The sequence below is a fragment of the Macrosteles quadrilineatus genome, unplaced genomic scaffold (genome assembly GCF_028750875.1).
Source record: "Macrosteles quadrilineatus isolate MER2022 unplaced genomic scaffold, UCM_ALF_1.0 Scaffold_5__1_contigs__length_97177068, whole genome shotgun sequence".
In the NCBI taxonomy this organism is placed as follows: domain Eukaryota; kingdom Metazoa; phylum Arthropoda; class Insecta; order Hemiptera; family Cicadellidae; genus Macrosteles; species Macrosteles quadrilineatus.
In genome coordinates this window covers 48926730-49027925 of record NW_026542598.1, presented here as the reverse complement: position 1 = coordinate 49027925, position 101196 = coordinate 48926730, and the positions used below count along the sequence as shown (strand labels likewise).

The following is a 101196-nucleotide window of genomic DNA, read 5'->3' as shown; positions in this document are numbered from 1 at the left end:
CACACTTCTCATTCTTGGGTTCCCCTGAAAAAGGTTATTCAAAGTGATATCTGTCAGTATGTATGAATAGGCCTTGTACAAAGCTACAGAAGAAGAAACAAGACATAACAGTTCGTTCTGTTTACACCCACAGTTGCGCAATGGGTCATAAAAGAAGAATGGACCATTTTCAATAATCACTCTAGTAGGGTTGGCGGTATATCAGATACTGTATGGTAGTACGAGTTTTTCACCAAGAAGGACATTATTCTCAGACGTTTGAACAAATATGTGAAAAATAACTATTATAGGAAACAGTAAACATGCCAAAAGAGGCAATGCAAAAGGACTACAAAACAAAAATTCGTACCCCCATACATTTCTTTATGGACGTTTCGTAGTTTGAACATTTTTTAAGAAATTTTTTTATCTCCAGTTTTTACTAACGCTTGCAGTTTGTTCTAGCTTTAAAATATTCTGTGATAAAAGGGTTTACATTTGAGCTATTGATAATTAAAATCGGATGATTTAGAAACGAGCTACGAGCCCGATCACAATATTGAATTTAACTTTTTTTAGATATAAGTTTTTATTAAAATATGTATATCTCAGGTGTAGATATGTCACCAAGTTCATTCTAGTCTCAAATTACTCAGTGAATCTTTGGCTTTAATTTTAATAACCATTTAATAAAATCTGATGAATATTAATTGAGTCGTGAATCCTTATTTAGTAGATTATTTGTTTTTCAAACTTTGTCTTCAGTTTTAGACATATATCCCCAATTCTAAATAACTCCCAAAAATCTTTACAGTCTTAAATAAATAGTTTAACATTATTGACTTTTGTTTTAGCTATGGATTACTTATTGGGAGTTATTAGAATTGGGGATAAATGCCCTAAACTAAAGATCAATTTTGTAAACGAAATGATTTACTGTTAAATAAAGATTCATGACTCATTTTAAATTTGTCATATTTTATTAAGTGATACATAAAATTAAAGCCAAACATCCACTGAGTAATTTGAGACAAGAAAGAACTTGGTGACATATTATCAACCCGAGATATACATATTTTAATAAAAACTTATTTCTAAAAAGTTAAATTTAATAGCCTATTGTGTTAGGGTTTGTAGCTCGTCTATAACACGTCCGATTTTAATGATCAATAGCTCAAATGAAAACACTTTTGTCATCAAATATTTTAAGGCTAGAACAAACTGCAAGCGTTAGTAAAAACTGGAGCTATAAGAAAATGATCTTAAAAAAATTTCAAACGTAACGTCCATAAGAAATGTATGAGGGAGATTTTTTGTTTAAATATATCTTCAAAACGAAAAAAATATATTTAAAAACGGATTTTAGTATTGAAATAAGCGTGAAAATCTAATTTATAAATGATGTGTCACAACACTATCGATACGTTTAAAAGATATATTTATATCCAATATAGCGGATCCAATATGGCAGATCTAAGATGGTGGCCAAAATGCGTTTCCTGTCAAAATAAAGGACTAACCACATAATAAATATCGGCTGGTAATCTCAAGTGAATATCTAAAAAATATGCATAAAATGCATGTGATATATTTTTTAATGTGTCCAATGTTAGGGATAACCGCCATTGGTATTTGTTTACTTCAGGGGCTTATAACGAATTTTGAAAAAAATTGGCCTATTTTGAACACTTTTTACATTTGGCACTTTTGGGGCAAACGCCTATTTCACCCTGAAAATCGTGAAAATTTTACAGCAATTGCCATTTTTACTTAGAAAATCAGGTTCCCCCCCCCTTGCCTTTCTTTAAATGTGTTTTTATTATTGTAGTAATAAGCAGATGTATATTTAAACTAACCTAACCTTGGTTTAACTAAAAATCCGCTATTTTCGGCATATTGCTAACCTAAGCATTGGTTAGGTAGGATTAGGTTAGGTAAGTTTAAATATAGTTAGGTTAGTTTACGTAATGTTAAGTTAGGTTCGGTTAGATTTCAAATATTCAGGTGATTTTAGGCTAATTGATTTAAATAATAACTTAATAACTGGCCATACCTTAACTTACCTAACCTTAACTAACCTAACCTAACCTAACGTAACCTAACCTTGGTTTAACTAATAATCCGCTATTTTCGGCATGCTAACCTAAGCATTGGTTAGGTAGGGTTGGTCAGGTTAGGTTAAGTTAGGTTAGATTAGATAAAATTAGGTTGGATTATATTTAGTTCTGTAGGTGCTAAGTAATAGTAAAAACACATTAAGAGTAAAAAAACCACGCAAATTTTTATCACTTTTTGCAATTTTCAAACGCGATTTTCAGGGTGAAATAGGCGTTTGCCCCAAAAGTGCCAAATGTAAAAAGTGTTCAAAATAGGCCAAATAATGAGAAAAAAACATTTTTTGCCAAAATTCGTTAGAAGCCCCTAAAGTAAACAAATATCCCACCGTTTTTAATCTTCATTTGAGGGTGTTCTGTTTCCTGTAGACTGATTTTTGGCAACTGTTGTTAGTACGTCACTAACCAAATAAAACCATACAACGTTTTATTACATTGTTTTAAGGCCATATCCCATATTTATGTGACTATTGGTGTTTTAAAATAAATGGCTCTTAAGAAAAATTGCCGTCATTTTAAAATTTATTTTAGACACTTTCCCATAGTCGGATTTTGGATAAATAGTAAATATGTTGTAAAGTAACATTTGTTGAGTCGAATACCACTTCAATGGCTTATGAAGCAATTTTGCCTGGGTCAAATCATAATTTACTGGTAGTGGCTTCGTTTGACTCTGAAAGTACCCATTTAAAACCGTTGGTGGTGGGCCACCAGGCGAGTGGTCTCGTCTCGTGTGAAAGGGAAAGGGCCCTAGTAGTTTCGACAATTAATTCACTGAAATGCTCCTACGACGTATTTTTTATGATGTGCGTGTCAGGTGGTTAGAAAAATCGACTATAGTTCGACCGCTTAGAAAACGACCTGCGCCACAATGCGCGCGCGCTGATGCTAAACCAATGGTGGTGGAGGTCGTTTGGTCGTTTTCTAAGCGGCCGAACTATAGTAGTAACAGTGTCATATAAAAATAAAAGATAAGAAGAAATAAAAAAAAAATAAAATAAACGTATCAGATCCTAGATCCAGCCATCCAGCCAGACCGAAACACCGAGACCCAAGGTCCCAAGACCAGATGATAATTAAATTAAAATAGGTTATGTATGGTTATGTTTACAGTATGGATTCATTCAGTCGAACAGAGCAATGAGTCATATCATAGTTAGTTTTAATTTAGTTTGATTAGATAGAATTAGACCGGCACAATAATTATTGTAAATGTAAACATTTTTCCTTTCAACGTGAAGACAATACAAGTTTAGTTTAGAAGAAAGTGCAAGAGAAGAAACACCCATAAAGAAAAAAAAGAACACCCATAGCCAAGAGTTCATTTGCGATCATCATACCTATCAGTAAAAATGTTTTCCAGACCTTCTTTGATGAAACACACTTTAAAGCCTTCACTGCATTTTTTAAAGGTTAGTTTTTCATTTTAGGCCTACTTGGTTAGATTTAATCCCAAGTCTCTCATAGACGGTAGCTTGCAAGTAACTTACTACATTTAGGCCGACTGCTTTGTTGCATTTATTGATTTTATTACTTTAATAATTCACTTGACTAATAACTTGTTACTGAAAAATCGCCCACATTAATTTAGGCCTAGGCTACATTGCATACATTTGGGCATGCCTACTTAACATAGGCTAGGTCTACTAATTGGCCTTCCATAAACAGTGGCACTTAACAGGCTAAAGAAAAGTTCTCTGGGTAGGGCCTAGCTGTAACTTAGTGTATCCATCCACTCGACCAAAAAAATAATCCCGCTTAGGCCTACTTTGTTGAGAAATCCTTTTCTATCCTAATGATATTTAGTTCAATCCCGAGTGTCATAGGCCTAGCCTATTTGACGCAGGCCTATCATTTTTAAATAGGTAGTTGTTTAAAACATTGCGATTATATTTTGCCACAGTAACTTAGTTTAACCAATTAGAGTTAGGTTTTCTCCCAAATTAAGTACCTAAGTTAGAAAAAAATTATAATAGACGCCATAGCCAAATATCCTGCTTTATCCCACATCCCCTTTTATCATGCCTCATGGTCTAAAAGTCCTGTTTTGGGGATAATAATCCCGCGTATGGAAATACTGAATAGCTGCTGCTGGGTGGTTATAATGCATGTCTTCGAATTTGTGGGTTGCTGTTTTGGATGCTTAGGGTAGTTTTGATTCCAAGCAAGATTGAATGGACCCAGATGCCGTTTTGTCATTGGTCTATAATGGTAATTATATCGACCTCCGGACCTCACGCGAAATTAAAAAATTTTTTTTTCAAAATGGTCGAAATTTCACGCTAATTTCAAAAATGATTGTCGTTTTTTGCGGAAACGTCCCGTTTTCCCGGAAAATGGGAAAAACGGGAAAAAATCTTTTTTGCTCAAAACCCATGTTGTGGGTACTCAAATTGTGCGGAATTTCCTCCTAAACAAGAATATGTAATTTTTATTACGATCGGACCACTATTAAGTAAAATATCACCAGAAAAGTGGGCCATATTTTAATAACAAAGGTTAGGTCAGGTTACTTTAAGTTAGGTTAGGTTACTTTAACTTAGGTTAGGTTAGGTCAGGTTACTTTAGGTTAGGTTAGGTTACTTTAGGTAAGGTTAGGTTAGGTTAAGTTTGGTTAGGTTAGGTTAGGTTAGGTTAAGTTAGGTTAGGTTAAGTTAGGTTAGGTTAGGTTCGGTTGGGATAGTTTACATAGTTACAATACTCATGTTATTGATAAACTATTCTAACCTAACCTAACCTTTTAGGTTAGGTTAGGTTAGGTTACTTTAGGTTAGGTTAGGTTAGGTTAGGTTAGTTTAGGTTAGGTTAAGTTAGGTTAGGTTAGGTTAGGTTAAGTTAGGTTAGGTTAGGTTCGGTTGGGTTAGTTTACATAGTTACAATACTCATGTTATTGATAAACTATTCTAACCTAACCTAACCTAACCTAAAGTAATCTAACCTAACCTAACCTAACCTTAAGTAACCTAGCCGAAGTTGTTAGGTTAGGTAGGTTAGGTTAGTTTACATAGTTACAATACTCATGTTATTGATAAACTGACCTAACCTAAAGTAACTTAACCTAACCTAAAGTAACCTAACCTAACCTAAAGTAACCTAACCTAAGTTGTTAGGTTAGGTTAGGTTAAGTTTGGTTTGTGGGTACTCAAATTGTGCGGAATTTCCTCCTGAACAAGAATATGTAATTTTTATTACGATCGAACCACTATTAAGTAAAATATCACCAGAAAAGTGGGCCATATTTTAATAACAAAGGTTAGGTCAGGTTACTTTAAGTTAGGTTAGGTTACTTTAACTTAGGTTAGGTTAGGTCAGGTTACTTTAGGTTAGGTTAAGTTTGGTTAGGTTAGGTTAGGTTAGGTTAAGTTAGGTTAGGTTAGGTTAGGTTAGGTTTGGTTGGGATAGTTTACATAGTTACAATACTCATGTTATTGATAAACTATTCTAACCTAACCTAACCTTATAGGTTAGGTTAGTTTAGGTTACTTTAGGTTAGGTTAGGTTAGGTTAGGTTAGGTTAGTTTAGGTTAGGTTAAGTTTGGTTAGGTTAGGTTAGGTTAAGTTAGGTTAGGTTAAGTTAGGTTAGGTTCGGTTGGGTTAGTTTACATAGTTACAATACTCATGTTATTGATAAACTATTCTAACCTAACCTAACCTAACCTAACCTAACTTAACCTAACCTAACTTAACCTAACCTAACCTAACCGAACTTAACCTAACCTAACCTAACCTAACCTAACCTAACCAAACTTAACCTAAACTAACCTAACCTAACCTAAACTAACCTAACCTAAACTAAACTAACCTAACCTAACCTAAAGTAACCTAACCTAAAGTAACCTAACCTAACCTAAAGTAACCTGACCTAACCTTTGTTATTTAAATATGGCCCACTTTTCTGGTGATATTTTACTTAATAGTGGTTCGATCGTAATAAAAATTACATATTTTTGTTCAGGAGGAAATTCCGCACAATTTGAGTACCCACAACATGGGTTTTGAGCAAAAAAGATTTTTTCCCGTTTTTCTCATTTTCCGGGAAAACGGGACGTTTCCGCAAAAAACGACAATCATTTTTGAAATCAGCGTGAAATTTCGACCATTTTGAAAAAAAAAAATTTTAATTTCGCGTGAGGTCCGGAGGTCGATATAATTACCGTCTATAATTACCAATGTTAAGTTATCAAAGAAAAAGATTGAAGATGGACCAGGGTTTGGACCGTTTCTTTGAATAATTTTTACAACTGTAAAAAAGATAAGTTAGGTGTAGGCCTACCGTACCTAACCTAATAGTTGTTAGGCTATGGTATGCACTTAAGCTAAGTGTTATATGCCTACCGTATTGCAAAAGATTTAGGTCTTAAGTTAGGAAGTTGTAATTTATTGTAGGATACATAAGTCATTTTAAGTCATTTAATTTGGCCAGATTTACATGAATGCATTGGCTAAGTCAATATACTTAAAAAAATAAAGATTGTCTTATAAACTATAAAATAACTACTAAAATAAACAATATTTAGGCCTACATGTAATCAATTCATGAACCAAGCATACCATATGCCTATAACTACCCATCAGCAATAAAATCACGGACACGGTAGTAACACTTGGACACCAGTAATTTTCGAAGTGATTTTTTAAAAACAACAGGGTTTGACTCAATTTTTAGATGTGTTGGCAGTGCATTGAAAAGCAGTAGGCCTGTACCGTTACAATAAAGATGTTTTTTGAAAAAGGTGGTTGAATGTTTTGGTATCTGAAGATTAAGATTGTTTCGCAAAGAATATGGACATGATCTGGAACTTGAAAAAATGGAAAAAAATGTTCTTTTTCAGAAAAGAGAGTGTTTCAAGGATGTACATATGCATGGAAAAGTTAAAATATTTGAAGACTGAAAAAAATCTTTGCATGAAGTTCGTGAGCTCATTTTAAAGATGGTTCGAATTGCTCTCTTTTGAAGTCGAAATAGAAATCTGGTCCTTCCATTCTCACATCCCCATGCCGGCACTGCGTATACTAAATGAGGGAAAATGACATGAATAGGCGGGTCATAAGGACGTTCTGATCAGAAAAAATTGACAATTGTTTTAAAAGAAAGATGCTGGAACCAACCCTCGTACACACACTGTCGATATGGTCATAAAAACGAAGGTGTTTGTCTAATATTAAACCAAGGAACTTGACGCCTTCTGTTGACTCAATTTCCACATTGTCTAAAAGGATAGTTGTTTGTGGATTGCCTAGGATTGAAAAACGGAGCAATTCAGTTTTGTTGGGGTTGAGATTTAATAAATTGGAGTCAAACCACTGCTTTACGTTATTTGCCTCAATAAAAGATTTTAATTCTAATTCCTCGGAAGTTGAGCCAGACAGAGTTAAAGACGTGTCATCCGCAAAAAGACAGATCTCTCCAGCCTCAACACTTGAAGGCAGTTCATTGATATAAATCAGAAACAGCACAGGTCCGAGGACAGATCCCTGGGGAACCCCACAAGTGACGGTGTCCCGAGAGGAGACAAAGGGTCGAGCACACCCAGAACTGTCAACACCTCTGACCTCAACGAATTGCTCCCTCTTTCTAAGGTATGAGGAGAACCACTCCTGTGCCAAGTTAACACTGTTGTAGGCAACTTATAATTTAGCCTATTAATTACTTAAGGTAGGTTATTGTAAATCTTATAATGGATCTGAGCGGAAATATTTAAATTCAAGGGTATTAAACTACCATGTTGGCCTTGTTACAAAATTTATTTAGTTAACTTGTGTCACGTCTTAGAGATGCACGGACGTAGCCAAAAGTTCATTACGTACGGTACAATGATGTTGGTAATAAATACATAAAAAATAAAATGTACGGTACAGTTGTTGGTAATAAATGTTTGCTCTGCAAGTTAAGCCTATGGGGGTCAGTGAGTCTTAAAACATACCCCTGGATATAAGCTCCCCCTAAGTTAAAATTCAAAGATTTCTCACGGTAAACCAGACCAAGTCCAAAACGACTCAGTCATTCATTTAACTTATCCGTTAGTCAAATAGGCTAAGCTAATCATGACCAAAATTGGGATGTATGTACACATTTGTGCCTCTTAAATTTGTTAAAATTAATTAGGTTTAAATTAGGTTTTTAAAAACTTAAATTAGGTAAAATTTTAATTAGGTTTAAATTTAGTAAATTTTCTGTGAAGATGTTAGGTAGGCCAAATATTACTGTGTGGTAGCCTATTTGTAAAATGTCTGCTGTTCAAATTAATCTTGTTAATGTATTCTCTGCAGCAAACGTACTGAAGTTGCGTCTGGAGAAATTTCCAACACTATATAAATAAGTAATTCCTGGTTTTATACCTATTTTACATAAATTTGTTAATAACACTGTAACGGGTCAAATGTGTAGGGGGTAAAATAACGGCTAAACCACGAAACTTAAACAGCTGAATGTAAGCTGTTGTTGTGCCCTAGTCGCGACGCTAAACTGACATCGCACCTAACCTCCAATTCCAAGACAGCAGACGACGTTGGTGTCAGTTTGGTTGTTTGGTTGTTCGACTGCGTCTGAGGGCGGGCTACGGGAGAGAATAAGAGCAGCTGATCCACTTTGTGAGCGAGGCAGCTATAAAGCATGTTAAAGCTGTCATACGCCTGCCTTTGCTGACACGGGACTCAGCTGACTCTGTTTGTGCTGACCAATCAGGAAGCGTTTTAACTTTCGTCTCGATTCTGAGACGAAGGTGAGGGAAGAAGAAGAGTTGTGGAGGAGAGTTGTCATTCGTATTCCCGGCATTTCGCGAGTTCGTTCGTCTTCAATTTGAAGAGTTTTTGTTTTCGGTTCGTCGCTTAAAAGTTAGCCTACTTTAAGTTCGTGGTGCATCGAGTGCGCAAAAAGTGTTCCACAGTATTATTACTTCGTTTGGTAAGTTGCGTAACACTTAGACAACTTAGGTTTTTCTTTCGAATACTTCTCCGTCACTTGTGTTTCGGCAGAACTTTGTCGAAGTTCATAGGCTAGGCCTGATTCGCAGACCTCGTCATACGCTTTAACCAACTCATTTAATTAAAGTATCGGAGTTGGTGACAGATCATTTCGATTAACGTTTCATAATCCGTATTTGGGACTTACTTTTTAATTCTTAAATCTGTTTCAAAGTTCCTTTAGCGTCCCGAAGTTTGTCCCAGCAGACAGGTTTCTGCTGGACAAGTTCTGTCGAAGTTGGTCTAAGTTGAACACGTGAGGAAGTTTAAGTTTTAGTTTTTCGTTTTTTTGGCTCAAGGAGCAGTTTCACCTTTTTAGTTTCGTTTTTTTTGTTCGTTCCTCACCTGGACCACTTAGGCTAACTTGTTTTCTTATAATTTAGTAAATTCGGACTCTGTGGGAGTTAGGCTAGGTTAGGCCTATCTTGTACTAACCTTGTTTGTTACAGGTTGAAGATTTAACTCCGTAGGTAAGCGGAGTGACTACTTAGCTTACTTATTGATTCGTTAAGTTAGCTAGTAGTGTATCATTTAGATATTTGCCCACAGAGTCAAGTCAAAATTATTATTTTCCCCACAAGCCCTAGGCTAGAGTGGTGAGTTCTAGTTGGGTGTTTAGTAACCCGCAACGTTCGTCTCGAGCTCTGACAACCAGGGCTATCAAACTTAGGCTATCCGAATCACTATCGACTCCTGGGAAACTCCCCGCGACCAGACTAGGGCGAATCCTGGGATCCTCGTTTTATTACCGGTGGCGTAATTTCCCACTTGTCGTCCGCCAGGAAAATTACGTCACATAAATGGCGCCCGAAACAGTTGGACCAGTGACTGGATAGTCTGATAGTACTTGGTGAGCTCAAGCTAAGATCGCTGTAGCAGCTGACGGAGAGTTGTGAGATTTTAGCCTACGTTAACCGCTCTAGCCTTTCAAGTATTCGCCTAGGCCTACTGTTATTCTTTATTCTACGTTAACGTTCTAGCCTAGCATTTCTAGTTTATTAGGTAGCTTAGGCCTACGTATTTTCTGGTTTCGTCATTGTAGCCTATTGCTAGCCTAGGCCTATTGGTGTTTAGCGTTAAATATTTTAGCCTATTTGTGTGATAGCCTATTTATTTTAGGTAAAACGTTTACTTTACAGTAGCCTATTGCATTTTAGCCTTTTATTATTGGATTTTGGAGCAGTTTGGACTTGGTCCTATTTTAACAAATTTTCTGGGTTTTGAGTACCTAGTTGGGACTTAGGCTGGTAAAAAAAAAAAAATTTTTTTTTTTTAAAGTTGTTTTGTTTGGACTTACTTAGTGCTGTTTAACGTTAGGCCTGAATTTAAAGAGGCCTATTGTGGATTTTTCATAATTGTTAAGCAATTTCAGCCTTTTTAAATTGTTGTTGCCATTTGTTTGTTTTGTTGTGCACTAATACTTTGCAGCTATGCCTAACTCACTCCCTGAAGTCTCGACGCCAGGAGTTTTAACCACGGCTGGTGCAGTGGTGACTACGCCTTCTGTTATCCCGACCTGCTCGTGCGCATCGACGGTTACTACCACGTCAACGGTGTACACACGACCGGTGACCTCAACCGGCTATACCGCTCCGCTCCAACCCACGGAAGATCCTCGTGTTGGCTGGATACACGAGCTGTCCAAGCAACAGTTGATGGTGGAGACGGCGCGACACCATTTGCCGTCCCATGGTACAGTGGCGGAACTGCGCAAACGTCTCTGCACGTACTGGCGAGACAACGCTGGTACATCGTCTTCTCCAACCTCCCAGGAGGAGGTGTTCACGACTGGCCAGGTGTTAGATAACCAGGCCCGGACTTCAATGCATGAGCCTACTCTACACCAATCGCCTTTCGACTGCCGAACGGGGTCAACGCATCAACCTACTGCTTGGAGACCACCTGGTACCTATGGCCTAGTAGGCCTACCGAGGGCTACGTTCCAACGTCAGAGCCCACCTGCTGCGGTCACCTCGGCATCACATGAACCCTCACTCGCAGGACTAGAGAACTTGACTGACGCTCGACATGCCTTCGACTTCGCTCCGAGGTCTTCGCTCCCGGAAAATTCTGATGCCGATCCGGTACGTCACACTTTGGACCGCATGCGGCAGATGCTCGGCCTATCGCCCAATGCTGACATGCGCAGCCTAGAGCACACGTTAGCCGAGGTGTTGAACCTCGAACAGCGGGGCTCACGACGTGAGGAGGACTACGCCGAGCTTCCAGTCCACGGGATCGACCCGCTAACCTCCCGATACACAGTCCCGTCTCGGCCAAGGGATGGATATGGAGGTGTCCGGTCTTCGTATGTCCTACGGAGTGATGACCGACCTGATGACGTTGCTAAAACGTCGTCCGCCCTCTGTGACAAGGTCCGGAAGTGGAACTTGCGCTTCGACGGCAGACGAGATGCGGTTTCGTTTCTGGAGCGTCTAGAGGAGCTGCGCGAGGCCTACTCTCTGTCGCCAGAGGACGTTTTGAAGGCTTTGCCTTCGCTTCTACATGGCCAAGCTCTCCTCTGGTACAGGAACAACAAAATGATGTGGCGTTCCTTCCACGACTTTAGGCGGGCATTCGAGGTCCAGTTCTTCCCTGCAGGCTATCATCGACACTTGGATGACGAGATACGGAAGCGCACTCAGGGTGAAACAGAGTCATTTAAAGATTTTGTGATTGCTCTGACAACCCTGATCCGACGGAGCGGACAGTTCTCTAACCAGGAAACCATCGACCTGGTGTACTTGAACATGAGGCCGGAATACAAGTTCATGATACGACGTCATGACTTTGTCACGCTACCCGACCTCATCGAGCGAGCTGATGAATACGAGGAGCTGCTACGGGAGCGCAAGCTGTTCCGCCCTCCCCCTTCAGTCGCTCAAGCATTGGTGCCTGAGACTGCCTACACGCCCAGGCGTCGAACAGACCGTTTCGTCGATGTTGCGGTGATGGAATATCCGTTGCCTGACCGTAAACCGCAACCTACCTCGCCAAAGACCAGCCGCATTGGTGATTACCCTGCAAGGAGTGGGGGTAACCAGCCAAAGCATACGACAGCCACCGTTCCTAACAATAGAAACCGGGACCTACCGTCTACGAGCCCATCCCGACCATCGAGTAACCGCAACCCTCCAGTCTGCTGGAATTGTGATGCACGTGGGCATGTCTTCCGAGATTGCGATCGACCGAAGGTGTTGCGGTGCTACTACTGCAAACAAGTCGGAGTAGCCACTACGAGCTGCGGTTGTCGCGCGGGAAACGCCAGACGGACTCAGGCCGCAGGAGGTCGCCTGAGCCCACGTCCCGTGGCTGCACTACCTCCGAAGAATGGAGCTCATGGCTCCAGTACATAACGGCCTTCACTGAATCGGGTTCGGGCATAGTGAGGTCACGTGAGCCCGCAGCGCAGCCGCCTACGACCTCTACCGAGCTCAATTACGTGAGCACCTCGTACGTGTCGGCTGGAAAATCATCTGAGTCAACCGACATCCGACCTTTTATCGACACCTTGCTCCTGGGAAAGAGATTCCAAGCTCTGTTGGATACTGGAGCAGTTGTAAACCTCATCGGGGATGAGGTTGTTCGTCACTTCGACGAGTGTGGGGTAAAACCTGAGATATCTTCGGCGGACCTGAGGATGGCTGATGGTACACGTTGTCGGATTGAGACGAAGTACCACATCCCGGCCCAGATCTTAGGTGAAAACCTCATACTCGGAGCCTATTTTGTGCCTGGGCTCACCACGGACGTCGTATTGGGTATGAGGTGTATTCGAAACCTTAACCTCATACGAATAAACGTCAACCACGATGGCACTTTCGACACGACCACGACTCTTCCTTGTGCGACGGGCACACTGGAACCGCTGACGTCAACGGAAGAACGACATCTCCAGAATTTTCTCGAGAAAGAACTTCCTCTCTTCGATGCTGTTGTGGGACCCACGGCGTTGACTGAGCATGTCATCCGGCTCAAACCAAACGCTGTCCCGATCAAACAGCGCCACTACCCTCGTAACCCTGCAATGCAAGCGGTCATCAACGATGAAGTAGCTGCCATGCTGAAGGATGATGTAATCGAACCATCCGAGAGTCCATGGAGCTCTCCGATCGTGTTGATCCGGAAGTCGACTGGGAAATACCGCTTTTGCATTGACATGCGCAGGGTGAACGACTCCTCGATCAAGGACGCCTATCCTCTGCCTAGGATTAACGCCATCCTTGAGAAGCTCCGGCAGGCCAAGTTTATTAGTACCTTGGACCTGAAGCAAGGCTACTGGCAAGTGCCATTGGCCGTCGACAGTCGCCCCGTGACCGCCTTCACTGTGCCCGGCCTAGGCCTTTTTCAGTTCAAGGTCAGGCCGTTTGGCCTACACTCGGCCGGTGCCACCTTCCAGCGCCTTCTGGATAGAGTCATCGGGCCTGAGCTGGAGCCGAAGGTCTTCGCTTACCTTGATGACCTTGTGGTAGTGTCGACGTCTTTCGAGGAGCATCTAGAACTTCTGGGGGTTGTTTTTCGCCGCCTACGCGAGGCGGGCCTTCGTTTAAACCCCGAGAAGTGTCATTTCGCCCGTAGGGAGCTGAAGTATCTGGGACACATCGTGAGCCAGGATGGTATCGCCACGGATCCTGAGAAGGTCCGCGCCATTCAGGATTTCCCCGCACCCACGAACGTCAAGGGACTTCGCAGTTTCCTAGGCCTTGCGTCGTGGTATCGGCGATTCGTCGAGAAGTTCGCTTCGGTAACCATACCACTTCGAGGTTTGCTGAAGAAGAACGCCAAGTGGCTCTGGGGGCCCGAACAAACTAAGGCATTCGAAGCTCTGAAGCACGCCTTGGTGACGGCCCCGATTCTCGCCTGTCCCGACTTCAGCCAACCCTTCGTGCTCCAGGTCGACGCCTCGAATTATGGCCTGGGAGCAGCGCTAACTCAGAGTGTAAACGACCGAGAAGTGGTTGTTGCGTATGCCAGCAGGCTACTCTCTGAGGCCGAACAGAACTACACGACTACCGAGAAGGAGTGTCTCGCTCTCGTGTGGGCTGTTCGGAAATTCAAGGCTTATCTCGAAGGCTACCACTTCATTGCAATAACCGACCATGTCGCCCTAAAATGGCTGCTTAAGCTCAGTGAGCCTAGTGGGCGCCTGGCTCGGTGGGTAATGGAGTTACAGCAATTCGACTTCGAGATAAGGTACCGCAAGGGGACATCGAACAGAGTGGCAGACGCCCTGTCTCGTCAGCCGGTCCCTGAAGTGCCCAACCCGTCTGGTGAACCCGATCAACCTACGTTTGAGGTCGGAGTTTTAACCAGACGCGCTGCAAGGGAACAGTTGCGGTTACGACGCCTAACCGATGTGGAAGGTGACGAACCTTCACTCGGTGATGATCCGGCGGGTGACGTTATCGATCACGAAGCTCCTGGTCCGACGCAGCAGGAGACTGACGACCCATCTTCCTACGTGGACAACGATGGTAACCCGCCGGGCAGCCACAGTGCTTGGTATGACCGCCTTTGCAATCTGGTCAGTGAACACCCTGGGCGATACTCGAGATACCAGCTTCGCGACGGTAAGCTGTACCGTGCAGTCTCGAGGAAGGATCGACCTACAACATGGAGGGTGTGTGTGCCAAGCGACCAAGTATCCGTGGTGCTGCACGAAAACCACGACACGGCTACGGCAGGACATCTTGGGGTGAAGAAAACGTTAGCCCGAGTTGGTGGGGAGTACTTTTGGCCTAACTGGCGTCGTGAGGTGAAGGCCTATGTACGGTCTTGCGCCCAATGCCAGGCCTATAAAGTACCCCAAACGAAACCAGCTGGGAAAATGTACTTCCGACAACCCCAAGGACCGTGGTACGCAGTGTCTGCTGACCTGGTAGGCCCATTGCCTAGATCACAACGGGGTCAGCGATTTCTGCTCGTGGTGCAGGATACCTTCAGCAAATGGACGGAACTCGCCTCCATTGCGTCTGCAACCGCAAAGAATGTGGTGACAAAGCTGAAGGCTATCCTACTTCGACATGGAGCTCCGGATGTGTTGATTACGGACAACGGCACTCAGTTCGTCGGTAAACTGGTTCGAGAACTGGCTGCTGAGTGGGGCATCACGCTACAGACAACGGCCCCCTACAGCCCGCAGTCGAACCCAGTCGAGAGGCAGAACCGGGTGGTGAAGACTATGATTGCGCAGTTCGTGAAAGGCAACCATAGGTCTTGGGACAACCACCTAGTGGAGTTTCAGTACGCCCTTAACACAGCTGTCCACGACTCTACTGGATTCACTCCCGCGATGCTGTGTTTCGGACGTGAACTGAAGCCTCCCTGTGCCGTCCGTGGCCTTTCGCTTGAGGTGTCTGAAACTCCCCAAGGTCCCTCGTTAAGTGAGACCCATCGCAAACGACTGGATGAGTTTCAGCGTCTGATCGTGCAGACACACAAGAACCTCAAGGCTGCCTACGAGAGGCAATCGACATATTATAACCTCCGTCGTAGGGAGGTGACTCACGAAGTTGGCGCGCAGGTGATGAGAAGACTTCACATCCTGTCTTCCGCTGCGGACGCCATCGTAGGGAAATTAGCACCAAAATATCATGGCCCCTGCATTGTGGTCGGTCGTCGAGGTGCTAATCTCTACGAGGTACGAGACGAGGATTCTGCTGCGGTACACGTCGTGCACGTGAAAGACTTAAAACCTTTCTGTGCACGTGACTAATATGCAAGGATCCCGCAACCGCAGCAACGTATTGCGATCCGTTTGTTCATCAGTCCTTTCGGCCACGTCAAGCTGCCGACAAGCAGCCATAGATAACCCTCGTCCGGGGGGTGACGTATCATCGTGAGCAGCTCTTAACCGCGCGTCCGAGACTCCGAGCCTGCCGTACTACCCTACCCTCGTAAACCCCACGCCTACTCTTCACCTTTGGTTACTTTTCGCCCCGATTCGTTTTTGTTTAGACCTCTGAGGCAACCCGGCTTCGTTCGCTTTTCGTCGTCAACACCCTGGAGCCGCCGGACTAACGGGGTCCGGCATCAGCTTCTGTCAACTTTTCTTGCCCACGATCCTACTGATGATGTGTCACCTGCAGGAAAGCTCAACAGCTTTTTTTCTTTTTCTCGTTTTTCTTTTTTTTCGTTCCGAAGTGTGGAGGGGGTGTAACGGGTCAAATGTGTAGGGGGTAAAATAACGGCTAAACCACGAAACTTAAACAGCTGAATGTAAGCTGTTGTTGTGCCCTAGTCGCGACGCTAAACTGACATCGCACCTAACCTCCAATTCCAAGACAGCAGACGACGTTGGTGTCAGTTTGGTTGTTTGGTTGTTCGACTGCGTCTGAGGGCGGGCTACGGGAGAGAATAAGAGCAGCTGATCCACTTTGTGAGCGAGGCAGCTATAAAGCATGTTAAAGCTGTCATACGCCTGCCTTTGCTGACACGGGACTCAGCTGACTCTGTTTGTGCTGACCAATCAGGAAGCGTTTTAACTTTCGTCTCGATTCTGAGACGAAGGTGAGGGAAGAAGAAGAGTTGTGGAGGAGAGTTGTCATTCGTATTCCCGGCATTTCGCGAGTTCGTTCGTCTTCAATTTGAAGAGTTTTTGTTTTCGGTTCGTCGCTTAAAAGTTAGCCTACTTTAAGTTCGTGGTGCATCGAGTGCGCAAAAAGTGTTCCACAGTATTATTACTTCGTTTGGTAAGTTGCGTAACACTTGGACAACTTAGGTTTTTCTTTCGAATACTTCTCCGTCACTTGTGTTTCGGCAGAACTTTGTCGAAGTTCATAGGCTAGGCCTGATTCGCAGACCTCGTCATACGCTTTAACCAACTCATTTAATTAAAGTATCGGAGTTGGTGACAGATCATTTCGATTAACGTTTCATAATCCGTATTTGGGACTTACTTTTTAATTCTTAAATCTGTTTCAAAGTTCCTTTAGCGTCCCGAAGTTTGTCCCAGCAGACAGGTTTCTGCTGGACAAGTTCTGTCGAAGTTGGTCTAAGTTGAACACGTGAGGAAGTTTAAGTTTTAGTTTTTCGTTTTTTTGGCTCAAGGAGCAGTTTCACCTTTTTAGTTTCGTTTTTTTTGTTCGTTCCTCACCTGGACCACTTAGGCTAACTTGTTTTCTTATAATTTAGTAAATTCGGACTCTGTGGGAGTTAGGCTAGGTTAGGCCTATCTTGTACTAACCTTGTTTGTTACAGGTTGAAGATTTAACTCCGTAGGTAAGCGGAGTGACTACTTAGCTTACTTATTGATTCGTTAAGTTAGCTAGTAGTGTATCATTTAGATATTTGCCCACAGAGTCAAGTCAAAATTATTATTTTCCCCACAAGCCCTAGGCTAGAGTGGTGAGTTCTAGTTGGGTGTTTAGTAACCCGCAACGTTCGTCTCGAGCTCTGACAACCAGGGCTATCAAACTTAGGCTATCCGAATCACTATCGACTCCTGGGAAACTCCCCGCGACCAGACTAGGGCGAATCCTGGGATCCTCGTTTTATTACCGGTGGCGTAATTTCCCACTTGTCGTCCGCCAGGAAAATTACGTCACAACACATATCATTTTAATAATATATTCTTGTGCATTTTCTTTTTCAGGTTGACAGTGCAGCCCATCTACATGTTTGCTGTCTTCGAAACTTAAAACTCCCTTCAAGAACAAATGAAGTTAGACTTTTAAATGGTTACGTATCAAGTTCCTTTGGTTCTATTTTGCAAGCGAGACATGAAAGCACAACCAGCTCAAAGGTGACAGAAAAATCAAATGAGAGGTTAGCAGAATTGGACCCGATTCCAGAACCTCCCACTGCTGTCACATCGTCAGCCCCTTCAGACATAACGAGTTCTGTTCAGGTGCATAAGTTAGTTATATTTAAGTTACGTAGTGTATTGTTTAAACTAACCATACGGTTGGCCTAAACTACTAACTTCTAACAAAACCATGGACCGATTTTACCCTCCTATTGTAACCTATTACATTTTTAATAAAAAACATCTTGAGACAGTACAATCTAACACTTTTGGGATTAAGAGTCTTTGGAGCCTAGACCTTATAACTCATAAAACAATTACTAAAGTTGGAAGAAAATTTTATAATCTCACAGTTCATTAGATATTTAAATTCCTACCCACTTTGGTAGGTGTACCTATTTGAAAAATATTTTGAGATGGTTAATAACTCTTCAGCAGCTGTTTGAAATTAACAAAATTAATATTGTTCTTATGGCCGGAAAATCGAAGATAGTTGTTAGCCTTCATGGACCCCCTTGGGAATACAATTACAAAACTTCAAAAGAGAGTGTTGGTCTAACCAAAAATAATGGGTTGAGTTACCAAACGTAATAATCTTATTAACTAATAAGTAAACAAATGGCTTTTGTAAACTTTTTTTGATTAGAAGTTGAAATTAGACTTATCTTGCTTGGCTGAATTATTATTTGAAAGGGTTATAATGTGTTAATGTGCTGTTCTTTGAGACTAATTGGAGCTGTTAACCTCTCAGTCTAGCAGATTTACAACTGACTCCTCATCAATAGAGAATAGCTATGATTCTGTCTCAAATACACTTCCAGAAGTCTACAGGGTCGCTATGGAGGTATGGAGGATGAATTTTGATTCTTCAATGTTAGCAATTTCCGTTGACTTCACTTTCATTTTCAGCTCCTTTCAATTGTTTCTTTTTTGTTCAAGTTCTTTTTCAAACTGCATGTCTTGCTCTTTTTGGTAGTCTTGTTAGCTGTATTGTTTTATATTTTGTTGAGACCCTTCCTTTTTTAGATTACAGGTACTTCACATGCACGGTGGTGATAAGTTAGTTGTTTTTATTCTTATTCGTTTTCAATAAAAATGTTTGAGAAATGTTTAGTTATTGAGCTGTTAACTATTCTGTGTTTCAAAACAAATCACCTTTAAACACAGACAGTTCTATGCAGATTACAGTCGTACCTTCCTTTAATAGACTTAAATGTGAGTGGTTTATGTTTATACTATGTTAGATTCTAAACTTTTCCAAATTTTCCCAACTTAGCCCATAGCGGTAATTAAGTGCGGTAATCATTATCAAATATGTTACAATCCGAGTAGTGTTGCCTTCTGATAATTTAACTCTGAGTAATTATGATTCAATGATGATTGATGATAGTTATGATCAATGAAATGTATTGAGTTTACAAAATTTGATTACATTTACATCACTTTTCCTACATGTGATGTTTGATAAGTTAGGCCATTCCTTGTTGAACGACCAAGTTTCGTTATACAAATTAATTGTTTTTGCCTGCTGGAAATAAATTCACAATCATATCTGTAGTTCCTCAGGTTTTAGAGGTTCTCTAGTTCTGAGAGTGACACATAATCAGGTCACTGTGATCTGTAATTTTCCTACTGTTCAGGTGTTTTCAAGTTTCCCAGCGGAGGAAGATCTAGCAGTGGCTCGTCCTTCCAAATCTTCCTCTGTAACAACAGTTGAATCTTCTGAAACAGGACCAGATATCTACAAGACTGCGATGGAGGTAGCTTAACTTTCTCTCGGTGTTGTGAGTTGTGGCTCGGTTTTACACAGTCTTAGGTGTTTTGTGTACTGGTGACCAGTTTATACAAATTCTTCATTTTATTAGATCTGGTGTGATCCGGCTTCTTCAACATCGGATCATGGAACATTAGACGTCGGAAATGTTGCGTTTGAAGCAGCCAGTTCTCCAAAGGTATTTAATATTTCATTGGATTTTGGAAATCAATTTGCAAAATTTGTCCTTCTCATTTTGTTTCTGTTTTCTTAATAATGTTTATTGAGTTGTCTTTCACTTTGTACACAAGCTGCAAGGAGAACTTTCTTCGGAGTCTGGTTATGTCAGTGCATTAGACTCTCTTCCAGATCCGCCAGCTGTGAACAGTCCAGTTTCTATGCTTGAGGTAACAATACAAACTTCTTCATAAAATACTTATTTATCATTGTGTTTATTTTTAAATAAAAGAAGTTTTCAACTATTGTTAAACCCAACTAGGCTAATGGGTGTAAGTTATAACTCGGATGTAAACAGGTGAAGCTTGATTCCACTTTTTGGTCAGAAATCCATCTGCTAGGATATAAATAGTTAAGGTAGATTCATTACCTGTGGATTGATTATGATGTTTGAGTACTAAATACTATTTCTTACATGAGTTCAAAATAAAAAATGACCGTGGATACAATTACGTATAAATGACCCCCTATGACCACAAACAAATTTCAAAACGAGTTAAAGAGTTTTTTAATCCAATATTTTTTAATGAATTACCAACTGAAATATAAATAATATGTAGGTAACTAACTTAGTTTTAGAGTTTTAAAATCTAAACTAATCTTTTTAAATCTTGTTTAACTGTTTTAAATTAGGCCTACTTATTATATTATCGTTAAAGTTTATAATTATTTAGTTTTAAAATGATTAAAAACATATTACTTATTGTGGATACTTGTCCAAAATTTTTACTTTTGTTAAAAGTTTTATTAAGATTAGGTATTATATACGCTACAGTTGCCATTGAAAAGTATAGGTAGCCTACATGTAAAAGTTAGAAACTCGAAACTGCTGTACAGTACTTAGGTAGAATTGGATCAGAAACAAGGAAGACATCAGTTGGGATAAGGGTTTAGCTTACTGACGACTAAGTACATTTCCATCCAACAACTATTTTCTTAATTTGCTGCAAACCTATTTTTCTGGCTTTTGCAACAAGTCATTAGGAACACTGTTGTAATATGTTGTGGTTTTCTAAATAACTATTGTCTGCATTTTTGCAGGGCTATGGACATGAGACTCCATTTTCGGAGCTTGGGCTTGGCGGATGGACCCCTCCTGGGATGGTCCAGACTTGTTTAGAGTATTTTCATGTAGACTTAGGACTACCTTGGTGGCAAGCCGTCGTTGCTGGTAATGTGGTTTGTATGCTTTCAGAGATTGTAAGGGCCATTATCATGTTACAATAATACTCTTAATAACCCAGATTAATATGGACCTGTTCAAATAAATAATCAATAAATCAACAGGAATCACGCTAAGTTTTAAATTTTGCTGCAAAAGGTATTATCTGATGCTACAAAGTTATTTAAAGGTATAATTTATTCCTTATCTCAATTGGTGTTTAGTTTCATGTATTGGAATTTTATTGGAATTTGTTTGTAAGGAAATGGTCCAAACCCTGGTCTTGTTACTATATAACATTGAGTTTATATTATGATAGCACCATTAATTGATAGCCCAATGAAAAATTGCATCTGGACGCTTGGACAAATCAACGACTCAGTTTTGAAAACAAGCACTATTATAACCACGGTTTAGTTTAGTTTTTGTCAAAACTATTAAAAACTAAAGTTAAAACCAAATCTGACTTACATAATGACTCAAAGATTAAGAATATACAAGGTAAAATATTCTTGTATTAACATTTTTATCTTTTGGCTCAATGATTAAGGACAGGTAGGTGGTAGGTGCAGTTTTAATCAATAAGCTTCTGATTTTTCAGAAAATCAAACTAATAATCTTTCTTTACTTCTATACTTACCAAATTTACCTTGAGCGCCTGTCTAAAGTAAATATGATTTTTCAGGTACTATACTAATCAGGTTAATGCTGTTTCCCATAGTCATTGCGTCCCAAAGAAATATTGCAATATTGAATAATAATATGCCTCAAATGACACACATTCAAGCAAAAGTTACAGAAGCAAGGCAGCGGGGAGACAAGTTGGAAAGTGAGTATAATTTATTTTACCATTCCTGATAAACAACAATATATATTGACTCCAGTAGTTACACAGCATAGAAAATAAGGATAGTCTTTGTATGTTGAAAAACCTGTGTCATTTCAAAACATTTGACTATTTGTTTAATATTTACTAAAACTAGATGAGAACACTTTAAATTATCAAGTGCAATCACTATGTGTTAGTACGGCGAGTTTTAGTCATTGTCAGGGTGTCTAGTAGTCAGGAAAATCGGGAATTAGTAGTGAAAGTTTGAAATGATCTTAAAAAGGCGGAATTTAGTCTTAATTTTGTTGGCACAGTCGGGAGTTTTATGGACCATGTACAATCTAATAAAATACTCATAATTTTGCATTGATCGCACAAGACAATGATGATGTGTAAACGGCTGCAGAAAATGTTTTTGATTTTGCCGCAATCGCGCTAGATGATGATGTTTCCGTGACCGCGGGAGTTGATGATGATGTCTAAACGGCCTTGGGAAATAAACAGAATTTTGCCCACGATCGAAGAATGTGAATGAGTTGGCCGCGATCATGTAAGACGACGATGACATTTTTGTGACCACGGGAGTTAATGATGATGCCTACCTACCCCGAGAGATAACCAGAATGTTGTGATCGTGTAAGATAATGATAACATCTACAAGACCGCGAAGACAATGATAACGTGTACACGGCCGCACGATGATAACATTAACCTGACCGCGAAGACGATAATGACCATTTGTACACGGTCGCGGGATATGATCAGAAATTTGTGGCAATAGCTGGAGACGATGATAATGTCCACATGACCATGGGAGATATTCATGATTTGACACGACTGTAAGAGATAACCATAATTTTTTTGCAATTGCCTTAGACCATGAAAATGTTCACATAACTGTGAGAGATGTTCATGATTATACCGTGTTCGGGGGAGACGAAGATGATACCTACATGACTGCGGGAGATTATAAGAATTTTTCCGCCATTGCAGAAGACGACGATAATGTCCATCTGAGTGTAGGAGTTATTTATTGGTGATTTTGCCACGATTGCGGGAGTCATTCATAACGTTACCGTGACCAATCGGGAGACAATCGCAAAATGTTTCCGTGATTGAGCAAGATATTCAGGATTTTGCAGTGATCCCAAAAGTCGACTATGATGTCTCCACAGCTGCAGGAGATCACAATACTACCTTTAGTTTGGTATGGCTGAAAATATGATTCTGGCAAATCTCTAATTATAATAAAATTGTCTCTTTGATATTTTGTTATTAGATCATCATTTACGGTTGAATGGGTAGCTATTTTATGTGTTAAAAAGGGTAAAAACCCTAATTGGCTAGTTAGAATTTTTCATTGCTGCAATAATTTGTTCTTTACGTGAAAAACACCCCATTATCTCAACTAGTGTACATGTTGCTCAAAATCGAGCAATTGCAAAGAAGTAAAGTAGTTATTTAAAAACAAAAAACTTATTTAAAAACTAATAAAAGTCATAATTTCTGATGAGTTTAAAAGACTCAACTCATAGATTACGTACCTAACAGTTCCACATAATCACCATTTCTTGTAAATATTTTATCATTTTTCAAAAGCTGATCTAGTTTTTTAGTGTATTCTACAAATATTTCCCACTTATAGCCGCATTAGGTTGTCCATGTTGAGCTTCGTCAATGATAATGTAGTCTGCTTAGTACTACCCGTTGTCGCCAGTACGTTTACAAACTTCAGTCATTTTTTTATAACGATAACATTTTGTTTACATTACTTAAGAACTGCTTGATTTTCTGCTTAACCTCTCTATCACAATTATTTTATTTGCTTCAATTGGCAATAATTTGGCTAGTTACGTATACTCAATTATATACGTGTATACTTAATAGTTATATTTACCTGAAAAAATGAAGAATTGAAAGGCCTAATGTTCTTAAGATGGTTTTTTTGTTTCCCTTAAATGTGAATAATGCAAATCCTTCAATGAAAGTTTTATTAAGGTTTCTTGGATGTAGGCATATTATTCTCAAATCACTTGACTTTTATTAAAACATATATTTAATGTCCTTGTTGCACCAGTTTAATTTAGCCTTAGAGTGTTTTACTTTGCCAATCATCATAAAGTTAAGTCCGTGTTTCCTACAAAATAGTAACATTTCGGCTAACATTCTTGTTCATTGTTTGTGGGAATCTTTATATTGTAGGTGTTCTTCATTATATAGGAGGTGTCCAGGCTTTCTTGATTTTTTATATTGTAAATTAAAGTAATAAATATTTAATTCCAACAAAATCAGTAAATGTACCCAATGCGTTTTGTTGAATTTAAAAATAAATAGCAGTAACTAGTGTACCTGTTGCTCGAATTCGAGCAATTGCGAAGCATTACAGGCGACTCAAAGATTATGGAAATACTCACAATCTACACAACAGTTAGATATAATCAAAATCTTTTGTAAATATCTGATCTTTTTTAAAAAAGCTGACCTTGTTTTTTTAGTGTTTTCTACAAAATTTTCCCTCTCATAGCCGCATTAGGTTGTCTATGATAACGATTATAAATGAAAAAAAACATTATTTCTATTTCTTCTACTTTGTTGTTTTCTATGACTTTTTCTATGTTTCCATTGTTTGCAAATCGGTTATTTCAATGATTGCTCAAGAAATGTAGAACAGTGTTAATTCAGTTTTATTTTTAGCCTATATCAAATTGTCCAGGATTTCTCGCTCTTTTCCATTCTAATAATTACACCAACACATAACGATTATAAATGAAAAAAAAAACATTATTTCTATTTCTTCTACTTTGTTGTTTTCTATGACTTTTTCTATGTTTCCATTGTTTGCAAATCGGTTATTTCAATGATTGCTCAAGAAATGTAGAACAGTGTTAATTCAGTTTTATTTTTAGCCTATATCAAATTGTCCAGGATTTCTCGCTCTTTTCCATTCTAATAATTACACCAACACAAGTTTCATCTACAGATGCAATATGCCAACGAATATCACCTACGTACAATCTCCAAAAAGTGGTAAAAAAGGCAGAAACCAACCCATACAATAGATATAAGTTAACTCCAAAAGAAATAATTTTAAGAGTTACTGTGATATTAGGATTTTCCACTGATTTGGTAATAGAACATTATATTGCAAAACATGACACGATGCAGAAGAAAATACATTTTAAAATCAGAAAAACCCATTGCAAATACTCTACTTCATTTTGACAAATTCAATAAATCACAAGTTAAATATTAACATCTGTTGCATTAAAAAGTAGTATATAACTAGGTGGCGTTTGCAGAGGCATCCACAAAATTGAGCGGAGTCATCAGGGGTTCATACTATATTGTTTTTGTCATACTGCAGTAAAAACAGTCGTTTTTAATGCATGCGTTGGGGGTCTAAAGTAGCATTTTTACTCTTCAGGGAGTAAAGATCGTTTTAGCCTCTGTGGAGTAAACATCAGTTGTTGACAACTCAGTTGTAAATTTCTATTGTAAACGATTGCATGTATCGAAATATGTATCGATTTGTGTAATCATTTTAACCTACAGTCTACAGTCTCTTCCCATAGCATTTTAGCATTGCAGATACATACATTAATCCATTCCCACACTTAACACTGCTCACCTTTACTACTTCCTTCATCACCCCCTACGTCGTGGACCTGTTTCCCTCTCTTCCCATAGCATTTTAGGATTGCAGATACATTAATGTAATTGCCAAAGGCAGTTCCCATACTCTGCACTGCAAGCCTTACTACTTCCTTCACCATTTCCTACGCCATAGACCTGTTTCCTTCCCTTCTCGTAGCATTTAAGTATTAGAATTGACTATATATTGGTATATTGACTATATAATGGTATTAGATACATTTATCTAACTGCTCAAACGGTTCCCCCACTCTCCACTGCCAGCCTTTAAAACTTCCTTCACCACTTCCTACGTCGTAGGGCCTGTTTCCTTCTCTTCTCTTAGCATTTTAGGATTGAAGATACATTAATCTAACTGCCACAGACGGTTCTCACATTATGCTCATACTTTACTACTTCCTAAGCTACTTCCTACATCGTGGACCTGTTTTCATCACTTTCCATATCATTTTAGTATTTTAGATACGTTAATATAATTGCCACAAACATTGCCCACACTTCACACCGCTATCCTTTACTACTTCTTTCACCATTTTCTATGTCGTGGGCATGCTTCCATCCCTTCTCATAGCATTTCAGCATTGCAGATAAGTTAATCTAACTGCTACAAAGGGTTCCCAGTTCCCACACTCCACACTGCTCACCTTACTACTTCCTTCACCTCTTCTTACGTCGCGGGCCTGTTTCTTTCTATTCCCATAGAATTTTAAGATTGTAGATACCTTAATCTAATCGTCATAAACAGTTCCCACACTCCGAATAGCTCGCCTTGACTACTTCCTTCACCACTTACTACGTCTCGGACCTGTTTCCCTCCCTACCCTTAGCATTATTGGATTGCAAATACCTTAATCTATTGGTTAAAAACATATCCCACACTCTGAACAACATTTCCTTTACTACTTCCTTCGCAACTTCCTACGTCACCGACCTGATTCCCTCCCTTTCCATAGCATTTTAGGATTGCATATACCTTAATCTAATCGGCATAAACAGTTCCCTCACTCCGGACAGCTCACATTTACTGCTTCCTTTACCACCTCCTACGTCACGGACCTGTTTCCCTCCCTTTCCATAGCATTTTAGGATTGCAGATACCTTAATCTAATGGTCATAAACAGTTTCCACACTCCGGACAGCTTGCCTTGACTACTTCCTTCACCACTTCCTCGTCGCAGACCCCTTTTCCTCCCTTCCCATAGCATTTTAGGTTTAAAAATACCTTAATCTAATGGTTATAAACAGATTCCATACCCCGAACAGCTCGTCTTACTACTTCCTTCACCAATTCCTACGTCTCGGACCCCTTTTCCTCCATTTCCATAGAATTTTAGGAATGCCTTTAATATTACCTTTATCTAATCGTCATAAACAGTTTCCACACTCCGGACAGCTCGCCTTGACTACTTCCTTCACCACTTCATACGTCGTGGACCTGTTTTCCTCCCTTCCCATAGCATTTTAGGTTTGTAGATACCTTAAGCTATTGGTCATAAACAGATCCAACACTCCAGACAACTCGCCTTTACTACTTCCTTCACCACTTCCTACGTCACGGACCTGTTTTCTACCTTCTCATAGCATTTTAAGTTTGTAGATACCTTAATCTAATCGTCATAAACAGTTTCCACACTCCGGACAGCTCGCCTTGACTACTTTATTCATCACTTCCTATGGCGCGGACCTGTTTTCCACCCTTCCCATAGCATTTTAGGATTGCAAATACCTTAATCTAATCGCCTTAAACAGTTTACACACTCCGGACAGCTCGCCTTGACTACTTCATTCATCACTTCCTACGTCGCGGACCTGTTTCCACCCTTCCCATAGCATTTTAGGATTGCAGGTACCTTAATCTAATCGTCATAAACAGTTTTCACACTCCGGACAGCTCGCCTTGACTACTTCATTCATCACTTCCTACGTCGCGGACCTGTTTTCCACCCTTCCCATAGCATTTTAGGATTGCAAATACCTTTATCTAAGGGTCATAAACAGATTCCATATCCCGAACAGCTCGCCTTTACTACTTCCTTCACCACTTCCTACGTCGCGAACCTGTTTCCTTCCCTTCTAATAGCATTTTAGGATTGCAGATACCTTAATATAATCGTCATAAACAGTCCACACTCCCTACAGCTCGCCTTGACTATTTCCTTCACCAATTCCTACGTCGCGGACCCCTTTTCCTCCCTTCCAATAGAATTTTAGGAATGCCTTTAATATTACCATGGATAAAACATACTAGATATTACCTTTATCTAATCGTTATAAACAGTCCCCACACTCTGGACAGCTCGCCTTGACTACTTCCTTTACCACTTCCTACGTCGCGGACCAGTTTTCCTCCCTTCCTATAAAATTTTAGGAATGCAGATACCTAAATCTAATCGTCATAAACAGTTTCCACACTCCAGACTGCTCTCCTTTACTACTTCCTTCACCACTTCCTACGTCACGGACCTCAAGCTAGTGTCGTCATTTGATTATATTATGATCCATACCGTTTCTGTTCTAATATCTGTGGATTAATGCTATCAGCTATTTCTTTTCTACTGCATTCAAAAGTCAACAGCTGATCATATGTTTTTGTTTATGTGTCAAATACTGCTTCCATAAGGATTACATTGAAACTTTGAGACCCAGTGGGGCGGATTCCTGAGAGACTTTTTTAACGCCATATAGATGTTGGCACTCACCGATATGGTCTCTATCACCATGCAAAATTTGAAAACGATTGATTCATCCGTCTAGGAGGAGTTTGCGTATTACGAAATGCATAAGAGTCGACGTATAAGAGCTTCGCTCGCTCCGCTCAATTATGCACATGGTCGTAATGTAAACAAATCTGAAGAGACAACTTTAAAGGCTTCTGGGGCAGAGCCCCAAAGGAATTTATCTCGTTCCTCTTTTGATGGCTCATCTATAGACCAAGACCTTTCTTTAGAGACCCCTACCAAGTTTTTATGCCCAGCAGTTCTCTCAAATTAGCTGTGACAAAAACCCCTTTTTCCTCCATAAGAATAACATGGAATGGGAATTCAAAGGCCGCTGGGGCAGAGCCCCATGGGAAATCACCATGTTTCTCTTTTGATGGCTCATATACAGACCAAGACCTTTCTTTAGACACCCCTACCGAGTTTCTACGCCCAGCCGTTCTCTCAAAATAGCTGTGACAAAGAAAAACAGTTTCAAATTAATATATAGATTAAATTATACAGCTGATCAAAATGTAAACAATTATGTTCTTCATAAGGATAACATAGGAAATTTCAAAGCCACTGTGACAAAGAGACTTTTTTCAAAAATGTAAGGCCAGTTTGCAAATCTATGCGACACGCTCTTTCCAATGAGACGTCAATGGATAAAATCGGCTAAGAAATGGCAGAGGAGTTCAACCGACAAAGTTTCATGTAGCGTATTAATTATATAGATACTTGAGATACTGTGATATAAAGACAGGCGTCAGTATATTATATCCAATTCCATTAAACAATCTTGGTGAAACTAGGAAACAAATGTTATTAGTATCGAGAGTTGAGAAGAGATTTTTCATGTATCGGTATCGAGAATACATAAATTTTGGTATTGACATGTCACTAATTGTTGAAAAAGCTAGTTTTGAAAGGCTGGAAATAGTATTGAATTGTACAATGTAAATTAACTATGCACCCTGCATTGTCTAAAACACAATTTGTGTGTTATTAAAATTCTAATTCTTTAAATACAGAGATTTAAAAAGTTAAGTGTTTGTATTTAAATGATATGGTTATGTTTGTGTAATGTATTAGTGTTTGATCAACTTTTCATAACAAAACATGATGCTTTTAAAGATAAGTAACAAAAACCTTTTTTCCAGCCGCTAGATACACAGGCGAATTAATGAAATTCATGCAAGAAAAAAATGTGAACCCATTTAAAAATATGCTGCCACCACTGGTTCAAGTGAGTTATGAAATGCTTTAAAAATGTATTTGACTAGTCCTATTTATTTTATAACCGAGTTCGGTACTTTCCTGTTAAAGGGAACATTCATTATTACCGATGATTTTTTCTCGATATATCGATATTAACAAATTGAAACATATTAGCTGACAACTACGCGATAAACATTGTTCAGTATCAACATACAATAATGAAACGAATCTGTTCTAAAAAAAAAATAATCTAACATAACTAACCAAACTTGCTATAACATTTAAAAATTCCGTGTTTAACTTGCCTTTTCTATTATCAAACCCAAACGGAATTTTTAAATGGTCCAGCAAGTATGGTTGGTTATGCTAGGTTAGCTTAGAACAGTTTCATTTCTTAATCCATATAATAGACTATTTTCGCCTAAACAAGATCAGTTAGTAGTTGTTGTTTTGGTTTAAAGAATATTGTTTGTAATTAAAAATGGGTGACCTTAAATTTAATTATCTGTTTTGCAGAAATCTTATAAAGGTGAAAGTGTTCAACATACTAACTTTTAATTAATTTATTTAATTTAGACATAATTAAATAGCATTCTGTGTTTTCATCCATTCCAGCGCCTTCACACGGGCCGCGAGGACAGTTGTTGCTACCTGCATGACTGCAGACAATGTTTTTGAAATATGTTAGTAGAGAATTTCTATTGATCGGTCAAGTGCCAGCTTAGCTGGAACTACCTGTAGATATTTTTTCAGCTTTACTTACCCTTTTTGTCTGGTATGTATCCAGTACTGGACAGGTACGATGACAAATATACACACAATGTTCTTAGATATCAGGTCTAGTATGACCTAAATAACAACCCATTTCTTCAGGGTTAGGAAACTTATTTTTATCCCGCACAAAAGTGATTGCTGATATTTACCAATAAATCTTACCTCAACGTTAAAGCAATTTAACCAAAGTAATAAGCAGTGAAATACATTTTTGACATTTGTTTTACAGGCACCAATTTTTATCTCAGTATTCATGGGAATGCGGAAGATGGCTAATTTACCAGTGGAAAGTTTGAAAACTGGAGGAACTCTGTGGTTTACGGACCTCACTGTGCCAGACCAGTTCTACATGTTGCCGATCATCACTAGTGCCACATTGTTTTGTACCGTCAAGGTATTGTACATTTTTGAGTGAATATAGGTTCATAATGTAACACAGGCAGCAAGAGCTTAGGTGTAAGGGGAATTTTTTGTTAGGCTAGCTAACAAGGGGATACGCCACTATCTGTAGGCCATATTTTTAATTTTTTTTACATTTTCCAAAAGTTGCATTTTTAGATAGGCCATTTAAATGTGAACATTTAGCTAAAATTGTTTGCCAATCTGACAACTCCTTCTAGTATAAAAAAAATAAAATATAAAACGCCGCAACCAGCAATTTAACAAAATTTTGGACTATTTTTTTTTTGTTACTGATATTTACACTTTTAATTGTGTATCATAATTATGTATTATGAAGGTATAAAGTAGGGTACATTTATTTAAAACAAAATAAGTACTTTGCTATTTTTATATATAATATAAAATAATACATTAGTGTAGTTATGGGAATTTTTCACCTGCCAACCACCTGTTACATCACCTGCGATTATCTCAATACAGTGTTTTTTAGGTTATTATTGTACAAAAGTTTGAATAACTCCGTTAGTACTATACTTATAGTATTCAAATTTTCACCAGATCTTCTTTATATAGTAATAAAGGATTGTGTGTATAGTAAGCCCTATAGCATTACATTTACTAAAAATATTTATGTTTACGCAAAAATTTTAAAAAAATTTTCAGCTTTTTTATATTTTGAATAAAAGGTGTCCTAAAAATGTTGTTTTTTTAGTTACCATAACGATTATACACAGAATTACTCATTATTTCATCCTGAATCAGGAAATAAATAGAATATGTCATTCCGATCAGTAGTTGAAAAGTTATTCTCAATAACGAATTCTTAAAAATTTTGGTGAAAAAAACTAAAAACTCATATAAATTTAGTAAATAAGTTATAAATTCAATATTTTTGTACCTAAATCTTCTAATTAAGTCTAGTATAAACAAAATATACTAACTAGGTTGACAAAAATAAAATAATAAAAAAAAAGTTGGAGATAGTGGCGTATCCCCACTATCTCCAATTATTTTATTAAACCTGAATGGAAAGAGTTCCCCTGTCACAGGAGAATTAAGAAGTTGTTAAACTAGGCAGCTATATTTAAACTAACACTCGTTCATTATCAAAGGTCAAAATATGTGAATTTTTAAAAATCAATGTGAGTATTACAGCACCACCTTTCAACCTTTATGAAAATACTAACTTATTAGGTTTAGCGTTGGGCCGTTGGACTGTACTCTTAATTGGACAGGTCACGTTGATAAAGTCTGCTCTAAAATAAGTTCTGGGATCTTTGCTATAATGCGACTGTCAACTTTCTGAGATTTGAAAACAATTAAATCGGTTTATTTTGTTTATTATTCAGTAATTCATTCACATATAACGTATGGCATTGAAGTCTATGGCGCTACTTCAAATTTTAACATGAATAGAATTTTATGTTTGCAAAAAGAAATCCTTAAGAACTATGTTAAAACTAAAATATGACACTCCTTGTAAAACTTATTTTTCAGAATTAGGGATAATGACAGTTTTGAGTTTACAGCCTTTATATTTTTAACATTATTCTCTATATGTGATTATGACATTATTCTCTATATATAGGGCCGACAAGAGGTCCCTTTTCTGAAGCAATTTTTACGACATGCTTCAATAAAACAATTATTCAAATTAAAACTAATGTGATTTAAGAAATAAATTTGTATTTCTTTCAAAGAGGACATTATAAGCTTTCTTTTGATACCAAAATCGTTTCTTGAATACGAAAAACACCATTTTTATGCATATTTGAAATTTTCAAAACAGTTTTTCTCAAAATGACCCTTTTCCATAAGAAAATTTTTAAGTCCTATAACTTTAACAAAAAAAAAAAAAATAATAATAATGCGTGGTACTTGCACAATCGATTTGGAATTTAATAAGGAATTCAAATATATAACTCAAAATCAAAAATTAAAAATAAAATAACCTCTGGCAATTTTAAAAATGTTTTAAAATCTTTTTTAATTGATGGTGCATTTTATAGTTTTCCAAAAGTTAGTCATTAAGTTTAGTAATAGTTTTATATTAACACCATTTATGTATATATATTGTAGGAGGCTATATAAAAATGAATGCATTTTATTTTGATTTGAGTAGTAAGCCTGTTAAGAAGAAAAAACTGATAATTGCCGAGTAATAGGTAGTGGGACTTGTATTAAAACTGATAGGTTATGATTTTTTTACACGGAAGATACCCGTGACTGAACCCCCAAACCGTATTGTATTCTACAATGGTTTTTTTTTTTTTTTTTTTAAATGAGAACATAGGTATCCATTCAAACAACAAATTAAGGTTATATTTTGTGATAACAGAACGTAAGGTACTTTTCATAAAACCAAAATGTAATTTTTCAAATCCATATTTTTAGCCCCTGAGCTGTGATATAAATAAAAAATTGTTTTTACCTTTGTCTACAGCTCAATCAGTTGAAACTTCCGTTACGGCCGTTTCGGCATTAACATGCCATCATCAGAAGTCTTCGGCTGAAGCATTATGTTTCTACTGTGACGACGCTGCTTCAGCCGAAGACGTCTGATGATGGCATGTTAATGCCGAAACGGCCGTAACGGAAGTTACAACTGATTGAGCTGTAGACAAAGGTAAAAACAATTTTTTAGTGTAATTTTTCCTTTTCTGTTTAGATTGGAGCTGAAGGCACACCTTCCACAAGCCAAAACTCACATCTGCTCAAATACTTAATGATGGGACTACCTTTGATTGTGTTCCCATTTACGATTAGCTTCCCTGGGGTAAGTATACTGCTTACAAAATAGTCAATTACCGTCAATTTACTGTGCTAAAGTAGAGGTTTGTCTCAGTTAGCCAATCTAAATTGGCCAAAGCAAGGTTTTACAGCGAGGAAAATTGTAAAAATAAATCTGTAAATCTATATTCAATCACTGCCACTAAGTGGTAGCAACTTGTCCCGAAATACTATTTTTGAGTATTGTATACCTTATTTTGTTTGTAGAGTACGAAAATGTAATAGACCTACTTGGTTTTTATCTTGATTAGGTTTTAATCTATTAACCTCAAAACAGCTTGCCAATTCAAACAAAGTTTGACTGGTTTTATGCTCTAATTCACTATAGGACTTAGTTTTGGTAACTACAGTTGTGTCATCTGCATATAGGATGATTTTTGATTTTATCAAACACTTCTTGGTCACAGGTTAATCATTTATATATGAGTATAAAAAAATTGAAGAGGTCCTTGAAGTAGAAACTAGTGGAACATAAATTTTAATATTTTCTTTAGAAGGCTTCAATATTTTCTGGATTTCTAAATATTATTCATGTAGCCTAATCAATTTTTTTCCGGTTAACATCATGTTATTAGCGAATAAGACCCTGGACCGATTTACTTTTTTGTTTTGAGGTCCCTAGAGGCCAAAAACACCATTTGTTCAAATTCATATATATATTATATAGGCCTATGTGTGTGTTGGTTAGCACCATAATTCGAGCAAAATGATCCGATTTTAATGAAATAAAGGTAAACCTACATTTGTTCAAACAAGTTTGCGAGCCAGCATGATCAGACTATGGGAACGGGAGTTTATGGGGGATTTTACGGATTAAAAATTAGTTTTTCCTATTTTTGAAAAAAAATTTGGCATTTTCTTCCCTAACTATTTTGTAGAGCTTAAAAACAAATAATTGAGTATATTGAAGTCAGAATTGTTATTATGAGCCTAACACAGAAAATATTCCAAACAGTTTTAAATTTAAAATTCCCATGTTATTCTTATGGAGAATAAGTAAAACTGTTGCAGTTTGCTTGTTTATGAACATATTTTAACCAAATTTGGAAGTTGCATTTATTTCTTACTAAACTATTACCATTTTACAAAAAATAACACCTCTCTACCCTCCCTGTTGCAGCAAACCTAAACTCATTAAACTGTTTGTTAAAATGTTGTTGTTTTAAGGAACTACCATCATAAATAAAAATACATAAGTTAGTTGGGAGTCATTAAGCTAGAATCTTTTCTATTTACTGGACAGGAAAATATAATAAACCCAGTGTTACTTTTAGAATATTTCATTTATTAACTTCAACTTGTATTTCAGCTTATGCTCGTATATTGGACAACTTCAAACTTCTTATCATTGGTGCAAGTTGGAATACTCAGGATTCCTAGAGTGAGAGAATTCTTCAAGATTGAACAATTGGTAAAACATACACCAACAAATCTGGCCATAAAAGACAAAGGATTCGTTGGAAACGTAAAAGAATGTATGTGTTCAAAATTCATTAAAAAAGTGGTTTTTCTATTAATCAAATTTTCCTATTGCAGAATTTTTAATAAAATAATATTGTTGTCACACAAAAACAGATTATTTAGCCTACCTGTTAAAAACTGTGCAAATAAGTTTAAATTCAGGCTGACTTACAAAACAGGAATAAAATATTAACTGTATCCATTTGACCTCTAATAATCTATCATTATGTTTAGTGATGTAAAATACCCAGGTATTTAAAACTCGGGGTAAATACCCTGGGTATTTACCCGGGTAAATACCCAAAATCAATAAATACCCGGGTATTTTGGGTATTTAAGAAATCGATTGAAATTCATTTTTATCTACCCCTAGGATGTTATTGTTATCATTACATGATAAATTAGGATAGTCTATTTCACCTTTTACAGTAACTTGAAGCTTTGCAGAATTGCTAGTACCTTTTATTTAATGATTTAGCACTTGTTTTTATGAAATCAAGACAACACCTCATCAGAGAAATAGTGAACCTAAATCTACTTCTACTGTTATTAAATTATGATAGTTAAAATTTGTATTGTGTAAATGGTTTGGAAGGCTAGACCTGTGCTCGCTGGGCTAGACAGACCCCAAGGCCTGATTGATATAGGCAGAATGGCAGAATACTGAATGTACAGTAGACTCCCTCTTATACGGACTCCTCGGGACCGAGGCTAGTCCAGATAACGGGTTTTCTGGTTAAACCGACGTCCCCAAAAACTTGTTAAAACAGAAACCGTGTACGGGTACTGTCATATTCGACTTTAATTTAGGAGATCATTGTATTTAGATACGTGATCACTGGTCTCAAATCTTTCCCACGAGAACAGTCGTTTCAGTACCGCTCACTTCTTGCCAATCTAGTCAGGTTAAACCAATGGGCTGATAAAAATTGTTCGGTTAAAAGGTGTCCGGATAAGAGGGAGTCTACATTAAACTTTTCTGTGTTACCGCTTAGTTGGGAACAATAATATATTTGGATAAACCTATTAAAAAATGTATCTCCTGTTTTTTGGTCTAACTTAGGGCCTATAATATAATTTTGAAAGATTTATTGTGCTATAGATTCAAATTTTTTGTATCACAAGTTTATGAAATTAGTTTTTTTTTTTATAAGTTTACCAACAAAAGATCTAGAACAAAAATATTATTAAATCCTGCCATCCTACAGATTGAATTTTAATTATTTTCTTAAGTTGTTTACACATAGGCCACTACTAGGCTAAATTTTCCTGTCTTTCTAAATAATAATTATTACTTTACAAATTATTTTTCTTCACTTTTAATAAAAAAAATTCATCTATCTATCATAGAAATTAAAAAATCATAAGTAGTCAGGACCAGTGCAACCATGCGACCAGGGTATTTATGCCGATTATGCTTTATGCTCAGACCTGGGTATTTATGGCGATCATACCGAGAAGTAAAATGCTAGTAGTGACCATATGAAATTTTGTTTAACACATTTTATTATCATTTTGCTATCCTTGCAAGGTAATGATTGCAAAAAAACATCTCAATCTTCTCTAACTTTAATACAAATTATAAATACCCAGTTTTTGGGTATTTACCCGGGCCTGGGGTAAATACCCAGGTAAATACCCAATTTATATTTACCTACCCACTGGGTATTTACCCGGCCCACATCACTAATTATGTTATTTTGTAGCTCAATGTGTAACCCCACTTGGGGGAGTGAGCTGGTCTAGTGGTAGAGAGTGGGACTTTGGCCCCTGAGGTCCCAGGTTCAAATCGCCAATCAATTTTATCCAAGTGATAATGCCGTGACCCCTAGGTCTAGCCTGAAGTAATGTGAAAAACTATCCCAGGCTAGTGCCTAGCGCCATAGGACAAAAAAGAGGTGTAACACCAATCATTTAACCCTCCGAGTGTCATGCGTCGCTGCAGCGACGCGTAACGCACTTTGTATAGTGTCGTGCGTCGCTGCAGCGACTCGCGAACACTGTTTACGGCGAAGGCTCTATGACTAACTGAATCGGACTGTACTGGATTGAGTTAGGTATCGTTCTGTCCGTAATATTCTAAGCTTTCTGCAGAGGTCTGTCTCTAAGCACTATTCATTTTAGTTCCGAAAATATTGTAGCAGACAGCTGACTGAGCTGACGTGCGTGTATTTGTAAACAGCTAGGTTACCCTCGGACCGATGACTGATGTGTTTTATTACGTTTATCATTGTTTTAGTGTTAAAAATCAAAAGTAGTGATATACGTGGTGCATTATAAGAAGATTTAAGTGGTTTTGAAGTGCTGGTTGATGATCCTGAAGAAGTAGGTAGTGATATTGATGTAAATTATCAGCCAGATTCCTAGCTATGGTTGGGCTATGCATTCTTAGCTAAACGCTATGTACTGAAATCTGTTTTTTGCCCATAACTTTTTTATTTGCAAATTTACTTCCTTATATTATTATAGATTTGTAATCCTCATAAAATTTAGAACAAAGTGGCTATTTTCAAATATTTATAGGCCTATAATTTATACAATTTCATTGAGCGCAAACTTATTTTTTTTTTGAAAATTTTCGAAATTATACATTTTTTTACCTAAAAAAATTTTTTTTTTTTAAATCTTCCTTATGTTTTATATATAATATTGAAGCCCAAGATTTTCCAAACAAAATGGTATATAGAACAGTATAATTAACATTGTTTTTAAGCTTCTCAGATCAGTTTTAATAAAACCTTGCAAATGAGCAAAAAATAGGCTGACATTAAGGCCAAAACACGTGACACTCGGAGGGTTAAAGACTGCATTTTCAACTGAGTAAGCTATTTATTCATGATAGCTTACTAGCATCTATCCATTCATCTAGTTACTTTGTAGATAATTTAGCCGCATTATTAATACAATTTTAATTTGTACCTATTAAATTGGATTCATTTTCAGTGTTATATGTTTTATTTTTACGCTCAGCACTAGGTCAAAACTAAATTACAATAGTTGATATTTATGTAAACAATTTTAATGTGATAGGATTTTTATGCCAGAAAGGGCAAACTATTTTTGACAGCTTGGCATGATTATTGGCCTACATATGAGAGTCTTAAAGGCAGTACCGCATCTATAGTTCGGCCGCTTAGAAAGCGACCTCCTCCAGCATTGGTTTAGCATTAGCGCGCAGGCTGTTTTCTAAGCGGCCGAACTATAGATCTCCAACTCTCTTAAGATGATACATTTATATATTTTGGATTGCACTTCATGATGTAATCTCAGTAATAGTGGGGCTTTTCATGGTCATGAGCTATATGTCTTTTGTTATCCATGTTTTTAAATTGTCACTTACATTTTCTCCCATTTTTGCTATTCTTAAGTTCATTAGTCCAAGCTTCAATAAATCCCCATTAATCAAATCAAATCTAATCTATTTACCTAACCATTTGGCAGCAAACTATGAAATTTGCAGTACCTAAGTTAAGAATTGGGCTCTTTAATAAACACAGTTGATGAAAAAATGTTGCATTTTACTAGGGTTTGTAGTTTAAATGCAAAATTTACATGATCCATGAATAGTCTAGAAAAGGGGTTTCATTTCATTAATTACAAAGGAATAGCGTTGCCATTCATAAAATACATTGATTATTTGATTTAAATTGGACAACTGGAAATAACAATTATTAAAGGTTTATTGTATTTCTTTAATTTTAGAACGGTAAATGTATTTCTTCTAAGATTATGTTAAATTTCTTCAAGCGTTTTTTTCCTCTTTTAGCCTGGAACAATTTCAAAATAACCACAGAACTACAAGAGAGGGAAAGAATGGATAGAATGGCATTTATGAAAGCAGGCCGGGATCCAATCAAGAAAACCTACAAGTACGATCCAACTAAAGTCAAGCCTACTATTCAAGCGAAGAAAGCAACATAGTTGTGAATAATGTTAGAATGTTGTAATGATATTGTTATAAAGAGTGACTGGTTTAGACTGTACTTTTTGTTGTAACATGTGATACCTGCAGTCAGTTATTGTTTATACTTTTAGAGTTATGTGAAGTAAAAACCTTTAACGTTGGTTTGTAGTTATCATTTCACTTGTTGTCACCCAACTATGTTATTTTCCTTTTGTAAAATTTATGCAATTTAATGGGAAGAAATCTATCCCCTCCCCTTGATCCTACATTAAAACAAAAGATTTACAGCAGATATGCCAAAACTTTTATCCATAATGTGCCTCCAGGATTTATTAAATAATATAAATAAGGTTACTGACCTGTCGTCAATCAATCCTACTGTTTCTAGAGCATAACTAGTTTCGGGGTTTCAACCCTATTTTAAAATCCTTATTTCTTCTTGTCAAACACAAATTACTTAGCACTTGCCATGGTCAAATTTTAAAATACTTAACACATAACGAAGAAACACAAAGAGACATACTTTTATTTACAATATGGGAGGCCGGCCAAGGACAAAACAAGACTGCTAAATTAGCAGTCTGGATTGGCCAAAACGTCCATCAGCTGCAAAATATACATTAACCCTAGGACTGCCCTGACCTGATTTATGCTGAAATGCTCGGTGCCTTGACATTCATTTTTTGCCATTTTACAGAGTTTTTTTTTACAATTCGCAGTGCCTAAACTACTGTTGATAACCCAGTCATATTTGGTCTATTGCCTCCACTACACAGTCGTTCACTCCAACAGGTAATTTTTACAAATTATTTGCCTGTTCGTTCGCTCCACTGTTCATTCGATCCGATCCACCGTATACAGTCTGCTCCTGAAGTAGAGGGTCCTGTATAAAATACAAATTTTATAAAGTGTGGACAGTGGTTCAAATGCACGGTGGAGTGAATCTTCAGTATTATTGAAATATGTAACCATTGTGGGTCGTTTGCTCCACCAGCGATGTGTGATTGGTGTTGCGTTCCCCAATCTGCAGGCTTGCGGCGCATTTACTACAGTGATAGTGTCTAATGAAAGCTTTTGAAATAAAACCGATTGTTTTAGCCCCTGAACTGCTTTAAGTAGATAAAATTAGGTCCATACCCTTCATAACTTAGTTCAATTTGTAGTAGGTAATTCTCACTGCAGGTTTTGCCTAAATTGTATTCTCAAGTAATCTAATACAAAACCATTTACTTCATCCTTTTCATGCTACGAGATGTCAAATTTACACAAATTCACTTTTGATTCAAACATGAACACACGGATGAAATTAATTAACAATTAGTACCTGCATACAAAGCTAATGAACTACTTTTTGACCTTTTAAACCGTAGTATACGTTTTTCTCTATAAGGATACAAGATACAAGAAATTCTAAAATATTCAAATGGAGTAAAACATTTTAAAAACCAGTAGTGTATAAAGTAAACTATTGATTTTCAGAAAGTTTTGATTATTTTCTTTTACCTGTAGATGAAACCACACAAAGTAAATTGAATGGTACTAAAAATATTGTAAATGGTAAATTTTATTCACAATCTTGAGTTAGTTTTTTATGTTTTTCAAATACCTACTATTAATCCTCCATATTCACATAACATAATATGTAAAATTAACAGACAAATTATTAAATAAACGGTATCATTTTCTCTTGAAGGAGGAAAATTACTGAGGCAGTTAGGTGATCACAGTGATATTTTATTTACAACTAACTTGCCTAAAGGCGTAACCTACAGCTGGGTTTATTCTTCTACAGCTATGCACTGGTTGATGACCTGTATAAGACTTGTGTTCTCCAAAGCAGCAGCCACCCTCTCTTTGTCTGCCAGCTGTTTGTTGATGGCGTGTTCAGACGCATGAGTGCCAGGGGATACTTTTACCTGCAAACAAAAATTGTAAATAAACAACCGGAAATTAAACTTTACCATAGATAAAACATAGTCCCTTAGGGTACAAACACACATACGGCGATTGGGAGCGGAGCGATTCAGAGCGAGCTGTAGTGCGACTGACCTTGCACACATACAGCAACTAGCGAGAGCGACACGAACGGGAGCTCGATCATTTTCAAGATACAACGATCACATAAGACCTAGATGGAGCACGTTAGCCACAACGTGAAGCCAGTATTTTTCACTATTCCTCATCAAGATGGCGGCTGACGGCTGTGATGAGCCCCACTAATAGCGGGCGCAACTAATTTATTGTTATTTTATATCAATGGTATTCGTGACAATACGCCTTTGTATTATAAATATTTCTATTACTAACACCATGACCTTCAAAATACGCTTTAATTTTTTTCTAGCGTTTACTGTTTCTAAGAAAAAGTTAGTTTACATAATTGACAACAAAAACTTGTTGGGCAATTCTGAAAAGCTACAAATTATTTTATAATATATGTATCTATATCGTATAAAAGTTTGATAAAGTTCTGGCGTTTGGTTAGAATTTTCAAAGTCACAGGATAGTTTCTGAAACTCTCTGGGTAGGTACCATTTGCGGTAGAATGGGCGTACAGAGCGGCCTACTGGCGAGTGGTGAAAGTGGAACTAAAAATGTCCACAATATCACTGCCCGCTCCGCTCCAAAACGCTAGAAAAACAAACAAGATTGTTCCAAAGTTAATCACTACGCTCGGAACAGCGGTTTGTGTGCGCGTTACTACTTGATTGTATAGGTTTGATTTTGTCGCTCTAAATCGCGCCGCTCCGCTCCCAGTCGCTGTATGTGTGTTTCTACCCTTAGTAGATTTCCCGTCCTTATGTAACAGCTGAAGCCAATTTTATTGTTAGTTCTGTCCGGTTTTCTGTAGATGTCGTGTTTTGTTTACAATTTGTTTCTTGTTATTTCAGTAATTTAAAACCTTGTTTGACCAAATAAAACTATCTAATCATAAACAAAATCTCGTCCAATAGCTATATAACCTCCCTCTGGGCACCCCTGATCGTTACGATTGGTGACAAAGTCACTGGTACGAAAATATCGAACACCTCTAAAACAACTCAGCAAGTATAATCTCAATTAAACATGTAAGGGGGGACAAAAATTCCAATTTCTCACACAATTAAGTCGTTTGCTGCTAAAAATCAAGAAAAAATTAAAATTAAATTATTTTTTAAACTTATTTGAGGAACTTTATGTATCGAGAGCTATATGTTCCCGGCAATTTAATAACCAAATATTACACCATTTGTTTAATTTACCTGTACTTACAGGTTTAAAAATTACAAAATAATATAACAATTTTTAATAACGTAATATAACAGTATCATTAAAACTTTGGACCATTTCCTTAAAAAAGTTAAAAAAGTTTGTGTGCCTCGCGTTAAGATGACTGACTGTAAAATGTCATTAGCACTTAGAAAAAAAACCACAGCTGCGAGGGTAAATTTGGGACTTGTCCCCCCTAGAAAAATGTGTAGCTGCGGCCCTTTAAGTATTGAATATCTCGAGGCAATGGCAGTGATAGTGTAACGGTAGGTACCCACTGTTACTTCGGGTGACGTAGCTCAGGAATAAAACTCAGCACTCGCTTACAAAACCCAACTTTATTAATTAGGTACCCAAAACAACACAAAGATTAATATCAAACTTTCCAGGTAAGACACTGTTAAGGGTTCTCTAAATTGGGGTTTACAGTCTTTTATTTAAAAATTGGGGTTTCAGTTTCTAACTAAATGATTTATTCAGTTCCAGTCTACTCTACCAAACACTTCCTGTTCACAATATTTGACCCTCCTATTACAATAGTGTGTGTTCTAGTGAGAGTAGACTGGAACTGTATAAATCATTAGGTTAGAAACTGGATCCCCAATTTGGAAAAGACTCTAAACCCCAATTTCGAAAACCCTTAACAGTGTCTTACCTGGACCCAAGACCAAATGCCTTAGGCTTCAGCTCCCCCAGCAGGACTGCGTCCCCCGGTGCACCGCCCTCGTCACAACACACACAACTGACCCCCTGATCAAGTGCACTGGTCTACTTAAAGCAACAGCCTTCAGTAGGTCAGCACAGCAATTTATTGTTTACAACACTAACAGCCTACTCACACAACATTACCAACCACTTTCTTTTCACAATATTTGACCCTCCTATTACAATAGTGTGTGTTCTAGTGAATAAGAAATACCGCAAAAGAATGATGTTGGGGCGAAGTCATAACTAGATAGGGGAAAAATACTCATGTAAATTTACCAACCTAACATCAGCAAAGAACTATTTACGAATGGACAAACCAACTTGGAGTTACAAGAATGGTTACACTTTTTATTGCCAAGCAAGATACTGTTATAGCGTAAGCCATATTTACTTGCAAAAAGTGAATGGTAACATTGTGATACTAGGATACAGGCAGATGAACACTGGAAGATCTGAAGTTCACAACTAGAATATATGTCTCGGACTCCAGGATTTGAGATACATGTTCAGTCAACATAGTAGTTCAGTATCCCATCCAGCTGTCCAGCCAGTATCCGCCTCAAAAAATCCCCACACAATGTCAGTTCAGCTTAGGACTGTACAGTCCAGACCTTGAGGCCCAACTTAACGTGTATGGTAGGCCTTACAACAGATGTTTATAAGTAGAATGTTAGGCCTACTCTTGAGTGTCGATGTATCAATCTTTGGAGCGCAAGCAGATACAAACCGTAAACTGTTATGCAATAAATGATGATACAAATAAAATCACTATCAATCCATCTATGGACTCAATGACAGACTCTAAATATGCAACCTCTTATTTCAGCATACCTGTACTTTAAACCTCGGTGGTAACGTTCTTAACAGCTGGACTTGTAGGGACAGACCAATCAGAGTAGCCATGCTGCAGTGTGGGATTGTCGGGGTGAATTGAACATTGATTTCATTGTTATTGTTGTCAACCTGAAATAATTTGGAAATACATTAGTACAGTAAATAATGTTTGACTTAGGTTCTAATTTGCTTCCAATGGTTGCTTGGGCCAAGGTGGTTAAACAAGAGGAGTCTAATGCTTTAGAATAAGTTTTAAGATTTTCACTATATTATATATTTACCTCAATGTTATTCTGTTCGACGACATTCAACTCTTCAAGGGTCAAAGGGTGTTCTGGGTCGTTAATGTTGCGAATCAGATCTAACAATTAGTTAAGGATCATTTTATGAGATTAATAGCCTATATAATTGATTTGATTGTGCATTAACTTAATTATTATTAAATACAGAGTTACTATTCTTATTGTAACCATCCAAAGAAAAATAATTATTAGCTTTATTAATTTGTTGATTTATTTCATACCCTCTAATACAAGGCCGCGGCATTAGTGTGTGGCAACGTCAAACCAGCATGACTATTGTCATGGTAATAACAAACTTGTAAACATAAACATTGCACATAAGCTTAATTTTGTATTAGTGCACAGCAATTTCAGTGTGCTGGGTTTGCGGCATTGCCTCTTTTGTCTTGCCGTGGCCTAGTGTTAGATGAGGCTGTCCGTTGGACTAACAAAAATAAATACCCCCGCCGCAGCAAACCTGCCGACTGAGCGAATTTCCAGTTGGTTGAATTGATTTCCAATAAAACATATTTAATTAACATTAGGTTTTATGAGTACATAGGCTTGCTGCTACAGGGAGGGTAAAAAGTGTATTTTATAGTAAAATATTATTAACTTAGTATAAAATAAATAAATTTACCAAGTTTGATAAAAATATATATCGATAAAGAAGCAAACTACAACATTTTACCCATAAGAATAACATAAGAATTTTAAAATACAATTTTTTTTAATTTTCTCCGTAACCAATAATTGTACAAAAAAAAATTTGATATACTAAATTATTTGTTTTTGTAAGCTCTTTAAAATGGTCTAGAGAGAAATTGGGAAATTTTGCGTTTTCAGGGTCAAAAATTCGAAAAACCATTTTTCACCCAACAAAACCCCCCGTAAATCCCCGTTCCCATGGTCCGATCATGTTGGTTTGCGAACACATTCAAGTTTATCTTGCCTTACACCTTTAAACCAAATTTCACCAAAATCCGAGAAAAATTAATCAAGTTATCATATGCCGGGACCACGAGTGACGATTGCGGTATCGCAGAGAATACAAAATATAGTTACGGGTTGCGAGTGACGATTACTGTATTGCCGAGACTACAAATAAACTTACAGGTGTTGCCGCAATCGGTAATGACGATTAAGGTATCGCCGAGACCGCAATATACGCTCTCGTTGCCGAAACTTTGAAGAGCATCTGTGTACACTTACTGTAATGTAAAAACAATTATTTCTCAGTAGGGCTTCGCTGGCCGGATAAAATCCATTTGTATGTCGCCCGTGGGCCGTAGGTTGGTTGGAGACCCCTGGTTTTATCGATCATGTTTAATACTTTCAAACTGGGTTATTTACAATGTGAAGACTACAGTATGTGAAGACTACAGTATATAAATACAACGAACGACTATGAAAGTTAAATTAAATCCAATTTAATGGCGCTGATTTTGAGGTGTCTGTTTATCTTAATATTTAAATTAGCCTCAATCAGGACTTGAAGATATTTACCACTGAAACTTTATTACAGCATGTCAATATTGAGTTGTAACATGATTAAGAATTTTTGGATCACATATTTTAAATTGTAGCAAAATAATATGCCTTTGTATTACATTATTAAAGTACAGGCCTAAGCCCTAAAATACCATTTATTGTTTGGTCATAAATCATACAAAAACAACATTCCAATTTCTTTGTTACAGTTGTAGCCGCTAAAAAGAGTGTGCTGATGTCAAATTTATTATTTAGCCTATATCGATTGCTTCAACTTATTATAACCAAGCCAAACTGAATTGGCTAATTACTGTGAACTATAACATATTTTATTTGTTTACTAGCTGTACCCGCGGGCTTTGCCCCGTTTAACTTCTTAATTTTCAAGATGATCTCGTTCGCATGGCTCAATCATGTCCTGGTTGAAGTTCGTTCGCTACGCTCACTCACCTTTAGGTTGGAGCTCGTTCGCTGCGCTCACTTGCCTTCAGGTTAGCTCGTTCGCTACGCTAACTCGTCTCCAGGTTGAAGTTCGTTCGCTACGCTCACTCACCTTTTGGTTGCAAATTAGCTGTTGTCATAAATTAAAATAAATAATAGTGCTGCACCCTGTTGGTAATCATTGTAACTTTAATGCAATTGAACATCATAGAACAGAACCAACTTGTTTAATTGAAACAGCTGTTAAGATTCATTAATTCCTTTTAAATATGAAAAATCATAAGGCTAACATGGGAAACTCCAGAGCCACTGGGGCGGAGCCCGAGAGTCCGATCAGAATAAAAACAACTTAGTTTTCCTATTTAATGCCTAAAGAATCAATGTACCAAATTTCAGCCTCCTAGGTAAATGGGAAGTGGGAGAATTAGTGATGAGTGAGTGTGTCAGTGAGTCAGTGAGGGCTTTGCCTTTTATAAGTATAGATATTCATTGTAATATCAAAAACTAAACTATAACATATTTTATATGTTTATATTTATTGTAATATCAAAAACTAAAAAGACTCATTCAATTGCTCTTTTCTTTTGAATAGAAAACTAGAACAACAGCTGTCCTATAAAGCTGGGATGTCTACTTCAGTATCCAAAAGTTAGTACAAGCAGTACTCAAAATAAGTATAGTCAGCTGTCCTGTACATTAGATGTCAACCTAAATCATAACCTGTATTTAAAATGTGTTATGGTTGCAAATGTTTGTATACGTGATATGCCTATTAATTTTGTTGTTTTTCCAAATTACAAGTGAATCTGACAAAAATGCAAACTTTAATGATAAAAAGGGATATTTTCATGAAAGAGAAATAAATCAAGATAATAATCATTATCTAGAATCTTCAACAGAAACTATATCAAGAGAGGAAGATCCTGAGTTTCCTTTATATCTTGACAGTCAAGTCCTTCTGGATAACCAAGACGCTGAAATAAGTCCCCAGATCAGGGGTATAAAGCGGTATGTTAAAACAGAAAAAAATTTAAACTGTATTAGATATCATAACCCAACTGAAAATAAAAATAAACAACAAAGTAGTGTTGGCAATAAACCAATAGGCAGCACCGCTTATTGTAAAATGCGGAGGAAAAGGAATCTAATTGGGAAGAATAAGTTTAAAAACCATACCAAAAAAAGACCACTCAGATCGTCAAGAGAAAACGAAGATGAGGAAGAAGGTTGGAAAACTCAAAAACAATTTGATCTGTGCGCATACAGACCGAATGATGAATGTTTCCAAAGTGAACAAAAAAGAACAAAAACTCTGCTTTCAACACCTGAACCGACGGTGTTAGCAGATGACTACTTTCAAGACGAAATGCAAACACTGTCGCAAAATCATCAAGTCACTAATAATACTCTAAAACAAAGTTATTCCATATCAGCTAGCATTACTAATATGACTAGGGCATCAAAAGATACAACAAAACCACAAATTGCTCCAACCAATCCCAAGAATAAAAATAATATCACAGTAAATTTTAGTGTGACACAGGTTTCCTTTGGCAATACTACAGCAAGTACCCCAACAAAAAAGGGTACAACAGAGGACATGTGTAAACAGGTTTTGTACACTTTTGTTAGAGGTGGGTCTCTTTCTACAATAGATAATCGTAGCTTGTACAGTAGTAAAATTACCAATAGGTCAAGCTCTTTTAATGCAATAATTGAACAGTCAAAAGGTTTGAAATCTGACACAATAAAGAAAGTTGAAGACGGTCCTTCAGTTAGCTATACTGATCCTGCTCTGGAAGGTTTCTCGAGTGGGACAAAAGGAGTAAAATCTACATTGCCAGCAACACTAACAAGCAAACTCACATTGAGTTCACCAACAAATAATAACTTACACTTAACCACATCAATAAACAATTCGCAAAACATGAGTGGGATATTATATAACACAAGCAATTTAGTTTCTTTAAGTAAAGTAGTTAACAAAACAGATTATAAGCATAGCTATTTAAGTAATCTACTTAATACTACAACGTTGAAAGAAGTTTCAAAACAAACTTTGTTCACTGTCAATGACAAATCAACATCCCCTCTACCTTATAAAATTAGCTCAACTCATATTAATGTTTTTACCAACAAACCGGTAATAAAACAATACAATCCATCTGCTTTTGAAGATTCAGACAACCTGATCAGTTTTCAGGCTGACCAATCGTTTAGATTAGAAACCTCTTCTGAAAAAATAGAATCAGGAAATTCCAGTGAGTGTTTTAAAATATACTGCAAAGAAGTTTTACCTAGTTTATCTAGTATGGAGAATTCTTCAGACTCCAAAAACATAAAAGATTTTACCCCTACAGAAAGAAATAATAAACTAGAAAAGTCAGGAAATGTAAATGTTGCATATTGTGGAAAAGAAAAATCAAACACACATCCATCACAATTAAAAAAACATTTAGTCACTGGAAAGGGAAACGGGTACAACATTCTTCATCAAATTGATAAACCTTTAAATGTCACTAAGGAAAGCATCTACTACGCATATCACAATAAAACTACTCCTTCCAGAAGAGCATACACATTTTTTTTTGTTTCAGAACACCAGACGACAAATACTCCTGAGACAAAGTTAAGTGCTTTTTTCAAAAAACTAACAAACAACTCAATAATTCAAAACAAAAGTAGTACCAAATCAAGCATTATTACTTTACATCACAAAGAGCCATGCAAAGAAGTAGAAGTAACTGTAAAACCGATAGTTGAACGAGTGTTAAGTATTATTCCAAAACCCACGGACAAAATACCATCAGAGCATTATAACCAAAGTGTCAACCTCAGACATAAAAAAGTGTACCCGATTAATCATAAAGGCAATCATTACTATCATGGAAAACACCCTTTGAGGGTTAGTAAAACTACAGGAAAATGTATAACTACTCCTGGAGAACCTAGCATAGGACAAAGTATGCCTAAGCACCTAGGAAATAATGAGAAACTTGTGCCGGAAACAATACTAACCTCTGAAAAATATAAATCCAACACAAACTCTGAACATACCATAGTCACAACATCCCCAGGGAAATTTACACTAACTATGAAAGAAAATAAATCATTTATCACCAAAAGGAGAGTTGGACAAGCCCATGGAAATAAAGAATCGTCGGTAGAAATGTTAAACGGGTCAACTTTTTTCCCAATTGACAATAAGTGTGCAGTTTTCAATGTTACAAATGATATAAAAGAGATTCTACCACAGAAATTTCATAAAGAATACCTCAGCAGGACACCAATAGAACCGATGAAAGTATTTCACGGTGTATCAAAAATAAAAAAGAAACCTAAAAATAGAGAAAAATTTTATTTATGTTCATCAAATAAAACTATTTTTAACAATTGAGCTTTAGTTGTATTTCCCTATTTTACAAACTGAAAGACAGTAAATATTTGTAACAGCATATAACTTTAATAACTTAACTGGTTATAGCATAGGTATAACTGGTTAATTTACCTTTTATTCAGTCAATTACAATGCTTAGATCTAAGTATAACTGTAAATAATATGCAATTCATATAAACACTATTTCAAAATGAACTAAAACAGATTATTTAAATAAACTACAAAAAACCTTTTGATCATTTATCCATACGACTGTCAATACATATAGTAAGCTGTGTACATGGCCATAAATGGGAAAAAGCTGCACTTTTTGATTGGGATATGGCACTTTCTGTGGTCATAGCTGATGCCAAAATGTAACTTTTCAAATATAGTCGGGGGGGCAAACTGTATTCCGTGGGATTTTTTGTGAAGGGAATGTGTGACTATGTGGAATCTCTTTATTATATGTCACATAATGGTGTAGTACCGGGTGTTTACAAATTTAGGGGTTTGGATTTTATGACGTCTTAAATCCAAGATGGCCGCCATGTGTGACATCTATTCATTAAATTAATAATAACTCTTTCCAGAGTCAAATAATCGAATTTTAATTTATACCATTGAATTCAGCTCAAAAAATCAAACAATTTGGTGTTTTGAATCATTGCTCTATGACCATTGGTTACCGAGATATTGAAGGCGGAAAACACAGAACATTGTCCCCAAGCAAGACCCCACTACCCCCATGTTATCCTTATGGGAAAAAAATAAATTGTATATCTAGCTTATTACTCAGCATATCTTAATAATAATTGGTATGTGGCTTCATTTAGTAGAGATCTACTTGATTATCGCCTAAAATCCCCCATTTTTACATTTCCGTGGCAGCAAACCTGCATACTTATTTCCATGGTTTTCTTATGGAAAATTTGTTGCATGCTTGTTTATGAACATACGTGTTGAGAAATGTTAATGTGTGGCCCCATTTTAATTATTTATTGAAGCATTTGCAATTTGTTGAGCATACAGGTCTGCTGCTACGGGTGGTATTGTAGCTATAAACAAATTACAGGTATTAGAAAATGAAATAAATTAGACTATAGTTGTGAGGCAAATGTTATTTTGTAGGATTTTGAATTAAGCAATTGTATGATTGTTGGCAATAGATAGCTAATGACATGTCTGAAAGTGTGGCCAAGCTGGTGTTTTTGGCCGCCATATTGGATATCAATAGCTTTTTTATGCAATGCTAGTGTTGTGACACATCATTATGAACTAGATTTTCACGCTGATTTCAATGCTGAAATATGTTTTTAGATATCTTTTTTCGTTTGGAAGAGATATTCAAATAAAAACTCTCCCCCATACATTTCTTACAGACGTTTCGTAAGGTCATCAGTGTTACAATTTTTAGACGTGGAACCTCTTAGTCTTATATGCCTCATCACACATAATTTACTTTGTACTTACACCAAACAAATGTAACCCTGATGACCAGCCCTGTATTTCTTTAATTGCTTTAACCAAAGACAAATTTCAAAATAAAAATTATTATTAATGTTAAATAAAGGTCCATGATTAATTTTCAATTAGTCAGATTTCATTTAGTGATTAATAAAATTTTAAACCAAACATTTACTGAGTAATTTGAGACTAGAATGACCCTTTTGACGTATTAACAACCCGAGATATAAATCTTTTAATAAAAACTGATTTAGAAAAAGTTTAATTTAATATCGTGTTGTCATAGCTCAACTCTAACTCGTCCGATTTTACTGATCGATGGCTTAAATAAAAGCTCTTACATTACTGATTACTTTAAGACTAGAACGAATTGCAAGCGATAATAAGAACCGGATATGTGAGAAAAATAATCTGAAAAATAATCAAAGTACAAAACGTCCGTATGTATGGGGGGGGGGGGGGTTTTTCATTTCGATATATCTTCGAAACTAAAAACGATATTTACAAACGGTTTTCGGAATTGAAATTAGCGTAAACATCTAGTTTATAATAATGAGTCACAACACCAGCATTAGATTTAAAAATTTGTACTAATATCCAATATGGTGGATCCAAGACGGCGGGCCAAAAACACTAGCTAGGCCACACTTTCAGACAAAACAACTGGTAGTACACAATTCTATACGTCATTACCTATCTATCACCACCAATCATACAATTGCTTAATACAAAATCACAAGAAATTACATATGACCCAGAACTATAGTCTATTTTATTTTATTTTATACCTACCTATAATTTGTAAGATTTTTTTATTGCTACAATACCCCCGTAGCAGCAGACCTGTATACTCAACGAATTGCAAATGCTTCAATAAATAATTAAAATGGAGCCACACATCATCATTTCTCAAAGTATGTTCATGGACAAGCATGCAAAAATATTGACCATAAGAATACCATCGAAAGTGAGTATGCAGGTTTGCTGCCACGGAAATGTAAAAATGGGGGATTTTAGGCCATAATCAAGTAGATCTCTACTAAATGAAGCCACATACCAATTATTATTAAGATATGCTGAGTAATAAGCTAGATATACAATTTTATTTTTTCCCCATAAGGATAACATGGGGGTAGTGGGGTCTTGCTTGGGGACAATGTTCTGTGTTTTCCGCCTTCAATATCTCGGTAACCAATGGTCATAGAGCAATGATTCAAAAGACCAAATTGTTTGATTTTTTGAGCTGAATTCAATGGTATAAATTAAAATTCGATTATTTGACTCTGGAAAGAGTTATTATTAATTTATTGAATAGATGTCACACATGGCGGCCATCTTGGATTTAAGACATCATAAAAACCAAACCCCGCAATTTGAGGGTAAACACCCGGTACTACACCATTATTTGACATATAATAAAGAGATTCCACATAGTCACACATTCCCTTCACAAAAAATCCCACGGAAGCTGGATATGTGCAGTTTGCTCCTGGACTAATAGGGAGCCACTTCAAATGCCGTGTAAGACAATAAAATGGCGGCAAGTAAAGATGGCTGCTCACGCACCATATTTATTGTATCTCCAGAAAAAATTGTAAAATGTCGTTGTTTGCTTGTTTAAGGATATACTTTGATCAAACTAGGCAAATTTATCTATTTTATACTAAGCTATTAATATTTTACTAAAAACATTTTATCAGCCTGCCTGTATTAGCAAACCCAGGTGCTCGTTAACCTTAGTATTATTCAAATGGATTTAATTGAAAATCAATTATCAACATCAGTAAATTGTAATCGGGCTTTGCCCCACAGGCCATCAACATTTCTTATGAAGAAACTTGACTAACACAGCTGTTTTATAAATCTTAGGTACTTCAGTTGTGGAATTTGTCAAGTGTCAAGATATTTTGTGTCATGTGTACATGTTGTTAGAATTATTCTCTACTTAATTCTCAATCCGTAGCGAAGCACGGACAGAGCAGCTAGTTTATTAAATAAGTTGATTATTGAATAAAAACTTTGGCAAACCTTCTCATTGCCTAGTAGCATTTGGATAATTCCGTTAAGTTTATCTTTACAGTTGCAGCATTAAGTGTACCAAGGATTGCACAGTATTTCAAATTTTTTAATATTGTCCAGTTGCAATGTTGGTGCATAATGCTTATTCAATAAAATATCTCTAATCCGCCAACATGGCGACTTAATAGGTTTGAGAAATTTCAGACTTCACTGCGCTGACGTTCTACCAAACTGAGCTGACGTCAAGCATCGATTATTCGACTCTCCTGCTCAAAATGATCAGCCTATTGTTCATCATATTGCTCGGCCATAAGATCTAAATTAACTATTTCACTACTTTCATTCTTCGATGCATGACTTGGCCGAGGTTCTGAAACGTTTGGCGAGATGTATGAGCTGGTTGGATCTGGTTCGGTTGTAAACAAAGTGGTAAAATTTGTTTCTAGATGATCGATTGTAGCTTATCTCCCTTGCAAATTCTGTAGGCTAAATATATTTGCTTTGAAAGTCTTCCGAGGTATCAATTTTAATCTTGAAAATTTACCTTAAAAACCTTCAACACTAATAAGTACCTAATAAACTAACTAAATACAACTATTCTAAAAAATGTTTAGTCCAAATTAACCAATGCAGTTATTTTTGTTTACATGTCAAATGAAATTATGACAGTAAAAATAACCTGTAACAGCTGTTTTTGTTAACTGCCGCTACAAAAAGGTGACGATAACATGGGCACTTTCAAGGGCTGTAGGATAGAAACCCGACTTTTCCCAGCTTTGTGACCAACTCCAATTGATTTCTCAAGGCCAAATACCCCATAAAAAATCCTCGGACAAAAAAAGTTTGCTTATACCTACGCTTGTTTTAGAGTGGTAGGCCTATAGGATAGCTAACCAGCTGATTAAGCAACATAGGCCTACATTAAATTTAAAAAAGTGGGGGAACTTCCCCTCAAACCACCTAATATTGTGAACATAGTATAGCATTAATTTAAAAACACTCTCTTGCGTCGGTTAGTCTATGCTGCTAGCTAGACATTCTAGATTAGCAGTTTCTCTTTCACGTTTGCAAGACAAAATATATCAGTTAATAATTCAGAAGAGCAAGAGTGCTGCTGCTGAAATTTATTACAAATATAATTTGATTTTAGGTAGCATTTGGAACAAGCACCTCACAAATGTGGATATTTATCTCACTCACTCTACACTTAGACTTGTCCGAGTTAGACCAGTTCACGATTGCAATATTTTTGGATTCGATATTTGATCAGCTTTTGAATAGAATATAACTTAGAATGAATACAAAAATTCAGTTTAAACTTTCATCAAGAGGTGCTCCGCCCTCAGGCTTCTCTCGATGCACAGTTCCCCGTTGACGCTGGTGAAGTCTGGCGAATACTTGCGTACTCGGGACGCGCTGATCAGGATAGTGAAGAGAGTACTCTCGTTGAGACTCACTTGAGTTTGCCTTGCAAGAACCATACACGAAATGTATTTCTGCATATTCTTAAATTGGAATACATGTTGTGACCACTATTAAAAACCACTCAAAATCGTCTTATTGTAGATCAACACGTGATTTATACACAAAAGAGACACCCCAGATCTGTTGGGACCACCAGCGGTTCATTACAATAATTTAATAATCTATAATAAACAAGGCTGTAATATTATACATGGAACTGTTTTTAATAGTGAAGTGTTTGGGATATCCTGTGTTTTACGCCATTCAAACTTGAATAGCGGACATTTATCGGGATCAAATATTACGTTTTATGGTATCGTTTGAAAGCTTAGATTATGGAGCAGTTTTCAAAAGTATTTGCTGCTCTTTAAAACTTTAATGTCAGACCGTTCGGTCGGACATTAAAAATGTCATTGCACTAAAAATACTGGTAAATTCAAAGCCCTAGTGTAAGAGTTATTGAGCGGAGCGAGCGAAGCTCTTGTACGTCGACTCCTATGCATTTCGTAATACGCAAACTCCTCCTAGACGGCTGAATCAATCGTTTTCAAATTTTGCATGGTGATGAAGACCATATCGGTGAGTGCCAACATCTATATGGCGTTAAAAAAGTCTCTCAGGAATCCGCCCCACTGGGTCTCAAAGTTTCAATGTAATCCTTATGGAAGCAGTATTTGACACATAAACAAAAACATATGATCAGCTGTTTTTGAATACAGTAAATAAAGAGATAGCATTATTCCACAGGTATTAGAACAGAAACGGTATGGATCATAAATATAATCAAATGACGACAGTAGCTTGAGGTCCATGACGTAGGAAGTGGTGAAGGAAGTAGTTAAGGTTAGCAGTCTGGAGTGTGGAAACTGTTTATGACGATTAGATTAAGGTATATGCATTCCTAAAATTCTATGGGAAGGGATGAAAACAGGTACACGACGTAGGAAGTGGTGAAGGAAGAGTAGTCAAGGCGAGCTGTCCGGAGTGTGGGAACTGTTTATGACGATTAGATTGAGGCATCTGTAATCCTAAAATGCTATGGAAAGGGATGAAAACAGGTACACGACGTAGGAAGTGGTGAAGAAAGTAGTCAAGGCGAGCTGAACGGAGTGTGGGAACTGTTTATGACGATTAGATAAAGGTATTTGCAATCCTATGATGCTATGGGAAGGGAGGGAAACAGGTCCGTGACGTAGAAAGTGGTAAAGGAAGTAGTCAAGTTTGTGGCGTGGGATCTGTTTATGACCACAAGATTAAGGTATTTGCAATCCTATGATAGTAAGGTGACGTAGGAAGTGGTGAAGGAAGAGTAGTCAAGGCGAGCTGTCCGGAGTGTGGGAACTGTTTATGACGATTAGATTGAGGCATCTGCAATCCTAAAATGCTATGGAAAGGGATGAAAACAGGTACACGACGTAGGAAGTGGTGAAGAAAGTAGTCAAGGCGAGCTGAACGGAGTGTGGGAACTGTTTATGACGATTAGATTAAGGTATTTGCAATCCTATGATGCTATGGGAAGGGAGGGAAACAGGTCCGTGACGTAGAAAGTGGTAAAGGAAGTAGTCAAGTTTGTGGCGTGGGATCTGTTTATGACCATAAGATTAAGGTATTTGCAATCCTATGATGCTATGGAAAGGGAGGAAAACAGGTCCGCGATGTAGGAAGTCGTAAAGGAATTAGTCAAGGCGAGCTGTCCGGAGTGTGGGAACTGTTTATGACGAATAGATCAAGGCATCTGCAATCCTAAAATGCTATGGAAAGGGAGGGAAACAGGTCCGTGACGTAGGAGGTAGTGAAGGAAGTAGTAAAGGCGAGCAGTCCGAAGTATGGGAACTTTTTATGACGATTAGATTAAGGTATCTGCAATCCTAAAATGCTATGGGAAGGGAGGGAAATAGGTCCACGACGGAGGAACTGGTGAAGGAAGTAGTCAAGGCGAGCTTTCCGGAGTGTGGAAACTGTTTATGACGATTAAATTGAGGCATCTGCAATCCTAAAATGCTATGGGAAGGGATGAAAACAGGTCCACGACGTAGGAAGTGGTGAAGGAAGTAGTCAAGGCGAGCTGTCCGGAGTGTGGGAACTGTTTATGACGATTAGATTAAGGTATCTCCAATCCTAAAATGCTATGGGAAGGGAGGGAAATAGGTCCACGACGGTGGAACTGGTGAAGGAAGTAGTCAAGGCGAGCTTTCCGGAGTGTGGAAACTGTTTATGACGATTAAATTGAGGCATCTGCAATCCTAAAATGCTATGGGAAGGGATGAAAACAGGTCCACGACGTAGGAAGTGGTGAAGGAAGTAGTCAAGGCGAGCTGTCCGGAGTGTGGGAACTGTTTATGACGATTAGATTAAGGTATCTCCAATCCTAAAATGCTATGGAAAGGGAGGAAAACAGGTCCGCGATGTAGGAAGTCGTAAAGGAATTAGTCAAGGCGAGGTGTCAGAAGTGTGGGAACTGTTTATGACGAATAGATCAAGGCATCTGCAATCCTAAAATGCTATGGAAAGGGAGGGAAACAGGTCCGTGACGTAGGAGGTAGTGAAGGAAGTAGTAAAGGCGAGCAGTCCGAAGTATGGGAACTTTTTATGACGATTAGATTAAGGTATCTGCAATCCTAAAATGCTATGGGAAGGGAGGGAAATAGGTCCACGACGGAGGAACTGGTGAAGGAAGTAGTCAAGGCGAGCTTTCCGGAGTGTGGAAACTGTTTATGACGATTAAATTGAGGCATCTGCAATCCTAAAATGCTATGGAAAGGGAGGAAAACAGGTCCACGACGTAGGAAGTGGTGAAGGAAGTAGTCAAGGCGAGCTGTCCGGAGTGTGGGAACTGTTTATGACGATTAGATTAAGGTATCTCCAATCCTAAAATGCTATGGAAAGGGAGGAAAACAGGTCCGCGATGTAGGAAGTCGTAAAGGAATTAGTCAAAGCGAGCTGTCCGGAGTGTGGGAACTGTTTATGACGAATAGATCAAGGAATTTGCAATCCTAAAATGCTATGGAAAGGGAGGGAAACAGGTCCGTGACGTAGTAGGAGGTAGTGAAGGAAGTAGTAAAGGCGAGCAGTCCGGAGTATGGGAACTTTTTTATGACGATTATATTAAGGTATCTGTAATCCTAAAATGCTATGGGAAGGGAGGGAAACAGGTCCGCGACGTAGGAAGTGGTGAAGGAAGTAGTCAAGGCGAGCTGTCCGGAGTGTGGAAACTGTTTATAACGATTAGATTAAGGTATATACAATCCTAAAATGTCATGGAAAGGGAGGAAAACAGGTCCGCGATGTAGGAAGTCGTAAAGGAATTAGTCAAGGTGAGCTGTCCGGAGTGTGGGAACTGTTTAAATGACGATTAGATCAAGGCATCTGCAATCCTAAAATGCTATGGAAAGGGAGGGAAACAGGTCCGTGACGTAGGAGGTAGTGAAGAAAGTAGTAAATGCGAGCAGTCGGAGTATGGTAACTTCTTATGACGATTAGATTAAGGTATCTGCAATCCTAAAATTCTATGGGAAGGGAGGGAAACAGGTCCGTGACGTAGGAAGTGGTGAAGGAAGTAGTAAAGGCAAGCAGTCCGGAGTGTGGGAACTGTTTATGACGGGTATATTAAGAGATCTGCAATCCTAAAATGTTATGGGAAGGGAGGAAAACAGGTCCGAGACGTAGGAAGTGGTGAAGGAATTAGTCGAGGCGAGCTGTCCGAGTGTGGGAAATGTTTATGACGATTAGATTAAGGTATATACTCACTTAAATTGCTATGGGAATAGAGGGAAACAGGTCCGCGACGTAGGAAGAGGTGAAGGAAGTAGTAAGGTGAGCAGTGTGGAGATGGGGAACTGGAAACCGTTTGTAGCATTTAGATTAATGTATCTGCAAAGCTAAAATGCCATGAGAAGGGATGGAAGCATGCCCACGACATAGGAAATGGTGAAAGAAGTAGTTAAGGCTAGCAGTGCAGAGTGTGGGGAATGTTTGTGGCAATTAGATTAACGTATCTTAAGTACTAAAATGATATGGAAAGTGATGAAAACAGGTCCACGACGTAGGAAGTGGCTTAGGAAATAGTAAAGTATGTGCATAGTGTGAGAATCGTCTGTGGCAATTAGATTAACGTATCTAAAATACTAAAATGATATAGAAAGTGATGAAAACAGGTCCACGACGTAGGAAGTGGCTTTGGAAATAGTAAAGTATGTGCATAGTGTGAGAATCGTCTGTGGCAATTAGATTAACGTATCTAAAATACTAAAATGATATGGAAAGTGATGAAAACAGGTCCACGACGTAGGAAGTGGCTTTGGAAATAGTAAAGTATGAGCATAGTGTGAGAATCGTCTGTGGCAGTTAGATTAATGTATCTTCAATACTAAAATGCTATGAGAAGACAAGGAAATAGGCCCCACGACGGAGGACGTGGTGAAGGAAGTATTAAAGGCTGGCAGTGCAGAGTGGGGGATCCGTGTGGGCAGTTAGATAAATGTATCTGTATTCTTAATGTTATGAGAAGGGAAGGAAACAGGTCTATGACGTAGGAAATGGTGAAACAATTAGTAAGGCTAGCAGTGCAGAGTGTGGGAACTGTTTTTGGCAATTACATTGATGTATCTGCAATCCTAAAATGCAATGGGAAGAGAGGGAAACATGTCCAAGACGTAGGGGGTGGTGAAGGAAGTAGTAAAGGTGAGCAATGTTGAGTGTGGGAATTTATTAATGTACGGTATCTGCAATACAAAATGCTATGGGAAGAGACTGTAGACTGTAGGTTAAAATGATTACGAAGCTCGAATCGATACATATTTTAGATACATGCAATCGTTTACAATCGAAATTTACAACTGAGTTGACAACAACTGATTTTTACTCTATAGAGGCTAAAAACGATTTTTACTCCCTAGAGAATAAAAATGCTACTTTAGACTGGCAACGCATGCATTAAAAACTACTGTTTTTACTGCAGTATGACAAAAACAATATAATATGAACCCTTGATGACTCCGCTCAATTTTGTGGATGCCTCTGCAAACGCCACCTAGTTAAATTGACTAGCATATTGCACCGTAAAAAGCCCCAGCTTATGACTCACATTGTTTATACAAATTCTATTAGAAGTCGGCAACCTGCAATATACTGCAGATGTTTTGTGAAGCTATAACTTACTTTAAAAAGTAAATGATAGGTTGTTTGATATCATTTTTGTTGTAATTTCAGTAGGATTTAAATATATTAACAGTTTTGATTACAATTACAACTTTAAAAAGTTACAGTATGATTACAAGTAGTTTATCTAAAAGAACCAATGAAGCGAAAATACGGCCGGCCTAGGGTCGGTCATAATCCTCTATGCTAGTGACACTGGATACGTACGCGTGTGTGTGAGGGAACTAAGTTACCTAACGTCCAGTGAAGTTTCCAGATTGCTTAACCCTCCGAGTGTCCATAGTTTAGGCCTTAATGTCCGCCTATTTTTGGCGCATTTGCAAGGTTTTATTAAAACAGATCTGAGAAGCTTAAAAAAATGTTAATTCTACTGTTCTATATACCAGTTTGTTTGGAAAATCATGGGCTTCAATATTATACATAAAACATAAGAAACATTTGTTTCAAAAAAAATTTTTAGGTAAAAAAAATATTTTGAAAAATTAAAAAAAATAATAATAAGTTCGCGCTCAATGAAATTGTATAAATTATAGGCCTATAAATATTTGAAAATCGCCACTTTGTTCTAAATTTTATGAGGATTACAAATATATAATAATATAGACCTAAGGAAGTAGATTTGCAAATAAATAAGTTATGGGCAAAAAACAGATTTCAGTACATAGCGTTTAGCTAAGAATGCATAGCCTAACCATAGCTAGGAATCTGGCTGATAAATTAATTTACATCAATATCACTACCTACTTCTTCAGGGTCATCAACCAGCCCTTCAAAATCACTTAAATCTTCTTATAATGCACCACGAAAATCACTACTTTTGATTTTTAACACTAAAACAATGATAAACGTAATAAAACACATCAGTCATCGGTCCGAGGTTAACAAAGCTGTTTACAAATACGCACGTCAGCTGTCTGCTACAATATTTTCGGAACTAAAATGAATAGCGCTTAGAGACAGACCTCCGGAGAAAGCTCTGAATCTAACAAATAGAACGATACCTAACTCGATCCAGTTCAATCCAATTCAGTCAGTCATAGAGCCTTCACCGTAAACGATGTTCGTGTGTCGAAAAATCGACAAGTGACACTACACAAAGTGTGTCGTGAGTCGATTTTTCGACACGTGATGCTCGGAGGGTTAAAGTAGGCCTAAGTAAGTGACTTTTTGCAATAATGTAACTTAGTAGGGCCTACAGTTACCAAAAGAAGAGTTGGGCTTAATATAGGTACTCAGCTGTATTTTTCCGCAAACACCCAGCAATAGATTTTATCAGCGCGCGCTGACATAATGTAAAACCCCCATTTCTTCACTAACTTTTTTGCCAAGTATATAACCCTGTTACTGTCGTGTCCGTTAAAAAATCCTCTTAACTTAAGTTATCTGTTGACATTATTGGCACAGGTACTCGGCCGAATTTTTCCGCAAAACGCTGAGCAGTAGATTTTATCAGATGCGCGCACTCCTTATTGCTGACTTTAACTTCCCCCCCCCTTTTTTTCACTAACTTTTTTGCCAGATATATAGTTAAGTTAACCTTGATACTGTCGTGTCCCTTAAAGTGTCCTCTATCTGTTGACATTATTGGTATATAGGTACTTGGCCGTATTTATCCGCAAAACGCCGAGCAATAGATTTTATCAGGCACGCACACTACTTATTGCTGAGTTATTGCCAGCCTCACACCATTTTTAACTAACTTAAATCAATTAGGCCTATAAAATGAAACTAAGTAGGCTATAACAACCTAACCTAACCAACCAAACTTATATTATCGATATAAGTGTAGCCCAGTTCAGAAACTGTACCCCATTTTTTTTAACTTAAAGGCTATCTACAACGACATAACTATAAAACATTTAGCCTACATTTTGGCCATCACAGTGCAAGCTGCTTGGTAGTTGGTATGTAGCCTAGTCTAAGCAATCAAACCTAATTACCTAAAATGATGTATTTGCTTGTTTTACAACTGGAAAGCTTCGAGTTTTAAAAAGGATACCAAAAACTTCTCTGGAATCAAATTCATCCACAATATCTTCATCTTCATCAAACTGTGATAGTTCTCTATCGTCACATTTTTTATACAGCTTTGGATTTAAATTTTCAATGTTTGTCGTCATATCAAAAACAAAATGACAAATATTTCACAAACTATTAAAATGAGTAAATATCGAAGATAAATTATCAATATCTCAACGTAGAGTAGCCTAAGCCTAGCAGCACTGAGCAGAGCGAGCACTCACTTTAGTCACTTTAGTAAAACAGTAAACAAACTTTGTCTTCTGTATTTGTATTACGTACGTGGTTGTGTCTCATGTATGTTTTTGTTTTGTTTTGAGGTTAGTTGCATAAACCTAAACACGCATCGAATCGACACCAACTACCCCCTCCCCTCCAGTCCAGTTCCGGCAAGAAAGGTATGTTATTGTTTTGACCACTGAGTTAAAATTATAAGAATTATAGCTCAGTGGTTTTGACTATATAATGTTTGACTCCACAACTAAATTTGTGGTTATGGGAATTGATTTAATAAAAGATACATTTTATCTTTGAACTATGTAATGTGTTTTAAAAGTATTTTGTATACCCATAAACATATTACTTTGTTATATAAACTTTGGTGAGCAAAGCCACGACGGGTCGTATACCTTAGAAATTTAGATCATCAGAGTACTCATGATAAGAAAATAGGTAGGGGTCAACCACAAGCTAACTTAGATTGATGTGTTTTGTAGTTACTTGTCTCGTAGTAATCCAGAATAATTCATTAGGATACGTAGCCTGATTGACAGCTCCTTACTTTGACGTCAGTCGCAATTAAGATGGATGACGTAATTAGTCAGCCGAGGCGTACCTGGCGGGAGCTAAAACAATATAATCAGCTAAATACAAATTTCAGAAAAACTAAAATATTTGGAATTTGTTTTAAATTAATTGGGTAAGAAGAAGAAGAAGTTACAAAATAAAAAAAATTAAACTAAAAATGTAAATTAAATTAAATTTTGTTTTGTTTTGGGGTTACAAACGGAAATAGTTATTTGTGTAACTAGTGGTGAAAGTGGCACTTTGCTGCACACGAGAGCAATGTTTACGAGTGCAGCAAAGGCCTTTTTCACTCGTGTTACACATTATATTTTTCCTACAGTCACTATAAAACATAAATAACTAGGTGTACAATGCAGTTGTCTGCTTGCAATATTGAGCGGAGCCAGCATATTCAATATCAATGATTTTTTTTGCATTTTAAATAGAATGCCTATTTGCAGAGGTATCCAAAGTCAATCATAAGTCAGGATTAAGTGAATGAATCGTCTACTTGCAGGAACCGTATTCTATGTTTCATCTGGTTCTCATAAATTAAATGTCTACTTGCAGTATCCAATGCCAATGATATATTTGGTTCGCATAAATGGAATGCCTATTTACAGATTCTAAAGTCAATAGTACGTATGGTTCACGTAGACGGATTGTTTACTTGTAGTATCCAAACCCAATGGTACATGTAAATGAATAGTCTACTTGCAGTATCCTCAATAAATCAATGGTCCATTTATTTTGTTCACATATAAAATGCCTAATTGCAGTATCCGAAGTCAATGGTAGGCTTAGGCCTACTTCTGCTTCACTTATATGGGATGTCTATGTGCAGTATTCAAAGTCAATGATACGTCGGGTTCAAGTCAACGAATTGTGTTATATTTGGTTCACATTAGTGGAATTCCTATTTGTAGACTGCAAATAGGAATTGAACATGTTCCAATCAGATAGATATTCAAAGTCTACATTAATTGCACGTCTTGCTCACATAAAATGCTGTAAGTTATTTACAGATTCCAAACGCAATATGGTGCATCAGCCTAATTCCGGCAACCCTTATTATTGGTTTAAGTCCTGTGGTCCGAATATTACCATTTCAGATTTATACCTTCCCATATGGTTGGTTACATGACTGTGCCAAATTTCCTGCAGATCGCTTAAGCCTGTCAGGTGGAGCCTGACCTGTATTTGTAAAACAAAGGCAGTGAGTGTAGTATAAGAGCTTCGCTTCACTCCGCTCAATAATTTCGATACTGCAAATGAATCATGGTAGGCCTAAGCAATACCTGTATTATTAAAAGGCAATAACGATTATTATTATATTATTATTACCCATTGTATGTAGAATTTGCTTTTCTTTATTTTTTTCAATGTCTTCTTTCTTCATTATTAAAAAAAGAATCATTTATTTGTACAGAAGACTTATTTGCATTGAACATTCATAAAACTCACCAATTCAATTACCTCAATAACTGTTTACCAGTATTATTGTTGTGAGGGATTGGGGTTAGCTTCACTTAGTATAGGCCTATAACTTAGGTCTAGTTTTATTTTAGCAGTTAAAAGTAAGAAATTGTCGTCAACCACTTTCAAAATTTCCCTATTGTGCAATAAAATTTATCAATACAACTATTTTATTGTCTAAGTTACACCATTTAGTCTTAAACCTTGCCTGTAAACCACGTGGTTGTGATTTCATTTCGTAAAACGATTTTGTATTTTTAGCTACAAGAACATTTTTTACAAAGTTTCTTGCAAATCAAGGGCGGTGTGATTTTTGTTGGTATAATTATGTTGTAGTGTTTTTTTAATGACCTCGTTTTATCTTCTCCTTCTCCAAGCAACATAAACTTAGGCCTAATTAGTTAACTATTCATTGTTGTTAAAAAGAACAGAACCATTTTACAATTAAATATAAACGGCATGGAGTTTAATCACTCAATATAGAACTGATTGTTAATCATTTCGTATTACATACAATATACTATAATATGCTCTTTAGTATTATCCAATTTTTTCTTTTGTACTGTATTTATCATGTGGTAGATTTGTTGACTAATGTTGAGGCTCTTGTTTACTTTTTAGTGTTTACTCGCAAATAATGACATGGCGACCAATTAACCCATAAGGCCCATGTTAAATTTCCAAAAGTTTGCATTCATGTAGGGAAAAGTCCTATGGTCCGATTTGTACCGTTTCAGATTTATACCTTCCCATGGTTGGTTACTATGACTGTGTTAAATTTCATGCAGATCGCTTCAGCCGTTCAGGAGGAGTATTTGTAATAAAAAAGCAGGAGTGTAGTATAAGAGCTTCGCTCGCTTCGCTCGCTCCGCTCAATTAGTCTTTCAAACACTATACAACACGTTTTTAGGTTCAGCTAGCAACACAATTACACAAATGGTGCCCTGGAGAAAGTAGTACCCGTGGTCCGTATCACTCCGCTATTTTTCCTCGGCAAGAAATGTGCTCCGTCTTTTGAGAATATAGTTCCGTATGTTTTTGTAATTTGAAGTGGTTTCCGCGCCTAAAAAAAATGCTTTAAAGGTATTTTCTTGTTTGTTAAGACCGTAGGAATGTTTTAAAAACGTTTAAAAGAAAAGTCCAGAAAGTTCAGAAATACCAAAACTATAAACACGAAATGACAGGTTAAATCGTAGTTATAATAGTCAATCAGCTGTTCATAGTATTATTATCTTTAAGTGTTGCCAACCTATTTCCAAGCGTACACGGATTACGTGCATAATAAAACCACGCTGTTTTGTGTTGTTTGGTTGGAATCCTGATGTGCGGCAAAGTATAAACCGTGCGGCAAAGTATAAACCGTACGGCAAAGTATAAATATGCAGCAATTAGCAGCTTTCTGTACTATAAACAGTACAGGGAAGCCAACTTTGTCGGGTGACTGTAGGAAAACCAAATTTTTACCTCATAAACCCCCTAGTAAAATCCCGTTCGTTCCCATAGTTGGATCTGGTTCGAAGCTGATATTTAATTATCTGCGAAATTGAGTGTAGGTTTTTTAACACAATCTAAAAACATCACGGCATGGTTAACGAATTTTCCAAGGGCAGAGCCCAGCATAAATATTGTTTTTATCTCAAAACTAAGATTCTGAGATATTCCCAGTTCCAAGAAAAATATAATAATGTAATTTAATGATGTTTCTAACAATTTAGAGGGATTTGTTGGATATGATTGTGCATTGTGGTCGCAAACGTTAGTCGTATCATAAGGAAAGGATTAGGATATACGGTAACAGCACAGATTAAATGATGGCAATAGCTTATTTCCTATGTGGGAAATTCGCCTAAGTAAGATGAACAAGTATTTTAGTTTTGGTTCTGTATCAATGATTGAAAACTAAGAATTATGAATGTTTGGAATAAATTACATTCTTCCTGTTAATGATGGTACAAAGGTTTTTTGACAATGAAACTGAAACTCAAACCGTATTGAAAAATGCTCTGATATAAAGTCAACTGTTTATCCCACATTAAACTAATTAAGTGTGCATTTCCCACTAATTTTCCGAAAGCAGAAGTCCATGGACCATGATCCGACAGTGAAAATTAATGTAGAATAGAGAGGGGTGATATGTGATGCTTTATTACTGACCAAATTCTTTAGCCAGGATTGTTATCCAATAACAACTCACGATCAAGAACACCTGGGTTAAGTTTTGAGCCATCTAAACCCAACTTCTTGGTCCCATTTTCTTTCTCATGGTCGAACCGGAAACCTTACAATTTCGTGTACTATATACTTAATTAACCATAACAAGAAAAAAATGATTACAATTAATATTGCTAAAAACATTTAGAATAAAAGATTTTTTATAAGAACTTGTATACGATTGTATTACACACAAAAATTTACGTTCAATCTAATCTGGGCTAAAAGTGTTGCGAAGAGTGTGGTTAAGGTTTACGATCTTGGAAGCGTGAACAGTAAAGAGGGTGTTAGACATTTATTAGACCACATCACACTGACGTCAAACTTGCAGCATGCCTATCTATAATAACCATCACTGTAAGCTAATCCATTATCCTATGCCTATAGGTTACTACGTCATCCAAACCATTTATGTATTTTCATGAGTGAGTGTGTTGTTTCCTTAGTTTTAGAATGTATGAAATAATATAATTGTCTGGGTTCCGGTAGCCCAGTAATAGTGCTGAGTGCTCGCTTTCAAGCGTCTAGGTTGCTTTGTTCGAATGTGGACCAAAAAGGCCAAAAAGGAATATGGACTGTCAGTTAATAAAGGTAGATTGATAGTTACCCGACCATCCTCTTGCGTAAACACACAAAACAGACAGCGTAAGATAAGATTATTTAGATTTCGTTTTTGAAATGTGAATACATGTCATCACGATAAATAAATCTACCATAAGCAAAATCATTACTATTTAGTGTGTAATTAATTGTAGTTATAAACACAAAAATTAAATTTGTGAACTAATAGTTTGATTCACCATCTGACTTGTGACTGGTTTTTAGTGAACATATCTGTCTTCTGTGAGATACTATAGGCTGACAACAACAGACTTGTCTATTAGTGCCACAGCTTGAGTCCTCATTGGTGGATTCCTCACTACGACTCTTAACTTCTTAACCTCGTTGGATTATCACAAGCAGGTTTATGCCTTCGACCTCCATTGATTACTCAGCGAACCAATTAATTATACGGTGCTAGTGCTAGGCTGAAGAGGGAGGGCATAGTCGTACAACAGCCTCAGGATTTCAGCCCACTGGAACAACACAACTTCAACGGTGCTGTTTTAGGCTGGAGGGACAGCGCCTTCGATCTTCGACCCCTCGGCCGTTCATCACAACTACTATGTCACTATATTATTATCACCACCAAAATCTTAGGATATAACAAGAAGAAACTTTTGAGAACAGAAGATAGAATATTTCAAGAAGTATACATATCTGGGTAATCAGAATATCGTCGGGGTATTCCTCTTACATGCAAAAAAGGTATAACTTGTAAGTCAAAAGTTTCAAAATTATATTTGAAAATAACTCGTATTTTATTTCATACAACTGTTAAATCAACGGGATCGTTGTAGTGTACCTATATCAACAGTCCTTAAAAATATCAAAACTGAGATTTTAAAAACAGTATCTTAATTTCTAATTTCTAAAAAGTATTGGTAGACCAAGACCTTATGACGAACCATACCCCTCCTGAATATAAGATCTTAACACGCTGCTGTTTATGGTACAGGAAATTTTAGGAATGTTATAAATTTTAGAAGTAAAAATATTTTACACTAACCATTTCTGTAAAATGTTGGTATTGTTTCACAATTAAAGAATGTATCTGGTTCAAGGAATCACTTATATTTACTGAAATATGGTTAAAGCAGAGGGTTAGATTGTTTTACAATAGTGGCAGATTTGTTAGTTAAAGCTACAACAGGCAAGAACCATAAATAATGCAAAACAAACTCTGAAAATTGTGCTAATTCTGTGAAATTGCCTCGCAATCTGTGAGAGGTGGGGGTGGAAAGTTTACTGTTCACCCTTGCCTGTGAATATAACCAATTCATTCCTCTATCTTAAAATATTTAACCGACCCAGGTTTTAAACTTTCACATTAAACTTGCATTTAACTTTGGAATGTAATTCCTTGCTAATTACTTTCGCTACATAAATATTACTTTTCGCTAAACAAACAATACTTTACCTGATATCAACAAAGCTACAATCAGCTGAATTTTACACTAAAATTTATTGTACAGCCGTATTGTATTTAGATTCGAAAAATGAATAGATTACGAAATATCAAATGTATATTTAAGGTTTATGAAGTAGTTTTTTCATAGTGATGAAAAGTATCGTTCAATACTCGTCACGAAAGTCCCACTTTAAGGGTTCGATAGTGTTTCCCATGCTCGTTTTCGACTCGCATGTAAAACGCTACCTCGCCCCGAAATGGGTCACGTGACTAGTAGTGAAAAATACTATTTATTTACAAACTAGCCGATAGCTATATTAGGTAAGAATAATATCTAAAATAAGTATGGAAAATCGGGATTTTTGAACCGTAAGAAACAAAAACTCAGTCCAAGCGGTTTGTGAAATAATGTTGCGAACTAAACACTTGATGGATTTGTTGAGAGGTTACGTGAATGTCAGGCAACATGGGATGTCTGGAAAGTTTACAAAGTTATAGACACCGACACAACCTCCCAACACTCTGGAATACCTTACATTTACATTATCTCAGCTAAGTTCTCACTTTGTTCATGATTTACTAGTGGTCGTATGATTAGCTAGTGGACATTATATTCATGGAGTATCACCACTAAATACACAGAGTGAGGCAGACCACATGTGCACATACTTTTCGGAGTACGTTTTCATCTAGAAACGCGAAATAAAATTATTCCTACCTAAATCACATACGAAGAATCCATTTAAAATACTTAGAACGTTATCCAAGCACAGGGTGTTCCAGAAATGAAGGTCACGGGTTCATATCTCGAAATTTCCTCATGTCAACCTATTATCTCATTGTACATTTTTACAAGGTCTTGTTATGAGCAACATTTAGGTGGAAACAGAACTCAATTAGCTCAATTCATTTCAAAATGGCGGCTATTTTTGTGAATTTTTCGCGTAGGCCTATTGACGTAACACCCTGTATTTTCAAGACCACTAAACACCTTGTATAATTATTAGTTGTAAATCTGCAGCTGGAAATTGTTAGTATTATCACTATTGATTTTTGGACATAATATTGTTTTTATTAATCAATGGTAGGCTTTTCACTAGATAATAGCATTGACTATATATACCTACAGATATATATACTATCATAGATAAAACATAGTCTATGATACTATACTGTAGGTATATATAGTCAATGATAATAAATGATTGGTTATACAAAATACAGTAGACTGTTTTATTTTAAAATGTCCATTGTGCTGTGTAAAATTTGTTAAGAGTGTAAAAATTCATAAATATTAACTAAATGTAAATATTATGTTTCTAAGTACTTAAAGACCATGTTCATTCTTTAGTTTGCCGTAACGGGCATTACTAAGAAGTTAACAAAAATGTTGTGTATGTATTAAATTATAAAATCAGCTGTGAGCGTCACAGACTGGCATCACAACATACAAATACTAAACTATCAACATACCTCTTTATAACATAGCTTTATAGTCTCATCAGATAATAATAGAGATGTATTTACATTAGAAATAAGATAAATTTAAATTATAATTAGCAATTCCGTAGAACTGCAAAGCATATCAGGTTTCCAATTAGACCTGAATGTGCCATGAAAGCCACAACAAGATTATCTGGAGCAAAATTACTGCAATCTGCAGAACATTCTTAGTTATGGCGTATTCTTAACAATTTAGGAGTTAACTGACTTTATTCCCTGTAATGTTACATGTAAACAGTTCCAATATAAGATATGAAATCATATCCTATAATCAATCCAATGTTGATACAAAATAATATTATGACACTAGTACAACAACATAAGTGAGTTTAACATTGACTTTGAATGTGAAGGTTTTTGAAGCACTTATTGTTTTAGTGGCTGTATCATAGCTAAGTTATATGATGATAATTTGTACTCATCTAGTACTAAGAGGGTTACCAGTTCGATCCTGAACAAAGTCAGTAGCTTGTGGATAGTCCGACATTAAAATTAAGCTGTTGTAAACATTGTCGATTTCGATTATAACAATCGCAAAGATCGACATTATGTATCGATTGGTTTTTTAAAGAAAGGTTTTAGCTTATTATTGCATTCTTGTCAATACTTCGACATATCGATGGTATGTATAGTAACACAATCGTGATAGACGAAATTAATGATCGAATCACATACAGTACTAAATAGTTGCTTATTTACTAGCAGAATTGAAAACAAGTTGCAAGTAGTTGAAATAGTATATTTCGTACCTAGGGCCGAAAATGAGGTTTTGCCGGCTCGAGATAGTTTTTAAGTTCGAGACGAAGTCGAGAACTTAAATCGATCGAGAGCTGCAAAACCATTTCGGTCCGTGGTACGAACGCTATTTTTCACCACACTATACCCTATTACCACTATTCACCACTATAATAATGCGCACTAATAACTATAATAATGTGTTTAGTCAACACAACTACAACTTTAAGGTTATGTGAAGAAATAATTTGAGGAATCAGCAAAAATAAAAATAAATAGTTGCTAGGCAACGGTGACAATATCACAATTCTATTGCAATGCTATGGGTTTTGATTGTGTATTTAAAATGCATTAATGTTTTAAGTAAGCGGACAGCTGATTTTGCGGCCCCGGCCTGTAAAAACCTGCTCGGTCCCCAAATTACGATGACAGCTGTTGATTCCACTAATTTTACTAATAAAAGTTCACATTTTGTAAACGAAAATATAAAGTATGTTTTTATTAAACCACAATCTGTAAGTAAACATAAACAATTCAACAAGTAAACAAAAGAATAATTTGAACACATGTTAGAAATAAAATGTAAATAAAACATATGTTAACACCTCCTCCTCTATTTACTGTGCTGAGGCACTCTGCGAAGAATCAGCTGATCAACATGTCTTCTAGTTATTCGCCCATCTTCCAGCTGAACTACGTACATTACATGTCCTTGCTTTTCAGTTATATAGCCCGAGTACCACTTGGATGATCCATTGACATATACCCGCGCTTGAACCTTATCTCCAACTTTGAAATTCCTTTTTATACCGACTTGGAGTCCCTTGTTCTGAAATTTGTTCGGTTCTAATGTTGGAACAATTATTGCGAGGTTTGTTCGTACACTCCTTCCAAACATTAAGTGGTATGCTGATGTACCAGTTGAATTCGGGGATTGCCTGAGTTGCATTACAAGCCTTTGGATTTTATTTGGCAGTGTACCCTTTTCTCCCTCCATGGATTTTAACGCCTTCTTGACAGTCTGCACGTATCTTTCAGCCTGGCCGTTTGAGTTTGGGTGATATGGTGCCGTTGTTCTGTGAACAATCCCACATTCATTCATGAAGTTTTTGAACTCTTGGGAAACAAACTGTCTTCCATTATCTGAAACTAAGATTTGAGGAAACCCAAAAGTTGAAAAGATTTTCCGTAATTCTTGGACTGTCCATGTACTTGTAGTTGTTCTTGTCTGTATCACCTCCACCCACTTACTAAAAGCATCCACTAATATGAGGTACTGTTGGCCATCTGTTGGTCCTAAGAAATCGATGTGCACTCTCTCCCATGGATTAGTAGGTTGTTCCCATGGATGGATAGTTTTTCTCGGGTTGTTGCATTGTTCAATGCATTGTCGACATTCAGCTACCATCTGTTCAATATCCTTGTCTATACTTTTCCACCAGCAAAAACTGCGAGCTAAAACCTTCATTTTTATTTCTCCTAAATGAGCTACGTGTAATTCTCGAAGCACGTGAGGTTTGAGGGATTGAGGTATCATGACTCTCCAGCCCTTCAGTACACAATCATCTTGAATGGACAGTTCGTTATCGTGAAATCCATATTGTTCGACAGATTGTCCTGATTTTAAGGCCTGTAGGACTGGACCCAACACAGAATCGTTGATAGTTTCCTTAGCCACCACGGTACTGTTGACATTAAGTGTTTCTAGTTGGTTTATGTGGTACTTAGAGAGGTCATCTATTGCATTTTCTTGTACAACTTCGGTAGGGAAACGTGAGAGATAATCTGCATTGCTATGATGAGCAGTTTGCCTGTACTCTATGTCATAGTTGAACCCGGAGAGAAAGTGAGCATAGTTGAATATCCGTGTTGCCGAGATTGTTGGTAAGGTCTTTGCTGGATTAAAAATTGAGACTAGCGGTTTGTGGTCTGTAATCAAAGTAAACTTGCGGCCATAAGAAAATGGGAAAAACATTTACGCCATACTACAGTGTTTTAACGAACTTCCCACGCAAGTATTTAGTCCAGAAAACAGCTGTTTGCCGCCAGCTTAATCAAATGGGGTTTCATTGCGTACTACTGTTATGCAATGAGTTTTACCGGACACCAATCAGCTGATTATACTGTATTTGGGTGGCAATGAGTGGTTGTAGACAAAAACATAACCTCGCTTAGAGGTTATGACTAGTGATTTTTAGTCCTTTAGTTGGTGGTAATATATAAGGATTTGTAGAGATTTAAGTACAGTATGGCGTAAACTATCGTACGTAACTCGTCCAAAATGTGTTTACCGGACTCGTATGGTAATCCCGTACTCCACTTCGTCTCGCACGGGAACGACCACACTCGTCCGGTAAACACTTATTTTCAGGACTAGTAACGTAATATACTATTTCAGGCCCCAATATATTCCCAAAGCTTCCTTGTCGATTTGAGAGTATTTTTGCTCTGATTTTGTTAAAGATCGAGAGGCGAAGGCAATTGGTCTGTCCGTTCCATTGCTATAGCGGTGAGACAGAACGGCTCCCACACCTACCGGTGAAGCATCAGTAGCTAAGACCAGAGGTAAGCTAGGATCAAAGTGAACCAAAACGTCGTCACTTGTGATAATTTCCTTAATCTTCTGAAAACTCTTTTCACAAGATGAATTCCAATTGAAAGGATTTCCTTTTCGTAGCAGTAGGTTCATCGGATGTAGTAGTGTTGCCAAATTCTTTATGAATTTGTTGTAATAACTTGCTAGGCCCAGGAAAGTTCGGAGTTCAGAAACGTTTTCTGGCCTTTTGCATTTCAGAATGCTCTGTATCTTGGTATCTGACTTATGTAGCCCTTTGCTATCGATCACATGACCTAAATACTCAATTTTCGTCTGGAAAAACTTGCATTTGTCTCTATTTAGCCTCAAATCGTTTGTCTTCAGTCGTTCGAACACCTGTTTCAGTCGGCGAAGAAGCTGTTCCCGGTTAGATCCTTGGATAATGACATCATCGAAGAAACATTGTACACCTTCTAAGCCATGTAATGTTTTGTCCATGAATCTCTGCCATAACAAGGGTGCCACTTTTACTCCAAACATTAATCGGTTCACCTTAAACAGCCCTTTATGAGTACTGATTGTTTGCATTATGGCACTGTTTTCGTCCATCTCCAGGTGCAAGTATGCATTACTGATATCAAGAGTACAAAATATCTTTCCACAATGCATCTTTGACATGATATCGTCGATCCGAGGTATAGGGTAGTGTTCGTCTTAGATGACTTTGTTCAATGTCACCTTTAATCAGCGCATATTCTGACTGAACCATTTGGTTTGACGACCGGAACAATTGGTGTGCCCCAATCAGATGATTCGACTTGTGTGATTATACCCAAACTTTCCAGTCGTTCAAGTTCTTTCTCTACTTTTTCTTGTAATGCATATGGCATGTGTCTTGGTTTGATGTAAACTAGATAACCTGTTGCTCGAAACCGAGCAAAACTGCAGGCTGTAATGAAAGAATAACCAGTAAAAAAATAAACAGCAAGACTTAATCAAAGAGTCACTCTAAAGTAATTTCTGAATGATTATATAAATATAAAAAATATAATGTTGTAAAAAGATTATAAAAGTAGTATACGATATTTAAATATAGATCCGCTCTCGTAATGCTTTGGCTATCCTTACGTACAGTATCCTTATGTAGGTGGGTGCCCTCTATGAGAACGTAGATGTCGACCACACACTGTAGTGAGTTTTTAGACTTTTTGTAACAAGCTAAATCGCTCATAAAATTCATTTCAATTCTAGCTCCTGAGCTGTTGAATTCAACATAATAATTATATTAAATCTCTCTCTTTCACCAACCATTACGACACGTACTATAGCATTGTTAAATTATTTGTACTACCTATATCTGTTTTTAGGCGTGTTTAAATTAGGGGCGCCAACGAAAGTCTCCGGTTGGGAACATAAGAGGGTAAGCAAGTGGATCTAACGACGGATCTAGAACGGATTCGCGTTTAACATTATTAGTTTTTGGAAAAGACCTAAGATTGATTTGGCCAGGCTGTGCTCTGTTTCAGCTTTAAAAATAGCTGCGACATTTATTTAAGTAGCATAAGTAAGCATATGAATCTCACTGTACTAATCACACCTCTCGTCCCTTCTAAAAATCCTCTAAAATTCTGCCATAATTTTAAAAGATTAGGCAAATAGGTTGGCAGTGTGACCCTATTCCCGCATATTTTTTCCTGGCATTTTTGTTTGAATTGTGTTTCAAGCGCTGTTGGGTTCCAGTGCCAACGTCGTACTCAACTATACATCTGTGCGGGTTCACGATGACCTTCTAAAGGTATTAGATTATTTACTCGGAGATAACACGTGTCATGGATCTTTCAATTGTAGATCCCCTGTGTGATCCTCTCATCTAAATGAACTTCAGAGCTGACAATGGCAAAGGTGAAATTGAATTGACGAATTTTAGATCTAAGCCTCGCAGCCCTGTTTTCAGATTGGGAGTTTCCAATAACTTCCTGAAAGGATAGTGAATTCCGCAGATGAGGTAAACGGGTCTTTCATTTATGGTAACAATGAGTGAAAATTGAACTGCTTCGGTCTTTCCTTTGCTTAAAATGTAAGCCACCACAATGTAAACATTTAACGTTCATTTTTCTGAGGAGATGTATCCATGATGTATCACCACGATGGTACTGCCACTTTGTATCCTTCAAATGTTCCATTGGTAGGTTAGGTTGATGCAAGCGGTAACGTCCGCGTTCCCTCCAGCCACTAACAGTTCTTCATCTTACTGGTGGCTTAATTTTAAATTGAGATAAAAATACGTAAGTTAACCAAACAACAGAAAACACTACAACGGAATTTTGATATACATTGTAAATTACGTGATACGGTAATGCAACGGGTAGGTAACTGCACTAAGAATAATCACTTTCAAACATTCACTTGTTCATCACACCGAACTTTAACCAAAACTACATGGTAATTCAGTAAAATAAGAAGCAAGTTAAACTAATTCAAATATTACGCACAATGTGTTATTAAGTTTTGCTAGGAAACTATTTTTTGAACCAGACTTATTTAACAGACGTTTAAATGAAAATATCTATTCTGGCTTTGCTCTGGAAGTTTTAAGTCCTGCAGTCTGTGTCTAACCTTAAAAAGTATTTCAAACTACGTCCATATGTTATTTGTAAACAAAGGGGAATGAGTTTGATCTAATGTCAACAGATAGCGCCTCCTTCCGAACTTTAGCCCTTAAGTGGACTTAAGTGGTGCCCTTTCATAATATTATGACACGTATTTGCACATCTACGTGAAAATACCTTTATTTTGACACCTCAAACGTTAAAATCCGTCAAACCGTTATTAAGTTATGACTGTGAAAAGAAACCTGCTTGCGTATTAATATATAGATTGGCTGGGTTTCGTCTTTTACATTAAAATGGCCCTTTTCGTTTGGTATTTCCCCAATGCCTTCTTTGAAAATGTCTTCGTATTGAATCATCAGTTTATCTAGTTCTTGAATGTTTTCATTTGTTTCACTTGAATCTAATGAATGTATGTCAGCTGCATCAAGCTGAATCTCTCTTATCCATTCTCTTCCGAATATAGAGTCTACACACTTGTTTACAATGTACAGTTTTCCAACAAAACTTCGATCTTTGTACTGAACATCTACAAAAACAACTCCTCTTGGATTAATTATTTCTCCAGTGTATGTCCTGAGTTGAACATTTGTTTTGAAAATCCTTTTTGGAGAATTTAAAAGTTTAAATGTATCATATGATACAATGCTGAGAGCCGCTCCTGTATCTAATTCCATTGTCATGAGTCGTCCTTCCACTTTTACCTCGAGCATAAACTTGTCATTTGATTTTGAATGGAGTTGGTAAATTTCATGAGTGTCATCACTTGTATTTTCTACGGTTTCATCTGATTGTTTTACTTCCTTGTTTGGTTTCCTTAAGCACACTCTTGCTAAGTGACCAAAACGTTTACACGAGTTGCATTCTGCATTTTTGAACTTACATTGATGAGCTCTATGTGAATCATCACCACATCTATAGCACTTGTTCTTCAGTTTCTCAAAACGAGATTGATAATCAGAGAGTTGTATATGATTAGATTTACTTGACTTACTATCCAGGTGTTTGTTCTTGCTCGATACTTGGTGTACTTCCTCTCGATTTTCATTTGTCTTAACTATTCTGCTCTCACTTTTCGCTAGTTCTAATGTCTACCTTCTCGACTACTTCTTTAAACGGTTGCAATAGTTTATCTTGAAGAAGATGAAGACGTATATCAGAGTCTCTTAGTCCCCTGACAAACTGCATTCGAAGTAGAATTTCAGATACGGATTCATTACAATGTGTACAAGTAAACTGGCATTCGACACTGAGCTTTCGAAGAGCATTTGCATAAGCTTGTACAGATTCATTACAGAGTTGAGTACGTAATGTGAATTTGTGCTGACGTGCCCAAATACTGGGTTTTGGTTCTAGTTGTGCCATTAACAGATGAATCAATTCCTCATATGGCTTGTTATGTGGATCATCTGGTATGCAAAGATCGTATAGCTGTTCGTGTACTTGTGGGGTGATTGATTGTAAAAATAAATCCACTTTGACCTTTGGACTTAAGTTTCCCCGTAATTTTGTGTAGTTTTCAAAGCGCCGAGTGAAGTTTTGAAAACTTTCCTCTTGTGTATATGGCTGGAAAGGAATATTAGATACATGTTGAGATATTGTAGAGGCAGACATAGCAGTTTGTGTACTGTACTTTTTCTTTTCTGCTTCAAGGAATGTTCGTATCTCTCTATGTATTTCTTCTAACTGCCATCGAATTTCTAATTCACTTTCTACTGAATTCGTGTGAAGTTCAATATTTGACTGTGTAGCTTCGAGGTCAGTCCATATTGCTGAAAGCTTATCGGTATAGTAAGTGCATGTATCTTGAGAATGTTCACATGTATCAATCCTCAATGTATCAATGTATCAATGTAAATCATCCTTGAGTTTGTTCAAACGTAGTTCTAGCAATTTCCTTTTCTTGAGATACAAATCCAATTCTTTTCTACTTACCATTTTACTCGTCGCCATTGTTGATTCCACTAATTTTACTAATAAAAGTTCACATTTTGTATACGAAAATATAAAGTATGTTTTTATTAAACCACAATCTGTAAGTAAACATAAACAATTCAACAAGTAAACAAAAGAATAATTTGAACACATGTTAGAAATAAAATGTAAATAAAACATATGTTAACACCAGCAAAAAGTAACTTTCAGCCACCAATTAACGTATGTAATACAGTAAAAAACATCATAGTGTGGTGAAAATATCTTTTCGTGAAAAGCATTTTCATTTTTTTTAGCTTGGTATGTTATTTAATTAATTGTGAAATATGTCAAAAAATATAGTTAATCACAACGACAAATGTGTCTTTCAACCTTCGCACATTTTCCGACCACGGCTTCGCCTCGAACGTAAAACTTGATTTCGGATCGAAAATAGTTACTATAAAGCACCTTTGGTGAAATAAACTACGTTAATGGTTACTTAGATATCACAAATGAATATTGAATAAGCCAAAGGGATAACAGATTGTCAGAACTATCACTGACTTTGAATATTTCAAAGTAGACTCCTCGTCCTATTACACAATTTCAAGTGTATTTACTGTGTGTTTCAAGTTGGTAAATTTTGAATGCGCTGATGTTGAATAAATAATTGTTGTATCTTATTTATTACACATTACTTTCACCTTGCTCTTTGGTTTTAATACCATAGGACGAGCATTAATTGAAATAGGTAATGATTTTGGTTAACAGTAGTTACAAAATTGGTTTGATAAAAAGAAACAGTTGAATAACCTTTACATAAACCGGACAGAATTACTCGTACATAATTGTAACAAAACTACCCTGTCAATAAAAAACTGTCCCAAGGTTATGCACGTCTTGCAAAGCTTTTACCTTTGATCAATAGGAAATATACTCTGAAGCCAGCTTGTACAGTTCTAATCTACAAATAAATATTTCGGCCTTTGATTACATCTCCTATCAGGGGATTAGCTGTATCAAAAAACAAACTTTTCAAAATTCAAGTGATCCAAAACAAAATTCTAAGAATAACGGTGAATGCTCCCTGGTTTGTTAGAAACAGGCATATACATGAAGAGCTAGGAGTGGAGTCTTTCTCGGCCTATATTGAAAAAACCACCTACAAATTTCTGAAGACTTTAAACAATGTTCCTGGTGCACTAGCTTTTCATCTTGGCGAAGCAACTGAGAACAGGAGGCTACGTCGAAGGCATCCTCAGGATCTATTGGATGAATGAAACCTAAAGAAGATTAAATATGTTTATCAAAATTAATTGTGTTACAGGGTGTCTCAGTTCTGGGCGAACCCACGATGTTATTATTGTTTATTTTGTTAACACTTCTGTGAATAATGTCCTCATTGAACCAGAAATAAATGCTGTAAAAAGCATAATTGTAACCTTAAAACTGTCGTCAGCTGATCAGCTGATCCATAACGATGATAATTCTAGGAGTATTGTATGCTAAATCTATGACAGAAACATCACAGACGCAGAAAACCTAACGCCTTCACGCGCTACGTCTATGTAGAACGTTTTGCTTACAGAAAGATTAGGCGTTAAACTACACAAATAAATTGAATGTTGAGATTTGTTCACATTTCGGGATAACCATAATACGTCGAGAATCACTTCAAAACCATCCTAAAATATTGTTAGCCTATGCTACTAGATTAAATGTTAACATTTTAAAATTGTTAAAAATACCTATTTTTACCAAGTAGGCCTAATTTATTTGGCTAGAAACTTAAAAAATACAAGAGAAGTATCTCATTATATTTTAAATCTGCCTGTTATAATGGATATTGAATGTTCGCTTTTATTCGATTGTAACGTTTAAAGTAGGTAAAAGTTTACCTTAAAAGAGAAACAAGAGCGGTGGGCCTGAAAATAAATGACAACAAAACAAAACTTGTCAGATTTGAAAGGGGAGCAGAGAACGAGGAGAACATGACAGAAATAGAACAACAGTATGAACAAGTTGAGTCTTTGAAATATTTAGGAGTTATTGTCAGCTCACAAAGTGAAGAACACATAGAAATAAAGAATAGAATAAACCTAGCCAGTAGAAGTATGTATGCTCTAAACAAATTATTATCATCAAAATTATTGTCTCATCACACTAAACTTAAAATCTACAAAACTATCATAAGACCTATCCTTCTTTATGGAGCCTCACAAATTCTTTGGAATTTCGTTAGCATCAGTATTAAAGAGCTACTTACCCTGTAATTACCATAAAGAAATTAAGTCCCGTCAAGATCGATCTCAATTAACTAAGTCGTCTGGAACATCGCATTGAATATTCATCTTCAGCAGACTACGAGTTGAATAACTGAATGCATCATTCATCTGGTACAATAGCTGGGCGCAGAGTGCATATAAAGTTCACTTATAATCAGAAGGTTTATCATTTTGAGGTCCCCAGAGGCCAAAAACACAATCCGTTCATATTCATATGTATTAACTCTTATATATGTCCATTAGCACGATAACTCGAGCAAGAATGATTCGATTATGATGAAATTTGGTATAAACTTGTAAACCTACATTTATACGAACGAGTTCGCGAACCTCATGATCGGACTATGGGAACGGGGGTTTGTGGGGGGAATTTACGGAGTAAGAATGGATTCTCCCCATTTTTGACCCTAAAAACATAAAATTTTGCAATTTCTCCTAAAACCATTTTGTAGAGCTTAAAAAAATTATGTAGTATGTTAAAATGTTATTTATCATGCCCCTGGTAAAAGATAATTTGTAAAATATCATGGTATTCTTATAGAGGATAAATAGACTGTTGTAGTTTGCTTGTTTATGAACATATTTTGATCAAATTTAGAAAAAGCATTTATTTTATACTTAACTATTAACATTTCAGAAAAAAAAAACACTTTATACCATCCCTGTTGCAGCAAACTAATTATACGTTAAGCTAAAGCTATTTAGATAGGGAATACAATTTCTAAGGAGATATTTAATTGTAAATCCAATCGGGCAAATGGAAATTCGCTTAGTCTGCAGGTTTGCTGTGGCGGGCGTATTTATTAATTCCAACGGACAAACCATTTGGTAAATTCAAACAAAGTAATTCAATAAAGATTGCTCGACTAATCGAATATCTATTAATTATTATTGTAGCATAGGCCTAGTACATATAGATGATGAAACAAGTGGTTGCTACAGCACATTTGGTAGGCTGCAACAAAAACAGTTAAGTAGTTTACTTTTTGTATCTATTTTTTTTTACCAAATGATCCATCCATTTGCAAACAAATGCTTGTCCTTTGGTGTTATATTTAATAGAGAGTAACGCACAGATCGAAAACCAAACCCTAAGGGTAAAATGTGTCACTGTCATTGGCCTACTCAAAAGTAACAGACATGAAACACCCATTAAACAGAAATGAGATTTTTCAATAGAATGGGAAATCTTCTGCACTAGTAAAAGTAAATGCTGATACCTAGATCGTCAGGAATAGATAGAATCACAGAAATTACCATTTTAATTCCGTGGCAATATCAAATTGCTACCCAAGCAGTGGACGCTCGCACTGACGTACGTAGTAATGGGGCTGTATAACTATTGGAGAATGACACTGTGAATGACAAACGAAACGTGATGCAACTGTTGAGCGAAGTGTCATACGATGAATCAAATATTCAATGTATGCCATTTGACGACTCGTCCTGTTAGACTGCACAGTGTTAATGCAGTAGTTTAAGGAAAAAGTCAGTTTTCTGGATGGGATCTTTTTTATGCCGTCTTCCTCAACGTGATGGTAATATCTAGGTCATGCCATCCTGAAGTTTCTACGCTACATTTTACTTGTTTTTAAGATAATGGTCACTCTAAGTCGACCTTTTGGTAGATTGTATTATTAGTTAGCTGAGTGGTTGTTTAAGAAACCGTAAAGTAAAAATAATATTGATGTTTTCCTAGCTGACGTTTATTCTATATTAGCGACGTTCGTTAAACAAAACGCTTTGGGCTGAAACTATCATCGTGCAACTTTTCCAAATAAATTCCATATCATTGCTGTACCGTCAGGCGTGTTAAAAATTGAAATAATATTGATTGATGGACATGTCGTATAGCCTGTATTACAGAACTATTTAAGATTACAAAACTTAAGAACATTGTTTTTAAGGTTCAAAACACGTAGGTTGTCCCACATTTATTAGTTGTTTCACTAGTCTTTCTCTCTCAAAAATGGAACACATTTATTCAGTCACGACCATTTCTCTGGGAATCGTTTGGAGCATTAGACAGTTTGTGAAAGCCAAGTCGTGTACAGAGGGGTGAGTCAGTTGATGAAGCGAGGAAAATAACCCCTCTCCCTCTACTCACACAAAGGCGTTTAATTTGGAATTAGTTATTTGAAGTGATTGATGAAATATTGATGATTTGTAGGTAACACTTGGGTGGGATCATATAATAGTGGTATTTAGTAACAACTTCAATTTAATAACGTAAAGTATTGTTTTCGTCAAAATTGTCTAGTTTGAGTTTGGGGTGGAAATATCCTCCCCCCCAAACACAGAGGTTTTCGAAGTTATGTCTATGTGTATGTGTGGATGTGTAAGAGTAGTATTACCTTTATACCTTTACCTTTTTTTTATTGTAGATTACCTGTGGTCCAATTTTTATGAAAATCCGTATGTGGGTTCTAGTCTATGTTATCGACGCATATTCATAATTTTAAGGAAATTTAGATTTTAATCGCGATTTTTAAAATTTTAAACCGGCTCAAAGATTTGGATTAAAATGTAGTAGGCTATGGTATTGTCCTTTAAACGCCAATAAAACTGTACAACCTTGAGGTTCAACCTTTGGGCTTTGTAGCTGTAAAAATAACGATACCAAAGTCATTGCAATTTTCGCAATAAAAAATCATAGATATTCCCACCACTTACAATATACAACTTAAACAATATGCCACTTGTACAATGTCGGTGGCGTAACTAGAACAGGGCTTTAGGTGTGAGGGGGGGGGGGTGGATGATCTCAAAGTCTGCACTCATGCGGGGTGCCCGGGGGGTATCGGGTAGATGAAATTTAGAAAAATTAGAACTCCAAACTCGCGTTTTCAGGCATTCCAGAGGTGTAATCACGTTCAAAAGAACTAAAAAACATCAACCCATCTGAGGCTGTCTGTGGCCGGTCGGATTCAGAAAATAGTATTTCTTGATTAAGAAGTACCACTATCGGTAAACACATGTGATTGTTTTGTACCGATCGTCTGCGTGATTCACAACTTATTACAGTTTCTCCAAGTTTGAAGTCTTGGCTGACATACCCTCCCGACAGCGCGACAGCACTGACACCATAGAGGATAATAGTACAGAAGAACCTTGATAACAAGAATATCATGGTGATTATAAAATAATACTTGTTGTCAAGGTTATCTTCTTATCGAGGTTTGCAATAACATGGGGATTTAAAGATGCCACTTGTTACCAAGGGTGTCTTGTTATCGAGGGTCTTGTTATCGAGGTTCCATTTTAATACACAATACGCAACATTTTACTAAATAACATAAATGTATTTCAGGATGACATTACCAAGTCGGTACTTTCCTGTTAAAGGGAACATTCATTATTATCGATGATTTTTTCTCGATATATCGATATTAACAAATTGAAACATATCAGCTGACAACTACGATAAATAAATATTGTCCAGAATCGACAAACAAAAATTAAAAAAATACTAGTGGTCGTCCTGTGGTCGAAACTCGACCAAAAATAATTAATGTACAGACTTCTCTATTTTCTCCCCACACTGTAAATAAAACATGTGATTGGAATTTCTTCCATTTGTTTTGATTTTCTGTTTACATTTTGTTGTTATTTCGTCACCATCATGGCAACCCATATGGTCCATGTTAATTTTTTGAAGTTTTCAAATTCATTTTTTGTTCTTATTTGTTAGCCTATTTTAATTTGTAAAAACATTCTGCACATCTACAGGAAAATATCTTTCCAAAAGTATGCGTAGATTTTTCCTGCGATGCACACGAGCTGAGAAAAAAGGTTTTAAAGAAACATGCTTGCCTATTAATATATAGATAGATAGATTGAAATAAAACTGTTCTAAACTAACCTAACAAAACTAACCAAACTTGCTGTAACATTTAAAAACTCCATTAAATATTCTCCACTCGCCTTTTCTGTTATCAAACGGAATTTTTAAATGGTACAGCAAGTTTGGTTGGTTATGTTAGGTTAGCTTAGAACAGATTCATTTCTTTCCATATAATAGGATATATTTTAGCCTAAATATCAGCTGTCAATTTGTAATGTATCGTAAAGGGAAAAAATCGATATATCGAAAAAAGATCATCGATAATAATGAATGTTCCCTTTAACAGGAAAGTACCTACAAGTCTACTAGTGAACTAACCTAAAAGCCGTCTGGCGTCTGTCTGCTTAGTGCTTACCTCGCATGCATGCAGTTTACCAAATTTACTCCCGCTGCATGGGTGTATTCATTTAAAAACTTTTTAAAATTAGTAATTACCTACTTTAATTAGCTTAAATCAACTAATAATTAAGGAATTAGATTAATAAAACCAAATCAAATCTAAATCATCAGTTTCAGTTATTCACGCAACTATATTTTAAAGAAGTAGGATTGCTGTGATACAAATATTTATTTTCATTTTTAGGTTCTAGGGGGGAGGGTTCTAACCCTCTCATCCCCCCATATTTACACCACTGTGCTATACTATTAATACTGCTCAACAACCCATTATAATGGTTGTTAATAAGCTAATGGGAGAATGTATTCACGCTTCCTAGTGTATGTGCACAACGATGAAGACGAAATTGATTAATACTGTACATAATTATCTCTATATGTAAGCTTGACCGTTTATCTGTACTTTACTTCCGCTAATACTTAATCTCTCTGTATTTTCTCAATCTGCAGATTGGTATTTGCTATCTGTTCTTAAAGGGGCCAATACTTTAGAGAATAATGTCGTTCATGTTAACCACTGCAATCGGAAACCTTGTAAACAAAACAGTGGAATAGTGTAAACATTGTATTTGTATTGATATCAAGACCAATCAATATTTAGTTCCAAAAGCGAAGCAGATAAACTTTGGATTTCCCATTGAGGATTCATTACAAATTTATCAATGTAATCACACAAACCTTGTAAATAAAATGTTTAACAATAAATATTCATCCGATATGAGCTTTGTATGGCCACTGACTCCAACTATAGTGCAAAGTTACCAAGGGCAGACTATATCTCTATTGACGATTTATCAGAACACAGTCACTAAGCTCTCAATGATGAGGGTCATGTATCGGACAGTATTTGTCATCAATCACCAAAAACTTCAACAAACAACTTGTCCCTCCATCACCAGATGTTGTTTTGTAGCTGTAAATTTGTCAAACTTTTCATGTTATTTATTTATTTTTTTAATATAAACTTTGAGGCCTTCTGCTAAACGTCTATTTTGAATTATTGTTAAAATAAAAAAAAAGTTTTGGATAGGTGACGTTAGTAAAATTTTCAGCAAAAGATACATTATGAAACTAGTGACGTTGTTTTGCGCATCAAACATTTTAAAATAAATTAAGTATAGTAAGACTTACTTCGTGAACACTGTTTGAAAGTTCAAAAGACGAAATAAAAGTATATTATACAGGATGTCCATAAAAAACGTTTCATGACTTTGGGAAATGAATCCTCATACTGAAAGGAAGAAAAAAGTGTATGTGAAGGTATGTCCGAAAACCCAGTTATCTATCATTTTGTTTTTATACAAAAATATTTTTATCTGTGAAGGTTTTCGTTCGATGATTATGAAATTTGGAAACCATGTTACCACCCAACAAGACCATACATACACAAGACTTATAATAGAAAAAATAATAAAGTTGTTCCGATTGTAAATCGGATTCAAAATGGCGGCCGTTTGAAATTTTCTAACTTAAATAACTCAAAAACGGCTAAGTTTATGAAAAAATGTCAAGGTTACTTCTTTTTAGAATTTTTCATTCCCTATCAAACAGTACCAAGATCAAAAAGATCAGACAAAAAATAACTGTGATATAACGTTTTTTGTGTAAAAATGAGGCAAAGTTAGTCGGGGAACCCTTAAATTTGCCTAATTTTTACACAAAAAAAAAACGTTATATTTCAGTTATCGTTTGTCCAATCTTTTTCATCTTGGTATCGTTTAAAAGGAAATTGAAAATGAAAAAAAGTATTCTTGGTATTTCCTCATAGAATTAGCCGTTTTTGAAGTTATTTTGGTTAGAAAAATTCAAACGGCCGCCATTTTGAAATTTACAATCGGAACAACTTTATTATTTTTTCTAATATAGATCTTGTCTATGTTAACATGGTTACCAAATTTCATAATAATCGAATGAAAAAATTCACAGATAAAAATATTTTTGTATAAAAAACAAAATGGCGGATAACTGGGTAGGTTTTCGCTGGGTAAATATGCATTTTCGGACATACCTTCACATACACTTTTTCTTCCTTTTAGTATGAGGATTCATTTCCCAAGGTCCTGAAACGTTTTTTATGGACACCCTGTATGCATACAGTGTTATGGTATACTCAGGGGCACGTAATATAGAAATGTGTACAGACTTAGCATTCATTTTAATATTTTAAACAGTGCACTTAATTTTCATCAGAATTTTTGAAAAAGAGAAACTACATTAGAGTTATTTTAACAAAAATTGCTTTATACATTACTTTTTTTATTATTAATCACTAAATACAGTATACTTATTACGATATAAATCACGTCTTTGAGAGTTGATTTATTTCCTGGCTGAGAATCGCCGCTAGCAGACAGCAAGGCGCCTTGTTAAATAGACAACAATGGAACAATACAGCTGAGTAGACCTTGTTAAAGTCCACTTTGACATCCTGAATGAAGCTGAGTGACGAGTGGGAACACTTGAGAGTGACTGCATAGTTGTATCGCGCATGAATGTAGATACTATCATTGGCTATGGGTAGAATAGATCAATCAATCAATTCAATCTATATTGTAGAAAAATTTAAGGACATTTACAAAGTAAAACATATTCAGCTATGACTTACATGTACGATTATTAAAAAAATAACCTTACATTTTTGTATCAAGTCTTGAATAGTAGTAAAAAGGGTTTAACAGAGATACGGAATAATGATCAGCGAAACTGAGCTCGTGTTTCAAAAATTTACTATTATGTTTTTTGATGTAGCCTCCGGATTAGGTTGAATAGGCCTATATGAAATTGGTGTAAATACCTGCTTCATGGCAATCCTGATTGTTGCTAGTGTCGCAACTAGTTTCGACTTTCTACAAAGGGGGTGTCAAGGATGTCAAAAGGGTTGTCTTTTCATATGAGGGTCGTCGTTACACTCTTCGTGTTTTTATGTACTGTGTGTGTAATAACGACCTTCATATGAAGTGACCACCCTTTTGACATCCTTGACGCCTGAAGATGACTTTGTAGAAAGTCGATGCGACACTAGCAACTATCAGGATTACCACGAAGCAGGTATTTACACCAATTTCATTTACTATTATGATTAATTACAATTTGAAACCCAGATATAAAATAGCCTATGACAACCACGAAGGCTATGAAATAATGACACTATCCAACGAAAGGGTCGACGTTAGCTAGTTTTTTGTCCAAGGACACTATTTTTATTTATAGACACGAGCCCGGGATTGTTTTTCACATTACTTCAGGGGTTCTAGACCTAGGGGTTGGAGGCATTACCACTTAGATAAAATCTATTGGTGATTTGGCGGGATTTGGACCCGTTACCTTAGGCACCGAAGTCCCGCACTCTAACCACTAGACCAGCTCGCTCCACCCCAAAAAAACTCCTCTTTAAAAACTTTAAATGCCATTAGCGAAGAAAACACGCGAAATAAAGATAAAGTGTGTAAGCATTGACTTTTGGACACTGAAAAAAGATACTCGCTGTTTTCGCTAAGAAAATCACCATCCTTAATCTGCTGACGACAGTTTAGAATGTGATAACAATAATGCCAAAGTTAAATAAAGCTTCACCACATGATTGCATTTATTATTGTTTCCATGGAAACGTTAAGGAAATTGCAAAGTTTCTATCAGTTTTGTTTACATTTTGTAATTAAACAATCTTTACGTCAACACAATCCAGTTGGAAAATTTAGCAAAACTTGGTTCAAGAAACTATCTCATCCTATTGTAGATGGTTTAATGTGATTCATGTGTTGACGATTGAGTGCACCGATGTTGTCTGTGTCATTCTTAAACCATGGTAAATATTTATATTTGTATGAGTGTATGACTCCAGAGAACAAACAACAAACGATAGTTTGTATCAATACATATAGTACACATGTATAGTTGGATTCAGTGTCACAGTAAATAATGGCACACCCTCTATATATACCGGACAAAACTATCATTGAAATTTCAGCTAAACAGGGATAAGAAATCTGTAAGGAATATTGAGCATTACCTATATAGGTATACTAGAAGCATTGGCTATATAGTGTGTGTTGGAAATGTCTAACTTGTATATATTTATGCATCTTTGAAACACTTCTGTATAACATTTTGGAAAACCATATGTTATATGTTGTACATTTGCATGTTTTTTTTTTTTTTGTTAGAAATATAATAAACAAAAATGTTACTTTTAAAACTGGTTTATTTTAATTTTGTGGAAATCATTTTATTAGCAAATTCTTGTTGCAGTATGTGAGCATCGAGTATATAATCAATGATAGGAGCAATCGATAGTCAAGCTGTGCGGTAAGTTAATTTATTCCATACTAAAGTTAATGTCTATAATAGTTAGTAACACTGGCTATCAAACACAACAGTTTAAAGAACTAATCTTAAGGCTTATATTCCAATGCAGAGTGTAGGAGACCCGGCCTCCGGGCTTAAATTGCAAAGCAAGGTTACTCTTTTATAATAAACGACCATAAAACTTAAATGACATTCAATACAAATTTTGGTTCGGTGTTATCTGTTTTCATTGAATATGAAAACACATAATTTCTTAAATCAAGGTACATTTATTTTGTTACATAAGCAGGGAGGGAATTTGATCAGGAAAATATACGTACAAAAGAGCAACAATGCAAAGAGACGTCAGTTTATGCAAAAGGAAAACATGCAACAGGCGTTCTCCCCGCGGCCTCAATGTCAATGTTAAACATTCCTTGCTAAATCTACAGAGATAAGATGGTAGGATGTCTAGGTTATTGTTACATAATAATCCGAGGTCAAAATAAGTGTTTCAAATCATGCAAAGTTAATGTTGCAAACCAGTTTAATCTAAGAAGTGGTGTGTATAATGTATTTGAGGAATAACTGTTGGGTACGTCTCAACTACAATGTTTGGTTTGTATCAGATTCCAACGAACCTTTGAACAAACGTGAGAAACAAACTGTACTCAGCCCAAATGTTTCATTAATATTTTCTATAATAATTTTGAAAGTCTAAATTGCAATATACACTTATATAATGTACTGTGAATGTTTAAAATAAAACCATATATACCACACGTGGCCATTAAAAAGACATATTTATAAAATGGACATAAACCAGAAATTGTAGCCAATATCAAGAATCTTGTGATGTGTTACATCCTAATGTTGACTGTAAAATATATTTTGCTTTTTTAATCAATGCGGATTTGTTTTGAACGTCCCTCTACAAATCCGTGTTGATATATGATGATGTATTCAGCCTGGAAGGACCTTGTGGTCGAAATGCTCATTTTTCGCTGCGGATGCTAAACCTCTGGCTTGTCGTCAGATACTTAACAGTGAATATTTTTGCATTCACACTTGGGTAGTGAGGAGTTCACGATTCATTGTGAGAACTTTAGTACAATGTTGAATACATTCAGGGCGTTTACCTCTGTCTTCACATGTTTGTCACGATCTTGACTTGTATAAAACAAAAAAGTAATTTCTATATATTTTATCTATACTAGAATTATAATTATTGCGAATGTGAGTTTGTTTGCTTGCTACGGTTTCTCTTGTAAACTACTGAATTGATTTAGTTAAAACTTTACACAGAGAAAGTCAATGTACTCATGTCCAATGTATCACACGACTCTGTTTCATTTTTTTGCCACAACGCCAAAAATATTTTTATAAAAAATTTATTATTAAAGGATTATTATTGTTGTTATTTTTTGTAAAGCAATGACAAGGTACGTATTATAAGCTGGATATCAGTGAAAGTTGAATGTAGAATGGAGGGAGATGATGTATGTTTGCTACCGACTAAGATTAGCACTTACCTCAGTAAGGGCCACTTATAAAAAAAACAATGTTCAAGGACATCTTGGATCAGTTTAGAACCACGACAAATTACTGATTTCTCAGGATAGAACCGACCACCATCTGATTGCTAAGCAAGCTCTTTAACCGCCTAACTCATAGGCTCCCTACACGAGGAATTAAAATATTGAAATGAATTACAAAGCATTACCTCGAGGCTGTATCATTAATCTTATAAACATTTTGTTTTATATAAATATCAAATTTTGCCAACAACTTGGCATAGGCATGTGTTATAAAATTGACAAAAAGCATTGTACAGTGTCATGTTGGATAATAAAGTATGGGCTTCTATCGAACAACTGTCATTTGTACAGATACAGTTGTCAGTGTCAGCTTTGACCATTCACTAACTGTATGATTGATACAGCTGATACACCAGGGTGATTGATATCATATTCGGTATATCTACACAACCCCACGTATCAAGTGGCGATCAGCTGTTAATAACTCCAGCTGACATTCAATCCCACTTGTCACCGCACTTTGTCAGTTTCAATTAATTTCAGAAGCAAGGTTGTCATTTATATTTTTTGTTTAAATAAAAGATAATATGCGTGATATTACATTATCAAAGTAGTATTTGGTTCAAGTTACATTTTTTTTTCATTGTTTAACTCAACTGCTTTAGTTTAAATAGTATAAATACTGCTCCCACTCAATAAGATAAATTCCCAATATTTTCAATGACCTAGAATACCCCTTTTAAAACCTTTGGTTCGCTTCTTTCGCTTATATCTTCTGACGCTCTCGAATTATTTCCTTCTTAGCCTATAAGTCATTCACAGACTAAGTAAAAACTTTGTCTTGCAGTTGACTAATTTTGTTCTACTGATGACCTAATGAAACAACAAGAAACTCAACAGACAGCCTAATAAAAACAATGCTGGGATTATTGTTACTATTGTGTAAAACCTTCTGTATCCAATAGTCAATGGTAAAACCAAATGAATGAATTGTGAGGGATATTCTTTGATGGCAAGACTGAAGTTGTCTTTGTACAAGCCCAAGTCAGTCAAGGCTAAATGCCAGATTAGGCAAACTAACAACAGTCATCTGACACCTGCCCTGACTGCTGATACTAGAAACATTCAGGCAACACTCCATTGATCAGGCAAACACGTCAACATATGGCATCCTAATTTTAAGGTAACCTGTTTCGTCGTTTATATTTCATGAAGTTTGAACAATTGTATATGGTATATAGTCTATGTTTAAACATATAAAGCAAAGTGGCCCAACACATTTAACAGACGCAAGCAAGCAACTTTAAAATGGTATTGGAGAACAATTGAGGAGCATTTTCAATATATACTCCTGAGAAAATTCTTCAGTGTAGCCAATATTTAACAGCTTACTTGGTATTTTACTTCAATTTTAATTTTCTTCATTAATACTACTATCCAATATAAAACAGTGTTTAAAAACCCAAATACAGTATCAAATACGTGAGGGAGATGATAATAAGGAACTCGCATTGTGTAAATTTGTTACTTAATAAAATAGGTAAGCCATTTATTAAAACCCACAGTTTTTGTTCAGCCAGGGCCATTTATTAAAAGCAGTACTATCAAGGTCAGCTGGGTTTGAGGATCGAACTGTCGACCTTCAGATTTTCACTCAATCTTGCCAATCACATAATTGGATTAGATGGGTTCGGTTATAGAAAGGTTGTAAGTGAAAGGAAGGAAATGCTTTCACTCATGCAGAGAGAAAGGAAAATATAATTGGTATGCGTTCGCTCTCAATGATTATCTCGCCTTAACGACTTAATGTCTAATGTCGGTATTTCCCTCGTGTCTTGTACCATCTTGTAGTCGAGTGATGATTGGTAACTACGCGACTCTAGTGTGCTGTAGTAACAATACCACCTGAAAAATAAAGTACAAATATCATCTCAGTCTTACAACAACTGTATACAACTGTTTGTTTAGTTCCGTTTGTCTTATCACATCGATTGTAATTTTTATGTTGCCTCTAATGGAACGGTACATACTCTGGTCTGGTTATAATTGAGCTCCCTCAATATTAAGTACCGTAGCTCTTTTTAGTCTTTGTACTAAATTCATTTATATCGTCACATGAGAATCATTCCTTTGATTTTTTTATGAAGTAAAAAAACAGGAGTTTTTATCGCTAACTTACTATGTATAAAAGTTGTACTTTATGCATTCACAGTTTTACGTAGTATTGAAATGAGGTGATGTTTTGTATGTCCCATCATCCTAGGACACTAGGTTCCAGTCCGGAACTGTTTTACACATTACTCCAGGCCTTATCAGGTTGCATCATTATCACATAGATAAAATACATTGGTGGTTGGTGGGATTTAAACCTAGGACTCGCTGACTCGCCCCCCAGAAATGAGGTTATAATATAATAAATAACGGGGTTTTAAAACATAATCTCGACGTCCCAAATAAAAATAATTATGAAACCTGAGTTGTTATAGTTCAAAATTCCATCTCTCTGCCTATCCTTTTTAAAACTGTAAAATTAATTGAAACTGACGAAGTGCGGTGACAAACAAGTGTGATTGAATGTCAGCTGGAGTTATTAACAGCTGATCGCCACTTGATACGTGGGGTTGTGTAGATATACCGAATATAAATCACCCTGGTGTATCAGCTGTATCAATCATACAGTTAGTGAATGGTCAAAGCTGACACAGACAACTGTATCTGTACAAATGACAGTTGTTCGATAGAAGCCCGTACTTTATTATCCAACATGACGCTGTACAATGCGTTTGTCAATTTGTGCGCATCACATTAGCAGGCTATTGACAAAATTTGAAAATTCAGATGAAAAATTTATAAATAAGAAACGTAAATAAGGAAACATATGAACTTCAAGAGTTTTAATTAGGATGATTCAATTCTGAGCTTTTAAACGTTTGTATTTCCTAAGTAGTTAGGTCACGTTTTAATAGTTAGATACATTCTCACCAATTCAATGAATACAGTAAAATGGTTTGAATTTTGATCGGTACTATAGTTTTCTTGGAATAGGCCATGTTAATTGTCATTTTGGCGTCACACACACAATGACAGACAGACAAACTGACAGAAATTGAGATTAGACTCGTTTCGGCTTTCTTAGACGATGAAACGTAAAGATAACCAAAAACTTGATTTTCCAATGAATATACAGACAAAACTGTACTTTTATTTATAATAAAAGTATTAAAGTAATACATGTGCACTTTGTACTGAATTTTATTAATTTATTCTGTTCATGTATTCTGTATATCATTTGACGTAATGCCTTGAGCTACTGTTATTGTTCTATTACATTTTCGTTAATTATCGTGCACTATCATTTTTGTCCATTGTTTTTCCTCCCATCTAAATTTAAAATTCATAGTCGTACTAATCAATTTATTTAATTTTAGAAAAAAAAATATCAAGTATTTCTTGTCAAGTAAGAAATATTCGGATTGGGATTAATCATTGGTTTTCATCAACTATCGACAAAAATATCTGCATAATATACAGTACAAGTAAAGGGAGGTTGTAAGCTAATACTGTAGTGTAAATTTCTAATAAATTATCACGCCACAAAAGTGAAGACGGGATCTGACCCTTTGTCGTAACCACGGTTTGTCCATTCCACTTTCGCATACTTTCTACAGGCACGACCACAAGTGCCTTAATGATGGCTGGGAATATTTGTAGCCTACCTTATAACACTGACTTTCGGATACTGCGATGGACATTCTCAATATATGGCAAACAATAGCCTTCTTTGCTAAACAAGTTGTATGATCAACACACAAAATGTGTTCCTGTACCAGAATATCCTTTTAGTTTTCGACGCTATGATAATTTATGTGACATAAAATCTGTTATAGTTTGAAATAGGTATAACGCATGTCACAAAGAAGCTGTACATATTCACATTCTTTATTTTTCCGGCGACGGGGTAGTTTTGTGTTATCATTAAAACAATTCAATACTGGTTAGAATGAGGATTCACAATAAATTATTACAAATGAACGAGTAAATAGATATTTATTTTATTCAATTATATTTCAGGGACGTAATAACTGAATAGAGTCCCATTATATAATATTTCTACTACATTCCAAAATCGAATGATTCTAGAATGGCGGAACAATCGAAGAAACAACATTTTCTTGATTATAATGAGTAAGTAATTTCGTAATTCCGTAATAATTAGATAGAAGTAATTACTTAACCAGTCAAAACCACGTCTGGAGTAATTGGGCTTCAGCGGGGACACTTCCATGACAAACTTGCCTAATTAAAATGTTTAAGCGTATTAGCGGAGACTATAAGCATTTCTCTGAAATATTACCAGCCTTAATGAGCAACAGCAGTTCTTGTTAGTCGACTAATTTTTCATTTCGCTTAAATTTTAAGCAGAAATGCAAAGCTTTTCAACTTGAAACGATATAATTCGTGCCAAAATCATACTGTTGTTAATCATAATTCGCAGCGGATAATGTTTTAAATAATTTCACAAGTTAAATTTTAAACATCAATGACGATTCGTAAAAACAACAAAACATATGGCTGGAGTATGTCACTTGCAGCCTGAAGCACTTGTCTTTGTGCGCCCCCAGACCCGTCAACCACAAGGGTTTGTCTGGGTCTTGTTATGGGGAAGGGGGTGTAATTTAAAACCCTTTTAAACTCCCCCACAATGCTCATGTCTTTGTTTTGACATTTGAACATCTGATGCTTTATCCGGGACGAGAATGCGTGAGGACGAGTTCCTAGACAAACATTTGGGGAGAGTTATTGATCAGTACTCTCTACTTGCGTCTATTTTGAAGGATATTTATGGTTGTGGTAGGTAGCTATGAAGGTTAGCGAGGAGAAAAAAAATGTTATCATAAAAATCATCTACACGTCTGAAGAGTTTATTGTTTCTAGTTTATATTTTTAACAAATGAACAAATTCAAACTATGATTTAAAAGTTAAATTTATTCTAATAGTTCTAAATGTAGAGAGTAATATTTTGTAATTGATGTTATTTCACTGAAGTTTTTAATTTGATTACCCTTTAGGAAATGAATATTAGGGAATATTAAACACATTGTAGGCTATTCGTGTTCAACTACAAGTGTGCGGTGCAGTTGAACCGTGTACCTACGTTAAAGTGCTTTTAAAATAGTTTAGACCTAAATAATGTTAAGGCGAATGTGGACAAAATACAGCATTAATATTTTATGTAGGAAATCAATTTTATTCTTCTTTTTAAAATGAAAATAAAATATGGCCAATTTACCTGTCATACAAATTGTGATTTGTTTCTATGAAAAGCTTAACAATTTTGAATGGATCAACTACATTATACCTTCGTCCGTAATTTGGGTGTCTTTACGTACGTACTGGTCTGTTTAACATCGTTAGCTGGAAAATGTCATATGTAATAACTTAGAAAATTCTGATGATTGTTTTGACACGTGGTGGAGTGGCGAGTGATTGTGTTACACAACAAGTTTATTTGTAACACCAAACATCGCCGATGGTTGGAGTGGACAAACTATATAAATCCTCAAGACAACCGAAGCCAAATGGACTGCTTGTTTGTCAACGGAAAATAAACAACACCCCAGATCTCTCGGGAAATTGTACAAAGGTAGCTTTTAGTCCTGAGACGTATTCTTTCAACACACGAACAGTACACATTGTATAATAGTGAGAAATTCTACTGGTAGTGAAGTATAGCGTTTAATAGGGTAATAAGATGTTTTTCTATCTGTAACCTTTTAGACTAAACGCAATTATTATACCTTAAATAGATGAGTAATTGTAAGAAAACAATAAAACTATCATTTAAATGTTTTACCTTGGTCTTAGAAAAAGTCTTAAATTGCCTGTAATGTAGAGTATCTCCATACCCTATCCAGAAAAATATAATTGTTAGGCCTAAACTAGAAACTTTTTAACAGGACCTTCATCTGTTGCCCAATCTCCCATTTCGCAAAACTTTTATATTTATTAGCTTACAAAATGATATATTCCTTCTGCAACTTAGCTATCCAATAACAATTAAATGGTTAGGCAATTGTTAATTAATCAATCATTTTTACATAGTTTTCTAGTAACTGGTTTTATTGTACCAGAAACCACGAATAGACTGATTGAGACGTTGTTGTGATAATTAATTAAGTGTATTGCGACGGGGTATAACCACAATTCTATTTCTAAGAGCACAGCTGTAACGATAAATGGTAAACAAACACACAACGGGCGGCCCCCAACAGCCGGTTGTTTACTATGGAGTATAAACAACCACTTTGTTTATGCTTGGGTTGTGGCCAACAAGTAAAATACTGCAGCACAAATCTCCATCAATGAGCCGGCGACGTGCGTCATAGAGGTTGAGTGGTAGAAAGACCAAACGCTTGTGAGAAAACATTTGATATCAACGAAAACAGGACAAACATTTTTATCGACGAGCTGGAAATTGTGTGTCATCGGCCGACTGTAGGAAAAGCCAAAGTCTGGAGGAAACGTTGAGCATCGATACCGCCATTACCATATTCCTCAAAACATTTTTTACACTGATTCACGAAGATGCATCAATGAGTTTGGGATTTGAGAATCATTAGCTGAATTCTAGAAAGAACATAGCTTGGATGTATTTATTAGAATTCAAATCTCCATTGAAAAAACTCGATTAACTCAATTGAAATTCCCACCTAAAACCATACACTGACGTACCTACTGTTAATGTACTTATCTTTTTTGTGGATAACCTGAAGATAATTTGAAGGTTGGTTCTGTCCTGTTATGTAGGGAGTAGAAGACGTGTTGTTGTTTACTATTCCTTTCTTGTTATTTAGCCATTATCATAGACATAGGTTATTTTAAATTAGAAACTGAAATACGGTAGAAACTGGGCGTATTTTATTACACGTTAATTCTGATTCAGAGGGTCAACGCATTATATTATAGCTAAAATTCATTAGTTTTTGGTGCGGTTTAAACCCAGGAAAAGAGGTCCGAAGCGTCACGCTCTACCGCTAAACCAGCTCGCTCCCAACACAAATATGAGTGAAGGATGTAGTTAGATAGAGAGAACTATTTATTAAAACCTCAATTACCAAGGACTGCTTGGTCCAAATTCGAACCAACAAATATTTATTACTTTCATCAGGAAGGAACCGGTAATATTTTGTTTGCCAGGCCAGCACAATTACTATTCAGACCAAACTAAAACCAAATTAAAACGAATTTAATAAATAACAGAACATATTTATAACATATTGCTTGTCCTATGTATTATATCCAAATCGCAAAGTACTCATCAACTGTAAAATTTGTTCAACACCTTGACCGCAAAGACCATACGCAAAGTGTAGGCCTATGGTCACGAGTATCCTCTTAAACATTTTTAGTTGCGTCATAACCACACCTGGAGAATATACGTACATGGGTTTTTTCATCGTGAAGTGCCGTATGTGATGACTGGCCTTTCAAATCAAAGGCATATAAATTAACGAAATAAAATATTTGCTTGGCACGGAAGCATTTAAAGACCGGAAGGGATTTCTGTTGCATATTGTTCCAATGAATCTATTCTTATACCTAATGGGACATGCTCATGGTTAAATTCGCAATAGAAAAACAGACTTAGGCCTTATCTAATAAAAACTTAATTTTTTAAATGTTGGCAGACTCTTGCTGGAAAGACTTTATAAAGTTAATTGTCTCGTCTATGTGAAAAGATCAGCTTTCCATCCGAATTCAGTGGTTAGCAAAGCTCACTTTGCATTCTGTCTTGAAGTGGGTTACTAATTCAAAAATACAGTTGTGCTTTGGTCAGATACACATGAACCCCCCAGGACGACTGGAGCACTGGACTGACGAGTGAAGGTTTGCAACGTATTGTAGCGCTCTGTTACCGTTATCGAGGTTACTGACCGTGTTGTATAACCGGTTGTCGCTCTGGGCTAATGTTATGCTGCGTCGCCGATGCTGACGAGCACAAACGTCCTTCAGCCTCAAGCCAGGTGACTCGGGCCTACACAACAGAGGCTTCACAGAACTGACAATCAGCGAGCATGAAACAGATGAAATGCTACGCTACGTTACTAGCGCCATTGGCAGAACTGACAATCGGTGAGCATGAAACACATGAAATGCTACGCTACGTTCTTAGCGCTGAGCTGACGACCAACGTACTTCAACCTCAAGCCAGAGCAATATACATCATAGACATGAATAACAGTCACCCATCGCAGAGCTAGCTATCAGCAAGATCGATCTGATACGCTTCGTCACCAGTGCCATCTCGTGCTGACGAGGACAAAGACAGGCGACTAGATAGTAGCGCTCGTAACAGTCAACCTTCACAGAATTTACCTGATGACGCGCGCGAGGCAGAAAAACCGCGAGGTGGACATTCCAAGAATTCCAGTGAGGCTGGAGTTGCTCTACGGTGATGAAGCTAGAGCTGTTTATATAGTTAGAACATTTCTCAAGCGGGGTTTTAGCTACACGCTTGATAAATGTATGTTGAGAGGGTTTGTTTCATGGAGGTGGGTCTCCAACTGTTCTCCTCACACAAGAGGCATCTCCTATTTTTATTGATTGATAGATCTATAGCTATTGTTACGTAGAGGTGGTATCGAACCACCAGGAGACAAAATTGTACTAAAGGGGAATACTGCAACAATGCTAGTTGTTTTACTGTTAATTTACGCTATGAAAAACACACGATTTCTACCTAAGGAACCCTTTTTTAGTTGATTTATAGGCAAGGAAAATCAATTTTGAATGAGAAATCCATAAAAGAGGATATGGGTTAACAATTCGGATAGTTCACCTGGATAAATCCCACGAAGCCATTTGCACACTGACCTACAAAACTAATAGTAATCAAATGCCATAATGCATTGCAAATCTTACATATTATTTACCTTTATTTAAACTAGTCTCACGTTTTTATCAGAATTAGCCTAAGAAGTACTGTAATAACATTAGCATTTTTTAAGGTGTTGAACACAGGGAGCAAAGGAGAGTACCTGTGTAAAAATTTAGATATGAGAATATGCAATTTCATTACTCTACTCAAAATATAGTCCCATAAAAACTATATTTTTTAGAATCGTATACATACAATCAGGTCTTGATGAACTAAATATGGTAATTGAGTTTGATAGCTTAAACGTCAAGAAGGACGTAATAATCGTAAGAATTATCTTGGTGTACTATTTTTTTCAGCAACACGCTCTTATTGAGATATTCATCGGTTAGTTATACCATTTTTACCGTACATTTATCATGATATGCATACTGAACAGTTAATAAAGTCACACCATTGTACAGAGCGAGGTTAAATTTTGAATAGCAAGATGAAGTGCGAATATGTTCGTAGTGAAGTAGGTCTCAGGGAAAGTGCAACACCTTTTTTAGGTTTGAAGAAAATACCAAAGAAATATAGTTCGATAACGTTGAAGAATCTGTAATCCTCATATGAAAAAGTGTTCAGATACGAAATCACTAAGCATATAAGCAAGGCACTTTCTACTTTCCATTTAGTGTTAAACTAGTTTCATATAGTATGTCTTCTTAGCCAACGAATAGAGGTAATTCAAATTGTAAAAATAACCTTCAATATAACATCCTTGAGTTAATTTGTCTTGACATGATAAAAAATACCCCCGCCGCAGCAAACCTGCCATCTAAGCGAATTTCCATTTGGCCGAATTGATTTTCAATTGATCTATTTAAATAACATTAGGATTAACGAGTACCTAGGTTTGCTGCTACAAGGAAACTAATAAAGTAGTGTGTTTTTAGTAAAATATTGATAGCTTACTATAAAATAAATAAATTTGCCAAGTTTGATCAAAATATATCCATAAACAAGCAAACTAAAACATTTTACAATATTCTCCATAAGAATAACATGGGAATTTTAAATTTACCATTTTTTTAGTTTTCTCCGTAACCAATAACCGTACAAAAACACTTTGATATACTGAATTGTTTGTTTTTTTTAAGCTCTTTAAGAAGGTTTAGAGAAAAATTGGGAAATTTTGTGTTTTGAGGGTAAAAAGTGAGAAAAACCAATTTTTACCCCATAAAACCCCCCATAAAACCCTGTTCCCATGGTCCGATCATGCTGGATCGCGAACTCATTCAAGTTTATCCCACCTTACACCTTCAAACAAAATTTCATCAAAATCGGATAAAAATTACTCAAGTTATCGTGTTCACGGACACATATATATATATACATATATAAAAATTTGAACGAATGGTGTTTTTGGCCTCTGGGGACATTAAAATGAAAAAGTAAATCGGTCCCGGGCCTAAGTCTTACCATGAGACCTACGGTAATAGCTACTTCCCTATAGGGAAATTCGCTAAAACAACAAAAAAACAGTAAGAACTCCAAGCCATTTAGGACCACCTTTCCTCATACAGTAAAAACCATCAAGAGCCGTAGAAGGATAATCTTTGACTTAGTAATTCATAGTCTGATATTCCGTACAAATACACACATGGTACAGTGTACAGGGTTATTCTAAATGATGGACCCATTTTTAATGCTTTATAATTTTTATACTATTAAACTTACCACTATAAAATACACATCAAACGAAAAAGCAACTCAAAGAGTTTACGCCTCCCAAAGACACATCATTTAACAAAATCGATCCAACAGAACTGTAGATTTAATTGTACAAAGTTAAAAAGTAATCTCCAACTTTTTTACCACTAGAAAATTGGAGGTTACTTGACGTTTTTGCAAAAAGTGGAAGGTATTATTCCGAAAGAGAATGAAATTTCCTACAATCTACTTTTAGGCATTTTTTAAAAATACTCAAGAAAGGTACCAAAAATTGCCTCAAAATGAAAAAAAAAAATGAAAATCCCCGTCTACAATGTAGACAATAAACATAGCAAACATTAAATTTCACACTTTTTTTATTTTAAGCCAAATTTAGGCTACATTTATGGAGTATTTTCAAGATATGCATAATAGTAGATTGTAGGAAATTTTATTCTCTTTCGGAATATTACCTTCCACTTTGGTCGATTTCCTCACCATTTAAAGGTTATTGGCAAAAACGTCAAGTAATCTCCAATTTTATAGTGGTAAAAAAAGTTGGAGATTTCTTTTTAGTTTTTAACTTTGTAAAATTAAATCTACAGTTCTGTTGGATCGATTTTGTTAAATTATGTGTCTTTGGAAGGCATAAACTCTTTGAGTTGCTTTTTCGTTTGATGTGTATTTTATAGCGGTAAGTTTAATAGTATAAAAATAATAAAGCATTAAAAATGGGTCCATCATTTAGAATAACCCTGTAGATCATCTGGTATTCTACCAACCTCAGTGTGAAGGCAATTGGCAGCGTTCACTGCTGGCGTAGGTTATTGTGCTTATGCAGCCACATGCATTTCATGTAGGCATTCTCTTGATGGATCGATGATCAGGAAGTTGTTTCGGCTCACAGGAGGAACTTTCCTGATTGGTCACTTTCAACAAAGATATGCATTTACTGGACAGCAATACAAAAAACTTAAATGGAATAGTAGAACTTATTTGAACTCCCAACATCTTGGTTTAAAAGTACATTTTACTCTTATACTTGATTTTATGGATTACCTCCAGGATGTACTCATTGGGCAACTTAATAAAACAAATATTTTAAATTATATGTATTATGAGGTACACAAAACGTCAGCATTCATGATTATGCAAATTATCTAGTTTTAGTTTTTATTGAATTTCTGGATTAGGTTTTTAATGCAATGGATATAAAAAATCCATTCGTTTCGTATGAAAATTTTGATGTACAACCACTTAAAATCACTCGCTAGAGCATATAAATTATAATCTCAATGTTATA

At 36.4% G+C, this 101196-nt stretch overlaps 4 protein-coding genes across 5 annotated transcripts; 2 read left to right on the top strand and 2 right to left on the bottom strand.

The window, feature by feature from the left end:
- The first annotated feature begins 3138 nt into the window (after positions 1–3138).
- LOC128994484 (mitochondrial inner membrane protein OXA1L-like) lies at positions 3139–38843 on the top strand. Of its 2 annotated transcripts, XM_054419069.1 has the most exons (13): positions 3139–3505; positions 17650–17904; positions 18554–18646; positions 19443–19562; positions 19668–19754; positions 19867–19962; positions 20834–20963; positions 21640–21783; positions 29294–29379; positions 30355–30519; positions 33196–33303; positions 34627–34792; positions 38545–38843. In XM_054419069.1, the coding sequence occupies exons 1-13, from the start codon at positions 3446–3448 to the stop codon at positions 38697–38699; spliced, it is 1665 nt and encodes a 554-aa protein (XP_054275044.1). In that variant the 5' UTR covers positions 3139–3445; the 3' UTR covers positions 38700–38843. The 2 variants fall into 2 exon arrangements, with proteins under 2 accessions (XP_054275044.1, XP_054275045.1); XM_054419070.1 differs by lacking the exons at positions 18554–18646; positions 19443–19562; positions 19668–19754 and having other exon boundaries at positions 3144–3505.
- Positions 38844–40402: 1559 nt separating this feature from the next.
- Positions 40403–61464, bottom strand: LOC128995247 (MIP18 family protein galla-2-like). Its single transcript, XM_054420198.1, has 4 exons — positions 61169–61464; positions 43755–43834; positions 43471–43602; positions 40403–40598 (listed from the first exon to the last, which is right to left on the bottom strand). The coding sequence occupies exons 1-4, from the start codon at positions 61287–61289 to the stop codon at positions 40461–40463; spliced, it is 471 nt and encodes a 156-aa protein (XP_054276173.1). The 5' UTR covers positions 61290–61464; the 3' UTR covers positions 40403–40460.
- On the top strand, positions 46422–49083 carry LOC128995246 (uncharacterized). The gene is made up of 2 exons (XM_054420197.1): positions 46422–47320; positions 48284–49083. The coding sequence occupies exons 1-2, from the start codon at positions 46435–46437 to the stop codon at positions 49081–49083; spliced, it is 1686 nt and encodes a 561-aa protein (XP_054276172.1). The 5' UTR covers positions 46422–46434.
- A 9059-nt stretch (positions 61465–70523) lies between the features above and the next one.
- On the bottom strand, positions 70524–71885 carry LOC128995582 (uncharacterized protein K02A2.6-like). Its single transcript, XM_054420599.1, has one exon. It carries the CDS (start codon positions 71883–71885, stop codon positions 70524–70526), a length of 1362 nt encoding a protein of 453 aa, XP_054276574.1.
- Between the last annotated feature and the right edge of the window lie 29311 nt (positions 71886–101196).

What these genes read in the sequence shown, in the direction of transcription:
- LOC128994484 (XM_054419069.1), top strand. Translation starts at nt 3,446, where the DNA reads ATGTTTTCCAGACCTTCTTTGATGAAACACACTTTAAAGCCTTCACTG. An exon ending in GTCCAGTTTCTATGCTTGAG is followed by an intron (nt 19,963 to 20,833) that starts GTAACAATACAA and finishes GCATTTTTGCAG; the next exon opens with GGCTATGGACATGAGACTCC. An exon ending in CATTGTTTTGTACCGTCAAG is followed by an intron (nt 30,520 to 33,195) that starts GTATTGTACATT and finishes TTTTCTGTTTAG; the next exon opens with ATTGGAGCTGAAGGCACACC.
- LOC128995246 (XM_054420197.1), top strand. Translation starts at nt 46,435, where the DNA reads ATGTTTGTATACGTGATATGCCTATTAATTTTGTTGTTTTTCCAAATT. An exon ending in TTTGTACACTTTTGTTAGAG is followed by an intron (nt 47,321 to 48,283) that starts GTGGGTCTCTTT and finishes TTTTTGTTTCAG; the next exon opens with AACACCAGACGACAAATACT.
- LOC128995247 (XM_054420198.1), bottom strand. Translation starts at nt 61,289, where the DNA reads ATGACGACAAACATTGAAAATTTAAATCCAAAGCTGTATAAAAAATGT. An exon ending in TGATTCCAGAGAAGTTTTTG is followed by an intron (nt 43,835 to 61,168) that starts GTATCCTTTTTA and finishes ACTAATTGTTAG; the next exon opens with ATCTGATTCGCAACATTAAC. An exon ending in TCGAACAGAATAACATTGAG is followed by an intron (nt 43,603 to 43,754) that starts GTAAATATATAA and finishes AAATTATTTCAG; the next exon opens with GTTGACAACAATAACAATGA.
- LOC128995582 (XM_054420599.1), bottom strand. Translation starts at nt 71,885, where the DNA reads ATGTTTTTCCCATTTTCTTATGGCCGCAAGTTTACTTTGATTACAGAC.